General features: G+C 51.6%; 5 protein-coding genes and 2 long non-coding RNA genes across 10 annotated transcripts in view; 2 read left to right on the plus strand and 5 right to left on the minus strand.

Annotated features, from left to right (window-relative positions):
- Window positions 1–7,128: 7,128 nt before the first annotated feature.
- On the minus strand, window positions 7,129–7,946 carry LOC128821315 (uncharacterized). 2 transcript variants are annotated; one of them, XR_008441077.1, is made up of 3 exons: window positions 7,820–7,946; window positions 7,564–7,644; window positions 7,129–7,161 (listed from the first exon to the last, which is right to left on the minus strand). It is a non-coding gene; the product is annotated as an uncharacterized LOC128821315 (long non-coding RNA). The 2 variants fall into 2 exon arrangements; XR_008441076.1 differs by lacking the exon at window positions 7,820–7,946 and adding an exon at window positions 7,734–7,800.
- A 21,414-nt stretch (window positions 7,947–29,360) lies between these two features.
- Window positions 29,361–74,549, minus strand: LOC128821312 (serine/threonine-protein kinase pim-1-like). 3 transcript variants are annotated; one of them, XM_054002274.1, is made up of 7 exons: window positions 73,727–74,549; window positions 73,548–73,598; window positions 72,977–73,343; window positions 72,245–72,421; window positions 71,851–72,002; window positions 70,750–71,611; window positions 29,361–29,540 (listed from the first exon to the last, which is right to left on the minus strand). In XM_054002274.1, the coding sequence occupies exons 1-5, from the start codon at window positions 74,276–74,278 to the stop codon at window positions 71,896–71,898; spliced, it is 1,254 nt and encodes a 417-aa protein (XP_053858249.1). In that variant the 5' UTR covers window positions 74,279–74,549; the 3' UTR covers window positions 29,361–29,540; window positions 70,750–71,611; window positions 71,851–71,895. The 3 variants fall into 3 exon arrangements, with proteins under 3 accessions (XP_053858249.1, XP_053858250.1, XP_053858248.1); XM_054002275.1 differs by lacking the exon at window positions 29,361–29,540 and adding an exon at window positions 66,256–66,265 and having other exon boundaries at window positions 70,971–71,611; XM_054002273.1 differs by lacking the exon at window positions 29,361–29,540 and adding an exon at window positions 69,692–70,466.
- On the plus strand, window positions 30,630–34,191 carry LOC128821313 (serine/threonine-protein kinase pim-1-like). The gene is given in 7 exon segments (XM_054002276.1): window positions 30,630–30,910; window positions 30,912–31,419; window positions 31,581–31,631; window positions 31,836–32,202; window positions 32,846–33,025; window positions 33,281–33,430; window positions 33,621–34,191. Coding segments are annotated over 6 exon segments (1,290 nt in total). The 5' UTR covers window positions 30,630–30,833; the 3' UTR covers window positions 33,388–33,430; window positions 33,621–34,191.
- Window positions 36,518–40,807, minus strand: LOC128821292 (maestro heat-like repeat family member 5). The gene is made up of 12 exons (XM_054002243.1): window positions 40,673–40,807; window positions 40,240–40,427; window positions 40,014–40,151; window positions 39,625–39,739; window positions 39,418–39,451; window positions 38,731–38,843; window positions 38,360–38,536; window positions 38,071–38,226; window positions 37,810–37,911; window positions 37,461–37,563; window positions 37,131–37,187; window positions 36,518–36,842 (listed from the first exon to the last, which is right to left on the minus strand). Exons 1-12 carry the CDS (start codon window positions 40,805–40,807, stop codon window positions 36,643–36,645), a joined length of 1,518 nt encoding a protein of 505 aa, XP_053858218.1. The 3' UTR covers window positions 36,518–36,642.
- An 11,881-nt stretch (window positions 74,550–86,430) lies between the features above and the next one.
- On the minus strand, window positions 86,431–103,216 carry LOC128821293 (zinc finger protein 660-like). Its single transcript, XM_054002244.1, has 5 exons — window positions 103,149–103,216; window positions 92,281–92,359; window positions 90,795–92,089; window positions 88,382–88,509; window positions 86,431–86,811 (listed from the first exon to the last, which is right to left on the minus strand). The coding sequence occupies exons 3-5, from the start codon at window positions 92,077–92,079 to the stop codon at window positions 86,431–86,433; spliced, it is 1,794 nt and encodes a 597-aa protein (XP_053858219.1). The 5' UTR covers window positions 92,080–92,089; window positions 92,281–92,359; window positions 103,149–103,216.
- A 1,751-nt stretch (window positions 103,217–104,967) lies between these two features.
- Window positions 104,968–108,190, plus strand: LOC128821308 (zinc finger and SCAN domain-containing protein 2-like). The gene is made up of 2 exons (XM_054002267.1): window positions 104,968–105,141; window positions 105,800–108,190. Exon 2 carries the CDS (start codon window positions 105,827–105,829, stop codon window positions 107,126–107,128), a length of 1,302 nt encoding a protein of 433 aa, XP_053858242.1. The 5' UTR covers window positions 104,968–105,141; window positions 105,800–105,826; the 3' UTR covers window positions 107,129–108,190.
- Window positions 108,191–137,376: 29,186 nt separating this feature from the next.
- LOC128821304 (uncharacterized) overlaps window positions 137,377–140,070 on the minus strand; it is a 10,666-nt gene continuing 7,972 nt past the window's right edge. The window contains exon 4 of the long non-coding RNA XR_008441074.1: window positions 137,377–137,899. This is a non-coding gene — a long non-coding RNA (uncharacterized LOC128821304). The remainder of the gene's footprint in view (window positions 137,900–140,070) is intronic.

The raw sequence follows: 140,070 nt of genomic DNA on the forward strand, positions 1-140,070 counted from the left end.
AGAAGGGCAACTGTGAGTTGGTCAAGAAGCAAGAACATAGGCAGCTGACAGTGCTTGGCCATGTCACGATCCGCTTATTGCGAGATGTCGTGATGGTTCTTTTCACCGATGCCAAAATGCAAAAAAGGGAAACAACAAGGGACTGTCAGTTAATCTTAAGAAATGCACCTTTATTAGGGGTCAAAGGAGTAAATCCGATAGTGGGGGATTAGAAATGAGATAGAAGGATAGAGAGAGAGAAGAGGGGTATGGGAATAGCGACGAACACAGGCAAGATCCTCAGTGGTCCGGACGATGGGGATCCGTCTGTCGTGTCGGGGGAGTCTCCGATGTTCTGGTTGACTCGGGGCTCCAGTTATAGTCCCCAGAGGAAAGAGGGGGGAACAAGTGTAACAATGAAAGTCCATTGTAATCGCCACGCGGGAACGGGTGAGTCCACAGAAACCACCAAAGCAAGACGAATCCAATGAAGAATAAGTCCATTAAAATTACTGAAGGGAAACAGGTCATGTCATTAGTGGTCAGACCACCAATTTCCCCTCCTCCCTGTAGTAGGGGTCTCAGTCTCAGTCCTTGGGAGGAGGGTTCTCATTCTTTCTTTGTCACAGTGGTAACGAGGCAGATGAAGGGCCTTCAATGAAGGACCACGGGAATCACCCCAAAATTTCATTTGGCTTAAGAACGGAGATTAAAAGCAGGCCGCGCATCAGGCGGTCCCGTGCTGGCTCCATGTCAGGTCTTTGCCAAGTCCTTGCCAACTCCTTGCCAAGTTCTTACCAGGCCTTGTTGGGAACAGCCAGCATGACGGTTCAGTGGTTCCACCTGTGCTGTGTCCTGTTCTATGCCGGAACTGCAGTGGGGGAAGGGATTCTTTCTTGTGGCAATCGGAAGGCAGAATGGAAAATGAGGGGCTTCTGACGGGCTCTTACACCACCCCGTGACTGACGATTGCCCTCGAAAGATCTTCATCAGCAGGATTCCATGGTGTCGTCGTGGAGTCTTCAGGACTCATCAAGTGTTGGCAGCACCTCCCAGGGAAAAGAGAAGAGGAAAAGGGAAAGAACAAACAGGAAAACTAAAACAATCACAACATATTAGTAAACAAATTAGAATTAATCAATAAGCAAAATACAATCAGTATTAATTAAATCCATATTAGTTAAACAATAAATTATTGAATCAATATGAATCTATTAAATAATAGATTGATCAAATAATAAACCAGTATAATCAATATTAAACAATAATCGGTATTACTCAGTAAAATTTTATAAGCAAGAAACAAAAAATAATTTAAAACAGTGATTCGAACAAATCATAAGAGAAAATTATGTAAAACATATCTTCTAACCTTATCATCTTCTTGTGTCTACAGTCCTGGGAACATCTATAGTGTAAAGAATGTCGGCCAAGTGGTGTGCATTTATTATAGATGTCAATTTTGTTAATCGTTTCATCATTCTCCAATTCACAATGAGCAAGATTACTGATAAAACAAAACCAGTCATAACTAAAATCCAAAGAACAACAGTGGGATGACACAATTTGTTCAGGACACCAGTGGCGGTAAGCGACCACCCGAAAAGGGTATCCCACCACTTGTGCTCGGCATCACTTTTCACCCTTTCTACAACACGATGTATTTCTTGCACATGATGATGAACAGTTACCAGAGTTTTCTGTCCATTCCCCTTGATTTTTCCTAGGATCTCTATTAGATCTTGATGAAGTAATAATTGCTTTACCAGAGAAAGGTTCATCCCAATGGGAGTAGGCAATAGCTTCTGAATCATGGTAAGATTGGATTCTAAAAGTTCATGTGAAGTAACTGGAGCTACAAAAGAAAAATCACATCCTGCAATTTTAGTAAAGTTGCAAGCACAAAAATTTGAATGATTTTTAGTAGCTACTACTGTACTTTGCATAAACACAGTACCAAAAGCGGTTCTGAAGCAGGCACGCCCATTGCCTGTAGATACAAGGACTGTTTCAGAAGTCTCGTTAGGATGAATATCAAAACGACAGCTATTTTGTTCTGTGTCCAGACAAATATCTTGAGCTACAATTGCATTACCTTCACAGATAAACCCTAGTTGTTCTCAGATGGTACAGGACTCTAAATTGACAGTTTGCCATTTGTCATCAATTTGACGGGCCCATTCTCTATGTTCAGAAGGATAGAAAGTGGGTCCATCATGATTTAATCCTAATGCGATGATAGGGAATATCAAATGCACCGAGGCATTACTTTATGGTCAGCACAAATGCTGGGGTCATAGGTAAAATTCACTAAATTCCACCAGGATTGGAAATCTCTTTCAAAGTCAGTGGCACTGTCCCAGACTATTTTCCTAATTTCAGTAGGAAAAGTGCCTTCTTCACCTTCTCTTCTAATTGCGGCAGCAACTGACTGCATCCATAATTGAGCCTGGATACGGCTAAGAGCTAAGGAAACGTTGCTTTGTGCGGCATTAAGTGCATCAATGATCAATTTGCTATTATTTACATTTATCTTTTCCCAATTTGCTAGAATGTTTGATAGCAACCACTGATGTGTTCCCAAGGCTGATAAGGACGATTGCAGTGGTTGTTGTATTTTGGTTAAATCTTTAGTTGTGGAAGCCAATTTATTCATTCATACTTCTGAATCAATACTATTTAGGATTCCCAATCCTGTTCCCACAAGACCAGTTATGGCTCTTGGCAGCCGGTTTTTAGGAGGCTTCCACTGTCGCAGCCAGGTTGTCCAAGCCTGAAAAGAGGTCTGCAAAAAGGGTGAACAAGCTGGTTGTATTTCTCAGATATTGTTTTGCATCAGCAATTTGACTTGTTTAAGAGACCATAACAGATTAAACAATATCTGTTGTTGGCCAGTTTTCCTGATTCTATATGGTCCAATTTCAAAAATTTTCGGGCTAAGTGTAACCAGTGGTTGGGTGGTAGGTGTCACAACATTAACATCAAGTCCTACTCCAGTATTTGAATCAATACTTTCAACTTAAAAAACAAAAAAACAAAAAAACAAAAAACAAAACAAAAAAAAAACAAAAAACAAAAAACAAAAACAAAAAAAAAAAAAAAAAAAAAGAGAAAAATAAGAAAAAAAAAAGAAGTGCTTCAGTATTTTTGGACCAAAACCAAACTACTTCTACAGTTTGTGTTCATGTGAAATTGCGCCAACAATCCTGTATGCTTGGCTGCGTACAAACCTTTTTGTGCTTCAAGAGATCCTTTCACTTTTTCTGCATGCTACCACAATTAGTTCAGACCACGGTCACTCAGCTGCTTTCTGGCCATGGGGTTGCGGTAGGATGCAGAAAAGTATTACCAGTTTTATCATGGATTAGGTGGTCTTCATGTCCCTCGGAGTTCTTCTGAAAAAGTAAACACAACAGAATTCTGCCGCCGAGAGGCAGAAAAGTTAGAATGATGGAATTATCCAGCATGTATTTGTCCAATGCTCTTTCCCTAGAGCACCAGAGGATTCCCATGCATATTTCTTCAGAGGGGGTTTTAGCACAAGTGCTACTAGTCCTATAGTAAGAGAGGTCCACCAGAACAGGTTGGCCAGGGTCATGAGCTGGATTATTAGGATCATTTGGTACAGAGCATAGGAGTCAGTGTAGATGCAGACCAAAGAGGAATTCTGTGCTTCTCGTTGAAAAACACTCCAGACAGCTATCAGCTCCCCAACGTGTACACTACCTTCTCCCTCTGTAATCATTTGCTCACCAGAGGAAAAGTGGAGGGCTTCTGCCCTATATCTCCATACTTTTCCTTCCCCTTTAGCAGAAGCATCAGTGTCGCCTTCTGATGAGAAGGCTGGCGACCTGGTTCAAGACACAGCACGGCAACCCGGCCTCCCCCAGGTCACTCGGGCCACAGACATACACAGACACCAATGTGGTGGATGGTCAAATGGCGTTTATTATCTTATCTTATCTCATGGGGTTAAATAGTCAAGGCGGCTTCACTACGTCAGAAGGGGATGGTGGGTCTGGTTGGGGTTAGTAAGGAGTGGAAAACTACTGGGTTTAGGAGGGGCTGCATGCTTTAGGGGTAATTGATTAACTATAGCAGGAAGAAGGGGGGAAGGGTCTAGCTTTCCGTCACATCCCGAGATCTTCCGTTCGCCAGTCCCTATCTACCACACATCAGTAAACCAAGAGTTTGCTGATTGTTCGGGGCAGAAAGGAGGGGTTACTTTGATTACAGAGGCAAGTTTGTCCAAGCTCTCAGTTTCTTGGATTGCTAAAGTTCCTTCTGTCCTTGAGAAAAAGTTGCAGTAATGTTCAACCTGAGCATACCATTTTCTAACTGAGGCCCTCTGGGCCACCCCGTCAGGAGGGGGGGTCCCACTAGTGACTGTCTTGATAACCTTGAAGGGGCCTCTCAATACAATTGGTTGTTTTTGTGCAATTTTTTCTACTTCTAGGAAAGCTAAGATAACCATCAACAATCCTTTTTCCCAGGTAGTGTATCTTTTCTCAGCATCTTTGGAACCACAGGAATCAAAACCAACAGGTCTTGTCGGAGCCTCAGGACCCCGCTGCCATATGCTGACAGCCCTGAGGAGGCAAATGCCCATTCCACCTGGAAAGGATCTGTAGGATGGATAGGGCCCAGTGCTTGATGAGCTGTTGCTTCAAAAATCAGCAATTGCAATGCTGACTCCTGAGAAAGACTCCAATCCCATTTCACCCCTTTCCTCAACAAGTCATAAAGGGGAACAAATGGGTCGTTCCAGTGACTAGGAAATCTGTCTGGTCTTTCTACAGGAGATACAGCTGCTATCGTTTTTGGAAGGAGAATTGCTGTAGGTTTGAGTGATTCTGGAAGCCCACAAATTCAAGGGGTCATTATTTCGGGCTTCACAGGTAATTGCATCAGGGATTCAAAGCCAGGAATTCATTTCTTTTGTGAGTCATTTGCAGGTAAGCAGCTTTGTGCACATTTTCCAAGAGTTGGGATCTCCCTTTTCCAAGGGGCTTGTTCCCCCGGCCCAAAAAGCTGCACGCTGTGTCAGGGACCATATGTCACGTTTCTCTCCTGTTGTTAAGAAGACACCATGTCCCCAGTACCCACTGGCTTTCTGTTCAGTTAATTGAATTTGATCACCACCAGTGAGGGACACCCGGAAAACATATTCTGTTTCTGATTCATGTGGAGGGTGTCCATATTCCCTTTTAAGCTTAGCTAGCTTGGTGGCCGTGTTTACTTGTGGTGGTATGTGTTTGGTTGTGATGTGAGGTTGGAGATCATCATCACTGAGATAGTTATACACTGAGATAGTTTTAATCAAGGGTCTCAAGTGATGGCAGCAATGTTCCCCAGAATTACTTGCTGCTTCAAGTTCTTGATGAGGATAGATTTGTTTAATGTGAGGAGTTTCCTTCTCCTCAAGCTCTGTAGAGGAATCAGCATGATGTGATTTGTTAACATGTTCCTCTGTTAAGGCAGCTCGCAATGCATAGATCACAGTTTTTGCTTCATAGAACTGTTTTTGCAAAATTTCAACTAGATTTTGAAGGGAGTCTATTATAGCATGTTCCTCACTTCTTCGCTCAAAGCGATTTTCTATAGCTGCCATAAGACAAGCTCCCAAAACTGAGCATAAGATAATTTTCTTTTTGCCCAATTTGAATTTTGTTTCATGTTGTAATGAACACACTCTATCAATAACATTTTCTAAGTTAAACCAATTACTCTGTGCCAAATTTTCTCCTTCCGTAGAAGGTTTGGCATTGTGTTTGGCTAGTAGTGCATAAAATTCAGCTTTAATTTCAAGGCTAAGATTGTCACTCATTTTGGGAAGGGACCAAAACCACGACAGGGAGCTACAAACTTAAGTTCCACAAAACTACACAGCCCTCGCTGTGTCGCCCTTCGCTTCCCTGGCTGGGTGAAAGGACAATCATCTGCCTGGGAGGCTCTGCTTAGTTGCTTCAAGTTGTCCCTTCCTTCCCAGACCACATACACACAACAACAACAAAACAACAGTGTCCCGCCTTTTGCACTAAGGGATCCTTTATGAATTGCCAAAGACAGTGTGGGTACCTTTTCAGCTGCAACCCTTCTGTCTAGACAGAAATCCTGTCCGTGACGCCAATTTTAACATCACGATCCGCTTATTGCGGGGTGTCGTGATGGTTCTTTTCACCGATCCCAAAAGTGCAAAAAAGGCAAAAAACAAGGGACTGTCAGTTAATCACAACAAATGAACCTTTATTAGGGGCCAAAAGAGTAAATGCGATAGTGGGGGATTAGAAAGGAGATAGAAGGATAGAGAGAGAGAAGAGGGATATGGGAATAGCTACCAACACAGGCGAGATCCTCAGTGCTCCGGACGATGGGGATCCGTCTGTCGTGTCGGGGGAGTCTCTGAAGTTCTGGTCGACTCGGGGGTCCAGTTATAGTCCACAGAGGAGAGAGGGGGGGAACAAGTGTAATAATGAAAGTCCATTGTAATCGCCACGCGGGAACAGGTGAGTCCACAGAAACCACCAAAGCAAGACGAACCCAATGAAGAATAAGTCCATTTGAATCACTGAAGGGAAACAGGTCATGTCATTAGTGGTCAGACCACCAATTTCCCCTCCTCCCTGTAGTAGGGGTCTCAGTCTCAGTCCTTGGGAGGAGGGTTCTCATTCTTTCTTTGTCACTGTGGTAACGAGGCAGATGAAGGGCCTTCAATGAAGGACCACGGGAGTCACCCCAAAAGTTCATTGGGCTTAAGAACGGAGATTAGAAGAGAAGCAGGCCGCGCATCAGGCTGTCCCGTGCTGGCTCCATGTCAGGTCTTTGCCAAGTCCTTGCCAACTCCTTGCCAAGTTCTTACCAGGCCTTGTTGGGAACAGCCAGCATGACGGTTCAGTGGTTCCACCTGTGTTGTGTCCTGTTCTAAGCCGGAACTACAGTGGGGGAAGGGATTCTTTCTTGTGGCAATCGGAAAGCAGAATGGAAAATGAGGGGCTTCAGACGGGCTCTTACAGCAAGGAGCAGCTGCTGGATTCTTGCAATTGCCTTCAGTGCGCACAGAAGCCCGCTGCTCTGCTGCTTCGTTTTTCCCCTTCAGTCAATTGCACGCTACTGAAGCTGAGGCAGGCTGTTCAGCTTTGCTGCTTTTCAGCATCTCATCTGCCCTTCTGCTCTGTGACAGCTCTTGAGGTGAAACAGAGATTTTTAGAGTTAGGTTAACAAAATGAATTAAGCATTTATAATTTAGCTTGTAGAATTATCTGTTGAATTTTCAACCTTTTACTTAAGAAACCTCTGCCTAATACAAAGGGCAAAGGAAAATGCAAATTTCTGAAGCTTCTTGCATTAGGAACAATACCGGAAGAAGCAAAGAACCCAGATAAAGAAGCTCATCTGTCTCCAAGCCTATCAAGACTGACAGACGTACTCAGATAAGCACCAAAGGACCAAAAGCGCACGCGCAGAGAGGAAAAGTTCAAAAGTTCAATCATGAGGAAGACCACAATCTTCAGCCTCAGGACCACCAAGAGACCCCCGTACGACCACCACAGCAAACCACGCATGCCCAGAAGGGCGTGGACATACTTGGCATGAGAAGCGAGGACAGGCGGGGCCAGGGGTGGAATATGCATGAAAAAGTCGTGCAGTGTATTGCATATGGAACGTCTTTAAGAATAAAAGTGTGGGTCAGACTGAGGCTCGGGGCACAAGTTTTGGAGAGCTATCTCACTTGTGCCGGGCGCTGACATACATACCCACTTCATAACTACCCCAGGTTATGGAGTCTATTTCTTCCGCGTATCGTTTCAGTTGGCGACCACGAAGGGACTGCTCTGCTCACCCGCAGGTCCGGTTGGGAGCAGACACCCTCAGGCGCCACGGGGCTTTTCCCCGGAGGGACTCTGCGCCTCGGCTGTACACTGCGGGGAGCAGACCACGGCCCGTCGACTAGCGGATGAAAGCGGTATGTATTATTTTCTTAAGGTTGGCATTGATAAGTCGCAAAAAGATGTTTTTGTGCGCAGATTTTCCTAGGGGCTTGCAAGCAGACCGCCATCGGGGGAGAGGCCGGCGGCGGGAGGACCTCCCCAGCTGATAGCGCGGCTCGGGGAGGGCGAAATCGCGATTTCAGTGTGTGGTGTGTGTCCCGATTGCAGTGTAGTGTGTCTGTTACGTCCGGACGTGCGTGCTTGTGCGTGTGTGTGTACGTGTGAGTGGAACGGTGAAGCGCGGTGCGGCCTTGCTAAGATACAGAGACGCGGCGCGGCGGTGCTAGAGAGCGCATGCGCAGGGCAGCTCTCTGCCCATACTACCTGATAGTGCGGGTAGTGCGCATGCGCGGGGCAGCTCTCAGCCACACTACCTGATAGTGCGGGTAGTGCGCATGCGCGGGGCGGCTAGCAGCCACTCTACCTGATAGAGCGGGTGGGAGCGCATGCGCGGGGCAGCTCTCAGCCACACTACCTGATAGTGCGGGTAGTGCGCACTCTACCTGATAGAGCGGGTGGTGCGCATGCGTGGCACGGGCTGTCTCTGGTGAGCTGGGGGAGCGCGGCGCGGGGCTTAAGTCGGGGCTTGCAAAGGTGCTTTAGGCGCGGCCCAGCTGATAGCGCAGCAGGCGCGCGGGCACAAGCCGCGGTTTGAGGAGCTGCTTTGAACGCCGCTAGCTGATAGCGCAGCTAGTGGGAGCGTGGTACAAGCTAGGAGTTACAAGCACCGCTTACAAGCATCGCTAGTTGGTAAAAAGCTTGCAAAAGTAGCCAGCGAGCCCGGCTGGGCTAAGAGTTAAGTGTTTGTTATACAATAGCGGAAGTTTGGAAACCTGTGGAACCAAGGATTCATTGTTACCCTGCAAAACCAAGGAGACCCTTGTGACATCATGGAACCTCGTGGAACCAAGGCTCCCTTGTTAACACTCGAGAACCGAGGAGACCGTTGCGACATCATGGAACCTTGTGGAAGCAAGGCTCCATTGTTACCCTCCAGAACCAAGGAGATCCTTGTGACATCATGGAACCTCGTGTCACCAAGGCTCTATTGTTACAGTCCGGAACCAAGGAGACCATTGTGACATCATGGAACCTCGTGGAACCAAGGATTCACTGTTACTCTCCAAAACCACGGAGACCCTTGTGACATCATGGAACCTTGTGGAACCAAGGATTCATTGTTACCCTCCAGCACCGTGGAGACCATTGTGACATCATGGAACCTCGTGGAACCAAGGATTCATTGTTACCCTCCAAAACCAAGGAGACCCTTTTGACATCATGGAACCTCGTGGCACCAAGGCTCTCTTGTTACAGTCCAGAACCAAGGAGACCATTGTGACATCATGGAACCTCGTGGAACCAAGGATTCACTGTTACTCTCCAAAACCACGGAGACCCTTGTGACATCATGGAACCTTGTGGAAGCAAGGCTCCATTGTTAACAGTCGAGAACCAAGGAGACCATTGCGACATCCAGGAACCTCGTGGCACCAAGGCTGTATTGTTACCATCCAGAACCGATGAGACCATTGTGACATCATGGAACCTCGTGGAACCAAGGCTCCATTGTTACCCTCCAGCACCGTGGAGACCATTGTGATATCAGGGAACCTCGTGGAACCAAGGATTCATTGTTACCCTCCAAAACCAAGGAGACCCTTGTGACATCATGGAACCTCGTGGAACCAAGGCTCCATTGTTAACACTCGAGAACCGAGGAGACCGTTGCGACATCATTGAACCTCGTGGAACCAAGGCTCCATTGTTACCCTCCAGAACCAAGGAGACCATTGTGACATCATGGAACCTCGTGGAACCAAGGCTCCATTGTTACCCTCCAAAACCAAAGAGACCCTTGTGACATCATGGAACGTCGTGGAACCAAGGATTCATTGTTACCCTCCAAAACCAAGGAGACCCTTGTGACATCATGGAACCTCGTGGAAGCATGGCTCCATTGTTACCTTTCATAACCGCGGAGACCCTTTTGACATCATGGAACCTCGTGGCACCAAGGCTCCGTTGTTACAGTCCAGAACCAAGGAGATCCTTGTGACATCATGTAACCTCGTGGAACCAAAGCTCCATTGTTACCCTCCACAACCAAGGAGACCATTGTGACATCACGGAGCCTCGTGGAAACCAGGTTCCATTGTTACCGTCCAAAACCAAGGAGATCCTTGTGACATCATGGAACCTCGTGGCACCAAGGCTGTATTGTTACAGTCCAGAACCAAGGAGACCATTGTGACATCATGGAACCTCGTAGAACCAAGGATTCATTGTTACCCTGCAAAACCAAGGAGACCCTTGTGACATCATGGAACCTCGTGGAACCAAGGCTCCATTGTTACCCTCCAGATCAATGAGACCATTGTGACATCATGGAACCTCATGGAACCAAGGATTCATTGTTACCCTCCAGCACCGCGGAGACCCTTGTGACATCATGGAACCTCGTGGAACCAAGGATTCATCGTCACCCTTCAAAACCAAGGAGACCCTTGTGACATCATGGAACCTCGTGGAACCAAGGATCCATTGTTAACACTCGAGAACCGAGGAGACCATTGTGACATCATAGAACCTCGTGGAGCCAAGGCTCCATTGTTACCCTCCAAAACCACTGAGACCATTGCGACATCATGGAACCTCATGGAACCAAGGCTCCATTGATACCGTCCATAACCAAGGAGACCATTGTGACATCATGGAACCTCGTGGAACCAAGGTTCCATTGTTACCCTCCACAACCAAAGAGACAATTGTGACATCATAGAACTCAGTGGAACCAAGGCTCCATTATTAGCAGTCGAGAACCAAGGAGACCATTGTGACATCATGGAACCTCGTGGATCCAAGGCTCCATTGTTACCCTCCAGAACCGCGGAGACCATTGTGACATCATGGAACCTTGTGGAAGCAAGGCTCCATTTTAACCCTCCAGATCCAAGGAGACAATTTTGACATCATGGAACCTCGTGGCAGCAAGGCTCCATTGTTATCATCCAGAACCAAGGAGACCATTGTGACATCATGGAACCTCATGGAACCAAGGCTCCATTGTTACCGTTCAGGTCTGGGGAAACCATTGTGACATCATGGAACCTTGTGGAACCAGGGCTCCATCGATACCCTCCAGAACCGAGGAGACCATTGTGACATCATGGAACCTCGTGGAACCAAGGCTCCATTGTTATCGTCTAGAACCGAGAAGACCATTGTGACATCATGGAACCTCCTTGAACCAGGGCTCCACTGTTACCGTCCAGAACCGAGGACACCATTGTGACATCATGGAACCTCGTGGAAGCATGGCTCCATTGTTACCGTCCAAAACCAAGGAGACCCTTGTGACATCAGGGAACCTCATGCAACCAAGGCTCCATTGTTAACACTCGAGAACCGCGGAGACCATTGTGACATCATGGAAACTCGTGGAACCAAGGCTCCACTGTTACCGTCCAAAACCAAGGAGACCATTGTGACATCAGGGAACCTTGTGGAACCAAGGCTCCACTGTTACCGTCCAAAACCAAGGAGACCATTGTGACATCATGGAACCTCGTGGAACCAAGGCTCCATTATTACTCTCCAGAACCAAGGAGACCATTGTGACATCATGGAACCTCGTGGAACCAAGGCTCCATTATTACTCTCCAGAACCAAGGAGACCATTGTGACATCATGGAACCTCGTGGAACCAAGATTCCATTTCTATGCAGTGAAGCTTCATGGAACCAAGGAACCAATGTGACACAGCAGGGCTGCATGGAACCAACGGTCCACAGAGATAGTGCGGATCCATGGAGACCATGGTGATGCTGTGGAACCCCATGGAACCAAGGGGCCATTGTGACACAGCAGAATCTCTTGGAATCAAGGGAACCGGCTTAGGCTATGGAACCTCATGGAGCCAAAGGGCCACTGTGACATTGTGGGGCCTCATTGGAACAAAGGACATGGTTGATAGGACAGAAGGTCCTGGAAACCATGCGACATTGTGACACTGCAGAGCCTCATGGAACCAAGGAGACCCCTGTGACACTGAGAACCTTATGGAACCAAGCAGCCATTTTTACCCTACAGAACCAAGGAGACCATTGCTGACAGAACAAAACCTCATGGAACTGAGGGGCCGTTGTTATACAGCGAGGCCTCGTGGAACCAAGGCGCCGTTGTGACACTGTGGGGCCCCATGGAACCAAATATTCATGGTGACACAGCAGGGCTGCTTGTAACCAATTGTCCATTGTGATACTGCAGATCCAAGAGAGCGGGTGACACGATGGCAGTTCATGGAACCAAGGGGCTGCTGTGACACACCAAGGCCTCGTGGAACCAAGGAGAGCATTGTGGCAGTGCAGAACCAAGGAGGCCATTTTAAGAGTACAGAACCAAGGGTCCATTGTTATACAGCAGGGCCTGATGGAACCAAGGGGCCATTGTGAAACTGTGGGGCATAATGGAGTCAAGGACAGCACTGATACTGAAATGTGCTGGATAGAAACCTTCTCACACAGTTCTGAGTATTTGAAAGTAGATATTATTCATTACATACAGCATGGCAGTCATTTGGCTGATCCTACATCCATTTGAGTGCAGTGAACATCGAGTGAAGAATTTTTTGCAGACACACTGATTACATATTCATGAGCTATCCCCACTTCCTTTGACATTATTTGACATAGTTGCACCCCTTATCAGAAGTCTTTATGTGGTTCTTTGGGGTCTGTCTCCAACATCCAGTGTCCTTTTTAGATGGCTGTTCCTCAACTCCTGCTTTTGAGTAAGGGCAATATCATTGTTTTGCATAACTTCTGCTTTGTCAGCCTTGCAGAGCAGAGCTGGCATCCTGCTTGTGCTTTGCATGAGTTACATCCTTTATCTGTTTCTCCAAGGTTGTGCTGTTCTGTTCTACTGCCCTCATCAAGTCCCCCCTTTTCTTGAGACTCAGTTCCTTATGGGCACCGGTCTCTCAATATCTTTATTTTGTTTTATAGTGTAGGGCACTATAACACTGAATCGTGATGCAAGCTAAATCCATACAGCAATTATTGTGGTGACCATTATAAACAGATGTTTTAACCAAACCCAGCTGGGTAACCATGAAGGAAATTTGGTCCAGATTTCTTTAAATCCCCAGGAGGTTTCATCTTGAGCTGTGCGTTGAAAGAATTTTTAAACTATAACACTCTGTCCCAAAGTCAGTTCTTTAGCTTTCTGGATGAAGAGAAGAATAGCTGCTACTGCCCTCAGACAGCCCAGCAGCTCTGGCTGACACTGTCTGGTTGCTGTGAAAAGTAGGCACAGCCCTGCTCCAGTCCCCAGGAACTGTGACAGCACTCCCCGTGCTGGGTTTTGTCTCTCACATGGAAAAAACAGATCCAATGGGTCCATGGGGTTTGAGAGCCCCAAAACAGGGCCCGCATGAGGGCTCGCTGGAACTGTGAAAAGGCAGCCCATGCCACACCAGTCCAGACTATAAAGCCCTGCTGAGCTGCCTGAGCTCACACAGAGGCTTTAGCAGCAGCCCATAATTGCTGATGCACAGCTGACATCATCCCACACCCCGAGAAATGCCTGTGACTCTCTCATTGTTCATGGCTGTGGGACTTGCCAAATTGCTTCTTTTCCTTCCTGTCCCAACCTCCTTTGTCCCTGGAGGATTTTGAATCCCAGGTAGGGTTCTGTGCTCTGGACTGTTTGTACTCTGTATCCACTTAGTCCCAGAAAATTCCACAATGCCACAGTCTGATCCCTGAACTGCTGCTGAGTTTCAGTTTCAGAGATGAATGCCATCTCCAGACTGGAACAAGACTCCAAAGAGGGTTCTGATGTTTCCATTCCTCCAGTTCTTTTGCCACTTGGTTTCCATATATCATGGGGGTATTTTTAAACTCCTGTGGTAGAACTGGCCAAGTCAGCTGGGCTCTTCTCACTGTGTTTGCACTGTCCCATTCAGAAGTAAATAGTTGTCCTGGTTTAGGAGAAATTAGGGGAAAACATCTCCAAAGGAGCCCCTTATAGGAAACAAAACCCTCCGCAACTTCCCCCACCACCGGGTTCAGGAGGAATTTCTTCAGAGGGGAAGTGGAAAAAACTTGTTTATTAAGGAACAACAAAAAACACTCCCCAGCACAAGAGAAATAGCCCGAGATGACAACAGATGTTTTCACCAGTCCAAGGGGGTTGAGCTGTATCTCTCTTTGCCGCAGAGGGTACGAAGCTTCTCTCGCAGACCCCGGGGGAGCTCCTGCCCGGAGTAGGTCCGATATCTTCGGGGGTGGGGGGGGGGGAAGGGAACAACGGAAACCGGGGAAAAGGAAAAAAAAATGGCGAAAAAGCAAGCAAGCGAAAAGCAAAGAAAAAAAGAAAGGAAAACAGAGCTAGCAAAGCAGGCAGCCAGCGGCGAGCAAAAGCAGCAAGGCAAAGCCAAGCAGCAAGCCAGCAGCAAGCCGGGGCGGGGGGGGGGGGTGGGGGAGGGGGAAGACAAAACAAACTGAGAGCAGGGAACAGAAACCACGATTGGGATAATAAGCATGAAAATGTCCTGTCCCCACGACATTCCACTCCTTATCCCATATCGTGAACATGTTACTGAAACTTCCTTCCTGCCTGCTCAAACCTTCCACACTTACACATTCTCTTTCATTCTTACTTGCTCTGACTTTCGACCCTTTCACATTTCCTTCTGTTTCATGTCTGTATGATCTAACGTACAGACAATGGTGGTCATGCTTAACAAACAATGATATCATCCCACAATCAGATCTCCCTGAGGTACACAACGGTTGTCCCATCTTTCTGCATTATCCACCAGGTATAACCTGGTCCTTGAGCAAAGACAATCCCACGAATGGGTTTGCCTGTACTCGAGGCAGGATTAATCCATACTGTCTTCCCCAACAAATCTCTGACATGTGCCACTGGGACTTTATCTCCATCTACTATATTGAGGGACTCAGACTGGGCAGGACCTGCTCGGTTGGTGGAACCTCAAGTGTTAACTAACCAGGTGGCCCTGGCTAAATGCTGCTCCCAGTTTTTGAAAGATCCCCCACCCAATGCTTTCAAGGTGGTTTTTAACAGTCCATTGTACCTCTCCACCTTGCCTGCAGCTGGTGCATGGTAGGGGATATGGTACACCCACTCAATGCCATGTTCCCTAGCCCAGGAGTTGATAAGGCTGTTCTTAAAATGAGTCCCATTGTCTGACTCAATCCTCTCAGGGGTACCTTGCCTCCAAAGGACCTGCTTTTCAAGGCCCAAGATGGTGTTACGGGCGGTAGCATGAGACACAGGGTAGGTTTCCAACCATCCTGTGGTGGCTTCTACCATTGTGAGCACGTAGCGCTTGCCTTGGCAGGTTTGAGGCAGTGTGATGTAGTCAATCTGCCAGGCCTCCCCATACTTGTACTTGGACCACTGCCCACCATACCACAGGGGCTTCACTCGCTTGGCCTGTTTGATGGCAGCACACGTCTCACAGTCATGGATAACCTGAGAAATACTGTCCATGGTTAAATCCACCCCTCGGTCTCGTGCCCACTTATAGGTGGCATCTCTACCCTAATGGCCTGAGGCATCATGGGCCCATCGTGCTAGGAACAACTGCCCCTTGTGTTGCCAATCCAAGTCTATCTTTGACACCCCTATCTTTGCAGCCTGATCTACCTGCTGATTGTTTTGCTGCTCTTCATTAGCTCTACTCTTGGGGACATGAGCATCTACATGGCGAACCTTCACAGGTAGTTTCTCTACCCAGGTAGTAATGTCTTTCCATTCTTCAGCAGCCCAAATTGGTTTTCCTCTACGCTGCCAGTTAGCCCCTTTCCATCTCTCCAGCCATCCCCACAGAGCATTGGCTACCATCCATGAATCAGTGTAGAGGTAGAGCTTTGGCCACTTCTCCCTTTCTGCAATGTCTAGGGCCAGTTGAACGGCTTTGAGTTCAGCAAGTTGACTTGATCCACCTTCTCCTTCAGTGGCCTCTGCGACCCGTCCTGTGGGGCTCCATACAGCTGCTTTCCACTTCCGATTCATCCCTACGACGCGACAGGAACCGTCAGTGAAAAGAGCATAGCGTGTTTCCTCTGCTGGCAATTGGTTGTAGGGTGGAGGCTCTTCAGCCCGTGTCACTGGTTCTTGTTCTTCATCTGTGACACCAAAGTTTTCACCTTCAGGCCAATTTGTAATCACTTCCAAAATCCCAGGGCGATTCAGTTTACCAATACGGGCGCGCTGTGTGATGAGGGCAATCCACTTGCTCCATGTAGCACTGGTGGCATGGTGGGTGGAGGGAACCTTTCCTCTGAACATCCACCCCAGCACCGGTAGTTGGGGTGCCAGGAGGAGTTGCGCTTCTGTACCAATCACCTCTGAGGCAGCTTGGACTCCTTCGTAGGCAGCCAAGATTTCCTTCTCTGTTGGGGTGTAGTTGGCTTCAGACCCTCTGTAGCTCCGACTCCAAAATCCTAGCGGTCGGCCTCGAGTCTCATCAGGCACTTTCTGCCAAAGGCTCCAGGACAGACCATGGTTCCCGGCTTCAGAGTAGAGCACATTCTTGACCTCTGGTCCCGTCCTGACTGGGCCAAGGGCTACTGCATGAGCAATTTCCTGCTTAATCTGGGCAAAAGCTTGTTGCTGCTCAGGGCCCCAGTGGAAATCGTTCTTCTTGTGGGTGACCAGGTAAAGAGGGCTCACGATCTGACTGTACTCAGGAATGTGCATTCTCCAAAAGCCTATGGCGCCTAAGAAAGCTTGCGTCTCCCTCTTGTTGGTTGGTGCGGACATAGCTGTGATCTTGTTGATGACATCTGTAGGAATCTGATGCCGCCCATCTTGCCACTTCACTCCCAGGAACTGGATCTCTCGAGCAGGTCCCTTGACTTTGCTCCTCTTGATGGCAAAACCGGCTTTCAGGAGAATCTGGATTATTTTCTCTCCTTTCTCAAACACTTCTGCTGCCGTTTTCCCCCACACAATAGTATCATCGATATACTGTAAATGTTCTGGAGCCTCACCCTTTTCTAGTGCAGCCTGGATCAGTCCATGGCAGATGGTAGGACTGTGCTTCCACCCCTGGGGCAGTCGATTCCAGGTGTATTGCACTCCCTTCCACGTAAAGGCAAACTGAGGCCTGCATTCTGCTGCCAGAGGAATGGAGAAAAACGCATTAGCAATGTCAATAGTGGCATACCACTGTGCTGCCTTGGACTCCAGCTCGTACTGGAGCTCCAGCATGTCCGGCACAGCAGCGCTCAGTGGTGGAGTCACTTCATTCAATGCTCGGTAGTCCACAGTCAATCTCCATTCTCCTTCAGATTTACGCACAGGCCAAATAGGGCTGTTGAAGGGTGAGTGGGTTTTGCTAACCACCCCTTGGCTCTCCAGCTCACGAATCAGTTTGTGGATGGGGATCACGGCATCTCGATTTGTTCTATACTGCCGGCGATGCACTGTCGAGGTCGCAATTGGCACTCGTTGCTCTTCCACCCTTAGGAGCCCTACTGCAGATGGGTTTTCTGTCAGTCCAGGCAGGGTGTTTAATTGCTTAATGTTCTCTGCCTCTACAGCGGCTATTCCGAAAGCCCACCTGAGTCCCTTCGGGTCTTTGTAATAGCTGCTCTGGAGGAAGTCTATGCCCAGAATACACGGAGCCCCTGGGCCGGTCACAATGGGATGTTTCTTCCACTCCTTCCCAGTCAGGCTCACCTCAGCTTCCACCAGGGTCAGTTGTTGTGATCCCCCTGTCACACCAGCAATGGAAACAGGCTCTGCCCCCACATATCCTGATGGTATTAGCGTACACTGTGCACCAGTATCCACTAAAGCGTCATATTTTTGTGGCTCTGATGCGCCAGGCCATCGGATCCACACCGTCCAGAAGATACGGTTTTCCCATGCCTCTACCTGGCTAGAGGCAGGGCCCCTCTATGCCTGGTTATCCTTCTTTCCTTGGGCATATGTCTTGGAGGTTCCCTCAAGGGGATCAGACATGTCATCATCATCATCATACCTGGCTGTTCGGCTACGGGCAACTGGGGCTGCTTTCCTTTTCTTACCTTCCTTCAATTCACGCACCCGTTGTGCCAGAGCAGCAGTAGGCTTCCTATCCCATTTCCTCATGTTTTCTCCAGACTCACGTAAGAAGAACCACAACTCAGCTCGTGGGGTGTACCTTCTCTCCCCAACAAGGGAACGTCTGCGTTGGGTGCCAGGGCCTCTAATTTGTACAGCTGAGATTTGGAGGAGGTCCTCCTTAATCTCTTCCCTGAGTTTCTTGCGGCTTTCCTCTATTTTGCCTTCTAATTCCTGCAGTCGTGTTTCCACAGCTGCAATTCTGGCATGGGTCGGGCCATGTACAGCATCCGCATATGCCCGAAGCTTCTTTGCCATATCGAGTACAGTCTCATATACCTCCTCCCGCTTCATTATTGCTAGAGCAGAAGCGTATTCAGGTGGCCCAAGTCGCACCAGTTTCCTCCACATTACAGGTGTGCATGGTACAAGGTCCGGATTCCTAATTGTTACGTCTTCTGAAAAAATGATCTCCACCACTGCCATCTCCCTCAGGCGTTGGATCCCCTGTTCTATGGTCTTCCATCGTGTCTGCTGAACATAGAGGTCATCGGCACACAGATATCTTTGTGCTACGCTGTCCAGGACCCGTTCCCAGAGGCTGTGAGGGCTAGCCCCCCTCATCATGCCTTGGTCGATGACAGGATCATGTGACAGGGACCCCAAATGCCTTGCTTCAGTGCCATCCAGAATGGTAGCCTCCCCTGCTGCATCCCAAAGGCGGACCAGCCAACTAATTATAGATTCGTCGGGCTGTCGCCGATAATCCTTCCTTAGGCCTCGAAGGTCCTTCAGGGAGAAGGAATCAATATTAGCCTCTGATCTTGTGCCAGTTGCTTTGACTCCTGATTTTATGTCAGGAGGTGTTGAGGGTCCTTCTCCTGCATCATACTCATCATTGTCATCCACTGGTCGATCGGTCTTCTCTGTGCACTTTCCACTTCGCGTGCTAGTAGCCACAGCCATTGGTTGAGGCTTACAGTCTGGTTTAACTACTGGCTTCGAACCTGGGCTGTTGGCTGCAGCCTGAGTGACTGGGATTGCTGCTGGTTTATCTCCCTGCCCCCCTTCCTCTGTCTGCTGCCCTACAGTATCAAGCAGAGTACGATAAGCATATGCCAGGGCCCAGCTCACTGCAATGATCTTTTTCTCCTTAGGGTTATCCTGGCATTTCCCTTTCAGGTACTTCGCCACCTCAGCTGGGTTCTGGATGTGTTCAGATGGAAAGTCCCAAACTACAGGATCAGAAAACTCCTTTAAAATTTGGCCCATATCCTCCCATTTCCCCCACCACTCAGGATTTTTCACCCTTGGTTGTACTCCTAAATCAGAGGTCTCACCAGCCCCTCTAGAAATCTCAGCCTTCATCTTATATAAACTGCAGACAGTATAGAGAAAGGTTATTAAATTAAATAACAGAAAGATGGTGTCCTTGGCAGTCAGGGAGGACAGGGCATTTCCTAATAGAGATGTAAACAATTCGGAGGAGGAAAAAGAAAGCAAAGGCTGAAAAACCTCCTCCCCCATAACAAATTTAGCACACAGCCACAACCACGAATTATACATTCCTGGAGCCGATAACAACATTTTTATAAGCCCCTTGCAAAGTATCACAGCCAAGCCCAGCCCGATAAATATTCTAGTTAGTGCCCCTCTGCTACAAAAGCTACGTATTAGGGACAATACCGGAGCTACTTCTGGATAAGAAAATAACTCCAGGGACCATAAAGCTATCAAAACTTCAAAGAACCCTAATGACCACAAATAGAGGCAGGCTTTCACTCCAAATGACATTATAACTTTAAAAAGAGACATACCAATATTCCCACAAAACAGTTAAAGCCAAAATATTGTTAGAATAAAGTTTTTTCCACTTTGTCTAGCCTTCCCTGTACGGGCCACCAAATTATTTGTCCTGGTTTAGGAGAAATTAGGGGAAAACATCTCCAAAGGAGCCCCTTATAGGAAACAAAACCCTCCGCAACTTCCCCCACCACCGGGTTCAGGAGGAATTTCTTCAGAGGGGAAGTGGAAAAAACTTGTTTATTAAGGAACAACAAAAAACACTCCCCAGCACAAGAGAAATAGCCCGAGATGACAACAGATGTTTTCACCAGTCCAAGGGGGTTGAGCTGTATCTCTCTTTGCCGCAGAGGGTACGAAGCTTCTCTCGCAGACCCCGGGGGAGCTCCTGCCCGGAGTAGGTCCGATATCTTCGGGGGTGGGGGGGGGGAAGGGAACAACGGAAACCGGGGAAAAGGAAAAAAAAATGGCGAAAAAGCAAGCAAGCGAAAAGCAAAGAAAAAAAGAAAGGAAAACAGAGCTAGCAAAGCAGGCAGCCAGCGGCGAGCAAAAGCAGCAAGGCAAAGCCAAGCAGCAAGCCAGCAGCAAGCCGGGGCGGGGGGGGGGGGGGTGGGGGAGGGGGAAGACAAAACAAACTGAGAGCAGGGAACAGAAACCACGATTGGGATAATAAGCATGAAAATGTCCTGTCCCCACGACAGGACATCTTGACTTTCACTACTCCAAGAGATACAGAAAAAGCCACTTTCAAATTCTACACTGTCAACCATTTTAATTTTTCACTCTAGGTTGTTAGCAAGGTACAAGGATTTGCTACGGACGGGTGTATATCTTCTACTGTCTCATTTATGGCTTTAGGATCCTGTACCAGCCACTAATCCTCTCCATGTGCCTTCTTAACTGCAAAATAAAGCTATTAAATTTGGATTCATATTCCTTCAACAGGCCTTATTTTATAAATTTTTCTTTTATAAATCTAATCTTTCTTTTCTTTTATAAATCTATCCAAGGGATAATAACCCCTTACAACTTTCTTTTCTCAAAGGGTATTGCTTCTGCCTTACTGGTCCTGCTCAGGGTTTCAATTTGTTTCACACAGGCTCTGCTTTTCTGGGTCACTGGGGCACCTCTCCAGTCCAGACTACCAGATTTACTGCATCCTCAAGTGATACAGATGGCAGATGGATCACATCTGAAGATTGGAGTGCAAAAACAGAGGCTTCCACATAATTAGATTTTGGAGTAATAACCTGCATTTTGCCATTTTAATCTTGATTTTAGCATTCAGGTTTTCCAATAAATTGTCCAAGGAGAGGTTTAAGTAAATTGAGTAGATACAAAAACTGGGGAGTCACCCATTGTTTTCCTAATTTAAAATCAATGGGCTGGAAAAATGGCTGAGTTTCATGATTCCCTGTTGCACCAATGATTGTTATAGAATCATTACTCAAGTTTCCTTTTACTGTATTTAGCACAGAGCAACCAGCCACTAAAAATCCTAACTCCTCATTGTCCCAGCTTAGCTGTGAGCGGATGTTCTGCTGGGAAAGAATCCTCTAGTCCCCCGCAGTGACCATCGGTGATGGCCACGAGTGGGGAGTTTCGTGTTGAACCTGTGGACAGTCCCTTTTCAAATGCCTCTCTTTCTTACAGTGTGCACATTGATTAACAGCAAGTCTCTTTTCTTCCTTCCTCTGCTCTTCTTTGATGAGCCCTCAGGGGAAAGATTGACTGAATTGTGGAATAACTCACTTTGGAAGAGTGTCCTTTGCAACAGAGCCTTCAACTGCATCAAATGCGGTTTCACTTACAGCTGTTCCGATTGCTTCTGATAATCCGCCTGCCCTGTGGTCTCTGGAGTGTGGAAGCATCCTATGGAATTGGAATTTGCTCAGTTTTACTCAGCTGTGCAGCAGAAGCTGCTACAGGGGGGTCTCTGAAGCAGTCAGAGCCTCCACCCAGGGTGGGGATCACTGCATTTATGCACAAGAATCGGCCTGGGCACAGCAGGATGTGCTCATCTCTAGGGCTGCCCCGAGTCCCCACCTGGAGAGCTCCCAAACATTTCAGTCCCACAGTTAATTTTGAAGGTGACTCATTTTTGCTCATTTTAGAGTTGGTTCATTTTGAGGGCTCTTGACTGAACTCAGTCACTTGGTTTCAAGTTGATGGCCTGTCTCAGACCAGGCTCTCCTCTGCTCTGTGTGGACAATGAGATGGAAGAGCCCTTGGGCCACCCAGGGGACCGATGACTTCAGTGCTCTGGTTGCACATGAACAGAGCTTTGTTTCACTGCTTCAGACCCTCCCTCTCCTCTTCTCCCCTGGCATTTTAAATAATCCTATTTTCACAGTCATCTGCTCTGCTCTTCATGTTGAAAAGCAAATCAAAAAACCTGAAAAGGAGAACACCAGTCTTTATTGCATATATTTTTTCTCATACATCTTTTCTTAGCTGTGTATTTTGGTTTCAAAACAGAGTAACTTAATTACTTAATTAATCAGGGATTTGAGACTTGAAAAGTGAGTTTCATCTACTCCCCTGCAGGCACCCAGGAGAATTTGTTTTCTCGAGGCTCCCTCTGTAGCCAGTGGAGACAATAGAACATTTGGAGGCTGGGTACTACCAACTGGCACATAAAACAAGAAGGGAAGTGCAGAGAGCCCTGGAAGTGCTTCTGTGCAGACAGGCTGTGGGGAAGGGCACTGCAGAGCTGCCCTGGGCCAGCTGTGAGGGTGGATCATCATGCCAACCTGCCCTGGGCCAGTGCAAGGGGCTGTGGCCATGGTCACTGCACTGACCCCACGGTGCCAGCACATTGCTCAGGGCTGCTCTCACTGCCCAGAGCCAGAGGGGATCCCGTGCTGGGGCCTTGTGCCACAGCCACCTGCCCTGTGCCGCGCTGGCCGCTCAGGCGCCGCGGAACCAGCAGCAAAGGGCAGTGCCAGGGCCAAAGGCCAGGTCAGCCAGACAGAAAGGGGCCGTGCTGGGCACTGTTTCCATGGCAACCCTCACTGGCTGTGACACCTGGGTCACCTGTCCTGGCAGTTGCCATGGAAACCCCTGGCAGGGACTGATGGCACAGACACTGGCACTCAAGACACTGCTGGGCCGGGTGCTGAGCACAGGGCTGAGCACACAGAGATGGTTTTGTTCTTGCTGAGCTCCCACTGAGCCAAGGCCTGTCCTGCCCCTCGTCCGGCCATGCTGGGGAGGGGCTGGGGCTGTGGGGAGCTTCGCAGGGGACACAGCCAGCACAGGTGACCCCAACTGAGCCCGGGGATACCCCAGACCATCGGACATCCTGCTCTGTGTATAAAGTGGGGGAACAAGGAGGAAGGGGGGACATTTGGAGTGAGGGTTTTTGTCATCCCAGGTAACACTTGGCAGGATGGGGCCATGTTTCACCAGAGGGCAGGGTCAGCACCAAAGACACAGACACCAACCTAAGAAATTGTGTCATTTATATCATGCAAACCAGCAAAGAATCACAAAAGGATAAGCTCAGCAAAGCACACTGTCATTAGCAAAGTATTACAAAAGGAGCAGCTCAGCAATGCACCCACCCATCACTACCCAAGATTGCCTGCAGTGATTAAGAAAGATCCAACCCCAGTCACCCTCAGGCTTTGCCATCCCCCAGATCCAACCTCCCTGTGGGAGGGCCCAGCTTTTACACTGTTAAACAAACAAGCTGACATCACTGCTAGTGTGGGAACTTGTGGTTTCATTCTCCCGTTTGCTTTCTCCCAAAGCCTGGCCAGGACTCAAGGAGGAACCAAGGGAGGTTGAAGGTGACTTTGATCCTACAGCCCTAAACAAAGCCAGATGGGGCCTTGTCCTGCTTCTAAATACAGGAAGAAAAATACGTCTTTCAGAAAGGAACAGATATATAGATCCTATTGCTAATAAGACTTTGTTAATGAGCGGACACAAATATAGCATTTGGTTTGAAGGTTCATGTAGAGCTCAGCTTTGGCCCAGGGCCTGTTCTTCAGGCCTCAGTCAGGGCCTGGTGCTCAGGCCTTGGAACTTCAATCAGTGCTTTGATCTATAGAGGAGGTACAAGGTTCATAACAACTCTTTGGATAACAGAGCTTAGATTTAGGTGTTATGCATAAAGGCAGTGCCTCTTCTTCTTCAATTAAGTGCTGTTCAAGTTCATTACTCAGAGCTATCATTTGATTCCTTTTAAAACATGCCTAATCAGATGCTATTCTCTCTTCTTTATCAAATGCCCCTTTTTTTCTTGAGACTGTGTCTCTTTTTAGACAAGTCTCCATTTCCAGCATGAAGTGTCACAACAACTCGAATACAGAATCATAACACACCAAGTGCTCACACTGCAAGGATCACAGTGACTGCATGAATTCATTTCACAGCAGCCTCCAACTTAGAAGCCAATCCTACCATGAAGAATTTTCTTCTTGCTGCCACTCTTCTACTGATTGTTCTATTGAGGCGATTCCTGATTGTTGGACCTCAAACCCAGCACTTATAGACATTCCTGCAACATTCCTGTCCCATGGTAGCACAGGTTCCTCCTTGGCCAGCAAGCAGATAGTCCAAGGCCATGCAGTTCTGTAGAGCCCTATTCGTGTTTGTTGGAGCTCACGGGATGTGCTCTTGGATATTTTCACAGGAGCATCTGCTATTTCTTCTAATAGTTGATTTAGCTCATTCATGCAAACTCCACAGGACGAGGCAGTGCACGTGGGGCACAGGGTGAACCAGATCCTTTTGCTTTCTGAAACCCACGGCACTCCCTGGGGGGAAAGTGTTCTCTTGACGCCAGCTCTTCCTGGTGGTTGTTGCTGAAGGACCCTAAATGGTGGCCCTGCAGCTGGGAGTGGTGTGACACTGACACTGACCAGCTCCAGCACTCCGAGTTCTACTGGCATTGGGAGTGATGGTAAAGCAGAGAAATCCTCTCACACCGTGGCCTCTAGAACTAGAACAGGGTTTGGTTTCTCCGGAAGGGAAATCCTAGTGAATCCTGTCAAACTGATCCTTGTATCCCTGTGTTCCACAGCAGTTTTCTGTAACTGTCCCTGCTCTGACTCCATTACGAGGCAGAGCCCATGGACAGAGTTCTGGCCACCCCACAGGGTGGGCCCTCTAAGGGAACCCCATTCCTCCCAACTGCAGCTGAGAACACACCCAGCCATCAGTGACATTGAGTACTTTGGCTACTTTGAGCTTTAAATTTTCAAAACAGTTTCCATGACTAATCCTTGGTGAACCTCTAGAGGTGTTTGTGGCAAAGATTCTGGCTGACTCTCAACATACAACTTACAGATATAAGCAGTACTTCAGTGACAAGGTTAATAATTCTTTTTCCTCAATCTCATGCAGGATTCAACCAGTGCTGTCTTTCCCAGGAGCTGTCCCTTCAGCTGCCTCGGGAGGGCCTTTTGGCCTCTGGACCCACACTCTGGTTCCATTCTTAGCACTGCTGGATCCAAACCCTTTATCTCCACCAACAGCAGTGATTTGAGGTGGATCTCCTTTTTCCCAATTGTTTTTAAAACTGACAATATCAATAATTGTGCTACCCTGTCATGGGTTTGAATAATCCAATCTTGTTCACTATTGTTTAACCAATTTCCTTCAATTTCTCCTTGAAAATCTGCATCAGTTCCTCCTCCCATGACATGAGCACTTTGCAAGGCCAAGCTCCAGTGATCAGTTATGGAACCAAAGTGTCCTGGAGGAATCTGGATTCCTGTTCCTGTCTTGTTAACTCTCATTTGCTTCTGATTTATCCTAACTAATTGCAATGCATGAAGGTCCAGCCCTGCAGCCTCTGGGCTAGCCCTGCCACGGCCATCACAGCCAGAACAATTTCCCAGGCACTCCAAGTCTCACTGTCCATGGCTGTATTTGCAAATTGGGAGCAGCTGTGCACAGCCAGGGGGTTTCCATTTCCCCAGGGGACCATTGCTAAGGGCATGGAGCACATCTGGGAGATGGCTTCTCCATGGGGACAGGTTCCCATCTCCTGGTTTTGTCAACTGCCCTTTTAGCAATCCCTTCACCCGTTCAACCAATCCTGCAGCTTGGGGATTGTCTGGGACATGAAAAACCCAGCAGTCTTAATCACTTTATTTCTCACAGTAATAGAAAAAGCATTCTGCATCACAGTATCAGCAAATCCTATAAAAACAGCCAATTTCATCCCTTCCTCCTTTCTTCATTGTACACAATTCACAAAGTTTACCACTGACAGCTGGGTCTTGGCCAGTCCTTTTCTGTGGGGTATTCAGTGTCACAGTGAGCAGTCAAAGCTGTCAAATTAGTATTGTCAGCATTATTTCACATTATCAATTTTAAATTATACAGATATGAATACAGATAATTGGGTTATATTATATATAGCTATTATTATTATTATTATTATTATTATTATTATTATATCATTTGAACAAATTAACCTGAGTTCATGATTTAAACCTTCTTCTGTCACTCCATGTAGGAGTATTCTAACAACAGTTTTTCCTTCTGTTGGTGCTGTTTCCAATGTGCTGTTAACAAAATCCATCTCCGTCTTCTCAAACCCACAAGATCTTTTCCTTTTCCCATATGCAATTTTTGGATGCATTTTAAGACATCCAGGAGTTTAACCTCTTTTAACCGACTGCCCCACTGCTCACATGGTGCTCTGACCTCAGCCCACTCCAGAGCCGGGGAACTCCAGGGAAGGGCTTCCCATCTGGGAATTCCTGATGGGACTGATTCCTCACATCTACATTTAAAAAGTGACATTTTGTTGTGATCTGGCCAGACTGTGTCAGTTTTACCAGTGGGCAGGGTCAGCACCAAAGACACAGACACCAACTGAAGGAATCAGTATCAGTTACTGTAGCTCAAAGCAGCAAAGAATCACAAAAGGAGCAGATGAGCAATGCACCCAGCCATCACCACCAAAGGTTGCAGCAGTGATTAAGAAAGATCCAGCCCCAGTTACCCTCAGGCTTTACCATCCCCCAGATCCACACAGCAGCTGGGGAAGCTGTCACAGCCAAGGGCTGCAGAGCCACTCCCGGACTCTGGCAATTCCTGCAGGTGCCTCCAGCACAGGTGAGGCTCCAGCCTCGCTGTGAGAGGGCCCAGCTCTGATAGTGCCGAATGAACAAACTGACAGCACTTCTGGTGCAGGGACATCTGGTTTCATTCTCCTCTTGGGTTCCTCCCAAAGCCTGGCCAGGGCCCAAGAGGAACCAAGGGAGATGACTTTGACCATACAGCCCCAGACAAGGCCAGATGTCAGATTTCATGGCCTTGTCCTGCTTCTAAACACAGAAAGGTCAATACATGTTTCACTAATGAGTGGATCCATCTATCACAGCACTAATGACCATGCATATTTCATTAATGAGCAGATACAAAGACAACCTTTGGCTGGAAGGTTCATCCAGAGGCCACCTTTTGCTCAGGGCCTGTTGTTCAGGCCTCACTCAGGGCTGTTGTCCAGACCTTGGCACTTCAGGGACGTGGTTTAGTGCTGGGCTTGACAGTGCTGCATGACCGGCTGGACTGGATGAGCTCAGAGGACTTTCCCAACAGAAAGGATTCTATAATTCCATGATTCCATCTGCTGCATTCAGCCAGCTCCATGTTAGCAGCATTAAATTGGTCAGAAAGTTTCTTCTTGCTCATCCCTTGAGGCCTGAGGCTTCAGCTCCTTCAGCTCCTGGTGCTCAGCTGCTCATGCTGAACCAGATGAGTCGGAGAGAAGAACACAGTCCATCCAATTCCTTCTGGGACATGGAGAGGGGAGGCTGTGGAAACAGGAGCATTGTTTGCTGTGGCCTCCTCCCTGCCCTTCACGCCTTTCAGCGCTTTGAACCAGCCGAGAGCTTTCTCCAAGAGTGCAATGGAGCAGCTCTTCCTGCTCCCAGGTCTGGCTCTCTCCAGTCTCTGACCTTGCCTGCTTTTGTCCCCCTTGCTGTGCCCTCTGTTCCCCCAGGGCTCGGTGGCTGCTGCCCAGGACTGTGGGACTGGCACAGATCCAGTGGGCGAGACCCTCCTTTCTCTGCCCTTGGAGCTGCCTGGGCACAGCAGCCTTTTCCATCTGGAAGCTCCCCATGGACAGCTGTCCCCAGCTCCGTTCCTTGAACAACCTCCAGGAGCCCAGGGCTGCCACCTCAAGTCCCTGCTGGCCCTGGGGGCTCCCAGGTGCCTCAGGCTGCTATGACACCGCTGCACAGGGGAGGGAAGAGTGGCAGGGGCTGTGCTGAAAGTCAGCTCCATGTGCTGCTGCTGCTGGGGGGTCATTTGTCCAGCCCTGCCCCAGAGTCAGGGGTCAGATCCAGGCCCTGCTGCTGCTCCCTGGGGATCAGCCCCAGTTTGGGTGTTGCTGTCAGGGCCAGCAGGAGCGGTGGCTGCAGCAGCGGGTGCTGACAGTGCCCAAGCCCCGGGGCCAGAGGGGTCCCTGGGCTGGGGCTGGGAGGGAGCTGCCCCTTGTTCTCCCCCTGCCTCACCCAGAGCTGAGCCGGGCACAAGTGGGGCAGCAGAGCCAGCGGGGAGCCTGCGAGTCTCTTCCAGCCCTGTCTGCTCCGAGTTTGGGCCTTGGAGCCTTAGGTGGCCAAAGGCAGCTGCTGCTTGTCCCTCTGTGTGCCCGTGTTCAGCAGTGCTGCTCCATCAGTCTGTGCCCAGCAATGGGGAAAAGCCTCAGCCCTGCAGGGCCAGGAGCTGCCGGGCTCTGCCAGAGCAGCTCAGCCAGGTTGAAGGGAGCTGCTCCCCATGGGAACCAGGAGCAAAGGACACTCCTTTTATAGGACATGTTTTCTATTTAAAGAAAAAAAAAAAAAAAAAAAAAAAAAAAAAAAGAAAAAGCAATAAAAAACTATATAAATGTGAAAGATAAAAACAAAACCTAAGTGTGTTGTGAAAAAACTTCTCTAGCTTAGGATTAAGTGGTAACTGATCTTATGAAAAAGAGAACTCAGTTATTTACTTTATGAATGAGCTGATGGCATGGATCCATCTAACTGACCTCAGCAGACTTTTTAAAAGTTTTAGGGGTTTGTTTCCAACATTGTTATCTTAAATTGTGGTTGAAGCAAGAGGAAATTGCTTTGTGCCCTTCCAGCCCCAAGCAGGACTGGGAATCTAAACTCTGTCAAATCCCAAACCCTTCAGAAGATGCCCTTCCTTCTCACCCTGTGAATGAGCTGCACATTCCCTTTGAAACTGTCAGGGGTTTCTTAAAGACACAAAGTCCCACTTAGAGCTTTTTGCTCTGGTTTGGAAGTGGGAAGGGCAATTCTCCATCCACCAGCTCCAGACTGCACTGCCTCAGGAACACGGCCCACTCGCCAGGTTTGGCCCACTCATGGCACTTCTAGAGGAGGAAGAAAGTGCAACTGCACCATTCCAGCAAAAAAGGAATGAAGAGTGGGACAGACAAAACATCCTGGGGAGATCCAGGCATTCAGCTGGGACTGTGGAGAGTTTAGTCCTTGCCAATGGGATGTGTGTCCCCAAGTGCAATCTCCTGGCCTGCAGGAGAGTCTCGCTCACCTGCCAAAGCAGAAAGCTCAGGGCTGTGCTCAGAAGGGGCTCGTCTGATGCAAAGCTGTCAGAGCAATGTGAGGGCAGAGCCAGCCCAGCTGTGCCCAGGGCTGAGCCCAGCAGAGCCCTGGCAGAGCCCAGAGCAGCCTCAGCACCCGCAGAGCCCGGCTGCGAGGAGAGAAACCAGAAAGCGCCCGTCAGCTGAAGGCTCCTGTCCCCTTGTCCCAGCCGGCTGCGGTGCTCAGGCCATGCTGGCCGTGCCCAGAGCAGTGCCCAGAGCTGCCCATCACTGCTGCCTTTGGGAGCAGAGCAGGAGGGCAGGACATGTGCCCAGCCTGCAGCCAGCCACGGCACATCCAGCCCTCAGCAGCTGCCCAGAGCAGGATGCTCCTGTGCTCGCTGCCATCTCCCCAAAGCTCTGATCCCACCATGCCAAGCAGACGGGACCCACCTCATGCCATCCCCCTGTAAGAGACGGTCCAAACTTTCCTTCATTTGCCTCACGGCCGTCACAAGGACCCTGCAGACCCCTGACAGGAGTTCTGGCCTGGCTGGGGTGGACACGTGTTGAGGAATTGGCACAGCTGCCCAGCCCACAAGGAAGAGAAAGAACAAGCTGTCAAGTTTCGCAAACATTTGTCCTCCTTTGCTGCAAGAGTTGTGCTGCACACACAGTGTGGAAAGCCAAGAGAAGCTGCAGCTGGTGGCACATTTTGTGACAGAAGCTGCATCTCATTCCCCAGGAAAAGTTCTTGGAAAGAGCAAACAGGACTCCCAGGAGTAGAGTCCGGGAAAACTGAAACAGCTTTTAGGAAATTAAATGAAAATGGAAAGAAACAATCCAAGATGTTTTTCTCTATTTATTTTTATGCTCCCCTTTTCCATCTTGCACTACTTCTCCATGCCATGAATTCCAAATGCATCTCACCTCTACGATCCATGACGTGGCAAGGTCTAGACACTGGAAAATACCATGAGCTAGACACAGTTTGCCTTCCCCTGGTTTTCTTGGAAAGCAATGCTGTAAACTAAATGCAGTGCTTGGGTCAGGTACAAATTCTGCATTCAGGGAATGTGCCCCGACAGGGTTTGATCCTCAGCAGGGACAATGCACAGCAGCAACCGAGGGGATCCCTGTGCCCCTGTGCAGGAGTCCAGACTCTGGGTCTGGGCTGAACAGGGCAAAGTTCCCGTGTTTGGACAGGCTCAGGTGCTGCCCCCGGGGAGCGCGGGGCTGGGCGTGGGGGTGAGCGGGCAACGGACAAACGGACACGAGGACAAACGGCCCCGGAGCTTCAGTTGCAGCGGCAGCAGCAGCAGCAGCAGCAGCAGCAGACAGAGCAGCGAAAGCAGCGACTTTGTGGAGTCCCTCTTGCTCTTCCTCTCCCTCTCCCGCTGTCCCGCAGCCTCTCCCGCTCTCCCGTTCCCGCTGTCCCCTCCTCTCCCGGTCTCTCTCTCCCTATGCCCGGCCGGGCCATGCCCCCGGCCCGCCCCCGGCCCCGGGCGGGGCTGTCCCGTCCCCGGCCCCGGCCGTCCCGCTGCCGTCTCGCCCGCCCGGCTCTGGCCGTGCTGGCGCTGCTGGGCGGGCATCAGTGCCTGGGGCTGGGGCGGCATTGCCTCCCTTTGGCTCCGCCTGGCCCGAGCCCGTCCCCGTCCCCGGCCCCAGCCCCGGCCCCGGCCCCGGCCCCGGCCCCGGCCCCGGCGCCGGCTCCTCCCGGGCCCCGCGGAGGACACAGGCGGCGCGGCTGCTGCCGCCGCCTCCGCTGCGGCTTCCCCGGCCCGAGCTCCGCCGCTCGGCAGCACGGCCACCGGCCCCGAGCCGCCGCTGTCCCGTTGCCAGGAGCGAACGCCTGGGGATGGCCGGCCCGGGGCGCTTGAGGGGCGCTCGGGGGCCGCTCCTGGCCCCGGGCCGAGCGCTGACAGCCGCGTCCCGCCAGCAGGGAAGGCGCAGCAGGGCCTGCAGGAGCAGTACTGGCTGGGTTCGCTGCTGGGCCGCGGCGGCTTCGGCAGCGTCTTCGCGGCCACGTGGCTCTCGGATGGCACGCCGGTGAGCGGCGGGGCCGGCGGCGGGCGCAGGAGGAGGGGCCGGAGGAGGAACAGGAGGAGGAGGAGGAGGAGGATGAGGAGGAGGAGGAGGAGGAGGAGGAGGAGGATGGGGCTGGGCAGGGCGGGCGGCGAGCTGAGCCCGCTGCTTCTCTTGGCTTGCAGGTGGCCATCAAAAGGGTGCCATGGAACCACGTCCTGCACTGGGGCGAGCTGGTGAGTGAGCGGGGCCAGCGGCAGAAGCCGGGGCATGCCGGGCGGGGATGAGCCGGGGCCCGGCAGGGTGGAAGCCGCCGGGACGCCTCGAGGGAGAGCGGGCGTGGGGCCAGCGCAGGGCGCAGAGCATCCCGGGCTGGGCGAGGGGTTCCCGATCCCTGGCACAGCCTCAGCCCCACTGACGGCATCGTGCTCCTCCCGCAGCCTAACGGCACCAGCGCACCTGTGGAGGTCGTGCTGCTGGCCAAGGTGTCCACTGGCTTCCCCGGTGTCGTCCAGCTGCTGGAGTGGCTTGAGCTCCCCAACGACATTGTGATGGTGCTGGAGCACCCAAAGCGGTCTCAGGACCTGCACCATTTCATTCGGGCACGGGGGTTCCTGTCCGAGGAGGTGGCGCGGGACCTGTTCCGCCAGGTGCTGGAGGCCGTGCGGCACTGCACCAGCTGCGGGGTCCTCCACAGGGACATCAAACCAGGGAACATCCTGGTTGACCTGGCCACCGGGCAGGCCAAATTAATTGACTTTGGCTGTGGCACCTACCTGCAAGACACAGCCTACACTCACTTTGCAGGTGAGTCCACACAGGGGTGTGCTCCCGGTCCCAGCATCTCACGGCCCAACATCTCCCAGCCCAAGCTGGCTGTGGCATCGGGGATTGTCCCTTTTGCTGCCCTTGATGGCACTGAGATTTCAGCCGAGTTGCGTTTCAGCAGGGCTGGGTGGGGAGACAGCTTCCAGCCCTGCTGGCAGCCTTTGCCCACCACTCTGCCCAGGGCTGGGGCTGCGGCTGGGGCAGCCAGCCCAGCAAAAACACCCGTGGGTGGGGGTAGCAGAGAGGGGGGGCCAGAACCTGTGCCCCAGCCGGTTTGGTGTGCAGGTGAGAAAGGGCTTGGACTGCTCCACTCACCTGGTTTGCTTTGGATTCATAATGTTTTTTGGGGCAATGCAGGCAGGGAGGATGAAGGCATGGTTTTCCCCACCAGTGAGTGGGTTTTTCCTTGTCATGGTTGGGCCTTGCCAGGGCTTCAGCTGCCCTCTTTCAAGACCAGTGGCTTCTTTTCCAACCCCAAGTCTGTACACAAGTCCCAGGTGCTGGTGAGAGGGCAGCGGTCACCCCGTGTGCCACTGGGGCAGCCCCCGCATTCCCAGGGATGCTGGGGCCAGGCTCTGGGAGCAGCAGCATCCCCCTGCTGAAGCCCATCTCTATTCCATAGGAACACGATCATACAGCCCCCCAGAATGGATGCATTTTGGCTGGTACTACGGCAAGCCAGCTACTGTCTGGTCCCTGGGCATCGTGCTGCACTAGATGGTCTGCGGGGAGCACCCTTTCTGGGGGTGCCAGAACATCAGCTGGGACCATCAGCTCTCGCTGCCACAACGGCTCTCTCCAGGTGGATCCTCATCTCTGGCCACGGGGGCAATACCAGTGCTGGGAGACAGCAGCAGCTCGTGAGCATCCCGCTCTGGCAGCTGCTGAGGAGGGGGCACATGTCCTGCTCTCCTGCTCTCCTCCACAACTGGGAATTGATGGGAAAGTTTAGGCCCAGCTCTGAGCACATCCAGCATGGCCTGGGCAGGGGAATAGTGGGGCAAAGCCAACAGGAGCCTTCTCCAGCTGACCAGCGGGTTCTGGTTTCTCTGCCCAGAGTGCCAAGATCTGATCAGGAGGTGTTTATCCATGCTGAATATGGAAAGGCCTTCGTTAGAAGAGCTGTTGTGTGATCCCTGGATGCAGGACATTCATCTGCCCTAGAAGAAGGGAAAGAGCCACAGGCACACTCTGATGCAGGGCCCTGGTAAGTTACAGCTCCACACATGCCTTGGCAATCAGAAGCAAAGGAACCCAGACTTTTTTGTGCTGCCTGTGTCACTGCCCAGGGGTCATCAGATGGGAAGACGCAGCCCTTGTGCTGGAGCGGAGCTGCTCTGCCCAGCACTGGTGGCCGCCATCCGAGCTGCTTCTGCTTGTCCTTGGTTCCCTGACAGCTGGGGCCCTGGGCAGAACCCTGACAGCCTGGTCTCAGCCCCAGGGAAGGAGAAGGAGCCCCTGGAGAAGCTGTAGCAGGTGGGACTGCTGCTGCTGGAGACAGCGAGGAAGACATCAAGGATGACAACCTCTTGCTCCACCTGGTCACTGGCAGGATGAAGATGACGTCACTTTGATTCTGGCACCTTCTCCAAAGCCAGGCTCCACAGGGAATTTGCAGATGAGTCCACACGCAGGGGATGCTCCCAGATTTGGGCATTGCACAGCCTGGCCGGGAACCAAAGGTTCCCCCTTTGCTGGGGCGGATGCAGCTGATCCTTCAGTCGGCTGCCCAGCTGCTTTTGGCAGGGCTGGGGGCATGGGCTGGGGTGGGCACGAAATGGGAGTGGGCTCCTGGCCCTGCCAACAGCCCCCACCACCCACCGTGCCCCGGGCTGGGGCTGGGGCTGGGGCAGCCAGCCCGACACAAACCAACCCCCATGGTGGGAGCAGAGGTGGGACTCCAGAGCCTGTGCAGGGGCTGCTTTGCTTTGCAGGCAAGGAAGGGCTTGGGCTGCTCCCCTGCCCTTGTTTGCTTTGGAATCACTCTTATTTTGGGAGGCAGTGCAGGGGGAAGGGAGAAAGCCTGGGCTTCCTTCACCCATGGGTAGTTTTTTCCCTGGCATGCAGGGGTTGCGCCTTCCTCACGCCCCAGACAGAGATATGATTTTTGACCTTTTTTCTTGTTTCCCCTTTTTGTCTGTAATCTACTTTCAATAATTTGTGGTGTGTTTTTCTAGAGGAAGCGTTCTAGGTGGGGTCCAGTCTGGATGGGGAAGTGCTTGGGAGCAGCTGTGGCGTGGATGTGCTGTGCCCTTGGAGAAGGCTGAGGACATCGTTTGGGACCAGCTTTTCTTCCAGCGGTGGATGGCGTCAGGTGGGTCCCATCTGCTTGGCATGGTGGGATCAGAGCTTTGGGGAGATGGCAGCGAGCACAGGAGCATCCTGCTCTGGGCAGCTGCTGAGGAGGTGGATGTGCCGTGGCTGGCTGCAGGCTGGGCACATGTCCTGCCCTCCTGCTCTGCTCCCAAAGGCAGCAGTGATGGGCAGCTCTGGGCACTGCTCTGGGCACGGCCAGCATGGCCTGGGCACCGTGGGCGGCTGGGACAAGGGGACAGGAGCCTTCAGCTGACGGGCGCTTTCTGGTTTCTCTCCTCGCAGCCAGGCTCTGCGGGTGCTGAGGCTGCTCTGGGCTCTGCCAGGGCTCTGCTGGAGCTCAGCAATGGGCCCCAATCAGCCAAAGAAGAAATGGTGTGACCTGCAGCACAGACTTGCTTGAGCATTTCAGCAACACAGCTCAAGTTTGCAGAGTGCACACCTCCAAGGGAAAACATGCCACCACCCAAAAATTAAACTTGTTCAATAGCTTCTGAAATGAAATCAGTCTGGGATGACCCCAAATGACATTTTTCAGCTTGCTCAAGCTGTAGCTCAGGCCTTCTCTGGACAATTCTCTCCCCACCTGCCTTTTACTTCCCAACTGCTCCCTCTTTTCCCCCAGTGAGTTCCCAGCACGTGGCAGTCTCCATCACACTGTTGCCTTCCTTGATGCGCCTCACCATGAGGAAGGCCAAGCCCCTGGCTTAGGGACTCATCCTGTCACTGGCTGAGGAGCTGCAATGTCTCAGAGGTCTGGTTGGATTTTAGTGGCATTCAGAGCTGCTCTCCAGCACTCAGCTCTCCTCACTGCTGAGCTCCCACTCCCTTTTCCTTGTCCTTTCAGCAGGATGAGCTCTGTGAATCCCCTTGGGCCTCCCCACTCTTCCCAGCCCATGCACCCACCTCAGTTAGGCTGAAGCTGCAGCTTCTCTGTCTCCTCTGGCACACCAGTCCAGTCCCCTGTGCGGGGAGCCCCAGCCCCAGAGCGCAGCACCCAACAGTGCCGTCCGGGCTGGAGCAGCTTCCCTGCAGCCCTGGCTTGGCTCTTGGTGGCAAGGGAATGCTCCCTGTTTGCAGCTGTCCTTGCAGGATGGCCCCAGGGCAGAGCCCAGCCGGGCTCCCACTGCAGCCCTGAAGCTTGGGGCAGACAGTGGTCCCAGAGCTGAGGTTCATGGGGAGCACCCGCAGCTGTGCCTGGCACTCTGTTGCCGTGTGTCACAGTGCAGGCTGGCTTGTACTGGGTGAATGGACCAGCCCCTGCTTTGACTGACAGGGGCCTCGCCCATCACATCTCTCCCAAGGCTGCAGGCATTTCACAGGCCAGAATCTGAAGGGGCGCAGAGATCAGACCAGTGAAATTATCCAGACTGGCTTTTTCAAAGGCCCCTTAGAATGAAGGGCTTGAGCACAAACGCTCTCTGTTTGCCCCATGAACATCAGGCTGAGTGGTCTCTTTGGCTCCAACCCACTTTCCTCCTCAAGCCAACGTTACCCACTGCCTCCCACATCCCCCCCGTGCCTTGCCACTGCCTTGTCTTGTCAGGGCTTTCACAGCCCCTCATCCCTTGCTGGCCCCATCCCCTCAGGGTCTCCCTCAGCCCGGCCAACCTGCCCGGCAGCAGCACCGCAGCCCCACAGGAGCTCCCGAGGAGCCCCATCCAGAGGCACCTCGGAGCCCTCAGCAATGCAGCCAGCAACACACGGGCAGGAGGACACAGATGGTGGTTCCTGCCTAGGACAGGGCTTGTGGCCATCTCCAGGCACCGGTCTCACAGGGATCCCTGGAACTCCGGCCCCTGCCCACCGGCTCTGTTGGCAGCACAAGGGCTTCAGCAGAACCACCAAAGGCCAAGGGGCTTCTGGCCATTTTCCCTGCAAGCCTGCACGTGCCTGGGCAACTTGCTGAGCCCAGGCACCTTTTGCTCCCTCTTCCGCTATGCCCTGCAGAGCCTGGGCAGCAAAAGAAAGATCCTGGGAGTCTGTCTATTACAACACATCCTATATTTATATCCTACAGAAAAGCAGAAAGAACGAAAGAACAACCTCGAAGAAAGGAAACATTCCTGCTGGCTCAGGTGGCCCCAGCAGACAGAGCCTCTGGGATCAACACTCTGCACAGCTCCGGCAGCGCAGCCAGCCGAGCCCCAAGAGACGAGGCCGTGTCCTCCATGCCCTGTGGAGCTGATCATGCAGGCTGTCCAAGATGGAATATCGAGCTCTCTCTACTGCCTGGAGGACGTACAATGTTTGAATTGCCAGGCTTCCAACGGCGACGCTGATGTCATTTGCCATGCCTTCAAGGGCTGAAAGAGAGAGCAACAGAGCCATGGTCAGATCCCGGATCTGAGGGAACCCGAGGAGACCTCCCTGCCAGGGCCATCCCAGCCGGCTCCGGCCACGGCCAGCAGGGAGCAGGGACCAACGGGATCAGCCCAAAGCTGCTGGCCACAAATCCCCCAGGTGGCCCTGAAATCTCCATGTGCTCTGCCCACGCTGCCCATCGTCCGCACAGGAAGCAGAGCCCTCCGCAGCTGGGGCACGGCTTGCAGCTCCCCCGCCAGCCCCGCTGATAGCCCGCTGCCCTCACTCACCCTCACAGATGAGCTGGAGCTCTTCCTTCTGACCCCTCAGCTGCCGCCCGGCCATCCCTGCCAACACAGAGCCTGTCACGGCCCAGCGGCACAGCTCCCTGCCAGCGGCGCTGCCAGCCCTGTGGCCACACGGCCTCCTGGCCCGGCAGGGCTCAGCCGGGCCCTTGCCGCACGCTGCCGCCCAAGGGCACGGCTGCGAGAGGGCGGCAGCAGCGCCCAGGCCAGCCGGGGGCTCCACCCCGCCGGGCCCGGATGGCGCTGCCGGGGCAGCAGGCGGGGCTGGGGCCGAGCTGCGGCGGGGCGGGGAGGGAGCCCGGGCTCGCGGCTCACCCAGGAACCTGATGGCCGCCTCTCGCAGGGGCTCCTGTGGGCTCTCCAGGTAGGGCATGGCCTGGCACAGGTGCTCGGCCGCTCTGCTGCTGTCGTCTGCCAGCTGGAGAGAGCGGCAGGAGGGAAGGGTTGGCGCGGGCTCAGCCCCTGGGCCGGGCGCTCCCTGCGCCCAGCCCCAGCCTCCCCTGCCCTCACCGCCGTGAGCTCGGGCCCACAGGAGCCTGGAGAAGAGCCCGCGCCGCCTCTGGCTGCAGCAGCGGGCAGGGGCACAGCTGCCAGCCCCGCACACTGAGCACCGCGCTCAGGGGGATTCTCCAGCCTGAGGCTGGCACTTCCAGGCCGTCCTTACCAGGCACTCGGTGAACTTCCACAGCTTCTTGTTCTTCACCACTTTTTCCAGATCCCTCCTCTTCAGGAACTGGGCCACACAAAGCAGCGTTTCCTGAGAAGCCTGGAGAGCAGCAGAGACGCGGAGATGGCCCCACAGCCCAGGGCGCAGGACCTGTGTCCCTGTGCCAAGGCCTGGAGGAGGCTGCAGCCCAGCAGGCGCCAGGGCAGGAGGCAGCTGAGCCGCCTCCCAGGGGGACAGCAGCAGCCCACGAGTCCTCACCTGTGCCACACGCCCATCCTCATCATGGCAGTGGAAGAAGAGTGGCAGCAGGCTCTGGTGCACGTGTGTCTTCAGGGCCTTTTTGTCCTTTTCCAGTGGAAGAGACACCAATGTTTGGAATAGCAGGATGGAGAGCAGCTGCACCTGGCTATTGTCCTGTATGAAAGGAAGAAAAAAAGACCTCAGCATCGGCTGCACGAGGCTCAGCTTGGCTCAGGCCTGGAAATCCACAGGGCACAAAGTGTCCGGGCAGCAGCCAGTGGCTGTGGCTGGAGGCAGCGAGCCTTACGTGGTCAAAGAGTGGCAGGAGCACCTCAACCAGCTGCAGTGCAATGGAGCTGGCTATCAGCATGTCCTTGTCCCGGGAGATAAAGCTGAGGAGCATGACTGTCATGCTAACTATCTCTCCATCTGTGTCGCACAGGAGTTCCACAAGACTTTCAGTCAGGCTCCACATTTTTTCCCTCTGTGCGGAACACAAGTTTGTGAAACGCCATCCTGCTGCTGCAGGGCCTAGAGGCCAAAGGGCTGTTGCGGAGCACTTGGGCAGCTGAAGCAGGAGGCAGGAGAGCTGGGAGCAGCTGCCCCAGCGCCTAAAGCCCAGCAAAGCCCAAGCGACTGCATTCCTGAGCGCAGCCTCAGCCGCTGCCCCCTTCTCACCATCGAGGGATTGTCAATGAGCTTGAGAAGGGCCCTGAGCGCCAGGCGATGCCTGTCCCTGCACTTGCTCCGCAGGTGCCTTGACAAGATTTGCAGGACTCTGTTAGCACCGCCTCTGTCCTGGTTTAGGACAAATTAGGGGAAAACACCTCCAAAGGAGCCCCTTATAGGAAACCAAACCCTCCGCAACTTCCCCCCACCACCGTGTTCGGGAGGAATTCCTTCAGAGGGGAAGTGGAAAAGACTTGTTTATTAAGGAACAACAAAAAACACTCCCCAGCACAAGAGAAATAGCCCAAGATGACCACAGATGTTTTCACCAGTCCAAGGGGGTTGAGCTGTATCCCTCTTCGCCGCAGAGGGTACAGATCTTCTTTCGCAGACCCCGGGGGAGCTCCTGCCTGGAGTAGGTCCGATGTCTTCGGGGGGGGGGGGGGGGGAAGGGAACAACGGAAACTGGGGAAAAGGGGAAAAAAAATGGCAAAAAAGCAAGCCAGCGAAAAGCAGAGAAAAAAGAGAGGAAAACAGAGCCAGCAAAGCAGGCAGCCAGCAGCAAGCAAAAGCAGCAAGCAAGCCAAGCAGCAAGCCAGCAGCCAGCCTGGGGGGGGGAAGGAAGACAAAACAAACTGAGGACAGGGAACAGAAACCACGATTGGGATAATGAGCATGAAAATGTCCTGTCCCCACGACAGCCTCCACTCAAGTTCAGGCACTCGAGGACCTGAAAGGCACAGGGCAGTGACAGGGGACCCGGCTGGCAGGAGCCCTGAACCGCACAGGGCTGGGCCCAGGCAGCAGCACAGGGCGCGGGCACCCGTCCCAGGCAGCTGCGGCTACGAGAGGGCAGAGAGCTGGGAGGCAGCTGAGCGAGGCAGCGCTGGCCATCAGGCTCACCTCCACAAGGAACGCCAGGGCGGGCAGCTCCCAGCGTGGCTCCTGTGTGCTGAGCAGCCGGAGCAGGTAGCGAGCGATCTGGGAACACAAGGGGATGGAGACACGGGATATCTCCCTGGCAGGAGAAAAAGTAACCAAGACTTTGGGCCGGGGGACAAACCTCTCCCAGGATGGACTCACAGAGGTCTGGTCTTTCCCCAGCATCCTGCAAGGGGCCCTGGGCTATTTGGGAGGCGGCTCCTTGTGGGTACCCTCCTCTGCCAGCCTTTTCCAGTCTGCTTGGCTTGCCTCGGTGACAAGGCCCTCTGGCCCACGACCACTGGGACTGTGTGGGGCACCCTGGGCACAGAGCACAAATGTCAGAGGCAGTGGGGAGAAGGGGGTCTCACCTGGCCAGCAGACCCACGGCATAGTGGTGGGTGTCAGCACACAGCAGCGTGTCCCAGCCACGCTTGCGTTCCATTGCCAGCACCACATCCTCGTGCTGCATTTGGCAGAGCAGGGACTTCAGGGTCTGCACTGCAAACCTGCGTGCAGAGCAAAGCCCAGGTCACTGCTGGGAGCACTGGCTCCTGCCCAGGGATGTGGCAGGGACAGAGGAGTGGGATGGAGTACCTGTTGGGGCTGGTGGCAAGGCCGTATTGCTGCTGGCATCCCTTCCAGAAGGTATCGACCTCCTCTGGCATATCCAGAGTGCTGAAGAACACTTGGAAAAGCAGATGCACAAGTAGGTGGGGGAAATACACCGTCACCATATGTGGGACACAGGGCACCTGGAGGATCTTCCACATCACCACAGTTGCCTGCAAAGGACAAAGCCCCCCGAGACAGCACTCAGTGCCGAGGTGTCCATGTGGCAGGGCCCGAGCACGGGAGGGAGAGGCCCGGAGAGACGCAGGGGGAGCAGCGGGCCTGGTGCCCCTGAAGCTGCCCCAAGGCCAGGTTTCAGCCCAGCGCCTGAGGCAGGGAGATGCAGTGGGGCAAGGAGGATGGAGAGCTGCTGGGCAGGTGGCCTTGGGGCCAGCAAAGGCCAGTTGCAGAAACTCACAGCCAGGACAAAGACACCCGTTTTGCCCCCGTCAGAGGTGAACGTGCTGTGCTCTGGCCAACTCCCCAGCACATCGAGGAGTATCAGCTGCACTGGCTCCGCAGTCCTGGGTGAGCACATGATGCCCTTCCACATGGTGAAAGCAGCTCTGTGGGGTTAGAGCTCTGTCTCAGGGGGGTCTGGGACACAGCACCGTGGCCTGGGCAGCAGTGGAGACCTGAGCTGGCTGCCGGCTCTGCCTCTGCCCACTGCCCCTCGCCAGCAGCACCCAGGCAGCCCAGGCCTGTGGGGACAGGCCCCTGAGGGGCAGCGAGGGAGCATGGCAGCAGGCTCAGGGGCTGAGGTGCCAGGGCTGGCAAAGGGAGCAGCCAGAGGGCCCTGGGGACTCTCTGTTGGTCAGACACCTGGCACAGGCTGTACAGGCTGATGGGCTGGGGAGCCCTGAGCCCTCTGGGCAGGTGGCCCCATACCTGTCACAGGATGGGGCCACACACACAGGAGCGTCATTACTACATCAGCAGGCTGTTCTTCAGTGAGATCCAGCAGGGCCCTGTTCAGCCTCTGCTCAGCAAACTGATTGTCCATGAGCCACTGGTGGATGTACCTCACTATGGCGGGCACCTGGAGAAGGCACGGGGAGACTTGGAAAGCTGCCAGAGGGAGGAATGTCTCCAGCTTCCCCGGAGAAGTGCTTCCCTTCCCACCACACTGCCATGGCCTCAAAGGCTTCCAGTGACCAGCGGGCGTGGCTTGGGAGGCCAAGCAATTCCTGGGAGGATCAAACCCTGGCCACAGGCTGCTTATTTGCTTTGGATTGCAAAACCCCCCCTCTACGAGCATATCCAGCAGGGCAGCACAGGTCTTGGTTTTGAAGGTGTGTGAATATGCTCTGAGCCCTGTGTCCATGGTGCTGGTCTCTTCCTCCTGAATCCTCTTGATGAATTTGCAAACCAGGTGTAGGAGAAGGGCAGGAAGCCAGGGGTGTTCCACGGAATGATCCAAGCACGGTGCTCGGCTGAGCGGTGACAGCAGGCCCAGCCCAGGTGGGGATGGCTGCAGGTACCTGCGCTGTTCTGCGGAAGAGGCCACGGGCGGGGTCCTGCTCTTGTGTGCGGTCCATGGCTGCATCTGGCAAAGAGCGAGCGCAGCCAGAGCTGAGGGGCTGCGGGAGAGGCCGGAGAACACAGCCCAGCCCTGAGCTCCCCAGGCAGGGACAGCCCTGGGATACCCCAGGGGATGGAGTACGGCCCCTGCAGGGTGTCTGCCCGGCCCCTCTTCCGTCCTGTCCATGGGCATGTCCCCAGGAGATGGGATGGGATGGGATGGGATGGGATGGGATGGGATGGGATGGGATGGGATGGGATGGGATGCAGTGGGATGCAGTGGGATGGGATGCAATGGTGCCAAGCTGCCTGCAGGCACCAGCCCTAAACCCAGCTCTGCCACTCACCCTCCTGTAGAGTCTTGAACCGCACCACCTCTTTGATCTCCTCTATTGGGGCAGCTCCAGGGCCTTCTTCCTCCTCCTGCACCCAGACCAGCTTGGGCCCTCTCAGGGATCTCTGCTCCATGGCAGTGACTGGATTTGTGGCTACTTGCAGGAGAGATGCCTCGGAAAAGCTCCGAGTCAGCAAGTCCTGCAGTCGTGCCTGGAAGGCACCTTCAAGAGAGAAGCCTCAGGAAGGCTACAGGACAGCAAGTCCTGCACTCTGGTCTCGAAGGCTCCTGCCACAAGGACAGGAGACTCCTGTCAAGGATTGTGGTCAGGCCTCGAGGGCACCGGTGGCAGGGATGGGAGATGCCTCCGGGGCACCAAGTCCTACAGTCTGCCCTCAAGGGCACCTGCAGAAGAGAAGCCTTGGGAAGGCCACAGGTCACCAAGTCCTGTGGTCTGGCCTGGAGGTCAGCTGCAGGAATAATGCCTGGGAAAAGCTCCGGGTCAGACACGAACGAGTGCGCTGTGCGGGGGCTCCTCACGGCACCGCTCTGTCCCGTCCTGTCCCGTCACGTGCTCCAAGCACTGTGGCGTGGTCTTGTCACCGCCAGCTCCTATGTCACCCCGTGTCACAAAGGGCCCTTGGACACACTGTCCCGTTCCATGACACGGTGGCCATGCAGCACCGTGTCACAAAGGGCCCCTGCACACACTGCCCCTTCCCTGGGGCCGCCCCCGACCCACCCAAAGTGGCCCAGGTTGGAAGGAATTCCTCACCCCAAGTGTCTAAGACAGCCCGACAGGGTCTTTAGGAACGGCTGAAACCATCAGCAAATAGAAAAGGAGGAATCCCCAAATTTCCCCCCAAAATTCCTGATTTCCCCCCAGATCCCCTCAGGAGCCTTCATCCCTCCTCCCTCCTCCTCCTCATCTTCCTCCCCGTTCCCACTTTTCCTTCCTCACCTTCCTCCTCCTCCTCCTCCTCCCGAGCCTTCCTCCCCTCCCGGCTCCATCCTCATCTTCCCGAGCCTTCATCTTCCTCCTCCCCATGGCTCCTTCCTCTTCCTCACCTCGCTTTTCCCTCCTCCTCCTCCTCCTCCCAAGCCTTCATCCCCTCCCAGCTCCATCCTCTTCCTCCCGGCTCCGCATCCCCGCGCCTTCCTCTTCATCTTCCTCCTCCTCTTCCCGAGCCTTCCTCCCTTCCCGCATCCTCCTCCTCCTCGCACTGCTCCTCCTCTTCCTCCCCCCTGGGGTCTCCTTCATCTTCCTCCTCCTCCTCTTCTTCATCCCCTCGCTTTCTTCATCTTCCTCTTCCTCCTCTCCATCCTCCTCCTTCTCCTCCTGCTCCCGGGCCTTCCTCCCGCTCCTCCTCCTCTCCCCGGTCCCTCCTTCCGGGCCTTCTTCCTCCTCCTGCTCCTCCTCCTCCTCCTCCCGCTTTTCCTCCCTTCCCGCTGCCGCATCTTCCTCCTCCTCTTCCTCCTCCTCCTCCTCCCCCCAGATCTTCATCCCTTCCATCCTCCTCCTCCCGCTCCTTCATCCCCTCCTCCTCCTCCTCATCCTCCCCCTCCTCCAGGGCCTTCATCCCCCCCCCCCCCCCATTTTCCCTCCTCCTCTTTCCCTCCTCCTCCTCCTCCTCCTCCCCCTCTTTTCTTCCTCCTCGTCCTCCTCCTCCTCTGGGGCCTTCATCCCTTCATCCTCTCCATCCTCCTCTTCCTCCCCCCCCCCCCTTTTCTTCCGCCTCCTCCTCCTCCTCCTCCTCCTCCTCCTCCTCCTCCTCCTCCTCCTCCTCCTCCTCCTCCCCCCAGGCCTCAGAGCCCCCAGGGCTGCCGACGCAGCTGTGCTGGGAAGGGCACGGGGCCTTCCACAGAAGCTGGCACGGCCTCCTTGGAACATGTCCCGGCTGGTGGCCATCCTAAACCCGCGCGTGTGACACAGACAAGGAACGTGTGGGCCAGAGCACCAATGCTGCTCGGACCCCTGGGGCCCGGGGAGCGCTGACATCATCAGGTGTGGCAGAGTCCCTGCCCAAGCAGACCTGCCACCCCCCGAGCCCTGGCAGCTCTGGTGCCCTTCTCCTGCCCCAGAGACCTGTGCCCGTGGGGGCTTCTGTGCCAGAGGGAGCCAAAGCCCACGTGCATTGGGGGCTGCGCTCCTGCCTGCAGGGGCTCTTGGCAGGAGCACCTGGAGCAACTGCTGGCAACACTTGGTCTCTGTCAGAAGCTCTTACTCCGTGCTGAAATTATTTTCTCATTGAAGTTCTTGCCTTCTGCACAAAACCACCTTAGTGGCCAAGGCACGGAAGAATCTGGCAAGTAAGAATCCTCAGTTCAGGAAAGCTTGACTTCCCATTGTTCAACTCAAGTAGTTCCAAAAATTTGCAAACTTCCCAAATTAATTGGGATGGCCTGAGGAGGTGAAGATTTGGAAGTAATTAGCACAGACATACCTAAGTACTTAGCACCAGTTAGCATAAGAAAAACCTGGCAGGCCTAACTTGACCTGAGAGTGACATGACAAAAAGCTTTAGCCATAGTCTACCAGAAGAACTAAGGGCAAGTGTGGAGTCAGCCCTGTGCAGGGAAGCCATGAGGAAGACTTTGTGCTGCTTTGGGGCATCGAGACGGCTCCTGGCCAGGGCCGGACATCAGCTTCAAGTACAGCAATCTGACACAATGTATTTCTAACCCCCTGCCTATCGAATCACCTCAGCAGTGTAAAGATGGATGGTATGTTTGATACAATTCCTACATCAACCCCCTGAAATTTATAGGTGGTGGAGAAACATTGCAGTGGGTGCAGACCCCTGCCCTCCTGCCAGGTCAGTAAAAGGGCTTTTGGCAGACAGTGCATTTGTCTGCCGATTTCTTTGAATAAGGGAGACCCCTCAGGACAGCTATATCCTGAGGGAACACCGTTGACCTTGACCTGTAGGTACCTGCACAAAATCAGCTGCCTCAGCTTCCAGGACCTCTCTTGGCCAGCATCCTGACGTGGATGCAGGACTGCTGCGAGGCACTGCTGGGACCCAGCAGGACGGGACCGGCTGTCTCGTGTCCACGTAGCACCCCCTGACACAGCCAGGGTCATCCCGAAACCAGAGAAACGCTCACGTGTCAGCACAGGGGAGCAAGGAGCACTGGGCTCCTCTCAGGGTATCTCAGCTGGGCTCGCTCCACAACACAGCCCCATTTTAAGGCCTGCTGATGCCCAGCTGCCAGAAATGTCTACCTTGTTCTCTCCAAGATGCACGGGGAGAGCCAATGAGCAGGACACCTTGGGAGGCAAACCTTCCCTGCCTTTTCTGAGGCCAGGGACACACCAAGATCAAACAAGACTCTCCACGCTGCGTGGTCCACACAGCCCAGCTCTGTGCTGGCCCTGGGCCACAGCAGCATCCCCCAGGCAAGAGGCAAATGCATATTGCCAAGAGTTGAAACCCAGCAGACAGGGAAGATGTGAAAAGTGTGTGCATAAAGGCCTTTTAATTCACAGCTCTCAAAGAGAGCTTTGGGGCTCACGGCTGGACAGAGATGCTCCTGCTCACACCTCTGTCCAAAGGGGGGAACACACCCTGCTGCAGGTGCTTGGGTTGGTCTCCATAGGTCCAGGCGGATGCCAAACCTGCTCTTCACAGCCTTCTCCCCTGCCCTGCCCTTCTGCCAAGTGCAATGAGCCTCAAAGACTGAAAGGACCACAGAGAGACAAAGGGGGACACTTGCACCTGCCTCCCTGGGAAGCACTTCCCTTGAGAAGCAAGCCCCTTTCCTCCAAAGGCATTTCCCCAAACGTGTAGCTTTCCTGGGGAACACCAACACACTCTTAAGAAAAGCTGGCAAGGCTGAGTGACTTCAGGTCCTTTCAGGACAGGCACTCCAGCTGTAGCTCCTATTCCCCCAAGTGTGTTTCCAGGTGGAGGCTCAGAGGTGCAGCCCCAGGCCCTCTATAAACACAAGCTGCCCGCTGCCTCTTCACCTGCCTCAACTCCTGCCTGGGGTCACAGCAGTAAAACCACGCTGTTCCAGGCAGAGCCCAGAGCCCTGTTCCCACAAGACGCTCTTGCCAGCATCTTCCTGCAAATGAATATCATCTAGGATATCATGCCCTGGTTCCACGAGAAATTCCCCTACACATTCCCCTTTTTCTTTCTGGACAACCCAGGCTCTATTTACAATAGACTCTAAAGTTTTCTTCATACACAAAAAAATACTGCCAAAGATAATAAGCACAGCAAAAGTGACAAGAATGATTCTAATTCCTTCCATCAAGAAGGTTTTCAGCCATCCAGTAATTCCACATTTCTTGAGCCATTTGTCCAAAGGATTTTCAACAATAGTAAGCTTTTTCATATTCTCTTGAAGTAGGGAAAGTCTCTTGTGAATGGAAACAGAGTGATCAGAAAGATTCATGCAACGCATTCCTTCAAAATCCTCACAGCTATGTCCTTGAGCCAGTAACAAGAAATCAGTTGCGGCACGATTCTGTAATCCAGCGTGTCGTCTACTGCCAACATCAGTGGTGAGCTCACTTAATATTTTGGAGATGATATTACTTTGTTTCCCTGTCCAACAAGCCAGTTGTCTTATTAGTTCAAAAGCTCAGGCGGAAGCAACTCCTGGTGCAAAAATTGATGCTAAAATGACAGATGGTCGTCCCCACAATTGAACATCATCTCTACAGTCAGGTCCTAATTCTAATTGGTGTACACTACGCTTAGCACATTGAGACTTGTGACTTATGTTGAGTACCTGTTGGATGCTGGGGGCAAATGATGTTAATTTGCCAAAGTAACACGGTCCTCCTGCTGCTTTAGCAGGTATGGCAGGCCAGGCACGATCCCCACAAATGAGGAATACTCCTGGAGGTTACATCTGTGCCGTGGCCCTAAACCATGGAACAGGCCAAATCCAATTGTCACAAACAGCAGTAATGTTGTTGTACCAAGGGGATCCAGGGGCAATGCAAGTACTATTACTTCTTGGTTTGAATGCCTGAAGGTTTTCGGAGCTAATGTCCTTTCTCTGAAATCCAAAACCTAGACAGTAATTTCCTGGAGCAGACCCTGACATGTCAAGCTCCTGAGGTTCTTTTTATACCTGTAACATTCAGTCCTTTTTGCAATTAAGAATGCTCGGGACCCTAGGGGAGTTTGTCAAAATGTTGAGTTGTTTGCAGCAATTAATTGGAATGCCTTTTGTTTCATTTCATTCTTGTGGATATTCTCAGTTCAGTCAGAGAGAAAAAGAGAGATTTCTACCAGGCTGGGCCTGGGAGAGAGTTGGAAAAGAATGTAAATAATTCACTATGTCTCTTGTTGTTCATATTGTTTATAGATATATTCTGCCACTGTGCATCATTCAGAGCACAACAATGGTGTGAGATGTTTTTACGTTAAGACCAATGAAATTTGTCTGCACAACGTTCTCTCTAAAGAGAGTGGTGCATTTGAAATAAATCAGTTTTCCTTCTCGCCTTCTGAACTGGAGTTCTTTGTTCCTGTCCTGCCACAACAACAACAACGGGCGGTAGTACAAAACTCTTCTGCTGCTTGTTCAGGCTTGGGATATACTTTACTTTTTGTCCAAGGCCTGAATTCTGTGAGATTGTTCAAAGGAACTCTGATTAAGCAAGTACAAAAGGGATCAGAGGGGGTAGCTAGTGATAAACAGAATGATTTTTGCCCTGTCTGATTGGCCCAGGTAACCCACATATTTGTTCATGATTGGATGTTAATCCATGCTGTCTTCTCCAAGGACAGTTTTGTCAGTCCTAACAGCACTGTAATCAAATGAAACAAGAATTTTGTAATTCTTGTTCCTAACTGGCAAAATGAACACCACAGGCTAAGAGCTTGCATTCTTTTTGTGGATAAGACAACGGTGTAAGCCTTGGTTACAACATGCCAAAAGAAAGCTTCGTATAGGCCTTCAATCTTTTCTGGTGTCCATGTTTCTGGCAAAGGCTGATCTGGCTCAAGGTTCAGAAATGCTCTACCATGTTCTTCAAAGGTAATACTAACAATGACATCTCAGCAGTCTAAGCACAAAGCATGATCATTTTGCAAGTGGTTCCACTGTATAACAAAATTCTTTCTACAACTACTGCAATGTAACACTATGTCAGCTTGCTTTCCACAATTCTCACAAGCAGAATTTTTATAGCACTTCCTTAACACAGCATTACAAGCTAGCAGTCCAAATGATTGTCCTGCTATGACTTTTGACACAACGTCTTCTATGGAAGGTGGGATTGGTCCGAGTTCTTTGTGGAATCTCTTGAAGATTGGGAAGAAGTAGAGTTGATATCGATATTCCCTTCATTCTGCTGGGGTTGACATGCAGGGCAGACAAATCTGCTAGGGACCCACAAAGGTTCTTTACCTATGGAAATACAGAAATATCCTTGACCAATAAAGAACACTGGACTGGGTCCCTCCCAGTTGCCCGTAGTCATGTTTTTATAATGAACTTGCATCCCAGGAATGGTTTGATTTTGACTGCTTTAAATATATATATGTATAACAACAGGAGGCCCCTCTCTTCCTTCTGTTAGAGACAAGTAATTCCATGTAAAAAATACTTTATTTAACCATTTACTTGCATCAATCTCAGTTGTCTTTTCTTTCCTCAAGTATTCTTTTATTGTGCGATTTGCTCTCTCGACTATGGCCTGTCCTGTAGGGGAGTGTGGAATTCCCCTGACATGTTTCACCCCCCATGTTTTCATAAATCTAGCAACCCATAAACTACTGTAAGCAGGACAATTATCTGTTTTGATTTCCGCAGGCACTCCCATAACTGCAAAACAGGCTGTTAAATGTCTTTCAACATGAACTGCCTTTTCTCCAGCCTGGGCAGTGGCCCAAATGAAGTGAGAGTATGTATCAATTGTTACATGGACACATCTAGACTTTCTAAATTCAGGAACATGTGTTACATCCATTCCCCAAATTTGGAATGCTTTTAAACCTTTTGGGTTTAAACCCTATACCAGGCCCATGATGACTACACTGAGGACAGGAACGAACAATTCCTTTTGCATCTGCCAAAGGGATTCTGTTCTGTCATTGCAATGATTTTGCATTTTGATGAAACATTTTGTGAAAAATGCCAATCACTTGTTTTTAGAATTTTTAGAAGTTTAATAATAATAATAATAAAATGGTTATAAAAATAGCAATGCAATTAGAGCCATAAAAATTTAGGGTTGGGACAATTACAAGACAATTAAAAGCAAAGAGTTACAGACATCCGGATGTTCTTGGGCACTAAGCTGCCAAAAACATGCCTTGCGAACAAAGGAATAACCCTTAAAAGCAACAGCTTGTTGCATATTCATCTATCTCATATGTGATGCATAAATTCCTTGCTAATTAAGAACTTTTCTGGTTTTTGTCAACTTCTTCCCCTTAATCCTGGTGCTTCCATAAAGATGGAGAGAAGGTAGAAGAATGTTTGTCTTTTCCGATAAGGAGGCCGTAACTCTTTGTGTCCTGTCACTGTTATCTCTCTGCGAAGAGTTTCTTGAATATCTTATCCCTTTCTTGAGCTAGTAAAAAATCTTACATTGCAGAGTTTCTATGTTAACATTATGTTATAACCTAAAACTATATTTAACACACCACTCAAGAGAATTAATACAGCATAACTTTCTAATATTACACATATCATATTCATTTTAATATTTGTGAAAAGCCAGTCATAAAAGATGCATTTTTCACAATTTCATGGCTGTTTCGGGCTTCTTCGAATTTGTTTCTTGGAGGTGTTATTGCAAAACAACTGACTACTTCATCTGCTCATGCATTGCCTTCGCCTAATCTAATGTTCCACTGATGGCTTCTTATATGCATAATGCAGAATTCTTGCTCTCTTTGCTGAAGTGTGGTATGTAACTGTACAAACAGTTCACCAAGCTGCTGCTTTTTTCTTTCTCGTAGCAAAGCATCTTCAATGCACTGCACTACGCCGACTACACACAATGAATCTGATGCTATGTTTACAGGCGTATCTTTCCAGTTTCCAAAGCCCAGCACACGGCTTTCGGTTCTAAGGTTTGGAGGCTGTCTCTCTGTTGCCCAAGGATTATGTGCTTCTGCCAGTGATTTTCTGATTGCCACACACATGCAGCCTTCTTCATTTTTTGCCCTGCATCTGTAAACACCGTTGGCCCTTTAACTGGCCTTTCAGAACAGAGTGGCCTTTTGACCCGTATCGTTCAAGCATCTTCCAAAGAGGCCCTTTTGGTCGATTATTATGTACAGTTCCTGTAGAGCCTATCAAGGCTTCTTGCACTTCAATCGAATGCCACAGGAGCCATTCCAAATCATCTCCACGGACCGGGATGCTGATGTCTGCAGCCTCAGCTCCATCTAGTTCAATGATTCTGTCCCTCCTTTTCCTTACCAAAGCTGCTAATGCTTCTGACCGACATGATATACGATGCCATAGTTGCATTGGACAAAACACCCACTCAAGAATGATGGCCGTGTCCTCCCCCTTTTTCTTTTGCCATTGTAGGATAATGGCAAGGGGAGAAGTGGTGGCGTTGCAGATCAGAAGAGATAATGGCTGATCTGGCAATCGGCGATTACTCCATCCTGTTTGAATCTTACGAGCTACTGCATCCAGGGCAGCCTGTTGTTCTGGTGAACAGGTGCGGGGACTATGTGCCTGGGTGCCATGCAGCCAAGACTGGAAGGGGAGGAGGTCATCATTGGTGATGCCAACAAGATTACGAACCCATTGTACGTCTCCCAAAAGCCTTTGAGCATCATGGAGGGTACCGATCTGTGCAGTGATGGTTACCTTTTGTGGCCTGATCTGAGCGTCCTAGATGAGCCAACCCAGGTATTTCCATGGTACAAGACGCTGGACCTTTTCAGGGGCGACAGTCAGTCCACAGGAGTGCAAATGGTTGAAGATCCACTCAAATTCACTATCTGTTAAAGCAGATTTGGCAGCAAACAAAATATCATCCATGGAGTGATAAATGAGCATGTGAGACCATCGCTTTCACACAGGCTGAAGTGCCCAATCCACAAAGATTTGACACATACTTGGACTCTTTCTGGACCCCTGGGGTAAAACTACCCATTCATAGAGTTTGGCAGGGGCTGTACAGTTAGCAGATGGCAGAGTAAATGCAAACCTTTGTGGATCATCAGGGTGTATAGGAATTGTGAAAAAGCAGTCCTTTAACTCTATTATTATTATTATTATTTGCCAATTTTGTGGGATCATTGTAGGAGCAGGAAGGCCAGGTTGCAGTGCACCCATACCTAACATTTGATCATTAACTTTTCGTAAATCATGCAAAAGTCGCCACTTGCCAGATTTTTTCAGGATGACAAATATAGGAGTGTTCCACGGGCTTGTGGAAGGTTGAATGTGACCTGCTTTTAGCTGTTCCTGCACTAACTCTTCTGCAATGCGCAGCCTTTCTGAGGTTATCAGCCACTGGTCTACCCACACTGGCTTTTAAGTTAACCATGTAATTTTTAGAATGGGCGGCTGCCGCCCAGTGGCCGTGGCACAAAATGCTGATCTGTTGTCAGCAGCAGTCCCGGTTGTGACAAAACATCCCTTCCAATCAATCCTGGTAAAGTGTGTGGAAGTTGCATTACATAAGGTTTAATTACAATTGTTTGGCCATCTTCAAACTGCAAAGTAATTAAGCCTTTATTTTGTTTTGGTGCTTTTGCTCCTCCCAGCCCCACTGCTTGGGCAACTGGAGATTGTAATTCCCATGTCCGAGGCCACATATGCTGATTAATGATGGTGACATCTGCTCCAGAGTCTAGTAATGGTTCTAAACTAATTTGTTGACTGCCCTTTTTCAGTTGAATTTTCGCATATGGTCTTTGATTAAGGTCCAATGTGAAAAACACACCATATCCAGAGGATCCAAAACCTTTATTTCCTCTTACTTTAGCTACTTGGCCTTGTTTTCTGAGTTTTTCATAATCTTCTCGATGTGTAAGAAAGTTGTCATAAGGAAGTATTTGTGCAATCTTGCTGCCTTTAGGAATTGTTACAGGTGGTTGTAAAGCACAGGCCATGATTTGTACTTGCCCTATGAAATCTGCATCTATTACTTGGGGTAATGCAATTACTCCTTGTTTGCTTGTTGACGACCTGCCAAGTAAAAGCCCTCCGGCTGGAGACTCAGCCCTGAGCACAGGGCCTTTTACTTCAGCTGGAATCAATGTTACCTCTTTGTTGCTCAGAGTTACCTCTACTGTGGTTGCCACGTCCACTCCGAGACTCCCTCGGGTGGCTGGGACGCGCTGGTATAGGAAACCGTATTTTCCATCTGTGTCGAAGGGCTGTGTTGGATTGAAGGGGTCTGTACTTGTGTCTTTGTGTGGAGACAGGTCGCGCTGCTCTGCATGTTTCCTGACCGTTTGTGAGTACAGGCAGCGGTGGCATGAGTGTCAGAGTTACACACATGACACCAAACAGTTTTGGAACAGTTTTGCCGCATATGCCCAAATTCACCGCATGGGAAGCAGGTAGCAGTTTTAATCTTTCTGTTATTTTGACCTTTTATTTTAGCTTGCTTGCCTCTGTTTCCAGACAGAGCAGCTGCAATTACATGACCTTGTTCCTTTAATGTTTCTTTCATCACTGCCGTGAAGGCGGCTGTCTGATTATTCTGTTCTGCCCGAGTGGCTCTCATAAGCATTTTGTCAACTGGGCTCCCCTGGGGTAATGTTGCCAGGATTGCTCTCATTCTGGGATTTGCTCCTTCAAAAGCGAGAGTGCGGAACATATGTTCCTGGAGTTCAGGAGGCAAATCTGCATTATGTTTTATTGCTGCTGACAGACAGTCTAGGAATAGTCCACAGGGCTCTGTTCTTCCTTGGCGGACAGTGGTCTAAGGTGCAGGATTTTCTTATCAGGTAGAGACAAAAGAGCTCAGTGGGCTAAAGTCTGGGCAATTTGGTGCATTTGAATAGGGTATTGTAGCTGAACCTGTGTGTTAGAATAGGGTCCTTGCCCAGTTAGCATGTCTGCCTGTATACCATACAGAGGGTCTCCTACTATTAAATGTTTATTTGCTTCTTCAACTGCTAATCTTTTCCATTCTCTTTCAAACAACAAATACTGAGACAGAGTGAGGAGAAGGGAAGCAACTCTTGCACAGTCAGCAGGGGCAAAGACATCTGCTGTAGAAATAAACGGAATAATTTGTTGGGTAGCCTCTGATCGAATACCATGGCTAGGAACTGCTTGTTTTGCTGGTTGCAATATTTTCCAATCATGAGGTTCCCAATTTGCTTAATTGTTACTGACTACTACAGGGCAAGCAAGAGAACTGGCAGCCTGCCATTCACCTTCTATGATAGCATCTCGAATCACACCCGACCATGGCTGTTGAATTGGATCTTTTTCCGGCCTTGGTGCCTGCGGGGGTATTGCAAGGCACCCGGGCATCGGTGGAGCAGTAGGCTCCACAGGGGGTGTCACAGGGACTGGGACGGAAAGGGGTGTCGGAATAGTCTTTAGCACTGACACAGTCTCTGTTCGTTTTTCCAGTTGTTCCTGCCGTATGGATAATTCTGCTAATTTCTTTAACACTTCTTGAATTGAGTCATTAGAATCCGATTTTTTAGCTTTGTACTTAGATTCAGAGCGCTTTGACCTTCCAACTCTATCTTTTTGCTCTCCCTCGGACTCAGCCGACAGCATAGATTCGTCTGATGCTATGTCAGGCAAAGGAGGGCACAGGGAAGGGCAGCATTCTATTCCTTTCCTCTCTGCCCGCAAGCTGAAGCTGCCTTTTTCGGCCTTGCATCACCCACCGCCTCAGGAATTTCTTCTATTTCTGCTGCTTCAGGTGCTGCATCCATATCTCTGGCCTCTCTTGAAGGGGGATCAGTTACTTTTTCTAATTTTTGACCAGCTGCAGCAGACTCTGATTGGGCAACCTCCTCTTTTTGTGGTGGATTATTTAGCAACTCTTGCAAAAATGTTAGCGAGACATGATGGCTTGGAAGGAACTTGCTGCTTTGTTCCACTCACATTGCCTCCCAAATCCTCAATGGCTGCGGCAGCTACCTTTTTCTCAGCTTTCATAGTCTCTGAAGTATTGGTGATAGATTTCCAAGTAACTCCTAACTCCCTTGCTTCTTTCCATTTTTTCCACCTTCTATCCTGATGTCCCGGAGGTAGTTTCCTACCTCTTGCCACTCAGGTTCACTAAAGAGCAGGGCAGGTTCGGAAAGCTTTCCTTTTTTTTACATGCCCATTTTATTAGGGCTATTACTTCTTCTTTGGTGTCCTCACCTCTCTTTGAGAGGATAGTTGTCAGTAATTTAACTGCCGCATCTAATTCCATCCTGGTCTTACCTTGGCAGGGGCTTGATCGGCCGCTCAAGCTCCAGACTCTGCTCTTGCGTTTGCCTACCAGGCCTCTCCTGCCTCCAGCTCTCCGGCTCCCAAATCAGGTGCTTACCTGATGCTTGGGAGCCTTCCGCATTTAAGCGATCTGCATTTAAGCAAAGGAGTCCCTGTTCAGGGTGCCAGTATGAAGGGGGTCCCACGGAGAGCCGGCCGGAGTAATGACACTCAAACCACTATGGCTAGATGTAATCCTCCTTTATGGTCTAATTTATCCATATTTTATACCTTACTGCCTTACATCATACAATAGCTAATTAACATTCATTGGTTAAGGTCATATGATTACATCTACAAGTCACTTATTGATTGGCTGTTATACTACAAGCGTCTGATCAGGTTATAGTACATGACAGTTTTCAGCATCCAGCATAGACTATTGTATTCATACAAAGCTTATTGTCTTTCCAAGGATGTCCTAAATACTTCTAAAGTAACTAAAGTATCTCCGTAATCTGCAGGCCAGGGTTGTCCAGTTCCTGCAAAGAAATGCCATCAAGGATATCATGCCCTTGTTCCATGAGAAATTCCTCTACATTTCTCTAATGTCACACAGCTGGTCTCTAATGTCACAGCCTGTTCTGTGATGTCATAGCCTGCTCTGTGATGTCAGACCTCTGCCCTGTGATGTCACAGCTGACTCTGTGATGTCACAGAGACAGCCTATGATACCATAGTTGCGCGATGACCTCACATAACCCACTCTGTGATGTCATATCCCACTCTGTGACCTCATGTTCCCAGATGATAAATTGTCTCCACCTGCTGAGCACACACAATGCTCGTTCTCCAAACCCCAGGCCTATGGAAACCACACAATGCCCATTGTGTGAGAAGGGGAACTGAAATTCAACAGCCTCAGTGTCCTGCCAGCTCAGCCAGGCTGACGGGAACATTGGGGTCCACGACCACCAGGGACCACCAGAGAGACCCCCCAGGACAGAAGAATGCATGCAAAAAAGGGGAGGGGAAATGTGTTAATGATTTTGGGGAAATGATTATCATCTGTGTGTTTAGTCCAGGACAATCAATGAATATGTGTGCAAAATACAGAATATGAACAGAAACTTTCCTGCACTCAGCATGCTTGGCTTTGGGAGGAGCTATCCCCCGTGCATCTGGCTGAATAAAGAATGCTGCTTCTTAATGCTGCATTGGTGTGAAGGAGTTTTCTGTTTTACCGAATTTTTGGTAACTCCCACTCCCAAGGAAAGCTCTGTCTCCTGCTGTTCACAAACAAACAGAGAAAGGCTGGTGGCAAATGTGGTGCTCAGAGGCTGCCTGGGGCACAGTGACCATGAAATAATCAAGTTTTCAATGTTCTGTGAAAGAAGGAGGGGCATCAACCAAACTTCTACACAGGAATTACGGAGGGCAGACCTGGGCTTATTCAGGATGCAGATTTGGAGAGTAGCGAATCAAGTACTGATTTTTTCAGGGAAACGGCCCTTAAAGACAAAAAAGTCCAGGAAGGATGGACACATCTCAAGAAAGAAATCCTAAGGGGGAAGGAGCAGCCTGTCCCTCTGTGCCAAAGTTGAGCCAGCGAGGAAAAAGGACTGTTCTGTCTGTGCATGGAGCTTTTGTGGGAACTCAGGAAAAAAGAGGGTGCCTCAACTTTGGACAGAAGATCAGGCACGTCAGGAAATCTTTAAGGTTGTTGTTAGGTCGTGCAGAAAGTAGAGTGGTGAAAGGTCAATTAGAGCTTAACCTGGCCACGTCTGTGAAAAAGAATAAAAAGTATTTTAAAAATAAACTAATAGCAAAAGGAGGGATAAGTAGAACTTCTACTCTTTATTGGATGCAGTGGGGAATAAAGTAACTAAAGATAAGGAAAAGCTGAGCTGCTTAACGCCTTCTTTGCCCCAGTATTCAACATTAGGACAGGTCATGCTCAGGACAAGTGTTCTCCTGAGCTGGTGGATGGGGTCAGGGAGCAGAACAGCTCCCTGGAATCCAGGAGGGAGCAGCTGGGGACCTGCTGAGCCACTCAGATGCTCACAGGTGTCTCTGGCACCAGATGGGATCCATCCTAGGGGGATGAGGGAGCTGGTGGATGAGCTCCCCAAGCTGCTCTCCATCATTTACCATCAGTCCTGGCTCACCAGGGAGGCCCCAGAGGACTCGAGGTGCCAATGTGAGCCCATCCCCAAGAAGGGCTGGAAGGAGGATCTGGGGAACTTCAGGCCTGTCAGCCTGACCTCGGTGCCCGGCAAGGTTCTGGAAAAGATCACCCTGAGTGCCATCACAGGGCACCCACAGGATGGCCGAGGGATCAGAGCCAGCCAGCATGGATTTCAATGTCTGCATTGATGATCTGCATGAGGGGACTGAATCCACCATCAGGAAATTTGCAGGTGACACCAAGCTGGGTGTGAGTGTGGATGTGCTGGAGGGTAGGAGGGCTCTGCAGAGGGACCTGGACAGGCTGGATCCAGGTCCAACAAGGTGAGGTTTAAAAAGTCCAAGTGCCGGGTCCTGCACTTTGGCCACAAAAACCCCTGCTGCGCTACAGGCTGGGGACAGAGGGGCTGGAGAGCAGCCAGGCAGAAAGGGACCTGCAGGGACTGATGGACAGCAGGCTGGACATGAACCAGCAGTGTGCCCAGGTGGCCAAGAAGGCCAATGGCTCCTGGCCTGGATCAGGAATGGTGTGGCCAGCAGGAGCAGGGCAGTGATTCTTCCCCTGTACTGGGCACTGGTTGGGCAGCACCTTGAGTGCTGTGTCCAGTTCTGGGCCCCCAATTTAGCAAGGCCATGGAGGGCCTGGAGCGTGTCCAGAGAAGGGCAGCAAGGCTGGTGAGGGCTCTGCCACACAAGTCCTGTGAGGAGCAGCTGAGGGAGCTGGGCTTGTTTATCCTGGAGAATAGAAGGCTCAGGTGAGACAAGGCAGTGTCAGGGCACAGGTTGGACTTGATGATCTCCAAGGTCTTTTGTAGCCTGGCTGGTTCTGTGATTCTCTGAAACCACCCTTGGAGCAGTTGCAGGAGGAGCCCTGGGCCTCCTCTTCAGAAGCTGCAGCAGCCCAGGTCCCTCAGCTTCTCCTCACAGCCCCAAAGCCCATCCTGTCAGTCCTGCAGAGCCTCTGCAGCCCCTCCTCATTGCCCAGAACAGGGAGCCCCACAGGCAGACACAGCAGCCCAGATGTGCCCCCCTGGCCTGGGGTGCCACTGGCAAGGGAGCAGCATGAGGCACTGCAGGAGCCTGCAGACAATTCCTGCAGCACTTGTGGGATGATCCTGCTCCCCAAGGGACGTTCCCATGGTGCCAAGTCAGGAACTGAAATGGGGAGTGGGGCCAGAGAGGAGAGGGCAAACAGGGATGGGCTATGTGCAGGGGAGGGAACAGGGCTGGGCAAGAGGGAGAAATTTGTATCAGGAAGAGTAAAGAAAGTAAAGGTAAAGCCAAGGAAATGCTCAGGGCAGTTTGGGGGTGGCTGCCAGGCAGCCCTGGCTCTAAGCAACAGTGTCTGCAGTGGGACAGGGAACTCCCAGCTGATGGGAACAAACTTTCTGGCTGAGTGTAGAGGCCAGGACAAAGCTGAGTGGTTTCCCTGGCATCCCCCAGCCCTTCCTGGCCCCAGGTTCATGTCCCCACAGCAAGAGCATGGGGGTGCTCCCGCCTGCTGTGTGCAATGCAAACAGGGGCTCCTGAGCCAGCGCTGCCGTGTCTGTGCCTGCAAGGATGCGGCACCTGTGTGAGCTGGGGGAGAGGCCAGGGCTGCAGAGGGGGGATGTTGTTGGCAGCTCCATGAGGACGCTCTGGGACACTGCCCTGGCCTGTCCAGCACACTGGGGATGGATCAGCCCCTGCTCTGCTGCTCCTTCCCATCTCCCCCAGGGCCCTGGCAGAGCACCAGCTGTGCTGTTTGCCCCCAGCCTGCCCACGGCCAGCCTGGGGCTGCTGACAGGGGTTTTCTGTGCTGAGCATTGGCCTGGCCGTGTTCTTGAGAGAGCCTGGGCAAGGAGCCTGGAGCCCCCAGGCCCTGGCCTGAGGCGTCAGCGCTGCCCCAGCAGTGCCCATGGCCTGTCCCTGCTGCAGCCCCGGCACTGCCACCCCCAGGACTGTGCCGGGCCCCGAGAGCACTCAGGCCCTGCAGCAACACCAGGGCCACCAGGGCAGCGGGGCAGGGCCACAGGAACAGCACTGGCAACACGAAGTGCTGCTGCTGCTGGGCACAGCTGCTGTGCCAGCACTGATCTGCCCCCAGCTCTGCACACAGACATTGCTGCTGCAGCTCCAGAGAAGGCAACAAAAGGGCATCTCTGCAGAAAACTTTGCTGGCAGATCCTTGAGTTCCTTTAAAGCCACCAAGAGCGCAGCCCCTGATTGACACAGTCTGTGGCCACAGGGAAGGTGGAGAGAAACAAAATGAGAAATGGCACAAACAAAGACATTGCTTTGTGGACGATATTGAAAAAGAAAAACAAAGAAAACGAACCTCCAAAACAAAACCAACAGGAAGAATGAAAGATTACTTTTATTTGAAGTGATTTGGTGAAATTGGCTAGCAGTTTAATGTTCCTGAATGCATCCAGTCATCAGTCTCCACAGTGCAGCCTTGAGCTCCTGGTTCCTCAGGCTGTAGATGAGGGGGTTCAGGGCTGGAGGCACCACTGAGTACAGAACTGACAGGGCCAGATCCAGGGATGGGGAGGACATGGAGGGAGGCTTCAGATAGGTAAATGTGCCAGTACTGAGGAACAGGGAGACCACGGCCAGGTGAGGGAGGGAGGTGGAAAAGGCTTTGTGCCGTCCCTGCTCAGAGGGGATCCTCAGCACAGCCCTGAAGATCTGCACATAGGAGAAAACAATGAACACCAAACATCCGAATCCTAAACAGACAAGAAGCCCCAGTTCCCTGAGGTAGGATTTGGAGCAGGAGAGCTTGAGAATCTGGGGGATTTCACAGAAGAACTGGCCCAGGGCATTGCCATGGCACAGGGGCAGGGAAAATGTATTGGCCGTGTGCATGAGAGCATTGAGAAAGCCACTGGCCCAGGCAGCTGCTGCCATGTGGGCACAAGCTCTGCTGCCCAGGAGGGTCCCGTAGTGCAGGGGTTTGCAGATGGACATGTAGCGGTTGTAGCACATGATGGTCAGGAGGGCAAGCTCTGCTGAGAGGAAGAACATAATGTAAAAGAGCTGAGCGGCACATCCTGTGTAGGAGATGGTGCTGGTGTCCCAGAGGGAATTGTGCATGGCTTTGGGGACAGTGTTGCAGATGGAGCCCAGGTGGCTGAGGGCCAGGTTGAGCAGGAAGAAGAACATGGGCATGTGCAGGTGGTGGCCGCAGGCTCCGGCGCTGATGATGAGGCCATTGCCCAGGAGGGCAGCCAGGGAGATGCTCAGCAAGAGGCAGAAGTGCAGGAGCTGCAGCTGCCGCGTGTCTGCCAGTGCCAGCAGGAGGAAGTGGCTGATGGAGCTGCTGCTGGACATTTGCTGTGGCTGCACATGGGGACCTGTTCATGGAGAAAGGACAGTGACCAAAATCAAAGCCATTTCCCATACACCCTCCCCAGGAATACAGACACACTTCTGTGTTCAAGAGTTCTGAGGTTTTCTTCATAAGCTCCCCTATATTTGTCCTGGGGTTCTTGGATATCAGAAACCCTCAGCATTTCTGCTGTCGTCAGGGAGAACAGAGCAAGTTCTGAAGGCAAAGTGGAGAGTGGAGAGTGAGGGGAGATGGTCTGTCATTCTCACCTGTTCTGAGTTTCTCTGGGCTTTAACCTTTCTCTGGGGGAGGTTGATCAGCTTCCCACATTTTCCCTAAAAAACCCCCAGGTACAGTGGAGAGCAGATGGAGCCACCACATCCCAGCTCCACATTTGTAGCCAAGGACTCACATTGATCATTTCACCTACCCATCAGCATTTTCAGTGTCAGAACACCTCTGTCTTTCCCCATCAATCTTATAACTCAGAGATGCTCTAGGACAGGTTTGCATCCTGGATTGAAGCTCCCAGCTTGGACTGAAATCTCAGGGAGACTTCCAAGAATCCTTCTGATGGCATTGGATGAAGGGAGATGCAGCTCCTTCCCTGGCTGCACTGCCAGCATTGCCCAGAGCCGGGCCCTGGGGACAGCTGTGTCACCCTGAGCCAGCTGTGCCCCCTGCCAGAGCCCCCAGTGCCGGGCAGCTGCTCCCAGCCCTGTGCTCTGCAGAGGGAACTGGGCCCGGGGCTGCAGAGCTGCCCCACGGCTCTGCTGCAGCTCTGCCTGCACAGGAGGGGCTGCACGCCTTGGAGCCCCGGCCCTGAGGGCAGAGGCTTGGCTGGGGGCACAGGAGGGAGGGGGCTTGTGCAGAGGGAGGGGCTGCACTGGAGGGGATCCTCTGCACATCTCTAAACTCTCCCTGCCACAGCATTTCTGGGTTTTGTTTTCTCTCCTTGCCTGATCTTCTCTCTGCTTCCTGGAGATTTTCCTCCTGCAGGTGTTTCCCTGTACCTGATCTCTCCGTGCCAGCACTCACAGACCCCAAATCTCTGTGCACTCCCCTTGGCCTGACAAAACCCTGCCTGTTTGCAGGGCACTGGCTGGGGGCAGCTTCTGTTTGCAGCTTGGAGAAAGGAGAGCTCAGACTGAGCCTGATGGCTCCAGTAGAGGTGATGCTGCTGCTGTCCATGGGCAGAGTGGCTGAAAGCACATTAGGGATCTCCTGTGAACCTATTGATCACTAAAAGTAGCAGTTCAGATGTCTCAGGTGCTTTTCAAAATTCATAATCCACCTTTAATATTTATCCCCCCTCCCTGTCATTCTCCAATAGCAGGAAACAGAATACAAAGTCTTAGGAGCCTATTTCCTCATTTTTGTCAAAATCCTTGCCTTGGAAATATTCCATGACTGATCAGAACCCCCCAGAATGTCAGAGCTTCATGAGCATTTCACCTGCCCTGCACCAGAAATACTCAGAGTTGTACTCACAGGGTCTGTGGGCATTGGGATGTTCCAGCTTGAGGAGATCACTGCAGGAGCTGCAGCTGCCTTGTCCTGCAGCCAGAGGTTCCTGTGCCAAGGGCTGGCAGTGATTCTGCCCCAGGCACTTCTCAGCACCTTCCCAGCCCTGACTGATTGAAGCTGTCTGTGCCTCTGGGCTGTGCCCGGGCTGGCTGCAGGCAGTGCCCCAGCCCTGCTGGGCTGGGAGAAGAGCTGTTCATCCAGAGAAATGTGCTTTTGAAGCTCTGCTTGGTTGCCAGGATCACCCTCTGTGCCAGGAGCCCGGCCCAGCTCAGCAGCACAGACACAGCACAAGGACTTGAATGACCCTCTGGGGCTTTGTGCTCAGGCCGTGAATATCAGGCCCTGAGAAGGAGCTGAAGAAACCACTCCAGAACTCCAAGTCCGGATCCAACTCCAAAGTTTCTTTGACTTTTAATGACTCCCACTGAGGGACACGACTGAGAAAGTGTCCCCAGGCCCCAGGCAGAGCAGAGAACTGGAGGCACTGATGACAGGTGGGGACAAAGAGAAGCCAAGTCCTGGTGCCCTGGGGCACAGCAGGGTCTGTGCCACCAAGGGCTGTGAGGAGACACCTTGTTCTGAGGCACTGGGGCCTCCTGGCACAGCCCCAGCCAGGCTGGCCACTGTCAGCCCCTTGTCCTGCCCTCAGCATCCCCCCCTAGCCCACATCCCAGTGGCCTCAAGGATCTGCTGGAAGGAGTCCCTGGGGAGCCTTGCTCAGGAATGGCCCTGGGGGCTCCACAATGCTCCCAGGGACTGCAGGTTTTTCAAAGGATTTTGGCTTTTGCTTTTGCCTTGGAGTCTCTGAGAGCTTTGTGCCATCATGGCCTCCAATTATCTGCTGTAATTAGTCCCTGAAGAGGCTTTGTCAGGAACAGCACTCAGTGGGGCTCATGAATGCTTCAAGGTACTCAGTTATTTTAAGGTACTTGGTGTTTCCCTTTAGATGCAGACTCTGTGAGAGGTTTGTGCAATCATGGCCCCAGTTATCTTCTTTAACGAGTCCCTTGAGAGCTTTGTATTGACTTTCAGTGGGACTCAATAATGCTTTGAGATACTCAAGATTTTTAAGGTACTTTGGATTTTCCTTGTGGTAAATAGGGACAGGTGTGATGGAAAGCAAGACCCTTCCCCCCTCATCCTGCGATAAGTAATCAATCACCCCTGAGACAGGTAGCCCCTCCTAATGTCGCTTTCCGTTCTTTTCTTCTCTCTCCGACTTCCTTGTTTTCGCCCGGACACTCTCTCCCGGGGCACTGGCCAGGCGCTTCCGGGAGCCGCCGGAGAGAGAGAGGCAACACCTTTGTGGGTTCGTTTGATACGGACACAGCTGTTTAGAGAGCGATCAAGACCGGGATAAAGAGACTCAAGAGATTGGACACTTGTTGTGCAGTCCAAAGTAGGTTGTATTTGCCCGATTGCCGCATGTACAAGTGACCCCGATCAGGGGTCCAGGCAAAGGTTTTATAGGGAAAAATAAGAGATAAGGTGAAACCAATAGAACAATGCCCAGTATGAATACATTATAGGTAAAATCCAATGGGAATAACTTCAGGGGGAAGGATGAATACACGTAAAAATACAGAATAGAAACTCCAGCTTTAGGTTTAGGAAAGAGAAACTCCCATCTCAAATTCACAAAGCCCTTTTGCTCCGTTTGCGTAGCTGCACACTGCAACATCCTAACTCCAGTAGTTTTCCACTCCTTACTAACTCTAGCCGGACCCACCGTCCCCCTTTGACGTAGTAAGACCCCTTGACTATTTAACCTCACGAGATAAGATAATAAATGCCATTTGACCATCCACCACATTGGTGTCTGTGCATGTCAGTGGCCTGAGTGACCCGGGCGAGGCTGGGTTGCTGTGCTGTGTCTTGAAACCGGGTCGCCTGCCTTCTCAGCAGAAGGCAACATTCCTTTCCATACTGAGAGGTTTTTTGTGCCATTTTGAGTCTCTGAGAGGTTTTTGTGCCATCCTGGCCTCCAGTTCTCTCCTCCAAGGGGTCCATGAGGAGCTTGTGTTAGGGATAGACCTCAGTGGATCCCATTAATGCTTTGAGACACTTTGGGCTTTTCTTCTGCTTTGGACTTTTGGAAAGGTTTGTGCAATCTCCTCTGAGGCCTGAGGTTCCAGGGCTCAGCTCCAAATGCACCACGGGGCTCATTAGGATCAAGCAAGTCCGGATAAGCCATGGCTCTGCCTTGATTTCCCTCTGGCCTGGTGCAGTTCATCAGTAAGTTTTCCTACTACAGTTATGGAGAATTATTTCAAAGAGCTTCTAAGAGATATTTATTCCTATTTTAAAGGGTATATTTTATTACTGTTCTCTTTTTACCAGAGGTGATTGCAGTATTCAGTGATTCATAGTGATCCAGGGATTCTCTTAAGAAGGTCTGGCCTGCTCAGAGAAGCTGTGCCTTGTGATGTGACCCAGTGGGGACAACCTTGCTCCACATTCCCCAACCCGTCTTGCCTCTCTTTACTCATCCGGGGCCTGCTTTGCTTGGAGAACTCATTACACACAGCCAAAGAAGGGCTTTCTTCTTCTTTTTTAAGCAATCTAAATCTCCCAAGTTGCCCACTAAAAACAGACACCCTCCTCAAGGGCGTACCAAGACCAAGCTGCCTCCAAGGAGGTACAATTGCAGTGACACTCGTTGGTGCCGCCAGGTGCCACGGCCACGGCCACAGGGACCCGTTCCTTAGTTTGGTGCCACGGCAACCAAGGCCTGGAGCCATTGTGATGGTTTGTTGCCATGGAAACCTGCCCTGGGCCCCTTGCTCAGGGCTGCTGTCACTGCCCAGAGCCAGAGGGGATCCCTTGGTGGGGGCTTATGCCACGGCCACCTGCCCTGTGCCGCGCTGGCCGCTCAGGCGCCGTGGAACCAGCAGCAAATGCCAGGGCCAGGGCCAAAGGCCAGGTCAGCCAGACAGAAAGGGGCCGTGCTGGGCACTGTTTTCATGGCAGCCCTCACTGGCTGTGACACCTGGGTCACCTGTCCTGGCAGTTGCCATGGAAACCCGGCTCATTGGAAATACAAGGGTGGACAAAGGTTTTAGTAGGGCCTGTCACAACAGGACAAAGGGGAGTGGTTTTAAACTAAAGGAAGGGAAGTTCAGATAAGAACGGATAAGGAGGAAATTTTTGATGATGAGGTTGGTGATAAAGCAGTACAGGTTCCCAGGGAGGTGGTCAATGCTCCATCCCTGGAAACATTCAAGTCCAGCTGGGACAGGGCTCTGAACAACCTGATCTGCTGAAAGATGTCCCTGCTCATCGTGAGGTTTTGGTGAGATGAGCACTGCAGAGCTCTTCCCATCTAAACCGTTCCAGGATTGCATGGGCAGAAGGGGATTCTCAGTGGACTTTGCTGGCTGGTCCTGGTACCTGATCTCCACAGTCTCTCCTGTCCTACTCAATCTTCTTCATCAATGTTTGTTTCCTGCCGTTTCTGAACTTCTCTTTGCGTGTCTGTGTGTGACTGCTGAGCAGGGACAAGGAGGCAATGAGGCTCCAGGCCTGCAAGCATCACTTGTCCCCTCCTGGACCCAGGGCCAGCAGCCACGGCCAAAGTGCTGCACAGGTTGGCTCTGTCAGGGCCTTGCAGCTGCTGCACATGCCTGTGCCCTCTGCAGCCCAGGCTGTCCTACGGTGTCCCTGCCCTGCGCCTCTGTCCCTGCAGGCTGTCCTCATCCCCCGGCCGCCCCACCTGGCTGGCCCCTTCCTTTGCTGACAGCTCTGCCTCCTGCCTGCCCCTGCCTGGCCACACAAAGCCTTGGGCTGCTCCAAGCTCCTTCTGGGGGATGTGTTGCACCACAGCCCTGCCCTGGGAGGGAAATTCCTTTGTCTTTACGTCCAGTCTGGACCTCCCCAGGTGATCTGTGTGGCATCATTTTTTTCTCAGGTTGTTTCATATCATGAAGAAGAGCTCTACCATCTCTGAAACCACCCTCCAAGTCCTCTCAGGCTTCTCTTGTTCTGTTCTCAGTCTTCACACCACTGAGCCCAGCGCCATCAGTCTCTCTGGGTCATGTGCTTGAGGCCTCTAATCCCATCTTGGGAGATTTTTGTGTCCTTTCTAGGTCTTTTCAGACCTAGAAATATTGTGGTCATAGTCCAAGAAAATTTGAAATATTTTTATTGGCCTGTAGTGGCAGAGGATGGGACATAGCCTTTAAAATGCTCAAGGATATATTTAGATTTGATATAAGAAAGAAATCTTTTGTGATGAGGTTGACAATTCGTAAACAGGTGATCCATAGAAGTGAATGTCCCATCCCAAAAAGTGTTCAAGGTCAGGAGCTTTGACCATCTGTTCCAGAGTTAGTTGTGCCTTCCCACAGCAAGGGGGCTGCAGTAGATGATATTTTAGGGCCATTCCAATTTTAAAAACAGAAGATAAAAAATAATTCAAGGAAAGTTCTGACACCTCCTCATGAAAGACTCACCCAAGGGGTCAATGGCAGAGCTTTCCAGCATGACCTCGCCAGTTGAGCATGGGGGGTTCTGCATTGAGTCTGAGATTCATGATGGAAATTCACAAAGGGCATCTGGGGAATGTGCAAGATTTCCCTTGGGGTGCCTAAGAGAGGACCACAGGAAGGGAAATGGTTGCACTATGGTGGTTTGTGAAAGAGCAAACATGAATCAACAGAGAAAAGGGGATGAAAGAGCTGGTCATGTGTAAAGATGCATCCCTGGCCATGCCCTACAGCTGATCCCCACAGTCTGTGGCATTTTCCTAAACACTCCATTGCCAGCAACTACCTGGGACAAGGGACCTCTCTCTGCTCTGGGTCCTGAGGGAGTCCAAGTGCCAGATGCTGGAGTGGGGACCACAAATCATCAGGGCTTGTGTCCTTTGGGGGCCCAGGCATGGTGAGACTGGTGTGTTTGCACACAGCACTGGTGTGTGTGGGGCTGGGGGTAAGCACCAGGGAACATCAAACCAGAGCAACCAGCGAGCAGCAGAGGCCTGGGAGCTGCTGTGTGGGATCAGCTCCTGCAGGGATCCACATGGTCTGGATGTCTCTGCAGCTCTGCCTCACATCCTGCCATGGCAGAGCACACAAATAGCCCACGTCTGTGTCCCTTCTCCACTGATTGTACTTTGGCCTGACCTGGAAACCACCAGAGGTCTCTCCCAGGAGGAGTCCCTGTGTATTTCCCTCCCCCATGGCTCTGCCCTTCCTGATCCAGCAGCTGTGGGGCAGCAGAGCTGGGGCAGTGCAGGGACAGGGCTGGCCCTGACAGAGCTGCTGTGGTTTAGGAATGGTGCTCTCCAATTTACTACTCCCACTAAGAAGACCACGTGTCTCCCCAGGCAGATATAGCCACCATCATCCCCCACACCACAGGGGTTTACCCACCTGGGCCTGCTTGATCTCAGCCCATGTTTCACAGTCAGGGATAACCTGGAGATGGTGTCCATGGTTAAATCCACCCCTCGCTCATGAGCCCATCTGGAGTTCCCATCTCTGCCCTGATGACCCGAGGTGTCCAGAAATAACTCAGCCTTGTGTGGCCAGTCCAGACCCTCCTGAGACACCTGAATCCTGGCAGCCCCATCCCCCTGTCCATTGTTGCAATGCTCTTCAGTGCCTGACCCTTGGGCATGTGAGCATCCACAGGAGGGACTTTCACAGCCAGCTTCTCCCCTGGGCAGCGATGTCTTTTCCCGGTCCAGCAGCCCAGATGGGTTTCCCTCTGTGCTGCCAATTGTCCTTTCTCCATCGTTCCAGCCACCCCACAGAGCATTTCCCACCATCCCCGAGTCAGTGCAGAGGTGCAGCGCTGGCCATTTCTCTCGCTCAGAGCTCTGGCTGTGGTCCCAGTGCTGCAGTGACTGCAGGGAAGGGGACCCCACAATGGGACATTTCTTGGTCAAATACAGACAGAAATAGTGACAAACTGTCTGTGACTCAGTTTTGGCCTCACAGCCGCCGCCGTGGTTTGCAGGGAGCTGCAGTGTGGCACGGCCCTGGCTGTGCCCGGCAGCGCTGGCCTGGGAGAAGGTGTCAGTGCCAGCTGGCCCAGGGAGCTGCAGTGTGTGGGGAACAAATCCCTCCTGGCCTCCTGCCCCAGGGTGACCCTGCAGGGCCTCATGGAGCCAAGGGGCCATTGTAGCACTTCAGGGCCGTGGAATCAAGGTGACCTTTGTGACACTGTGGGGCCTCATGGGACCAAGAGGCCATTGAGACACTTCCCAAGCAAGGGGCCACTGTGAAACTCTGGGGCCTGAAAAACTGATCCTGAATCAGCCAGATAGAAAACTTCTATCACAATCTGGCTATTAGAAAGTGTTCTGCCAATCAAGAGGGGAGATTTAAAGAACACAGACACCAATGGAAAGAATGGTCTTATTTTACTATGAACATAAAGACAACACAAAAGTAAAATGACATATTCAATAACTATATCAGTTGGCTTTAGCAACAAGCCAATGTCAGCAAGGCAATGCACCTAATCATTACTGTGGGAGAGAAAGGAGCATGATTGCAAAAGATACATCCCCAGTTGCCTAAATACTTTACTACCATCCAGAGTCTGCAGTCGCTGGAGAGCCCCGTTTCACAGTGAGGATCTGGAGAACCCTTCCCAGCAACGGGCAAAATCCTGCACTGTGCATCCACCCATAGGTGAGCTCTCCAAATTCACCCCAAAAGTGAGTCTAGCTTTTATAGGCCCAAATCAGTAACTCAAAGTGACTTGATTATATTTTTAGCACAGGAACTCCTGGATCTGATAGCACACTTCCTGACCAGCAGGGACCAGGGTTTGGCCAGAGCCCAGACCTCGAATGGGAGCGTTTTCCCCTAAAATACCCTACAAACAAGACTCTATTCATGTCAACTGGGAAAGTTTCTTCAGATTATACATTTCTTGCAGCTAACTACACCAGGTTATACGGTGCTGGCATAAGCATCATTGTCATGTATTTTAGGTAAATAATACCAATGGTGTTGCTCACACAGTGCCCAGGATTCGCGCTGTCAGTCAGCTCTGGCCGAGGCCTGCTGCTCAGGGGCTGAGCCTGGCCGTGCTGGACTTGCTGCCCATCACCGAGGAGGAGAGGCAGAGCCCTGGACAGGTCTGCAGCCGTGACAGGTGAGCCAAGGGTGGGGGGACAGTGTGGCACCCACGGGACAGCCCAGCATCGCCGGGGACAGCCCGGCAGCCATTGGAAAGCCTGGCATCCATAGGGGCACCCTGTCATCCACTGGGAGAGCCTGACACCCATGGGGACACTCTGGCATGCCTGGGGACAGCACGCCACCCCCTCTGCCTCACCTCTGCTGCCGCGGGCACCTGCGGGGCAGGAGGGGTCTGGGGGCTCCGGGGGTCCCCGCCCCACTGAGCCCGGCGGTCGCTCCACAGCCGCGCTCCGGCCGGGATTCCAAGCGGTGCCAGCTCCACCGGGACGAGGACGGACACTTGTGGTTGTCGGGGGTGGCGCGGAGGTTCTGCAGCCTGCGGGAGATGCTGGGCACCTCTGGGCGCTGGGGGCTGCAGGCACAGGGGCCCAAATACGCCTGGAGCCCTCCTATTCCCTCTGTCCCAAAGGTGACACCGGGAGATGTCCCAGAGAGGGAGCAGTGACCTCAGGAAATGGCCGTGATGTCACAGATGAGCTGTGTGATGTCCCAGAGGGGGCTGTGTCATAGAGGCACTGACGTGGCTGTGTGTGAGAGAGGCACAGAGCAGCTGCAATGTCAGCAAGGGGCTGTGTGACATCACAGAACAGGTTGAGTGAGGTCACAGAGAGGGCTGTGACATCACAGAGTGGGTTATGTGAGGTCACTGATCAGCTAAGGCATAACAGAGGGGACTGTCTGACATCACAGAGTGGCTGTGTGATACCAGAGAGCAGTCTTTGACATCACAGGGCAGCTGTGTGACATCAGAGGGTGGTCTCTGACACCACAGGGTAAGTTGTGACATTACAGAGCAGGTTGTGACATCACAGAGCAGACTCTGACATCATAGAGTGTGGTAAAGTGGCATCACAGAGTGGGCTGTGACATCAGGGAGTGGGCTGTGACATCACAGAGCAGACTGTGACATCACAGTGGGGCTGTGTGAGGTCACTGGGTTGGTCACTCTGCCCCAGCCCCCCTCACATTTCCCCCCCAGCGAAGTCTCCCCTGCTTGTGCCCAGCAGGGTCCCCTGTCCCCCTGGGTCCCCCCTGCAGCTGGAGCAGGGTTAGGGAAGGGCCTCCAAGGTGGGGCTTGAGGAAGTTAAGGGTTAGTAATTAACTAATAATTGATTGCTTCTCAACACAATGTTTAGTTAGCTGGGTTTATAATGAAGAATATAGAAACTGACAAATAACTTTTAGGAACATAAGACAATTGTGGGCCTCCTCTGTTCTGAAACCAATTGAAGACAAGGAATGGGAGTTCTACCAAGGTTCATTTGTCATATTCGCATTGAAAAGGTAGAAAGGTCAGAATGAGGAAGACTTCATTTACTTCCTCATTTTGGGACCCCTCCCCATGAAAGGGACCACCGACCCATTTCAAGGAACAAACTACGCATGCTTAATAGCTTTTGGAATGATTAGCATCCGAAGCAAGGAATGGGATGTACCAAAATGATGAATATGTATTTGTATTTTGGGTATTCAATTCTTGAGTGGATAAAAGGACTCTGTAATCATTTGAAAGGTGTGGTGTGTATTTGGGAGCTATCCCGCACGCTGCCTGGCGTCGCAATAAACATACACTTTCTAACTTTAAAATGTTAGAGAGTTTTTGTCCATCACATTTGGATATTGGTGCTAGATCAATATCCATATTTCTTGAAGAAATCAGTGGCATGTTTTCCCTTGGAGGTGTACACTCTGCAAACTTGAGCTGTGTTGCTGAAATGCTCAAGCAAGTCTGTGCTGCAGGTCACACCATTTATTCTTTGGCTGATTGGGGCCCGGTGCTGAGCTCCAGCAGAGCCCTGGCAGAGCCCAGAGCAGCCTCAGCATCCACAGAGCCTGGCTGCAAGGAGAGAAACCAGAAAGCGCCCGTCAGCTGAAGGCTCCTGTCCCCTTGTCCCAGCCGCCCGCGGTGCCCAGGCCATGCTGGCCGTGCCCAGAGCAGTGCCCAGAGCTGCCCATCACTGCTGCCTTTGGGAGCAGAGCAGGAGGGCAGGACATGTGCCCAGCCTGCAGCCAGCCACGGCACATCCAGCCCTCAGCAGCTGCCCAGAGCAGGATGCTCCTGTGCTCGCTGCCATCTCCCCAAAGCTCTGATCCCACCGTGCCAAGCAGATGGGACCCACCTGACGCCATCCACTGCTGGAAGAAAAGCTGGTCCCAAATGATGTCCTCAGCCTTCTCCAAGGGCACGGCCCATCCACGCCACAGCTGCTCCCAAGCACTTCCCCATCCAGACTGGACCCCACCTAGAACGCTTCCTCTAGAAAAACACACAATAAATGATTGGCAATAGATTACATACAAAAAGGGGAAACAAGAAAACAAGAAAGATCATATCTCTGACAGGGACTTGAGGAAGGCCCAACCCCTGCATGCCAGGGAAAAGCCCACCCACAGGTGAGGGAAGCCCAGGCTTTCTCCCTTCCCCCTGCACTGCCCCCCAAAATAACGGTGATCCCAAAGCAAACAAGGGCAAGGGAGCAGCCCAAGCCCTTCCTTGCCTGCAAAGTAAAGCAGCCCCTGCACAGGCTCTGGAGTCCCACCTCTGCTCCCACCATGGGGGTTGGTTTGTGTCGGGCTGGCTGCCCCAGCCCCAGCCCCAGCCCGGGGCACGGTGGGTGCTGGGGGCTGTTGGCAGGGCCAGGAGCCCACTCCCATTTCGTACCCACCCCAGCCCATGCCCCGAGCCCTGCCAAAAGCAGCTGGGCAGCCGACTGAAGGATCAGCTGCATCCGCCCCAGCAAAGGGGGAACCTTTGGTTCCCTGCCATGCTGTGCAATGCCCAAATCTGGGAGCATCCCCTTGCGTGTGGACTCATCTGCAAATTCCCTGTGGAGCCTGGCTTTGGAGAAGGTGGCAGAATCCAAGTCCATCATCTTCAGTTGGCCAGGCCGAGGAAGAAGTTGTCATCCTCGATGGAGTCCTTGCTGTCTCCAGCAGCAGCAGCCCCACCTAGTACAGCTTCTCCAGGGGCTCCTTCTCTTTCTGTGGGGGTGAGACCAGGCTGTCAGGGTTCTGCCCAGGGCCCCAGCTGTCAGGGAACCAGGACAAGCAAAACCAGCTCGATGGTAGCCACCAGTGCTTGCCACACCAGTTGTCCAGCTCAGCTCCAGCCCAAGAGCTGCGTGTTCCCTTCTGCTGACCCCTGCTCAGAGCTACAGGCAGGACAAAACCTGTCTGGTTGGCTTTGCCACTGATTGCCAAGAGATGTGTGGAGCCGTTACCTGCCAGGCCCCTGGATCCAACTGCACGTGGAACTCTCCCATCCTCTAGGGCAGAGGAACACCCCGCACCCAACGATCGCAGAAAAGCTCTTCTAAGGATGGCCTGTCCAAGGGCTGCATGGACAAACACCTCTTAATGACATCCTGGCACTCTGGGGAGAGAAACCAGGAATCACCAGTCAGTTGGAGAAGTTGCCCCCCCTGTTCCCATGCTCAGGCCATGCTGGGTGTACCCAGAGCTGGGCCTAAACTTCCCCATGGATTCTCTGCTTGGAGGAGAGCAGGAGAGCAGGACATGTGCCACCTCCTCAGCAGCTGCCAGAGCGGGATGCCCACGAGCTGCTGCTGTCTCCCAGCACTGGTATTGCCCCCGTGGCCAGAGATGAGGATCCACCTTGAGAGAGCCGTCGTGGGAACAAGATCCGCCCCCAGATGATCTCCTGACCCCTCCTGAATGAGTGCTTCCCCATGACCAGGTGGTACAGCAGGAGGCCCAGGGACCAGATCGTCGCTGCCTCGCCGTGGTAGCGTTGGTGGTGGATCCACTCTGGTGGGCTGTAGGACAGGGTTCCTGTGGAACACAGACAGAGTTCAGCAGGGAGATGCTGCTGCTGCTCCCAGAACCTGGCCCCAGCACCCCTGGGCATGTGGGGGCTGCCCCAGTGGCATATGGGGTGACTGCTGCCCTCTCACCAGCACCTGGGACTTGTCTACAGACTCAGGGCTGGAAAAGAAGCCACTGGTGCTGGAAGAGGGCAGCAGAAACCCTGGGAAGGCCCAACCATGACACACAAAAGAAAAATTCATCCAGTGGTGGAGAAACCCACTCAACTACCTGCCTGCACAGCCTCCCAAAAATGTCAACAAGCCAAGGCAAACAAGGGGAGTAGAGCAGTCCAAGCCCTTCCTCGCCTGAACACCAAACTGTCCAGAGCATGGCTTCAGACCCGCCTCTCTGCTACCCCCATGGGGGTTTTTGTCAGGCTGGCTGCCCCAGCTCCAGCCCCAGCCCAGGGCACAATGGGTGCTGAAGGCTGTTGGCAGGGCTGGGAGCTGGACTCCCTCACACCCCCACCAAAATCAACTTGGTTCCAGCATTAATCCAGCATCCCCTGGTAGGGCTCACCTGCAAACTGAGTGTAGGCTGTGTCTTGGAAGAAGATGCCACAGCCAAAGTCAATCAGTTTCAGCTGCCCGGTGGCCAGGTCGAGCAGGATGTTCTGGGGCTTGATGTCCCTGTGCAGGACCCCGCAGCTGGCGCAGTGCCACACGGCCTCCAGCACCTGGCGGAACAGCCCCCGCACCTCCTCCTCCGGCAGGAACCTCCGCTCCGCCAGGAAACCCGACAGGTCCTGGCACTGCTCCGGGCGCTCCAGCACCAGCAAGACGCTGTCGGGGAGGTCAAGCCACTCCAGGAGCTGAATGACAGCAGCGCAGCCAGAGGACACTTTGTCCAGCAGCACGATCTCCATGGGTGCGCTGGTGCCGTCGGGCTGCGGGAGGAGCGCGATGCCGTCAGTGGGGCTGAGGCCGTGCCGGGGCTGGGGAACCCCTCAGCCAGCCCAGGATGCTCTGCATGCCCCGCTCAGCCCACGCCCGCTCTCCCTGCAGGGCTCCCGGGGGCTCCCACCCTGCCGGGCCTCGGCTCATCCCCGCCCGGCACGGCCCGGCTTCTGCCGCTGGGACCGCTCAGTCACCAGCTCGCCCCAGTGCCGGATGCGATCCCGCGGCACCCTTTTGATGGCCACCTGCGAGCAAGGGAGAGAAGCGGGTTCAGCTCGCCCCCCGCCTAGCCCAACCCCATCCTCCTCCTCCTCCTCCTCCTCCTCCTCCTCCTCCTCCTCCTCCTGCGCCCACTGCCGGCCCCGCCGCTCACCGGGGCGCCGTCCGAGAGCCGCGTGGCCGCGAAGACGCAGCCGAAGCCGCCACGGCCCGGCAGCGAACCCAGCCGCTCCCGCTCCTGCAGGGCCTCCTGCGCCTTCCCTGCGGGCGGGACGCGGCTGTCAGCGCTCGGCCCGGGGCCAGGAGCGGCCCCCGAGCGCCCCTCAAGCGCCGCGGGCCGGCCATCCCCTGGTGTTCGCTCCTGGCAACGGGACAGTGGCGGCTCGGGGCCGGCGGCCGCGCTGCCGAGCGGCGGAGCTCGGGCCGGGGAAGCCGCAGCGGAGGCGGCGGCAGCGGCCGCGCCGCCTGTGTCCTCCGCGGGGCCCGGGAGGAGCCGGGGCCGGGGCCGGGGCCGGGGCCTGGCTCGGGCCAGGCGGAGCCAAAGGGAGGCAATGCCGCCCCAGCCCCAGGCACTGATGCCCGCCCAGCAGCGCCAGCACGGCCAGAGCCGGGCGGAGGCGAGACCGCGGCGGGACGGCCGGGGCCGGGGACGGGACAGCCCCGCCCGGGGCCGGGGGCGGGAAGGGGGCATGGCCCGGCCGGGCATAGGGAGAGAGAGACCGGGAGAGGAGGGGACAGCGGGAAAGGGAGAGCGGGAGAGGCTGCGGGACAGCAAGAGAAGGAGAGGAGATGCAAGAGGGACTCGACAAAGCTGCTTCTTTCGCTGCTTTCACTGCTGCCGCTGCTGCTGCTGCAACTGAAGCAACTGAAGCTCCGGGGCCGTTTGTCCCCGTGTCCGTTTGTCCGTTGCCCGATCGCCCCCGCGCCCAGCCCCGCGCTCCCCGGGGGCAGCCCCTGAGCCTGTCCAAACACGGGAACTTTGCCGTGTTCAGCCCAGACCCAGAGTCTGGACTCCTGCACAGTGGCACAGGAATCCCCTTGGGCGCTGCTGTTCATTGTCCCTGCTGAAGGTCAAAAACTCTTGGAGCGCATTCCCTGAATGCAGAATTTGTACCTCACCCAGGCACTGCACTTCCCTATCCAGCACTGCTTTCCAAGAAAACCAGGGGAAGGCACACTGTATGTAGCTCATGGTATCAGTGTCTAAAACTTGCCATGTCATGAATCTTAGAGTTGAGATCTTTTTGGAATTAATGCAATGGAGAAATAGTGCAAGATGGAAAAGGAGAGCATAAAAATAAACAGAGAAAAGCATCTTGGACTACTTCTTTCCATTTTCATTTCATTTCTTAAAGCTGTTTCAGTTTTCCGAGAATCTTCTCCGCAGTCCTGTTTGCTCTTTCCAAGAACCTTTCCTGGAGAACGAGGTGCAGCTTCTGTCTCAAGATGTGCCACCAGCTGCAGCTTCTCTTGGCATTCCACACTGTGTGTGCAGCAGGACTCTTGCAGCAAAGCAGGACAAATGTTTGAAGAACTTGACAACTTGTTCTTTCTTTTCCTTGTGGGCCGGGCAGTTGTGCCATTGGTAAGGTTTTCATTGTTATTGTTCTACCCTAAGAAAACATGATGGGCTACCAGGAATCATTAGGGAGCACAAGCCTGACTGAATGCAGAGAAAGAATCTGCAGAGCCTGCAGCCAGAAATGGAGAGCTGTGTGATAATCATTGCAACATCTCCATGGATATCTTGAAAATTATCTAGGAGATGAAAATGGCCTGACAGAGGGAGTTTGTTTCTGTGTTCAGTTTAGATGTTTCTACATCTCATGCACTGATATAAATCAGGAGTTCAATCAGCTCATGGAAAGCACCAGAACAAGCCGGACCTTTCAGGAGATGACCGAAAGAATCTGAAAAGAAGAAATGCAGGCAATGACTTGGTGGACTTTGTCTGAAAGAAGTGTAATTTTTCCCTTATAATTTGTAATCCATCTCCTCTGCAATGATCTTTTGGAAAAAGGCCATTTTCACCCCAGATTCCCCATGAAATGAGAAGCCTGAGCTTGTGGAAGTGCCTGAAAGATGCCCTGTTCCTCTGCAGGGACACTCAGGCTGAAACAGGAGCCTGAGCCCTCTCTGGGGAAGCCTCCTCCGAGCTGGAATTTGTGCTGTGCTGGGAGAGGAGGAGGAGGGGGAGAGCGCTGGGCGCTGTGTGGCAGGAGCAGGAGGTTTGGGCCGCAGGACATTCCGTCTGCGCCGCTGCCCCGCAATGGGCGGGAACGCTGTGGGGAAGACAGGGGGACACTGGGGCGGACTATGGATGGCACTGGGGGGAACTGGAAGGGCCTGGGAATGAACACAGGTGTACTGGGAGGGACTGGGCTGTACTGGGAGGGATTGGAGGGGCACTGGGGTTGTACTGGGGATGAACTGGGGATGCACTGGGCTGTACTGGGAGGGACTAGAGGGGTTGAATGGGCTGTTCCCGCCTCCACCGCCTCCCATTTGCTGAGGCTCCCGCCCATCATCACCCGCAGCCAATCATCGCCAGGGATTGTGGCTTTGGGGGCGGTGCCTGGAGTCAGTGCTGTCTTTTCTTTTGCCTACAACTCCCATCATGCCTTGCAGCCCTATAGAGCCCCATTGGAGCCAGGACTACAACGCCCGTCATGCCCCGCGCTCCACAGAACCCCTGGTATCCGTCCCCATCTGTCCCATAAGTGTCCCCCAGACCCTCCAGGATCCCCGAGTGACCCTCAGCGCCCATTTGGGACCCCCCAAAATTTTACTGGCAAAGTACAAAAAAGCAAGAAACTTTGGAGAAGGATTTAATACAACATCCAATCCAACATAAAACACTCTAGAAGTAACTTAATTCACTCAGCCCATTTAACCTGGAAACCTTTAAGCACTTTAGTTGTTGAGGTACCCAAAAAATGTTCCATAAAAAGAGCATTAGAAGGAGAGAAAAGAGACAGAGATGCAAAGACAGAAGCTCCATAGAAAGACACGCACGTGGCTCCCAGCTCCTGGCGTTCCAGTGTGGGTGAGACACAAACCCCAGGGGAAGGCAGAGTCCATAGCAGGGGCTGACCTTGTGCTCTGTGTTTTAAGGCCCTGGGCCTTTGTGGGCCTCTCCCAGGTGGGATTTCTGATTGCTCGGGCAATCAGGGCTGGGTTAGCGCTGTCCCCTCTGTGTGACTGATTGACAGCTCAACCCAAGGTGTCTTGGGACATCGATCTCATCCAGCCTCTGACAGCGACCACGGTGACACTGGAGAACCTCATGGAGCCATGGGTCAGTTGTGACAATGCAGGTCCAAGGACACCATTGTAGTAAATAAAACGGCCAGGAGACCTCGTGCTCCTTTCTTGATAAGGCCTTTATTAAAAGATAGCCTAAGGGGGCCGGGGTACGGGGTTCGCGACGCCGCCGCTACTCCCAGGTGAGTCGACGTCCCAGAGGAGGGGTAGATGATCCTGTCGATTGTGGCAGGGTCAGAGTCTCCACCCTCGGAGGATATGTCCAGAGACTCGATTATGGCTCGTTGGTCTAGGGTGCTGACTCCGTTCGGACCTCTCTCAAGTTACGACGACCAGCTCTAGGGATGTTGAAAGCTTTCTCTACTTCTTTGAGACTTCCCTGTCCTGTGGATGTGGATTGTTGAGCAGGTCCTACTTTGGTTTGTGGTTTAAGTCCATTTTTAGTCCTCTGCTGGGGTCCGGCAATCAATATGCAGCACGCGCAAAGCCTCCTGGGAATCCGGAAGTCGCCTCAGGGAGCAGCGGCTAAGTTACCCGACGCCATGAAGGGGACAAAGAGGGTTCAACTTACTAGGAAAAGGGGTTCCAAAACTAGGGGAATACAACTGGAGCGTGGACCGGGGATAAGGACAAATGCATCAGGTAGGGAGAATACAAACAGGGGTGGAATCAGTGAATACATTCAAGCGAACTTTCAAACTGTGGAATAAACAGACAAAAGGTTAAACATACAAACCAATGGTTAAACCTTAGATTTATTCATAACAATCCCCCCTCTCTTACTTTGACCGGGCATGAGCCCGTGTCAATTAGCCGTTTCTGGCTCCTGATGGTAAAACTTCCTCAGTCTTTGGTATTTGTCGTACACTTCCCTGGCTGTCATTCTTTCTGTGCCCTCTAACCTCATTATTTTAGTTTTCTTTTTCCCTCTTTCTGAGGAGATTTCTAGAGAAGTGGGAATTACACTGCCTGATTGAATTGCGGATATAATTATCTTAATTAAGCATGGTATAAGGCAGGGAAGGAATAGCAGTCCAGCTAACCCCGCTACTGCAATAAATGCTACCTTTTTCCACCAACTACTCTTCCATGACCAAAAATTATCCCACCAGTCTGTGTCAACAAGCGGAGTCCACTCTTGGGTTCCAACATAGGCAATTTTCCTAATTTCTTTAGATATATTACGAATTACTTCACTTCTATCGTCTATTTCAAGGCAACACTCGGTGGTGTTAAACTTTCCACATATTCCTCCCTCATCCGCTAGCAGATAGTCCACAGCCAGTCTTATCTGATATACGACAGTGCGGGTTTGGGAAAGTTGTTCACTAACGTGGTCTAGGGCTAAGGCAGTTTTATTTGAAATGGTTTCTATTACCGCTTGGAGTCTGATTATACGGTTTAACATGTATATAGGGGTCCGGTACCCCCACGAGCCATCCTGCACCCAGGTGGCAGGTCCATAAGTCTTAATGATCTCCTCAGGAGTCCATGTTTTTCCTTTCCATTTCTGAGTTCCTCCCAATTCTACTAGGCTCCTTTTTTCCTTTTTTGAAGATGTTTTCAGATTATCATACAAAGGAACTCCTAACCCGGGACCTGCTTCTTTGGGAAGTAGGAAAAAGGATGGCTTTATGATCCCTATTGTGCAACTGCCTGCCCAATCCCCTGGTAGATGTGTGTAAGCGGCTTTCCCACAAATCCAAAAAGATCTCCCGGAGCATTCCAGAACCCTTCCCCAGTTTCATGTGGGAATTCCCAAAACTTCGATATGGACCTCATTCCCCAAAAGGGGTTAATTCCTTTATCTGCACATTCAAACAAGTTGTAACCCTCATTATATACACACCCCCTTTCCTTTTTACTTATACTCCAATACCGGTTGGGTTCCTGGGGAACCCAACACATGATGAATGGCGTTCCTTTTGTTATTAAATATTGCTTACAAGCCATCCTTCCCACTGGGGTGTGGAACTTGTTTCCTGTTCGTAAAATGCACTCTTCTCCAATCACACTGTTCTTTAATTCCCACCTCTCCTTTCTCCTGTACTCTGGTGTCACTTGTCCCTCCTCTATTTGTTTGATTTCCAAAATTTCTCTTGGTTTGAGGCTTATGCCTTCCCAAGGCCACACATCTGACATTTGTGTGCTCCCACAAACCCAGCATCGGGTTATGTTTAACTCTTTGCTGATCTTCTCTACCAAATCAATGAATAGGTTCTTTCCACCTAGATCTTCCCATTCTTTGTTACTAGTTTCCATATTCACTTTCTTTTCTTTAATCATATCTACTTCCCCTTCATTTATATCTTTTTTCTCAAAGCATAACCAGTTATCTTTCATGGGACAGTCCCCTAGGTGTCTTTGCCTAAAAGAGGCCGTATTCTTCGTGATCCAGTAGACCTTCCCTCCCTCTTTACAAGTTTCCAATTGGGACTGATTATAACAGGAAGGACTTAAATTGGTATGTACTCTTACTAAAGACTCTACGTTTTCCCCGTCATACAAGGGATGGTAATACTTGATACAGGAGTCTATTCCTCCTGTACTAGAGAGGCCCATAACCATGATTATCATCACTTTTATAAAGGGTTGTCCCATTTTCCTCAGGAGTCCGGTAGGAGTCATTCCCCTTTGACCTCCCCCGGTCTTGCCTCCTGGGATTACCTTTTGTGTCTTCACTGCACAGGGGAACTGAGTCTTAAGGCCTTTAACCTTGTCCTTCCTGTCTCCCTCCCTTCTTCCCTGTTTTGGAATTTGCTATTCCTGAGGGGCAGTTGTCCAAGGAAAGATAGGTCTTTTACGGAAGTGGAGCTATCCTTTAAGGGGGTCTAAGGTAACCGTTTCAACACATTCAGAAGACTTAAAACTTATTCACTTGTAATGGTTACACCATACCGAAACCATGTAAACAACAAAACTGTTACTGGTGCAGTTTAGCAACTGTATCAGCTCTTGGGAGTTTTCTTTAATTTCACCTTTAGGACTCCAGTGGGTATGGCAGTCCAAGCTGGGGTACTGTCTGTTGGCTCAGCCTCTTCCCTTGGGGGTTCCACAGGTCCTTTTACTCTTGAAATGTGCGTCCACCCTTTTTCCTTGGTCCTGACAGCTGTGTGTGTAGTAAGTAGGACTTGAAATGGTCCTTCAAATCGTAGGGTAAGAGGAGTAGTAGTCCAAGATCTAATTAGAACCCAATTTCCGGGACTGATGTTATGAGTGCTTATTTCTAACGGAGGAGTCTGGGGGAGATATCCCTTTTTCCTGAGTTCCTCTAGTGTTTTTATGATGGTTTCTAAATATCTTCGGGATGCTTCTTCTCCCTCTACATGTTACGCAGTACTGTAAGGGGAGATTAGAAATGGAAGACCAAACAACATCTCATAAGGAGACACCCCCAGGTCTGCTCTGGGTTGAGTTCTGATCCGAAGTAATGCAAGAGGGAGACACTTTACCCAGTCTAAACCTGTTTCTAAAACCAATTTGGTGAGTGCTGTCTTGATGGTCTTGTTCATCCTTTCTACCCTGCCAGAGCTTTGGGGATGCCATGGAGTATGTAACCTCCATTTTATTCCCAGAGCTTCAGTAGTGTCATGCAGAATACGAGCTGTGAAATGGGGGCCCTGATCAGAATCAATATTGTTGATTAGCCCATACCGGGGGATAATATTTTCTAATAAAATTTTTACTACTGTCCCCGAGGTCTCATTTCGGGTGGGGAAAGCTTCTGGCCAATGAGTTAGGTGATCTACAATCACCAGGAGATGTTTATATCCTTTTGCCGGGGGCATTTCTGTGAAGTCAATCTGCACATTTTGGAATGGTCGCTCAGCCAATTTTCTTCCTCCCGGTATTGGTTTCCTCATCACCTTTTGGTTTACCTTCTGACATGTTATACAACCCTGTGTTATTGCCCGGGCTATGTCGTATATTCCTACACAGACATACTCCCTCAAAAACTGATCACACAGTCCTTTTGTCCCCCAGTGAGTAAGTTGGTGTATCTCAGCTAGAACTCTCTGTGCTAGAGCTTTACATATAAACTTCCTCCCATCTGGAAGAACCCACTCCCCTTGGGGCCCTTGTTGCAGTTTTAGTTCTTGTATCACTTTTTGTTCTCGCTCTGAGAATACCATGGGTTCCCTTAAGGCATCCCCTCTCCCATTTATACTAGTAGCATCTGTTAATTTTAGAACTCTGACAGGTCCTTTTGGGTCTTGGGCTGCTTCTTTCGCAACTATATCGGCCGCTCGGTTCCCCCTCACTTCTAGGGTGTTACCTCTCTGGTGCCCCCTCACATGTACTACTGCAATCTCTTCAGGTTTCAATAATGCCTCTAAGATGGACTTGATCATTTCCCGATGGGCTAAGTCTTTGCCTTTAGAGTTCAGGTAGCCCCTTTCCTCCCAGATTTTACCAAAGGTGTGGACAATACCAAAAGCATACCGAGAATCAGTGTAAATTGTTCCACACTTCCTGTCTAGAAGCTCTAATCCCCTCCTTAGAGCATACACTTCACATAATTGGGCAGACCAATGTGCTGGTAATTTTCCTTTCTCTTGGACTTCTAGATCTCTCTCATCAGATACTTTTATCACTGCATATCCTGACATTCGCTTCCCATTCAGTACTCTTATGACCCATCACAAAAATATATTTCTCCCTGTCTGAGGGGTGTATCACCTAAATCCGCTCTGACTTTTGTCTGCAAACTAATAGCTTCTACACAACAATGTTCTAAACCAGGGGCTGGTCCTCCAGACAGAAATTGGGCTGGATTTACTAATTTGGTGGTGACTAATTCTAGATGTTCTGAACTCATCAACATAATTTCATACTTTAGTACTCGGGCATCGGAGAGCCACTTGTGTGCCCCCTGGCTAAGGACGCTCTTAATATCATGCGGAGTATATACTCTTATTTTTCCTTGAAATGTCAATTTCTGAGCCTCCTCAACTATAAGAGCTGTTGCTGCTATGGCCTGGAGGCATGTTGGCCATCCTCTGGCCACGGGATCTAGGAGTTTTGATAAATAAGCAATAGGCTTCTTGTGATTGGCCCATTCTTGAGTTAAAACTCTGTGTGCTATTCCTTCTTCTGCATTAACGAATAAATGGAATTCCTTCTTTAAATCGGGCAACCCCAGGACTGGTGCCGTGATAAGTGCTCCCTTGAGTCTTTCTAAACTTTCATCATCTTCTCTTGTCCATTCTATTGGGTCCGAGAGAACCAGCTTTTCATATAGAAATTTGACGTTCTGGGTGTAATTTTCCAACCATAATTTACAATAGCCGAATAAACCTAATAATTTCCTGATGTCTCTTTTTGTTTTTGGGGCCGGAATTGATACAATCCCTGAGATCCTTTCAGGGTTCAATTTTTTGTACCCGTGTCCAATCATGTGTCCCAGGTATATTACCTGAGGTTCCACAAACTGTAATTTGTCTTTTGATACTTTCAGTCCAATTATCCCTAAATAGTTTAGTAATCTGATGCTGGTTCTCCGAACTAGCTCCTGGTCCTTCCCCGAAATTAAGAGATCATCTACATATTGGAGTATCTGTACTCCTTTCTCGGGGGTGAAGGTCTCTAGAACTTTTTCCAGAGCTTGCCCAAACAGGTAGGAGACTCACAAAAGCCCTGTGGCAACCGAGTCCACCTTACTTGCATCCTTCTATTCCCCTCAAGGTTTTCCCACTGAAAGGCAAACCAGTCCCGACATTCCGGAGCTAATGGACAGGCCCAGAACGCATCCTTCAAATCTATGGTTGTGAACCATGCGTGATGATGAGGGATTTTATTTAGAAGGGTATAGGGATCTGGTACAGTAGGGTGTCTTGCTATTGTTCTTTTGTTGACCTCCCAGAGATCTTGTACTAAACGATATTTCCCTTCAGCCTTCCGGATTGCCAAAATCGGGGTATTATGCGGTGACATACACTGCTCTAGAATACCTTCGTCTAGCAGAGATTTGACAATGGGCTCTAAACCCCTTCTGTTCTCTAACGACAATGGATATTGTTTGACCTGTATAGGAGGTCCTTCTGTCATCTGTACCTTTAAAGGGGGAATATCTAACTGCCCATATTTTCCCTTTTCAGCCCAAACCTCTTGACTTATTTTCCCTAAATCTATTTCAGTCAACCTCAGCATTTTAACCACCATCCTTCCCCCTTGAGAATTATTCCTATTCCTAACTGGACCTGGAGGTCTCTACCCAGCAGATTAGTATCTAAGTCAGGGAGGTAGACCAAGTCCACCTGACCCGCCCGGGAATTTCCTTTTATTAGTATTTTTTTCAAAACTGGCGCTGAAAAGGGTCTACCCTCTGCCCCCACGACTTCACAAGTCTCACCTCCCATTGTTACTCCCAATGGAACTTGGTTAATACTAGAACGATCTGCGCCAGTATCAACTAAAAACTCAAACTCTTGAAAATAGGGACCTACTTCTAAAGTTATCAAGGGCTCAATAGAATGGTACATGAGGTCCTCTAACACATAGAGCCCCTGACACCACTAGTCCTGCCCTCTTAATATTCTTTCAAGGGCCTCCTGCTCTCTCATGATGGTTTCATCTCGAGAGGCTTTTTGACAATCCCTCTTAAAATGTCCTACCTCTCCACAATAATAACATTTTGAATCCTCAGGCCACCTGGGCCTCATTCGCCAAGCTGCTACATGAGCTTTATTAAGGGGCGTTTTCCCACTAGGTGGATTGGAGTTCTCCTTCCCTTCAGCTATTTCTTTCCCTACCCCTACACTTTCTCTTGCCACTGCAATCATCATCCGTGCTTTGCTCTTGGCTTTCTCTTCTCTACGCAAGTACACTCTTAAAGCCTCTCTTAACAAATAATTGATTCCTTTTTCCTGCCAGTCCTCCAGCCTCTCTAACTTTCTCCTAATGTCTGGCCATGCCTTGGATACAAACTGAACCTTTAGCAAAACTTGGCCCTCTTGGCTCTCAGGATCTATGTTTGAGTATTGCTGAAAGTTCTTTTTCAACCGGCCCAACCAAGCAGCGGGGGTCTCATCCCTCTCCTGACAACAATCAAACGCCAGCTTAGAGTTGGTTCCTTTGGGGACTGCCTCTCTTATTCCTCTGATTATCAGAGTCCGGTACTCCTCCATATTCCTCCTATCTTGCGCCTGGTTGGGGTTCCAGCCTGGATCTTCTACAGCTAATTTACGGTCTGCAGGAACCCCAGTTTGATTCTCCCTGTCCCAAATTCTTATGGCAGCGGCTCGAACCAACTTCACTTCCTCGGGACTAAATAATATTTTTAAAATGGAGGTGAGCTCCCCCCAAGTATAAGTATTAGGGCCAAGAAACTGATCAAGTTGTTGCGCTACCCCTACTGGGTCCTCTACTAGATTACCCATTTCTTTCTTAAAGCCTCTTACCTCTGAGGAAGTAAGAGGTGCATTTACGTATCCTACCCCACCAAAAACTCCCCCCATAGGTACCTCTCTTAAGGGGAATAACCGATCTGTCCACATAGTTCGGGATCTTGTGTTACAGTATGGACCCTCATCTAATCTCTCCCATGGGGTCTTATTGTGAGGTTGGGGGGGTTGCAAATCTTCAGCTTCAATGGAATTATCTACTGAGGAGTGAGATTCTCCCCACTGATGAGGAGGCTTAGGGACCACCTTTGGTGACGGAGACATGAACATAGGGGTAGCAATTTTTGCTAACGGGTGTTCAGAATAAACTAAAGAACTCAGGGTACATGGGGAAGAAGTAGGGGTAAAGAGGGAGTCAGGGAGTTGGGATGGGGCAGGGATGGGAATCTGGGGCTGGGAGGCTTGCGGGTTACTGGGGGCATTAAGGACAGGGGTCTGTAGGGATGACCGAAGAGGGGTTAAAGGAATTACGGACTATGATGGGGTAGCAAGTGGGGGAGGCAAGGGAGAAAACACCTGAGAAGGAGGGGGACGTACTGAGACAAGAGGTTGTGGAAGGGGAGTCTGAGGAGCGGGAGAAGTAGTTAAGGGCGATGAGGCAGATGAGGAACTGGTAGTTTGGGACAGAGGCTTGCGACACGGAGATAGGGTCAGGAGAAGAAGAAAGTAAGGGAAGAAGGGTTGGAGGGGGAAGAGGTATAGGAGCAAAGTTCGGTGGAGGGGGTAATGGAATAGGATTAAGTGGTGGTGGTAAGGGTTCTGGGGGACCTATAGGGTGAAGAGGAGGAGGCAGGTGATCTAGGGGATACCATGGTTTACTCTTTTCTTTCTGTTCCCTGTCTGGCTCCTCCTTGCATTCTTTTAACTTGCAGATCTTAACAGACTTCCTTCCAGTCTTTTCCTGTCCCCAACAGGCAGCATATACCAGTTGTTCTTCATCCGGCTCGGGTTGACTACGTAAATTCTGCATTAACTGAGCACACATCCAGTCGTCCTCTGACCTGAACCACGGCCATTCAATATCTAACTTTGGCCAGACTTCCATACAAAGATGGATCATCTTAATTTTATCTAAATCCCGGGTTGCCTTATTCATTGCCCAGTCATCTAACATTCTCCCGAGGGGGCTGTTCGGGGGAATCTTCTTTTGCTAGTACATTGACCCATCCTGAGGGTATTACAAGAAAAACTCTTAACGTGCCTTACCCAAACACAAACCAACTGACGGGCCACACAAATTAGACTAGAACTTATCTCTCTCTTAACAACTGGTTCACTCAAACAAACTACTACCTAATTCACCAAAACAAAACAAAAACTGCAGTCCCCCTCAATCCTTACTGCGCTCAACTCACACTTCCCCAGGGTCCCGAGCGCCCAGGTTAGCCTGAGGCCTGCAGGTCAACACACTGACATGCTGTCCTCCACCTGCCCGAAGGAACATACTTCACGCACACACTTCCCCAGGAGAAACACTAACCTAAAGTCTGCAGGTCAACACACCACAACTTTAAAACCCTTCTACCTGCCCAGAGGGTTGGACTGCGCCCGACTCACACTCCCCAGGATCCCGAGCACCCGGGTTAGCCTGGGGTCTGCAGGTCAACTCACCGCCACTTAAAACCCTTCTACCTGCCCAGAGGATTGGACAAACCAAACGCACACCCAAGAGGATAGGGGAACCACACCAACTAAAATAAAACCTAGGGGTCCCTCCCCACACCTTCTCCTTCAGGTTGGGTTCCAACGGCCAACCCCTAGGGTGGGGAAGTTTTTGGAGTGAGGTCCTAGCAGGCTAATCCCCCCCCAGTCCTTAACTCCCCCTTTCCCAGAAACCCAGGGCCCGGTCCCAACAGGGTAGCGCTATCCCCTTCCAGCACTCCTGGGTCCTGACCTAGAGGCTGGGTCCTAGCGGAGATCTTGGGGGCCCTCCCTGGCCCCTACTCCCTCCCCGTACCTCCTTGAGGCTAGGTCTTAGCGGGGCCCGGGTCGTCCCTCCCTCCACCTCACAACTTAATCAGGGGAAGCTAATCTGCTAACCCCTGAGGGAGGCGTCTCACTCGCTTCACTGGGCCTGAATCGGGCCTCTCTCGCTTCCCCCCGTTCCCGGCCGGCCCCCTTGCGGGAGTCCGGAACCGCGGTACTAGGGGGTCCTCACTTGCCTCGGGGGTCTGAGCTGCCGGCCCCCGTCTCATTCGCGCACACACTCACTCGCCTCCTGTATCCCGCCGCCGGAGGTCTTACCAATCTGGCGCTCTTCAGCCGTTGACTCTCTCCGTAGGCTGTCTTCACCGTCTGGATGTGGCCAGCTGACCACCGAGGGTCCGAGGCGGATAGCCAGTCCTCCTGGGTCCTCGTGGGCGTGGCCGATCCCGGACGAGCCCCCAATTGATGTAAATAATAAAAGGGTCAGGAGACCTTGTGCTCCTTTCTTGATAAGGCCTTTATTAAAAGATAGCCTAAGGGGGCCGGGGTACGGGGTTCGCGACGCCGCCGCTACTCCCAGGTGAGTCGATGTCCCAGAGGAGGGGTAGATGATCCTGTCGATTGTGGCAGGGTCAGAGTCTCCACCCTCGGAGGATACGTCCAGAGACTCAATTATGGCTCGTTGGTCTAAGGTGGTGACTCCGTTCGGACCTCTCTCAAGTTACGACGACCAGCTCTAGGGATGTTGAAAGCTTTCTCTACTTCTTTGAGACTTCCCTGTCCTGTGGATGTGGATTGTTGAGCAGGTCCTACTTTGGTTTGTGGTTTGAGTCCATTTTTAGTCCTCTGCTGGGGTCTGGCAATCAATATGCAGCACACACTAGGCCTCCTGGGAATCAGGAAGTCGCCTCAGGGAGCAGCGGCTAAGTTACCCGACGCCATGAAGGGGACAAAGAGGGTTTAACTTACTAGGAAAAGGGGTTCCAAAACTAGGGGAATACAACTGGAGCGTGGACCGGGGATAAGGACAAATGCATCAGGTAGGGAGAATACAAACAGGGGTGGAATCAGTGAATACATTCAAGCGAACTTTCAAACTGTGGAATAAACAGACAAAAGGTTAAACATACAAACCAATGGTTAAACCTTAGATTTATTCATAACATAGGGGTTAAAGACAAAGACAAAGGAGGGTTTAGGGTATAAATACAGGAAAAGAGGGGGTGGAAGAGAGAATCAGGAATCTAAGGGTTTAGGGGTGGTACACAGGGAAAGGGACTAATAGGGAATCTTCGGGTGGATAGGCAGGGACATAAACCAATGGGAAGACAGGGAAGGGAGAACTTGCTAGAACATGAACATATAAGGGTAAAAGAGGTAGGAAAGGCCAGTGGGCCAATGGCGAAGACAGAACTGGGACAAATTAACATAGTGGTGCAGAGCACCATGGGAGAAGCTTCTTTCCTCACCCTGAGCTGTGAGGAATGCCTGGAGCCTAAGGTGCATTTCTGCAGGGCATTGCTGTTGCTCTCTCCCCAGTAGGCTCACAGGCTTACATCTCTAAAACTCTCTATGTAAGTACTTTATAAAACAAGGGAACATAACTCACATACCAATAACTAAAACTCATAAGACTACTAAAGTAATAACTCAAAAAGGTAATCATACATAAAATTAAGATACAACTGAAATAATTGAATGGGTAGGAACTAATTAAACAACATTTTGTTTTTGGAATGCAAGTCTGGTAGGAAGTTGTATTGTTCAGGCAGTGTAGAGCTCTCTTCTTTTTTGGGTTATTGGTTTGTATCTGTGTGCCATATCTTTTGTTGTTCTTTTCCATGCCGCTTGCGCTTGTTGTCGCGGCTTTTGGCGAAGCTCATTATTCTTGTAGGATGTGGACCCCCTCTTACAGTCCCTGCATGACTTACAATGCTTCTTATCAGGCATGGAGTCCTACTTTGGGTTCCTCCCTCTTTTGGATTGGATAAGGGCTGCCAGGGTCTGCAATCTCTCTGCCATCTCCCAGTCACCTACCCTAGCAGCTTGCTTCTATACCCCTGCCCAGTGATCCTCAGGCTTGGTGTTCGAGTCTGGGGAATCACTGTCTGCTGCTGAGGAGGAGGGCCTGCTGGCAGAGGAACGGTGCTTCTGGGCAACCAGTGTGGCCCAGTGTCGTGGGCGGCTGGCAGCCAAGATGGCTGCCTTCCGGTCACCATCATGGCCACTTCCAGCTCCACTGATGTGGAAGCCAGAAGTGTCATGGCAGCCAGGGGTGGAGCCTGGGGTGGAGAAGGTGGAGACCACGAGGGGAGAGGCAGGGCCCACAGCAGGAAGGGTGGTACTGATGGAAAGGGGGGATCCTGACACAGGAGCGACCATCAATGCGATGGTTGGAGGGGAACACATCACAGGGGAGGAGCCCAATGAAGGAGGAGCAGGAAAGGGCGGAGGAGAGGTGGGAAAGTGGCCATTTTGGGGTGTGAGGGCGGGAAAACTTGGATCAGCAGGGGATAAAATGGCAGGGCTGGCCACATTGCCGGCACCGTTTGGCGGGGTAATGGCAACTGGGGCAGATGAAAGAGGGTTTGCAGGCAGAGGAAGAAGGTTGAGGGGAAGGTTTAGAGCAGCATGGCCAGTGCCGTCCTGGTAAGGGGAGAGAGGGGACTGGGAGGCGTCAGGGAGACAGCAGCAACCCTGTGCTGAACAGCGACATCTGCCTGCCGAGTGCTCCTCAGGTGGGGAAGAGGGTTTAGGGGCTCGGGGCTCGGATGGAGGGGAAGGGGTTTTGAACTGGGGACCCGAAAATATTTCCAAATATTCCCGATTTTTTAACTGAATCATAAATAGAGCAAAAAAAAAAAAAAGATAAAACTTTTTGCCATAAATGGAACAAAAAAGAGGCTACAACTTCCTCACTTTAAAATTTCCTTCCATTTATAAAACAAACTTGATCCCAACCATATCCCAAGGATTAAGTGATAAAACTGATTCCCTTGTAACATAAAATATTTGGAAAGAAAATGAACAAAAGATTTCAAATTCCCCTTTGAAAAATTAATTCCCCGAGCAAAAAGGGCTAATGTAATTTGGATATAAATCTCCTGCTGCAGAACGGTGAGTTTTGTGACCATTCTGCAGTCTTCCCAGCCACAAGATTTAAAATGAGAAAACAAAAGAAAAGAGTCTGACCGCAACATACTCACCCAACGGTGGGTCAACAAAGGATCTTGTGGGGGGTCTGTCGAGGAGAGTGATCCTCCAGTCCGTGACTCTGAGAGGGTTGCAGGTCTCTCCCCTCAGCGTTCCCTGATAAAACTCAGAGGTTGCCTTACGGTAGTGGCTGACCTGAAGGCGACTTAGATTCCAGTGATGCTGGAGATGCTCTTCAGGGGTACCAGACGAAGGTCCCTGTTCAGGCGCCACTTGTTGTGGTCTGTGGTGGTGGTGGATGCAACCTACCCTGAGAGTGTCTTGCACCAACAGGTAGGAGCCACGAGAGCCCCAGCACACACACACACACACACATGGAGCAGCTCAGTAGTGAACACACGGGAGGGTCCAGGCATGGAGTTCTAATGTGTTTTATTACAGCGACGCTGAAGAGGTCCAGGGGCCAAAGACAGGGAACAGAGGAGGGTCCAGGGTACAAATACAGAAAAAGAGGGGGCGGAGAAGAGCGTAAGGGATCCAAAGGTCTGAGGGCTCAGGGGTGGTACACAGGGAAGGGACCAATAGGAAATGCTAGAGTGGATAGGCAGGGACACAAACTAAAGGGAAGACAGGGAAGGGAGAACTCTCTACAACATGAACATAAAAGGGTAAAAGGGGTAGGGAAGGCTAACGAGCCAATGAGGACAGAACTGGGACAAATTAATATAGTACTGCAGAGCACCATGGGGGAAGCTTCTGTCCTCACCCTGAGCTGTGAGGACTGCCTGGAGCCTAAGGTGCATCTCTCCAGGGGATTGCTATTGCTGTCTCCCCAGTAAACTCACAGGACTGCACAGACATGCAATAGAGATGTCTGGGGCCATTCATCATTTCGCTGCTCTCCAGCACTGAGGCAACAGACTCACTACAGCTCTGAGCTCATGCCCGTGGCAACCACCCCTGGAAATGGGGCTCCATGGAGCTGCTCTCAGGAAACCCCCCAAGAGTTGGGGAGTGCCCCAAAACCACCTCAGGAACGTGAGATACCCCAAAATTTCTTCAGGAACATGGAATATCCAAAATCTCACTCAGTAATGGGCTCCCCCTCCCTTCATCATCCCCAAACTTTGGCTGTCTCAGTCCAGACCACCTCCCCAATCCCTATCCCAACCCATCCTACCCCTCCTGGACATCAAAACCCCTTCCCAAGCTGTACTTCCCCCATTCACACCTCCCAATCCCCATCCCACCCATCCCACCCCACCCAATGCTCATCTCACCCCTCCTGATTTGCATCCCACTTTGCCCAATCCCCTTCCAACCCCATTTCACCCTGAGGGGCTGTGGAATTGAGTAATTTTGGGGTGGGATTGAGTAGTTTTCAGTGGCACTGAGTGGTTTTGAGCTGACAGATCAGTCCCTCTCGTCTTTTAGAGTGCCAAGAAATAAAGACAATTAAATCAAATACCCCCCAACCCCCCCCCATATCCTCCCAGGTATCTCCCAGAATCCAAGATTCCCCAAAACACAAGTAAAAGGTGAGATGCCTTTGATGAATTTGTTTATTTTTACCCCAATTTTCTGTTTTGAAGGGAGGAAGAAAAAAGATAACTAGAGGAAAAATAAAAAGAACACCAGTCACTTCCCTCTGTGTATCACAGGGAATGTGGGTCACCAGGGCTCTGACCAGTGTGGGTCCTATGATGGGGATGGAGTTGGAGCAGTGCACAAAGCTCTTCCCGCAGGCAGGGCCCTCGCAGGGCTTCCCTTTCTGGTGCCTCTGGTGGTGTCGGGTAAAGAATGAGCGGTCTGAGAAGCTCTTCCCACACTGGGGACACTCGTAGGACCTCTCCCCAGTGTGGATGCACCAGTGAGTGATGAGGGCAGAGTTGTGCTTGAAGCCCTTCCCGCAGTCAGGGCAGCGGAAGGGCCTCTCCTCTGTGTGAATCCACTGGTGCAGGAGGAGACCTGAGCTGCTCCGAAACCTCTTCTGACAGTGGGGACACTCATAGGGCCTCTCCCCAGTGTGGATCATTTGGTGGATGATCAGTTGTGACCTTCGGGTGAAGGTCATCCCACACTCCCCACATTTGTATGGCCTTTCCCCAGTGTGGATTCTCTGGTGGTGGATCAAGTAGGAGCTCTGGCTGAAGCTCTTCCCACATTCCCCACACTCGTAGGGCTTCTCCATGGTGAGGATGTGCCGGTAGGTGATGAGGTGGGAGTTGCTCTTGAAGTTCTCCCTGCAATCGGAGCAGCGGAAGGGCATCTTATCTTTGTGAATCCGCTGGTGCTGGAGGAGACTGGAGCTGGTCTGAAACCTCTTCGGACACTCGAGACACTCATAGGGCCTCTCCCCAGAGTGGATGCATTGGTGGGTGATGAGGGCGGAGCTGCAGCTGAAGTCCTTCCCACACTCCCCACACTCGTAGGGCCATTCCCCGGTGTGGATCATCTGGTGGCGGATCAGGCGGGAGCTCCACCCAAAGCTCTTCCCACACTCCAAGCACTTGTAGGGCTTCTCCCCATCGTGAAGCTGCTCATGGACCACCAGCTCTGAGCTTTGGCTGAAGCTCTGTCCACCTTCCTGGCACAGGGTGGGTCTTTCCTCCTCAGAGCACCCTGGGCTGGGTTTGCAGACCGTCCTCCTGTGGGATCTCTGAGGATTTTCCTCCCTGTTGGATTCATGTGCCATAGAGCTGCTCAAAACGGCCTCTTCCATGAGGTTCTGCTGTGGGGATTTGTCACCCCTGGTCTCCATCCTCAGCTCCCTGTCTGGGGGAGGAAGGACAAGGAGAGGATGGGATTTGCCTCCGTGCCAGAGGGAAGGGCAAGGAGATCCCCCCAGTGCGTCCCCGGCAGGACGGCCGTCGGCAGTGGGGTTGTCCTGCAGCCAGGAGTTGTGCTGGGCTGGGAGATGGAGCAGGAGAGAGGGGGAAAGGGGCACTGACTTCCTCCTCACTTGCCTGGTTGTACTGGGAAATCATCCTCTTCCTCACAACCTCCTCCTCCATCCAGCTAACGTTTCGGAATGGGAAATCCTGGTTTGGGGGAAAACAAGGGATGAGCGCATTGAGTTTGAAGGTCCCTCTGCCCAAGTCCATCTTTACAAGTCACCAGCCATTTGGGCTCCATAAAAACCTCCCAAACAACAAGATTCAGTCCTGAAAATGCCTCTCAGCAGCTCCCTCTCTCTAGTGTCCCTCCTCTGGTGTTCAGGGTTCCCCCCTGTCCCAGCTGTTGGGGTCACACTTGGATTGGGGCTCCCCTGTCTACTTGGTCCCCACCCTCCCCAGGCTGCTGGGATTCCCAGGAATCCAAAAAGTTCCCCCCATTTCCATCTCCCCACTTAGGGATGCTGGGGGTTTTGGGGTCCCAGAGTCCCTTCTCCCCTTATTCTCTGCTTTGGGCTGCAGGGGCTCCAAGGAGTGCCCCCTGCCCCTCTCCAGGCTCTTGAGGGTCCCGCCAATGGCGGCGCTCCCCCCTCTCTGGGCTCCCCACTTTGGGCTCCTGGGGGACACAGGGCTCTGCTCCTCCAGGCTGCCTCTGCTGGCAGCCTCTGCCGGCAGCCGCCACCGGGACCCCCCAGTGTTCCCCTAAGGGGCCTTTTCCGCTCAGCTTTGCAGTTCTGCATTCTCCAAACATCCCCCCAAAACAACTCAACCCAGGGGCAGGAGCGGGGATGGAGCCAGGCCAGGTCGGGATGGGCAGCGTGGGGCTCTCGGCTGCTCCCACCTGCTGTTCCAGGGGGGAACCCAGCCCGGGCAAAAGGAGAGGCAAACTGGGAAAACTGGGGGCTGCACATCCCAACTGGGCCTTGCTGGGGACCCTGCCTGGGCACCCTGCCTGGGCACTGCCAGCCCTTGGGGCTCCTCTCGGGACATCCGGGAGGGGGGAATGCAGAGAGGGCTGGGGGATGCCAGGAGTGGCAGCACTGGGATGGACTGAGATTGTACTGGGATCATACTGGGATCATACTGGGAGTGACTGTGACGGTACAGCATTTGTACTGAGATCATACTGGGATCATATTGGAAGTAGCTGGGCCCATGCCAGAGGAGACTGTAATCACACTGAGAGCGACTGGGATCATACTGGGATCACACTGGGAGTGAGTAGGAGCCTGCAGCAGGCAATTGAGACCATGCTGGGGGCAAATGGGCTATACTGGGAGTGACTGAGATCATTCTGAGGGTGACCGGGAGAAGCTGTAACTGGGATCATTCTGGGAGCAACTGGGAGGAACTGGGAGTCACTGGGTGCATGCTGGGTTGACTGGAAGCAACTGGGCTTATACTGGGATCAACTGCGATCGTGCTGGAGGTGACTGGGATCATACTGGCAGTGAGTGTGACTACACTGAGGCTGACCGGGAGTGGTTGGGAGCAAATGGGATCATGCTGGAAGGAACTGGGAGAGACTGGGAATATGCTGGAAGGAATTGGAAAACACAGGGAGAGACTGGGAGTGACTGGAACCGAAGTGAGGGTGAAAGGGAGCAACTGGAACCATGTGGGGCACAAATGGTTCATACTGGCAGTGACTGGGAGCACACTGGGGCCATATTTGGATCATACTGGGAGGGACTGGACTAATACTGGGAGTATCTGAGAGTGACTGGGAACACACCAGGCACATCATCCCCCATACTGGGGGTGACTGGGAGCATCTGGGAGCATGCTGGGAGCAAATGTCATCATACTGGAATTGACTGGGTTGATCAAGCTGGAGGCAGCTTGGACCATACTGGGAGTGACTGGAAGTTACTGGGATTATACTGGGACCGTACTGGGAGTGCTGGCATGCGACAAGGATCATACTGAGGTTACTGGGCTCACACTGGTGTTGAAAGGGAGCAACTGGGATCCCACTTTGGGCTACTGGGAGCAACTGAGAAAAACTGGGATCATGCTACAAGCAAACTGGAGGAACTGGGAAGGACTGGATGCAGGCTGGAGACAACTGGGATATACTGGGTGTGACTGAGATGATACTGGGATAACAAGCACCTTACTGGGATCACTGTGAGTGTCTGGGAATGACCACAGACATGCTGAGCACAACTGGGACATACTGGGGGTGTCTGTAACCATACTGGGGATGACTGGGAACACACTGGGAACAATAAGGAACATGCTGGGGGTAACTGGGAGCGAGTGGAAGTGACTGGGTCTACACTGGGGACAACTGGGCATGACTGGAGTCACACTGGGGGCAACTGGGCATGATTGGGACCATGCTGGGAACAACTGGGTTCATATGGGGAGTGATGGGGATGATACAAGGGACAACTGGGGACAACTGGGATCACACTAGGAAGAACAGGAAGCAACTGGAAGCATACTGGGGGCAACTGGGATCCTACTGGATCTTACTTGGAGCAACTGGGACTACACTGAGGGTGACTGGGAGTGGCTCTGAGCAACTGGGATCAGGCTGGAAGCAACTGAGGACACCTGGGAGTGACTGGGACCATGCTGGAGGCAACTGGGATACACTGGGAGAGACTGAAACCACAGCAGGGGTAAATGGGAGCAACTGGAACCACAGTGGATGATAACGGGAGCAGCTGTGCCCATGCTGGGGTTATACTGGGATCCTACTGGAACTGACTGGCATCATACTGGGAGTGACTGGAATAGTACTGGGAATATCTGAGTGTGACTGGGTTCATAGTGGAATCAGACTGGGAGTGACTGGAAAGGTGCTGGCTGTGACTGGAACCATGCTGGAGGTGACTGGGAGCAACTGGGCCCACACTGGGAGTGACAGGGAGTCACTCTGGGCAGGACTGGAATTGTACTGGGAGGATCTGGGAGTGACTGGGATCATCCTGGGAGCCACTGGGATTCCAGCAGGTGTGAATGGATCCTGGCTGGGGGTTACTTTGAGCTACGGGGCCCATGCTGGGAGGAAAATGTGGACACATTGGGAGCAACTGGGACCAACTGGAAGGTACTGGAACCATGCTGAGGGGACTGAGACCACAACTGGGGCAACTGGGTTCATACTGAGATCAACTGGGACCACAGTTTGGGCAACTGCCAGAAACTGGGATCATGCTGGAGGCAACTGGGAGTAACTGGGAAAGACTGGGATCATTCTGAAGTAATTAGAACCTTACTGGACCAACTGAGATATACTGGGAATGTCTGTGACCATACTGGGGGGACTGGAACCACACTGGGAACAGCTGGGACCATGCTGGGGGCACTGGCAGTGAGTGGGACCATGCTGAGAGGGACTGGGACTATTCTAGGGACACCTGGGATCATCCTGGGAGGAACTGGGAACAACTGGAACTATTCTGGCAGCAACTGGGATCATACTGGGATCACAGTGGGAGCAGCCAGTGTAAGAGGCCGTCCAAAGCCCCCCCCATTTTCTTTTTGCCTCCTGAGTGCCACGAGGAGTAACCCCTCCCCCACAGCAGTTCCAGCTTGGAGAAGACGCCGGTGCAGTTGCTGAACCGTCACGCTAGCTGTTCCAAACAAGGCCTGGCAAGGACTTGGCAAGGAATTGGCAAGGACCTGGCACAGACCCAGCAAGGAATGGCCTGCTGTGATACCTGCTCACTACAACGGTTTCCCCACCTTTGAGCCAAATGAACTTTTGGGGTGACTCTAGTGGTCTCTCACTGAAGACCCCTCACCTGCCTCATTACCACCGTGACAGATGGAGATCGAAAACCCCCTCCAAAGGACTGAGACTGAGACCCCTACCACAGGGAGTGGGGAAGAGGATGGTGTGACCACTAATGACATGGCCTGTTCTCCTTCAGTAGCTCAAATGGACTTATTCTTCATTGTGTTCGTCCTGCCTTGGTGGTTTCAGTGGACTCACCTGTTCCCCCGCAGCAATCACAACAGACTCTCATTGTCCTGCATGTTCCCCCCTTTTTCTTGGTGGACTGTAACTGGACCCGAGTTGACCAGAACTTTGGAGACTCTCCCCGACACAACAAGATGGATCCCCGCTGTCTGGACCAGTGAGGATCTCACCTGTGTTGGTGGCTATTCCCAACCCCCTTTTTTCTCTCTCTCTCTATCCTTTTATCTCCTTTCTGATCCCCACTATCGCATTTACTGTTTTGGCCCCTAATAAAGGTGCATTTGTTGTGATTAACTGATAGTCCCCTGCTGTTTGTCTTTTGCACTTTTGGGATCAGTGAAAAGAACCATCACGATTCCTTTGCCCCTACGGGCGGATTGTGACATTAATTGGCGTCATGCACAGGATTTCTGTCTAGACAGAAGGGTTGCAGCTGAAAAGGCACCCACACTGTCTTTGGAAATTCACAAAGGATCCCCTAGTGCAAAAGGCGGGACACTGTTGTTTTGTTGTTGTTGTGTGTATCTGGTCTGGGAAGGAAGGGACAACTTGAAGAATCTAAGCAGAGCCTCCCAGACAGATTTTGTCTCTTCACCCACCCAGGGAAGTGAAGGGAGACACAGTGAAGGCTGTGTGGTTTGTGTAACTTAAGTCTGCACCTCCCTGTCGTGGTTTTGGTCACTTCGCAAAATGAGTGATAACCTTAACGATAAAGCTAAAGTTGGATTTTATGCCTTACTAACTAAACACAATGACAAACATTCTCTGGGAGGAGAGGAATGGGGACAAAGTAACTGGTTTAATTTGGAAAATGTGGTTGATAGAGTATGTTCTTTACAACATGAAACAAAATTTAAACTGGGCAGAAATAAAACTATCTTATGCTCAGTTTTGGGAGCTTGTCTTATGGCAGCTGTAGAAACTCGCTTTAAGCAAAGAAGTGAGAAAAATGCTATAATAGACTCCCTTCAAAACCTAGTTGAAATTTTGCAAAAACAATTAGATGAAGAAAAGAATAAAAATCATTTATTACAAGCTGCCTTGAGAGAGGAACATGTTAAAAATTCACAGAATGCTAGTTCCTCAAAAGAGACAGAGGAGAAGGAAACTCCTCACATTAATCAAAATTACCCTGAAAAAGAATTAGCTTTAGTAAAAAATTGTGGGGAACACTGTTGTCCTAACATGAGACTTTTAATTAAAACAGAATATGACTATATCAATAATGAAGATTTTGACCCACACATAACCACTAAAGAAATCCCGTACACTGCTTCTGAATTAGCTAAATTAAAGAAGTACGGGCATCTCCCTCACGAAACTGAGACAGAATACGTATTCTGAGTGTCTCTCACTGGGGGAGATCAAATTCATTTGTCAGAACAAGAAGCCACTGGGTACATGGGGTGTTTTTAACAATGGGAGACCCTCTAGCCATACTCAGTACCCTCGACCAAGGCCTGGAAAACATTCACAGAGCTGCCTGCCTGCAAATGATACATGGAAGAAAATTAACTACAGGCTATCAATCACCAATGCAATTACCTGTAAAGCCTGAAATTATGGCTTCTTTAATTCGAGGGCTTCCAGAATCACTCAAACCTACAGCGATTTTCATTCAAAAAACCACAGCAGCTGTATCTCCTGTAGAAAGACCAGATAGATTTCCGAGTAACCAGAACGACCCATTTGTTCCCCTTTATGACTTGCTGAGGAAAGGGGTGAAATGGGATTGGACTCCTTCTCAGGAGAAAGCATTGCAATTGCTGATTTTTGAAGCAACAGCTCATCAAGCACTGACCCCTATCCATCCTACAGATCCTTTCCAGGTGGAATGGGGATTTGCCTCCTCAGGGCTGTCAGTACACATATGGCAGCGGGGTCCTGAGGGTCCGACAGACCTGTTGGTTTTTATTCCCGTGGTTTCAAAGATGCTGAGAAAAGATACACTACCTGGGAAAAAGGATTGTTTGTGGTTATCTTAGCTCTCATAGAAGTGGAAAAAGTTGCACAACAACAACCAATTGTATTGAGAGGCCCTTTCAATGTTATTAAGAAAATCACTACTGAGACCCCCCCTCCTGACAGGGTGGCCCAGAGGGCCTCAGTGAGGAAATGGTATGCTCAGATTGAACATTACTGTAACATCTTCTCAATAACAGAAGGAGCTGTGAGAAATTTGGCAATACAAGAAACTGAGAGCTTGGATAGCAGCCAAGACAAACCTGCCTCTGTAATCAAAGTAGTCCCTCCTTTCTCCCCCGAACAATCAGCAAATTCTTGGTTCACTGATGGCTCTGCCAAATGAGAGGGGAAGATGTGGACGTACAGGGCAGCAGCCCTCCACATTTCCTCTGGTGAACTAATTATTACTAAGGGAGAAAGCAGTGCTCAGGCTGGGGAGCTGATAGTTGTTTGGAGTGTTTTCCAGCGTGAGGTACAGAATACCTCTCTTGTCTGTATCTACACTGACTCCTATGCTCTGTACCAAATGATCCTAATAATCCAGCACATTACCCTGGCCAACCTGTTCTGGTGGACCTCCCTCACTATAGGGCTAGTACCACTTGTGCTAAAAACCTCTCTGAATAAATATGCATGGGAAGCCTCTGGTGCTCTAGGGAAAGAGCATCGGATAAATACATGCTGGATAATTCCATCATTTTAACTTTTCTGCCTCTTGGTGTGTCCAAGACTGAGCACCAAGATGTTTCCTATTACCATCCGAGTAGCAGTTGCATCTGGACAGTTTTCCTTATCTCCTGTTAATAGGACCATCAATGTCTTGCCTCATGACTCAGAGATAACACTCTCCAAGAGCCAGTTCTGTTTAACAGGTGATTAAGAACACACCTTGTGACTCAAAATAACATCAGCCCATTGTGAGATGCTCCGCTCAGGGGGAGAAGCTAGGCATTCCCACCTGGATAAATCCAGGAATTTCTAGACAGAAAGGCAGCCTTTCCACAGGTTTCCAAGAAGACACAGCAACCACATCTGCCACTCCAAGAGGACTGCAGCCACTCCAATTTGGACTGCTACCAGCACGCTGGCCAAAGCGGGTCTCAAGTTGTATTCTGACTTTGCCAGTGGTCTTCCTTTTGTATCATTGTGTGTATTTTTGTCTTTTGTTTTCCCTTTTCCCAATAAATTGTATTTCTGACTTGGAGTCTCTCACTGGTTTTGCTTTCAAACCAGAACACGGTGGCAGGATTCTGTTGTGTTTACTTTTTCAGAAGAACTCCGAGGGACATGAAGACTACCTAAACCATGATAAAATTGGTGATACTTTTCTGCGTCCTACCACAAGCCCATTAGCCAGAAAGCAGCTGAGTGGTCGTGGTCTGAAATAATTGTGGTAGCATGCAGAAAAAAAAAGGGAAAAAAAAAATCTTTTTAAGCACGAAAAGGTTTGTACGCAACCAAGCGTACAGGATTGTTGGTACAATTTCACATTAACACAAACTGTAGAAGTAGTTTGTCTTTGGTCCAAAAATTCTGAAGTGCCTTTTTTTTTTTTTTTTTAAGTTTAAAGTATTGATTTAAATACTGGGAAGAACTTGATGTTAATGTTGTGACACCTACCACCCAACCACTGGTTATGCTTAGCTCGAAAATTTTTGAAATTGGACCATACATAATCAGGAAAACAGGTCAACAACAAATATTGTTTAATCCGGCGTGGTCTCTCAATCAAGTCAAATTGCTGATGCAAAACAATGTTGCAGAAATTCAGTCAGCTTGTTCACTTTTTTTGCAAACTTCTTTTCAGGGTTGGGCAACCTGCTTGCGACAGCCAAACCCTTCTAAAAGACGGATGCTAAAAGACATAACCAGTGCTGTGGGAACAGGATTGGGAATTCTAAATAGCATTGATTCAGAAGTACTAATGAATAAATTGGCTGCCACAACTAAAGATTTGACCAAATTACAACAACCACTGCAATCGTCCTTACTGGCCTTAGGAACACATCAGTGGTTGCTATCAAATATATTAGCAAGTTGGGAGGAAGTAAACGTAAATGATCACAAATTGGTAATTGATGCACTCACTGCCACACAAAACAACGTTTCTTTAGCTCTCAGCTGTATCCTACTGAGATCCGGAAAATAGTTTGGGACGGTGCCACTGATTTTGAAAAGGAATTCCAGTCCTGGTGGAACTTAGTGAACTTTACCTACGACCCCATCACAAACATAGCCACAGCTTTTGTGTTAACCATACACGATGCCTCAGTGCATTTGATATTCCCCATCACTGCACTAGGACTGGGACACACTGGGAACCACTGGGAATGTGCTGCGGGGAACTGGGACCACGCTGGGGGCAACTGGGGACTAGGGTGAGTGACTGGGGCCCTGCTGGGAGACACTGGGATCATACTGGGAGTGACTGGGACTATACTAGGGGCAATTAGGAGAACTGGGAACACACTGGATGGCACTGGGAGGAGCTGGGAACAATTGGGACTGTGCCAGGGGAAAAATGCATCATAATAGGGAATGACTGGGAGCAACTGGGCTCCTCCTGGGAGCAGCCCCTGGCGGCCCCAGGAGCCCCTTTCCCGGCCATGCCGCCCCTCCAGCCCCAGCACCCCCCACTGCCGAGGTGCCGGCACTGCCAGGGCTACCCCCCTCTCGGGGTCCCTGCTGGGGCTTCTGGGACTCTCCTCTCTCTGGGCTCCTGCTCAGGGAAGCCGCGGCTCTCCCAGGGCTCCCCAAAACCGCTGTCCCCCCGCCGGGGCTCTGCCGCCACCGCCGCCCACCGGGACCCCCTAAAAACTCCTCCTGGGGACCCCCCGATGTGCCCCCGAGGGCTAGCTGCGGCTCGGCTTTGGAGCCCTGCCGGCTCCAAACATCCCCCCCAAAAAACCCCAAACCCAGGGAGCCCCGAGATATTTGGGCTGAGCTCCCCCTCCCCGGGCACCTCCGGGATGGAGGGCGATGCTCCCGGGTGCTGCGAGTTCAGGCAGCGCCGGAGCCCCGCGGTTCATCCTCCTCTCTCCTCTGGCTGCTTCCTGCTGCCGCTCCGCCTCTTCCTCCCTCCCTCCTCCTCCTCCTCCTCCTCCCCCCCCGCTCCCGAAGCCCCCCCAGCCGCGGGAGGGGCGGGGATGGAGCCGGGACAGGTCGGAACGCAGAGAGGGCTGGGGGGGATGCCAGGAGTGGCAGTGACTGGGCTGTACTGGGATCATACTGGGAGCAGCTCCTGGGTGCCTGAGCTCTACTGGGATCATACTGGGATCATACTGGGAGTGAGGAGGAGCAGCGCGATGGCTCCAGCGCTGGGGCTGGGGGCGCTCCTGGGGCCCAGGGGGGCGGTGAGAGGTGAGGGGGACCCCCGGCACCGGAACTCTTTGGTCGCCCATTCCGGAGCACCGAGGGGCCCCTGAACCCCCATTCCCGGGCGCCGCCATCCCCCCGCACCCCCATTCCCGGCGTGGGTTCCACCCTGCACCCCCTTATCCAGCACCAGCAACCCCCGCACCCCTTTCCCGGCCATCCCGCCTCTCCCAGCCCCCAGAGCCCCATTTTCCTTCACCCAGAGACCCCCTGGACGCCTATTCCTGCCTTTCCCAGCGCCCGGTCCCTCCTTTCCTCAACACTGAGGACAGCCGGGACCCCTATTCCCAGCCAGCCCGGGTTTTCCCAGCTTTAGCTGGGAATGGGGACACCGGGGACCCTTGGAGTCAATCCCCTTTCCTGACGATAGTGAGACAATTAAGCCCACCCAAACTCCTCCTGGATCTCCCCTAACCCCCCAGTGGGGATTCCTGGGAGTTCCCCGGTGTTCCCCCTTTCCCAGGACTTTGGGGGTCCCCCCCGACCTGTCTGTGCACCCCCAGATTTCTTCCACAGTCCCCCTGGGATGATGGGGGGTGGGGGCCGAGTGCTGGTGCCCCCCTGCCTGCAACAGATCCAGCGGTGAGGGGAGTTCGAGGGGTCCCTGAGCATTTGGGGTCCCCTGGGGTTTGGGGTGACCCCTGGGCCCCCCAGGATCTCCCTGAACACGCTGACGCTGCCCGTGCGCAGTGAGAAGGTTCATACCCGGCACGGGGTCCCAGCTCTGTCACCGGCATCGCCCAGGTACTCCCAAACCCCCCCGGGACACCCCAACGTCCCCAGGACCCCAAGACCATCCCTGCGCCCTCCAAAAACTCCCCAAGACCACAAAACAGCATACAGACCCCCCCCAAACCCTCCCAGGACATCAAAATTCCCACAGGAACTCCCAGCACCCCCCAGACCCCCCTTAGAAGGTTCATACCCAGCACAGGGTCCCCATCTGTGTCACCAGCAGGTACCCCAAAACAACCTTGGGTTCCCCCTGGATTGCCCAATCCCCCCCTTCGGGAATCCTGAAAACTCCCCTGGGAACCCCCAAAAATCCACCAGGACCCCAAAAACCCTGGAGATACACAAAACCCCCCTAGGAATTCATAATGAAAGTTTATACCCAGCACGGGGTCCCCATCGCCATCATCGGCATCACCCAAGTACCCCCAGACCCTCTCGGGACTCCCAAAGTCTCCTGGGACCCCTAAACCCTCCTGGGACCCCCAATCCCTACCAGGTACTTAAAGCCGTCATGATCCCCCCTAAAAAGGGGCTTGTGGGGCTGCGGCCCCACAAACTCCCTAAAATGGGGAGGAAAAAACACCCTTGGGGTGGTGGGAGCCCCCCAAAAAACCCTAAAAAGAGGAAAACTCCTCTTCAGAGGGGTCTGAAGACCCTTCAAGGCCCTCGAGGAGGGTCAAGATCCCCTCCTCCGCTGGGGCCTCTCCAAGCCAGGAGCTCGCCCGTTCGCTGCCCTCGGGGGAGCCCCGAACGACGGCGGCTCCTGGTCTAAGCCCCCTCAGCCGGGGCTGCGGAGTGAACTGGGGGGGCTGGGACGGCGCCTGGGGGTCCTGGGGTGACCTGGGTGACCCTCAGCGGCTCCCACCTCCCCCTGTGCCCCCTCTCCCACCCCCTTCCCATTGTTCCCCGCAAACCTTTGCTCACCGCAGCTGGGTTTGGGGGTGACCCAGCCCTTTCCCATCGCGTCCCGGCCCGGGAGGGGGAGGAGGAGGAGGAAGAGGAGGGACTGAGGAGGAGGAAGAGGAGGAGCGGAAGAAGGAGAAGCCGAAGCAGGCAGAAGAAGCCCCGGGCGCTTTCAGCGCTCTCTGCACCCGCAGCTGGGAGCATCGCCCCCCATCCCGCAGGTGCCCGGGGAGGGGGAGCTCAGCCCAAATTTCCCGGGGCTCCCTGGGTTTGGGGTTTTTTGGGGGGATGTTTGGAGCTGGCAGGGCTCCAAAGCCGAGCCGCAGCTAGCCCTCGGGGGCACATCGGGGGGTCCCCAGGAGGAGTTTTTAGGGGGTCCCGGTGGGCGGCGGTGGCGGCAGAGCCCCGGCGGGGGGACAGCGGTTTTGGGGAGCCCTGGGAGAGCCGCGGCTTCCCTGAGCAGGAGCCCAGAGAGAGGAGAGTCCCAGAAGCCCCAGCAGGGACCCCGAGAGGGGGGTAGCCCTGGCAGTGCCGGCACCTCGGCAGTGGGGGGTGCTGGGGCTGGAGGGGCGGCATGGCCGGGAAAGGGGCTCCTGGGGCCGCCAGGGGCTGCTCCCAGGAGGAGCCCAGTTGCTCCCAGTCATTCCCTATTATGATACAATTTGCCCCCAGCACAGTCCCATTTGTTCCCAGTTGCTCCCACTTTCCTCCGGTTTGTTCACAGTTCTCCCAATTGCCGCTAGTCCCAGTAACTCTCAGTATGATCCCAGTATGATGCCAGTCTTCCCCAGCAGGGCCCCAGTCACTCCCACTTCCTCTCAGTTGCTTTCAGCATGATTCCAGTTGCTCACAGCCACTCCCAGTCAATCCCAGTATGATTCCAGTCACTCTCAGTGTGATACCTATCTCACCCAGCGGCTCCCACTGTGATCCCAGTATGATCCCAGTTGCTGCCAGAATAGTTCCAGTTGTTCCCAGTTCCTCCCAGGATGATCCCAGGTGTCCCTAGAATAGTCCCAGTCCCTCTCAGCATGGTCCCACTCACTGCCAGTGCCCCCAGCATGGTCCCAGCTGTTCCCAGTGTGGTTCCAGTCCCCCCAGTATGTTCACAGACACTCCCAGTATATCCCAGTTGGCCCAGTAAGGTTCTAGTTACTTCAGAATGATCCCAGTCTTTCCCAGTTACTCCCAGTTGCCTCCAGCATGATCCCAGTTTCTGGCAGTTGCCCAAACTGTGGTCCCAGTTGATCTCAGTATGAACCCAGTTGCCCCAGTTGTGGTCTCAGTCCCCTCAGCATGGTTCCAGTACCTTCCAGTTGGTCCCAGTTGCTCCCAATGTGTCCACATTTTCCTCCCAGCATGGGCCCCGTAGCTCAAAGTAACCCCCAGCCAGGATCCATTCACACCTGCTGGAATCCCAGTACTGTTGCAGTCACTGCCAGTATGATCCCACTATGATCCCAGTACAATCTCAGTCTATCCCAGTGCTGCCACTCCTGGGATCCCCCAGCCCTCTCTGCGTTCCCCCATCCCGGATGTCCTGAGAGGAGCCCCAAGGGCTGGCAGTACCCAGGCAGGGTCCCCAGCAAGGCCCAGTTGGGATGTGCAGCCCCCAGTTTTCCCAGTTTGCCTCTCCTTTTGCCCGGGCTGGGTTCCCCCCTGGAACAGCGGGTGGGAGCAGCTGAGAGCCCCACGCTGCCCATCCCGACCTGGCCTGGCTCCATCCCCGCTCCTGCCGCAGACTGCCAGGGCTGCGGGAACGGGGCTCCGAGGGTGTCGCTGCTCCTGGGCCAGGAGGAGGAGGGAGGGAAGGGGAGGGATGGAGAAGGAGAACCAGAAGGGGTGGAAGTAGGAGAAGGAGGTGGGCTTATGGAGGAGGAAGAGGAGGGATGGAAGAGGAGGCGTGGGAGGAAGAGGAAGGACAAAGGAGGATCAAGGAAAGGAGAAGGAACCATGCGGTCGAGCGCTCCCTGAATTCGCAGCCCCTCTGGGACCATCACCCCCCATCCCACAGGTGACCAGGGGAGGGGGACCTCAGCCCAAGTATCCTGGGGGGTTCCTGGGTTGGGTTTTTTGGGGGGATGTTCGGAGAATGAAGAACTGCAAAGCTGAGACCCCTTGGGGGGACATTGGGGGGTCCAGGTGGTGGCTGCCAGCAGAGGCTGCCAGCAGAGGCAGCCTGGAGGAGCAGAGCCCTGTGTCCCCCAGGAGCCCAAAGTGGGGAGCCCGGAGAGGGGGGAGCACCGCCATTGGCGGGACCCTCAAGAGCCTGGAGAGGGGCAGGGGGGGCTCCTTGGAGCCCCTGCAGCCCAAAGCAGAGAATAAAGGGAGAAGGGACTCCGGGACCCCTAAAACCTCAAGTGTCTTTAAGTGAGGAGACCAAAGAGGGGGGAGCTTTTTGGGTTCCTTGGACTCCCAGCAGCCTGGGGAGGGTGGGGACCAAGTAGACAGGGGAGCCCCAATACAAGTGTGATCCCAACAGCTGGGACAGGGGGGAACCCTGAACACCAAAGGGGAGAGACCAGAGATGGGGAACTGCTGGGAGGCATTTTCAGGACTGAATCTTGGTGTTTGGGAGGTTTTTATGGACCCCAGATGGCTGGTGACTTCTAGAGATGGGCAGAGGGACCTTCAAACACAATGTTCTCATCCCTTGTTTTTCCCCAAACCAGGATTTCCCATTCTCAGACCTTAGCTGGATGGAGGAGGAGGCTGCAAGGAGGAGGAAGATACCCTGGGACACCCGGGCAACCTCTCTCCTGCTCCATCTCCCAGCCCAGCACGGCCCCCGGCTGCAGGACAACCCCACTGCCGACGGCCGTCCTGCCGGGGACACATTGGGGGGATCTCCTTGCCCTTCCCTCTGGCACGGAGGCAAATCCCATCCTCTCCTTGTCCTTCCTCCCCCAGACAGGGAGCTGAGGATGGAGACCAGGGAGGACAAATCCCCACGGCACAACCTCGTGGAAGAGGCCGTTTTGAACAGCTCCATGGCACATGAATCCAACAGGGAGGAAAAGCCTCAGAGATCCCACAGGAGGACGGTCTGCAAACCCAGCCCAGGGTGCTCTGAGGAGGAAAGACCCACCCTGTGCCAGGAAGGTGGGCAGAGCTTCAGGCAGAGCTCGGAGCTGGTGGTCCATGAGCAGCTTCATGATGGGGAGAAGCCCTACAAGTGTTTGGAGTGTGGGAAGAGCTTCAGGAAGAGCAGCACCCTGATCCGCCACCAGATGATCCACACCGGGGAATGGGCCTACGAGTGTGGGGAATGTGGGAAGGGCTTCAGCTGCAGCTCCCAACTCATCAGGCACAAGCGTATCCACACTGGGGAGAGGCCCTATGAGTGTCTCGAGTGTCAGAAGAGGTTTCAGACCAGCTCCAGTCTCCTCAGGCACCAGCGGATTCACACTGAGGAGAGGCCCTTCCGCTGCCTCGACTGTGGAAAGGGCTTCAAGTACAACTCCACCCTCATCACCCACCGGCGCATCCACAGTGGGGAGAGGCCCTACAAATGTGGGGAATGTGGGATGAGCTTCAGCCAGAGCTCGAACCTGATCTGCCACCAGAAGATCCACACCAGGGAACGGCCCTACAAGTGTGGGGAATGTGGGAAGAGCTTCAGCTGCAGATCCCACTTGATCTGCCATCAGAGGATCCACACTGGGGAAAGGCCATACAAATGTGGGGAGTGTGGGATGACCTTCAGCCAGAGGTCCCACCTGATCATCCACCAAATGATCCACACTGGGGAGAGGCCCTATGAGTGTCCAGAGTGTCGGAAGAGGTTTCACACCAGCTCCTATCTCCTCCTGCACCAGCGGATTCACATGGATGAGAGACCCTTCCGCTGCCCTGAGTGCAGGAAGGGTTTCAAGTGCAACTCCACCCTCATCAGGCACCAGCGCATCCACACTGGGGAGAGGCCCTACGAGTGTCCCCAGTGTGGGAAGAACTTCTCCAGGAGCTCTAACTTGTCCGGACACCAACGAAGGCACCAGTAAGGGAAGCCCTGCGAGTGCCCCGAGTGCGGGAAGACCTTTGTGCCGTGCTCCAACTCCATCTCCCATCGGAGATGGAGTTGGTCAGAGCCCTGGTGACCCACATTTCATGTGATCCATGCTGGGAAGACACCTGGCTGGTTACCCTTTTGGTTTGGCTGTAATTTTCTTCTGATTTATCTTCATCCCTTAAAAACAACCAAAATAGAACTAAAAGAAATTGATCAGAGATGCTTAAAGCCCCACCATTTCACAGGAATTTGAGGAGGAATTTATGGTTTGGGGACGTATTCTGGAAGATTTCTGGGTTCTTGGGTGATTTCAGGCAGTGTTCTTAATCTCTTTCCACTCCAAAAGCCAAGATGGATTGATCTGTCACCTCAGAATGACTCATTCCCACTCAAAACAACTCAATCAAGCCCCAAAAGGGTTCAATCCCACCTCAAAATGGCTTGTTCCCCCTTAAAATCGCAGTCCCATGACAAAAGTACTCAATTCCACACCTTCCAGGGTGAGATGGGCTTGGAAGGCGACTGGGAGAAGTGGGATCCAAATTTGAGGGTGTGGGATCAGGATTGTGTGCAGCTAGGTGTATGGGATGTATTTTGATAGTAAATAAACATTTCAGAATTATTGATTATTCCTGTTGGGGAATGACTGCAGGAACAGGGCCATGGATCGATGGAACAATTGTTCCAGCAATCCTCTGTGTAAAACCCCAAAAACAGCTCTGTGCCTGGGAACAGCACTGTGTTCAGGCCTGGGAATTAGTACACTATGCTTGGCCTAGGAACAGTACACATTGCTTGTACAGATAGCAGAGGCAGAGTATCCTTGAGATATGAGTTGTACAAGAATAGGATGTAAAACAAGCTGTACCTAGTAAAGTAAAATGTATCAAGCTATAGGATGAAGAACTTAGAAGCAGTTGAAACTGCACATAGGAAAACATGGAACAATGAACCTTTATGAATTAACCAATGAGAAGCTTGTTGCTGATATTGCTTGTAAAAGACTATATAAACTGACAGGATTTCTGAATAAATCGGAGCTTGCTTATCAACACATTGATTGTGTGCTTGTCTTCCCTCACTGCTCGCGGCACTGTCCCGTTCAATTTCCCTCCGTTCTGTTTTGTTTTTCAGTGCCACCTTCTCAGCTGATTGTGTTTGTGTCCTCCTTTCTCTCCTGCCTTTCTCTGCCTGCTCTGTTTCTCTCTCAGTGTCTCACTTGACCCAGGGCAGCTCCCACCAAAGACTCCGCCCTGATTCCATTCCCAATCCACGAGCTACAATCACCATGGGTGAAGTTATGGAGGCAGTCAGTGAAATGTCACTGTAGGATCTTGCTGCACTTGGCTTCTGGCTCCTTGTTAAGAGCTTTACCTTCAAGGGCAGGAACATCTTTTCCTGGCTGGGAACTGGAATTCCAGCTCCTGGGAGCGTGTGCCATGGATCCCAGAGGGGCATTCCCGAGGCTCCCAGGGTGCTGCTCCTGCCGTGCCTCCCAAGGAGCTGTGCAGGGCCAGGGGACAAGGTGCAGCAGCTGAGTTGGTTATGCAGTGCCACAAGGGCCCCTGGTTCCATGAGTTTCCGCACTGCCAACAGCGGTTCCTGGGTTCCCATGATGCCCTGCTGTGTCACCATGGATATTTGGTGTCATGAAGTTCCTCAGTGTCACAATGGCCTACCTGGCTCCATGAGCTTCTGCAGTGTCCAAATGGCCTCCTTGGATGGCAGTGTCACCATGGGCCATTGGCTCCATGCAGCCCCGCTGGGTCACCATGGACTCCTTGGTTCCATGAGGTTCTGGGGGTGTCCCCATGGTCTCCTTGGATCCACAGTGTCACAATGGACCACTGGATCCACGTGGCCCTGCTGTGTCATCATGGCCCCTTGCTTCCATGGGACCCCAGGGTCACAATTGACTCCTTGCCTCCACGTCACCCCCTCAGTGCCAAAATGGCCCCTTCGTTCCATGGGGAACACAAAAGATTTATAGAAACATTGAGCAAGTCCTGCTTAACACAGCTGGGAACATCTGTTTGCATTCAAAAGAGAGCTTAAAGGTGAGGATGGCACCAGCAGCTTCCATCTGCAACAGAGATCCAGGGAAAGGACAGGGACAGAGAATTCAGCTGGGAGACTCTGAGAATTCTGCTTCCAGAGAACATTTCTGGTCACACTGTCCCTTGTAGAAAGGTGACACCATTCCAGGCAGCCTGTACTGAGCAGGTGCTTCCTGAGTGGGGTTTGTTGTTTAGGAAACCTGCTCAGGCTTTTCCATTCTTTCCTTACCAAGAGGAAAACTTCTTCTGGGCCTGTGTGCAGGCAGAGCCCTGAGGAGAGCAGGTGGGACACGGTGCAATGGGCTGGGACATGGAGCTGCAGAGCTCAGGGACAAAGTTCTGCTGCAGGGCACAGGGATGTCAGTGCCAGGTGGGCGATGTCAGACATGGTGAGGCTGGGGTGAGGAGCAGCTTGTCCAAACAGGGTCAGCCCTCAAGGGGCTCATTCTTCTACATGCCCAGACCTCCTAAGGAGACCTTCAGCATCAAGATCACCTGGGGAATGCTTCTATCAGCTCTTCTCTGAACTGGAAAATAAAAAAAAAATACTCATTTGATTAAAGAAAAAAAAGTCATGAGGTGTTCTTTGAAATTTTCCTTCTTAACAGAACTCCAAACTGACTCCAATCAGCTGCACAAGCCCTGGAGACTTGAAGACCATTGAAGGAAGACAAAACACGCCTGAAGGCTTTCTGTATTTTACTGATCCCCACGGTGGATTTGGGGCTGAGTCCAGGACCCTCAGGCACTGAGAGAAGACTGAAGAAGCTGCTCAAGGAGTCAGAAGCAAAACTCCAAGTCCCTTGGAGCATCACTGGGTCCCACTGAGGGCAGGCACTGCCAAAGGCTCCCCAGGGACTGGTGAGAGCAGATCCTTGAGGCCAGGACTGCAGGGAGCCAAATATAGAGCGGTACATTTGAAATAAAGGAGAGAGTTCATTTTCTTTGCCTTCTGCGGAGTTCTTTGTTCCCGTCCTGCTCAACAGCGTCATCTGGTGACCCCTCGTGGAATTGCAGCCTCGGCTGAAGCCCCGAGCCCCAGCGTCTTGCGGGGGGCACTCTGCGGCGCAGCTCCACGCCAGTAGCCTGGAGGCTCTGGCCGGACACCTTTGGCCTCCTGTGAGAAGTAACGCTGAAACCATGTGCCTTCTGGAGAAGGCTTGGTCCTTTCTGCACCGCAGGTCAGCTCTTAGAAGCTGAGAACTGAGCCTGATGGTTTTCCCTGAACTAATGGACTGTCTGTCTCTTGAAGTGGACATCTTCTAAGGGGCAGGGTTTCCTAACAATGGGGAACCAGCCATCTACGGCTGAACGGGTGGTCTTGAGCGCTTGGCAAAGCGTTCTCCCTCACCTGGGGGTTCTGATCTCTGAGGCCGAGCTCGTTCTCCTCCTGAGTTGGGCTCGGGACCATGGATTTTCTGCGGACCCTGGACGCGCCAATTGTTATAAATTGAGGCGAATAATTTGTTCAGCCTTTCAAGAGTCAATCAGAAATTTATTGGTTACAGCAAGCGATGGCAAGCAAACAGCGCTGGGTGGAGCCGGGGAGTCCCCGCTCCACAAACAGCTCACATTGTTTCCCCCTTCCCACAGTCTTTTTATACTCTCTTTCTTCCATGTCCACGGTATCTCTGGGTGTACTCTGCGCTTGCGCCCTCTGTTGCTAGGGGGTCATCTTCTACTCTCTGGTGGTCGCTTGGGGGAGGCTCCTCTCTTCTTCCTTGGTGAAAGTCCACGGCCCTGTAATGGTCTTTTCCATATGCACCTAAGTTCTAATTACACAACCAGCTTAAGTAATCAACATACTAGCTAGTTTCTGTCTGGCAGTTTTCTGTTATCTACACAAGGCTTCTCCTTTGGCTCTCTGTTATCTTACACAAGGCTTCTCCTTTGATTTTCTGTTATCTACACAAGGCTCCTCCTTTCTGTCTTGATGAACAAAGAGTCTTCTCTAACTTATCACACCTTTGATTGTAGAGTTTGGCGCCATTTGGGATGCTGCCTCATGAAGCAGTTGGACAAGGGGGAAGCAATAGCGCCCGAACTGTTCACAGCCTGGGCGGGCATTGACGTAGCCCTGCCAAGCAAGAGCCAGAGAGGCAGCCGTTCTGACCGGAACATTTCAGGATTCTGGACACAGACCGCACCGCAGACCGCGCCGCCACAGCCTGCGGCTCCGCAGCCCCCCCCTTTCCAGACTGCATTCGCAGGGGGGCCAGCGCCGCCCGCGGTGCATGGCGCGGTGGGGGCTGGAGCCCCCCCAACTCCTCCGCTGATGGAGCCTGTGCAGATGTACCAGTCCCACCCTCTGGTACTGCCAGGACCGGCAATGGAGCCTCTGATCCATCCCCTGGCACGCCCCCCCGCCGCACGCGGGGGCTTCGGCTTTGCCAATGGGACAGGAGCAATTGCCTCCCTGCACACCGAGCAGACCGACGGATTTGATATCCTTTGAGATACCAGCGCCTGCCATGGCACCACACCTGCCAGCAGCGGGGTTTGCCGCCCCGCCTGCCGCTCCACCCACCGCTCCACCCAGAGCGAGCCCGCCGCTGCTGCGGCCCCCCACCCCAGGACCAGCAGAGGCACTGCTGCCACCGCTGCGACCGCCAGCGCCGAAAGACGCTGCCGAAGCCGCGCCGCCCACTCCGCGTGGGCTGGTGGCGTGCCACGCCACGGGAGAAACTGCACCCCCCGCGCCGCTCGCTGCAGGCAGGGAGCGCCCGCAGGGCACAGCGGCTCCCATCGCCACGCCGCCTGAAGCCGACTCAGCAGCGACTTTGTTAAAAACAGGCGAATCGGAGCCAGAGTATGTTAAAAAGTCTGGGCCTGTTTATTAAAATCACAGACAACTGAGGACGAGGTCCCGAGATAAGCCCGGGACCTCAGCGGCAAGTCAGAAAGTAACAAAATGCAACAAGTAAGTGTGCACAGGCACAGGGTGTTTCCTTGGATACAAAGTCCGCGGAAAGACCCCGGGTGGCCAGCACCCGGGGTTGTTAAAGTCTCTGGAGGCTGTTGATTGGTGCGTTCTTGATCCTTTCGTTGATTGGCTCTCTCTCTGGTCTTTGGTTGGTCTATAAAATGGTGCATTCCTGGCCAATCATTCCTGAACCACGAGGCACCATTGGTTGGTCTATTTCTCCAATTGCAGGCTGAACTAATGATACCACTCTTTGATGCACCTGGCCTCCTCCCCCTGATTGGCAACTATGCGCACTTACTTAACTAACAGTACATATTTAACTTTGTAACTCTCATAACTATTCACTACATTAACAATTTAACAATTCACTATATTAACAATTTGTTACATTAATCAGTAATTACTTACAACCCATTTGACACAATTTACCCATTACTACTCCCTCCTACTAAAACAAGTTTATTTATAACAACTTCGCTCTGTGATCCACCGCCGCCGGCAGAAGCAGGCAGCCCTGTGCTGGACAGCACATCCAGCCTGTTTGTTTCAGAGCCTGCATCCAGCCCACCACTCCCTCCGCTTCCCCCAGACTGCCCCGAGCTCTGTCCCACTGAGGCAGAGGCAGCGGGAGCGAACACCGGCTTGGTCCGCAGCAACGGCACTGCTGCTGCTACCGTGGCTGGGGATGGGGGTGGGGCCGCGATTCAGTCCATTGGATCCTGCGGCAGGACAATCACACTGGGAGCGAAACGCAGCCCCTTGTACTGGGTAGGCATGAGTAGTGCCAAGATCCCCAAAATGAGGGTGGAATTTTATATTCCCGGGAAAACCTCCCTTGCCCGTGCCCTGCGCGTCCTGCTCCTGTTTGCAGAGTGGGATGCCGAGAAACTGTGGCATGGTCCATGGCCAGGTGGGGTGGGGGGAGGGCGAAAAGCCGGAGGAATTGCTGGGATTCTCGCAGCCTGGTGGGGGCGTGCACCGAAATATAAGGTTGGAATGGGTCGCCCGTCTGTGGGTGGCCATGGAGTGTCCCAGGGACCCCAGATTCAGGGGCCCCAAGTGATACCTATGAGAAGCTGGGGGGATGGACCGAGCCGCGTGGATCTTGGCTCAGCAGAGAGCCTGGGCTCTCCGCCCCCCCGGCCAGGTTTGGGACGCTTGGCCCGGCCCCCTGGACCGGGTCCTCCACCTCACCGAGCACCACAGGGTCCTAGAGCCCGCAGGTGCTGCTGTTTTTTTTCAAAAAAACAAAAAGAAAAAAAAAAAAAAAGAAAAAGGGGGGAAGAGCTGTGTTTTACTGACAGCTCAAAGTACTGGAAAGCCACAACAGCCTCAGCCCAAGTGATTGAATTAAGGGCTGTGGCCATGGCATTTCAGAGATTCCATGGCATTTCATATGTCACTCAAGTGGTTCATTGAGGACATGACTGCATGGGCCAAAAGCTTTGCATGATTCTTCTATCAAGTGCACACACGTCGCAAAAGCAATTTGATGAATGCCAGCCAAGGCTTGACCTGCTGCACCTTACTGGCTGGGATAAATCCCAGAGGCCTGAAGGCTTTGCAGCTGTGGCTGATTTGGGTATGTGCACATGTTTGTTAATACCTTCTTTTCTGTCATGTGGGCATCTGCTCACACTGGGAAATGGGTTTTGACAAGTTGGACTGCCAGTCCTTTGGCAAACTGACAATGAGTTGTTACTATCCTGGAGTTGGTAACTGATTTCTTGAAATTTATACTAAGAGTTTGGAATCTCTTCAACCATTCTGAGTCAATATCCAAATTGAGGTTTTGATTGATTGGAGTTGATAAGGCTCTTGAGCTGTGTTTGTTCTCTTTCCTGCAAGGGCTCTGCAGGAGGGCACAAACACTGCTTTTTCTTTTTCTTTTTTGTTTTTGTAAACAAAATGGAGGAAATGTGGGTATTCTCAGCTCAGTCAGAGAGAAACAGAAAGGTTCTCTAACCAGGCGACAGCCTAGGAAGCAGTTGGGAAAGAATGTAAATAATTCTCTAATCTACCTTGTTATTCACATTGTTTATAGATATGTTCTGCCATTGTGTGTCATTCACTGTCCACCAATGGTGTGGGATGTTTTTACTCTAAGACCAATGAAACTAGTCTTCTCAATGTTCTCTATGTATAGAGGGGTACATTTGAAATAAAGGAGAGAGTTCATTTTCTTTGCCTTCTGATCTGGAGTTCTCTGTTCCCGTCCTGCTCAACAGCATCAGCCAAAGGCTCTGAGCAGGGAACCGCAATGCTGAGCAAGCCCTGGGCTGGTTGGGGGAAGCAGAAAGGCCAAGCCCTGAGCCCAACCTGGGACAGCAGGGCCTGTCCCTCATGGGTGGCTCAGGGCTGTTTGTGGGGCAGTGGGATGTGAGGGGCAGCAAGGACAAATGCCATAAACCTGCAACCCCCGCCAGCCTCCTCAGGGAGGGGCGAGGGAGAACCAAAGTGCAGCCCCTCCATGGAAAGTTCCTTCTGTGGGGCCTCCAGAGGCGCTGCCCGAGCCCAGGGGACAAAGGCCTGGGTGCCCCTGGCCCTGCCAGCCCTGCCCAGCCCTTGGCCATCTGTCCTGCAGGCTGTGCCCCCTGTGCTTGCTGCTCCTCTGCCCTGGCGGGCTGCACTCGCCCATCTCGCTGTGCCCCCAGCATTTCTCACCCAGCGTTTCTGTGCCCTCCCTGGGCTCCCTGCACCAGCACTGCCGGCTCCTGGCACACAGAGCCAGGCCAGGAGCCCACCCTGCCAAGGGCCTTTGGAGCAGGGTGGTGGCTGTGATGGCTTCTGAGCTCAGCAGCTGCTCCTGGGATGGTTCCATGGAAAGCCAGCACAGCAACACTGCTGTGCATTGTCCCTGCTGAGGGTCACACACTGGCAGGGCACATTCCCTGGCTGCAGGATTCGTGCCCAACCCAAGCACAGCACTTTTGGCTCCAGCACTGCTTTCCAACAAACACAGGAGAAGGCAAACTGTGTGCAGCTCAGGGTATTTTAGAGTGTCTAAAGCTTGCTAAGGGATCAATCTTAGACGTGAGAGGCATTTGGAATTAATGGCATGGAGAAGTAGCGCAACATGGAAAAGGGGAGCATAGAAATAAATAGAGGAAAACATCTTGGATTGTTTCTTTCCATTTTCATTTCATTTATTAAAAGCTGTTTCAGTTTTCCCAGAATCTTCTCCACAGTCCTGTCGGCTCTTTTCAAGAACCTTTCCTGGAGAACAAGGTCAAGCTTCTGTCACAAGATGTGCCACCAGCTGCAACTTCTCTTGGCCTTCCACACCCTGCGTGCAGCAGGGCTCTTGGAGTAAAACAGGACAAAGGTTTGGAGAACTTGTCCTTTCTTTTCCTGGTGGACTGGGGAGTTGTGCCATTGGTGAGGTTTTCATTGTTGCTGTTCTACGCTTAGAAAACGGGAGGTGCTAGCAGGAATTGTTATGGAATAGAAGCCTGACTGAATTCAGAGAAAGAATCTCCAGAGCCTGCAGCCAGAAGTGGAGAGTTGTGTGATAATCATTCCAACCTGTCCGTGGACATCTTGAAAATTATCTGGAATGTAAAAATGCTCTGATAGAGGGAGTTCATTTCTGAGTTCAGTGTAGATGATTCCACATCTGGTGCCTTGGTGGATAAATCAAGAGCACAATTAGTTAATGGAAAGCACCAGAACAAGCTGGGCCTCTCAGAGTAGCTGACTGAAAGAATCTGAAAAGGACAAATGAAGGGAATGACTTGGTGAACCTTGCCTGGAAGAAGGGTGATTTTTTTCTAATAATTCCTAATCCATTCCCTTGGCTTTTGGCTTTCTTAGCAAGGCCATTTCCATCCCAGTTTCACCATGAAATGAGAAGCCTGAGCTTGTGGAAGTGCCTGAAAGATGCCCTGTTCCTCTACAGGGACACTCAGGCTGGAGCAGGAGCCGGAGCCCTCTCTGGAGAAGCCTCCTCCGAGCTGGAATTTGTGCCGTGCTGGGAGAGGAGGAGGAGGGGGAGAGCGCTGGGTGCTGTGTGGCAGGAGCAGGAGGTTTGGGCCGCAGGACATTCCGTCTGCGCCGCTGCCCTGCAATGGGTGGCCGTGCCCAGGGCTCTGGGCCTGGCCCCGCGTGCGCTGAGCTCCCTGGGCTGGGCTCAGGTTCTGCTGGGACTGGGCACAGGCTGGGCTCTCACTGTGCTCACCAGCAGAGAAAACACCTCTGGGCAGCTACGTTTCCTGCTGCTGGGAAGAAGCAATGAAGTGAGTCGAGAAGTTCTGGTTTCTGTTTCTCCTTGTGTATTTTTTAAATTGAATTCCACACTGCAATTTCTGTGATGGCCTCTGTCAATTTATTCTATTTCATCAGCACCAGCAACAGAACTGTGTTTGAGCATGGCAAATGTGGCCTGTGTGGCTTTAATTCCCCTTACTTAGTACTTAGGGACTGGTGGGCATTGCAGTGTCTGCCAATCTTTATGCCTGTGACAAAAATACTGACTTCACTGTCATGAAAGCAGTGTGGGGAGCACCAACTGAAAGAGACACTTGCAGTTAGTGGCAAGCAGAAGAGGGCCAAGAGCAGCCGTGATCTCCAATTCCCAAGGCAAAGGCAGCAGCAGCCTCCTGCTGTCAGCTCAGGGGGAGTAAAACAGTGCTGAAAACAGCACTGGAACCCGATCCTTTCTTCCTCTGAGGGCTGGCTCAGGGCAGCACAGGTGGGCCCCGAGGAATCAGGGCTGTGTGTGGGTGCTTTTTGCTCTTCTCCAGAATTCAGCTGGAAAAAGCCCTCAGAAGCCAAGGCAGGAGCAGGTGGGAAGGGGCCGGCACTGCTGCTGCTCCTGCCCGGGAGCCCCGGCTGGGCCGGGCCAGCGCCCACTGCGCTGCGGCTGCTGCTGCTGCCAGAGCCGGGCGGGACTCGGGGACAGGGAACGGACACGGGGGGACAGCAAAGGAACTGGGGCTGCAGGGATGTTGGAGCTCGGGCCAGCGCCAGCACAGAGCTTCAGCCCACAGTTAACCCAGAGGGAAATGCTGGGGAAAGGCTCCATTTCAGCCTTTCTTTACTCGTTGCTGTGAAGGCACTGAAATTAAAGGAGAACAGGCAGGGCCTGACCCCTTCTCCTTTGGGAGGAGCCCGGTGTCTGGAGCTGTGAGGGGCCATGAGGGGCTGTGAGGGGCTGTTAGGGGTCATGAGCAGCTGTGAGGAGTCATGAGAGGCCATGAGGGGCTTTGGGGAGTCATAAGGGACTTTGAATGGCCATGAGCAGCTGTGAGGGGCCATGAGGGGCCATGGGTAACTGTGAGGGGAAGTGAGAGGCCATAAGGGTCTGTGAGGGGCTGTGGGAGGGCAGGCATCTCATGGAACCAAGGGTCCATTGTGACACTGCAGAACCAAGGAGATCATTGTAGACATTATGGAACCTCATGGAACCAAGGGGCCATTGTGGCACAGCAAGGCCTTGTGGAATCAAAGGGACCATGGTGACACTATGGAACCTCATGGTACCACAGGTCCAGTGTTACACAGCAGCCACAGCTGGGCCACAGAACCAAGGCGATCACTGTGAAACTACACAGCCTCATGTAATCAGGGTGCCCATGTTACTCTACTGAACCTCAGGGAACTAAGGGTCCCTTGTGACACTGTGGAACCAAGGAGACTGCAGTTGGCAGTACAAAAGCTCATGGAACCCAAAGTCCATTGTGACATTGTGGGGCCTCATGGAACCATGGAGACCTTTATGACACTTTAGGACCCAGTGGAACCAAAGGGCCGTTGTGACACTGCAGGGCCTTGTATAACCAAGGGGTCATTGTAGCATGGCAGGGCCGCATGGGATCAAGGGGATCACAGGGACACTGTGGGGCTCCATAAGGGGCTGTGGGGCTCCACGAGACCATGGGACCATTCTAACTGTGGAACCAAGGACACCACTGTTACACTACGGGGCATCATGGAACAAAGGAGGCCATTGTGAACCAGCGGGGGAACCCAGTGAGACTATTGTGACACTTCAAGGGCCATTGTGGAACTGCAGGGCCTCATGGAACCAATGAGACCATTGTGACATGGCACGGCCTCATGGGAGTAAGGGTCATTGTGACACTGTGGGGCCTTGTAGAACTGAGGGGCCCTTGTGACCCTCTGTGGCACCATGGAACCAAGGAGAGCACTGTGACACTGCAGGGCTCTGTGGAACTAAGGACTCGTGTAACAGTGAGGAGCCCAATGGAACCAAGGGGCCATTCCGTACTTCAGGGTTTCACAGAACCAAGGTGCCATTGTGACACTGCGGAACCAAAAGAGACCATTGTGACACTGCAGGGCTCCATGGAACCAGTGAGACCATCCTGACACTCCGAGTCCCCATGGAACCAAGGGGCCATTGTGACACCACAGGGCCTCATAGAACCAAGGCAACCACTGTGACACTGCAAGGCCTCATGGGAGCAAGGGGCCATTGTGCCACTGTGGAGCCAAGGAGGCTCCACAGTGGCACAATGTTATATCACTGGGCCTCATGGAAACAAAGATCTGTTGTGATCCTGCAGGGCCTCATGGAACCAAGGGGCTATTGTGATGCTGCAGGGCCCCAAGCATACAAGAACATGGAACAGGTCTGGCTGGCTGGGCTTCCTGGAGGCCACCTGACTGGTCCAGGTGACCTTGGCATGTTGAGGGTCACTTCTCATCAGCCCCTGAAATCCTGGAGTTCCATGCTTTCCTTCCTGTGGGAACTGTCCTTCTCCAGGGATTCGTGGCTGAAATTAGGATTACTCCTCCAAATTTGATCATATCCAAGGATTATTCCCATATGAAACCTGCCAGGACAGACAGCTCTGGCTGGTCTTGGCCTCTTGGGGGTCACCTCTCACCTGCCTTCAAAACACTGGGGGCCTGGGCTTTTCTTCCCATGGAAGAAACTATCTTTCAAGTCCAGGTATCCATGGCCAAAACTGAGAATCCACCTCCAAAATTCCTTATATGCAAGGACCGTTCCCAGACAAAACCTGCCAGGATGTCAAGGTTCCCTTGGCATCCTGAGAGCTTCCACAGCTCTTATCTGCCTTTGAAACACTGGGGCTCTGTACTTTCCTTCCTATGAAATAGAACTGTTCTTCTCGTCCAGACGCCCATAGACAAAAATGGGGTTTGGCTTCCCAAATTCCGTCTGTCCAAGGATTATACCCTCACAACAGGTCTGGCTGCCTTGGCCTCCTTGGGGCCACCTCTAATCAGCCTTTGAAACACTGGGACTCCACCCTTTCCTTCCTATGGAGAACTGTCATTCCAGTCCAGGAACCCACGGCGGAAATGGAATTCCAACCCCAAAACTCCCCATATATCCAAAGGTTGCTTTCAGACAAAGCTGCAAGGACAGACAGGTCTGACTTGCCTTGGCCTCTGGTGACTGCTTCTCATGTGCCTTCAAAACCCTGGTGCTCTGTGGTTTCCTTCCTGTAGAAAAGAACTGTCTCTCTTGTCCAGATGCTCTTGGCCTCAAGCACTTGACCACTGCACAGAGATGAAGGAGCTCTGTGCTCAGTGGGGTGGAGACTGAGGACAGCCCTGGGAGGAGAGGAGAGCCCCAGAGGGAGAGCCCTGGGAGGGATTGAAGGGTGGTCTCAGAGATGGTGGATCTTTCTGACATTGTAGAGAACAGCCAGAGAAAGAAAAGATTAATGCAAAGGACAGCTAGGGAGGCCCAGACTGGACACCAGGAGAAAGGAATTTCCCTCCCAGGGCAGGGCTGTGGTGCAACACATCCCCCAGAAGGAGCCTGGAGCAGCCCAAGGCTTTGTGTGGCCAGGCAGAGGCAGGCAGGAGGCAGAGCTGTCAGCAAAGGAAGGGGCCAGCCAGGTGGGGCAGCCGGGGGATGAGGACAGCCTGCAGGGACAGAGGCGCAGGGCAGGGACACCGTAGGACAGCCTGGGCTGCAGAGGGCACAGGCATGTGCAGCAGCTGCAAGGCCCTGACAGAGCCAACCTGTGCAGCACTTTGGCCGTGGCTGCTGGCCCTGGGCCTGAGGCCACGAGGGGACAAGTGACCCTTGCAGCCCCGGGGCCTCATTGCCTCCTTGTCCCTGCTCAGCAGCCTGGCAGGGGCCGCCCCATGGTCCTGTCCTTGGCATTGCACATCCCCACATGCCAGTGCCCATCCCGGGAAGAGCCCTGAGCAAGGAGGGAGGGACAGGATCTGCCTTGCCAGGGGCTGGGGCTCAGCCTTGGCCCTTTGCATTCCTGAAACACATCCAGGTTTGCTCAGCATCAGAGAAACCTTTCCTCTGCTTGTCCCCAGCTGTCATCAGTGTCTCCAGTGTTCGGCTCTAACTGGAACCTGGGGACACTTTCTCAGTTGTGTCCCTGACAGGGATCTCTTCAAAGTACAAGAAACTTCAGTGTTTCAATGTAACTGAGTTCTTGAGGGTTTTGTGACATCACTGAGGAGGTTGTGACATCACAGAGCTGGCTGTGATGTCACAGAGTAGGGTGTGAGGCCATAGAGCAGACTCTGCCATCATAGAGGGCGGCTCTGTGGCATCAGAGAGAGGGTTGTGACATCACCAGGTGGCTGTGTAACATCATAGAGCAGTCTGTGACATCACAGAACAGACTGTGACTTCACAGGATGACTTTGTGACATCACAGACTTCTGTGACATCACAGCACTGCTGTATGGCATAATGGGGTGACATCATATTTCTGGCTCTGTGACATCACAGTGATGGCTGTGTGACATCACAGGTGTCAGTGTGACATCACGGGGGCTGTGTGACATCACAGAGATGGTTGTGTGACATCACAGGGCTGTGTGATATCACAGGTGGCTGTGTGACATCACAGGGGCTGTGTGAGCTGCCAGCAGGAGGAAGTGGCTGATGGAGCTGCTGTTGGACATTGGCTGTGGCTGCACATGGGAAACTGTAAAGAAAGTAATCATGGAATATTTGGGTTTGGAGAGGACTTTAAATATCCCAGCACAGTCTGAGGGCACTTTCCCCCCACTGTCTGCCCAGGGCTCTGCTGCCTGGAGCTGTCCCTGCCAGCAGCTGCTTCCCTGTGCCCAGGGCTGGGCCCTGCCAGTGCTGCCAGAGCCCAGCCCAGCCCTGGGGGCTCAGCTCTGCCCTGCAGACCCCTCCCAGCTCAGGCACTGCTCAGGGGCATCTCTGGCTCTGCAGGCTCTGATGGCAACACCAGAGCATCCCTGAGGAGGCTGGAAAAGTGACACTGATGCTGCCTCTAAGGGGCCCTGTGCTGATTTCTGTCACTGCCTGGGTTATTGAGATCTGAGACTTTTTTTTTTCTCAACCTGAACTGAGAGATGAATATCTATGTGCAATTTCCCATTCAGGCAACCCAGAGCAGTAGACTAATACCGCAGGATTTTCCCTTTTTTGTGGCCCCGGACTTGCCGTGCTCCCTGTATAATCTGATTGGAAATGTTCTGGAGTTAAATGCCATGCTGGGAGCTCTCCTGAAAAATGCAGCATCCTCACCACACAAGGATGAACACTTCCAAGCCTTTCCAGCTGTCTCCTTCCACCCACATCTTGTCCCCCAGCGCTGGGAGCAGCTCCCCGGGCCGGCTGAGAGCTGCCCCTGGCAGGCAGCAGAGTCCCTGGCCCAGCACAGCGCCCTGGGCTGCAGGACCCTGCTCTGCAGGACAGCCCTGGGCACCCCTGGCTGCTCTGCACAAGAGACCATCTGAGAATGTACTCACAGGGTCTGTGGGCATTGGGATGTTCCAGCTTGAGGAGATCACTGCAGGAGCTGCAGCTGCCTTGTCCTGCAGCCAGAGGTTCCTGTGCCAAGGGCTGGCAGTGATTCTGCCCCAGGCACTTCTCAGCACCTTCCCAGCCCTGACTGATTGAAGCTGTCTGTGCCTCTGGGCTGTGCCCGGGCTGGCTGCAGGCAGTGCCCCAGCCCTGCTGGGCTGGGAGAAGAGCTGTTCATCCAGAGAAATGTGCTTTTGAAGCTCTGCTTGGTTGCCAGGATCACCCTCTGTGCCAGGAGCCCGGCCCAGCTCAGCAGCACAGACACAGCACAAGGACTTGAATGACCCTCTGGGGCTTTGTGCTCAGGCCGTGAATATCAGGCCCTGAGAAGGAGCTGAAGAAACCACTCCAGAACTCCAAGTCCGGATCCAACTCCAAAGTTTCTTTGACTTTTAATGACTCCCACTGAGGGACACGACTGAGAAAGTGTCCCCAGGCTCCAGGCAGAGCAGAGAACTGGAGGCACTGATGACAGGTGGGGACAAAGAGAAGCCAAGTCCTGGTGCCCTGGGGCACAGCAGGGTCTGTGCCACCAAGGGCTGTGAGGAGACACCTTGTCCTGAGGCCCTGGGGCCTCCTGGCACAGCCCCAGCCAGGCTGGCCACTGTCAGCCCCTTGTCCTGCCCTCAGCATCCCCCCCTAGCCCACATCCCAGTGGCCTCAAGGATCTGCTGGAAGGAGTCCCTGGGGAGCCTTGCTCAGGAATGGCCCTGGGGGCTCCACAATGCTCCCAGGGACTGCAGGTTCTTCAAAGGACTTTGGCTTTTGCCTTGAAGTCTCTGAGAGCTTTGTGCCATCATGGCCTCCAATTATCTGCTGTAATTAGTCCCTGGAGAGGCTTTGTCAGTAACAACACTCAGTGGGGCTCATTAATGCTTCAAGGTACTTCAGTTCCTTTAAGGTACTTGGTGTTTCCCTTTGGATACAGACTCTGTGAGAGGTTTGTGCAATCATGGCTCCAATTATCTGCTTTAACGAGTCCCTGGAGAGCTTTGGGCTGACACTCAGTGGGGCTTATTAATGCTTTGAGATACTCAAGATTTTTAAGGTACTTCTGTTTTTCCTTTCCACCCTGAGAAGTTTTTGTGCCATTTTGAGTCTCTGAGAGGTTTTTGTGCCATCCTGGCCTCCAGTTCTCTCCTCCAAGGAGTCCATGAGGAGCCTGTGTTGGAGATGGACCTCAGTGGGACCCATTAATGCTTTGAGACTCTTTGGATATTTCTTCTGCCTTTGACTCCTGGAAAGGTTTCTGCAATCTCCTCTCAGGCCCCGAGGTTCCAGGGCTCAGCTCCAAATGCACCATGGGACTCATTAGGCTCAAGCAAGTCCTGACAAACCATGGCTCTGCCTTGATTTCCCTCTGCTCTAGTGCAGTTCATCAGGAAGGTTTCCTGCTGCAGTTATGGAGAAATATTTCAAAGAGCTTCTAGGAAATATGTAATCCTATTTTAAAGATTGTCTTTTTTTACTGTTCTCTTTAGAGAAGAGCTGATTGCAGCTTTCTGTGATTGATATTGATGTAGCACTGCTCCTAAGGAGGTCTGGCCAGATCAGAGAGGTTTTACCTTGAGGTCTGACCCAGTGTGGACAACTTTGCCTCACATTCCCCAACCCCATGTCAGAAATGATTTTCACTTTCAAAAATTTAAATGGTTTATTAAGACCTTATCAAAATACAACAGAAGACTGAATAAAGAATAAATACAGCACCGGGAGCAAAGGATTCAGTCACCATGTGCTCATCTACAAAATGGATGTTCTTTCTTTTGTACCTCTAGCCCTTCTCAAAGTCTTGTCAGTCCACTCCTTCTTTGCTGTCCAGTGGTGGAGATCACTTTCTTACAGCTTGATTGGAGGTCAGGCGCTGCCATAGTAACAAGCCAACCTTCCCAAATGCCCTGACCACAACAGCCGTCTTGTGATAACAATGCAAGGGGGAAGGGAAAGAACTATACACCTACAAAACTTCTCTTAACATACACTTAATATTCACCCCTTAATTGTGAGAGTCAACCATAGGATTACTCATCTATAACAAACCCCCCTTTCCTTTTTCTATAAGTCATTTTGCTTGAACAATTAAGTAAAAAAAATTTCTCTCTCTCTTGAATGAGTCATACTAGCATCTGTTGATGTGGGCAAGGACAGTGTGAACAGGAGAAAAAAATCTCAGGTTTTCCTTAGATACACTTATTTGGAATGGACAAAAGAGCCTAACAGAGGTCCAGTATGGCTTTAACTCCCATCTACCGTGCCTATGTGGTTGCTGCCCATAGTCAGTGTATCTTAGGGGTCCAGAGGCCAACTCGGTCTTGCCCTCCAGTCCCTTTTGTATTCAAAGACAGTTGGGGAATGACAGAGGTCCGATATGGCCTTTTGTCCCTACCTTACCATGCCTACCCGCAGCAGGGCTATGGAGTCTTCATGGTAGCGAACAAAGGGGCCAACCTGGTCTTGCCCTCCTCCCTTTGTCTTATTTTCTTAAAGAAGCTGTCCCATTACCTTTTACGGTCCTTTGTGTACTTCACCTCAAGAGGTGCTGGTAATTTCTCTCCCATTAAAACAGGAAGACAGTTCTCAAACTGGTTGGTGGAAGCTTGACTTTGGGCATCTTGGTGTTTTACTGGTTGTCTTTTAGTCTCTGCTTGAGAGTCAATCTCGTTTCACCTGGTCTGGATGTTACAGTCCATTCTTTGAATTTTTCCTACTGGGCCTTTAACTCTGTGGGCATGAGTCCATCTGTTGGCATGAGTCCATCCCCACTCTGCAGTTCACATGGCTGATTTGGTGGTGAGCAGTACCTGAAAGGGACTTTCCCACTGAGGAGTTAGAGGCTGATCTCTCCATGACTTGATCATTACTTGATCCAATCTCCAGAATTAATGTTATGGATTCTGAAATCCAGGGTGGAAGTTTGAGGAATTGCCCCTTTATGTCTGAGCCCTACTAAGGTTTCTGCTATAGACATATTTCTTGGCATAGTCTTCCCCTTCCTCATAGGTGGCAACCCTCTGGGGTGAGGTCAAAAAGGGTAACCCAAATATCCAAATATTTGGGTTACCCAAAAGCCAAGACATCATTTCATAGGGTGACACCCCCAGATCTGACGGGGGGGTTGGGTTCTAATTCTTAACAAGGCTAAAGGGAGACATTTTATCTATGACATCTGGGTTTCAGTCATCTGCTTAAATAGAGCTTTTATAAGAGTTTGATTCATCCTCTCAATGTGACCAGAACTCTGTGGATGCCATGGAGTGTGTAATTCCCATTTACTCCCAGGGTTTGAACAAATTTTTGCAATATTTTAGAGGTGAAATTAGTTCCCCAGTCTGAATCAATCCTGTTCACCAACCCGTATCGGGGAATGATTGATTCTAGAAGTGTTTTACTCACAACATTTGCATTGGCTTTAACCGTGGGTACCGCCTCTACCCAATGAGTCAAGTGACCTACTATCACTAGCAAAAGCTTCCACTGTTGTAAGTGGGGAAGCTTGGTAAAGCCTACTTGGAAGTTTTGAGAGGGTCTTAAGGCTAGTTCTTGCCCTCCTCTGGGTGTTTTCCTCATGATTTTCTTACTCACTTGTTGACATATCACACACTTTTCAGCTACCTGCTTAGCTATCCCGAAAATTCCTATGCAGCCCCAGTCCCTTAGAAATTGATCACTTAGCGCTTGTGTACCCCAGTGTGTTGTCCCATGTATGCCTTCCAGCATTTTCTTGGCAAGAGGTTTATTCAACATTTGCCTCCCATCTGCTAATCTCCACTTCCCTTTGGTATCTTTTTTGGCTCCTGTTTTAAGGAGTTCTTCTGTCCCACTGAATACAGGGACTTCTTGCATTTCTCTCGTGGGAGTTAATGCTATCATTAGTTTTCCTGTCCCTGATTTGGTTGCATTCTTAGCATCTAAATCTGCTAAATGGTTCCCTCGTGCTTCTTGAGTCACTCCTTTTTTATGTCCTTTAACATATACTACTGCCACTTCTTCTGGTAATGTAAGGTTTCTAACACTTCTAAAGTAAGTTTTTAGTGAATCAGTTCTTTTACTCTTGAATTTAATAGCTCACTCTCTTCCCAAATTTTTCCAAAGGTATGCACTACTCCAAAAGCATATTTTGAGTCTGTATATATTGTTCCTCTTTTCTGTGTTAATATTTCCAGAGCTTGCTTTAGGGCATACAACTCACATGCTTGGGCTGACCAGTTGGAAGGTAACTTTCCTTTTTCTAGGGCCACTAACTCTTCATCTATTATAGCCACCCCAATACCCTGTGCCCCTGGATTACCCATGAAAATCCATTGATGTACAATCGTTTTCCACCTTGGAGTGGTTGATTTGTTAGGTCCTCTCTTACTTTAGTGTGATAGTTTATAACCTCTAGGCAATTATATATTAATTCCTCACCTGGTTTTCCATATAAAAACCTGGCAGGGTTGAGTTGGTTACTCACAATTAGCTCTAAACCATTATCTATTAAGATGGCTTCATACTTTAGCACTCAGGAATCAGTGAGCCATTCCTCAGCTTTTTGGCTTAGTATACTCCTTACTGAGTATATTTTCAATTTTCTCCCAGAGGTTAATTTTTTGCTTTCTTCTACGAGTAGGGCGGTCGCTGCCACCACCTGAATGCAGGTTGGCCAGCCCCAGCTGACAGGGTCTTGCAGTTTTGATAAATGGGCCACTGGTTTCCTGGATCTTCCCCAGTCCTGGGCTAACTCTCCATGTGCTGCCCCTTTTCTATGTCCACAAACAGACAGAAGGGTTTGTCTAAGGCAGGAAGACTCAGTGCAGCTGCACTGACTAATTTTTGCTTTAAAGCTTCACAATTTCATTGTTGTCTTCTTCCCACCTAATCTCTTCTACTAACTTTTCATACAAGAACCTGATGGCCTGCGTGTATCCTTCAATCCATAGCCTACAATATCCCAACAAGCCTAAAAACCTTCTGGCTTCTCTCTTAGTTTTTGGCCGTGGGAGTGAGGCTATCCCTGCAATTCTCTCAGGGTTCAGCCGCCAGCTCCCTTGACAAATCACACGTCCTAGGCATTTTACTTCCCTCTCTACAAATTGGAGTTTCCCTTTTGATACTCAAAGTCCCTGGTTCCCCCTAAAATTTAGCAATGCTATGGTGGATTCCCAAACTTCGTTTTCTCCCCGTCCTGAGAGAAGCAAATCATCTCCATATTGGATGAGCTTTATCTCAGGTTTGATGGAGAAGAGTTGTAGTACTTCTCCCAAAGCTTGACCAAATAGGTTTGGGGATTCGGAAAACCCTTGTGGTAACTGTCCTAGGGTGATGGTATGGTGTTTGTATCCCAAATCGTGTGTTCTGTTTATGCCTGATATTATGTTCTGTGCCTTCAGGACTGACTCTGAAAGTGAAGGATTGTTTTGTCTGTTATCAGCCGGCTCACCTCCCCCCATGGTCTGTGTCTAGGAGAGGCTTGGCTGGCTTGGGTTTGCTATCTTGCTAGCTTGCTTGCTTGCTGGCTTGCTTGCTTTTGCTTTTGCTTATTAGTTAGTTTAGCTAGGCAGTCCAATTTTTACCCTGGACTGTTTCTTTTTTCCCTTCCCTTTCCTTTTCCTGAATACCATCTGAACCTGCTCTGGATCTGGACCTGGGAAACATCAAGAAACACCGAGAGTCTGCATTTTGTGACCTGCAGCAGCCATCCCCAGCGCCGGAGACTGATAGCTAGGCGGCCACTCCCAGGAGAGACTTTCTGAATTTGTCATCTCTTCAGAACGGTGAAAGGGTTTTGTCATCTGGTGTTGATTCTTTTTTTTTTTGTATTGGGGAGTGTTTTTGCTTGTTAAATAAACAGGTTTTTTTCCATTTTTCTCTGAGGAAATCTTTCCCGAACCAGGTGGGGGAGGGGCCGTGGGAGGTTTGCTTTCCGGGGGCTCCTTCCGGAGGTCTTCTCCCAAATTTTGCCCTAAACTAGGACAAATAATTTGGCGCCCAACGTGGGGCTCGAGAGAGTGGAAAAAAACCTGTTCTGATCATATTTTGGTTGCAATTACTCTGGGTTGGTATAGAGCAGTTACTGGCTATGTTGTTTGAATTCATAATGTCTCTTGGGGTGCAGGCCTGCATGTGTTTCTGGTCCCTAGGGTTTTTTGAGATCTTAGTACCTCTATGGTCCTTAGGTTTATTTTCTTATCCAGAAGTAGCTTCAGTATTGTCCCTAATACGTAGTTTTTGCAGTAGAGGGGCACTGACCAGAATATTCATCGGGCTGGGTTTGGTTGTAATGGCTTGCAGGAGATTTATAAAGGTGCTGGAGTCTGTTCCAGGAATGTATGGTTCGTGGTTATGGTTGTGCACCCAGTTTGTTAGAGGAGAAGCAGGAGATGAGGCTTTTCAGCCTTTGCTTTCCTTCTTCTCCTCTGAATCTGTTACATCCCTATTGAAGAATGTTCAGTTTCCCCTGAATGTTAAAGAGACCATCTTTCTGGTATTTAATTTGGTAAGCTTTCTCTATACAGTCCGCAGCTTCTCTAGGATGAGGGCTGAGATTTCTAGAAGGGCTGATGAGACCCCTGACCCAGGAGTAGACCCAGGTGTGAGAAATCCTGAGTGGTGTGGGAAATGGGAGGATATGGGCCAAATCTTAAAGGAGTTTTCTGACCCTATAGTCTGGGACTTTTCATATGAACAAATTCAGAACCTAGCTGAGGTGGCCAAATACCTGAAAGAGAAGTGCCATGATACCCCTAAGGAGAAAAAGATCATTGCAGTGAGCTGGGCCCTGGCATATGCTTATCGCACTCTGCTAGATACTGTAGGGCAGCAGACGGAGGAAGGGGGGCAGGGAGATAAACCAGCAGCTATCCCAGTCACTCAGGCTGCAGCCAACAGCCCAGGCTCGAAGCCAGGAGCTAAACCAGACTGTAAGCCTCAACCAATGGCTGTTGCTACTAGCACTAGAAGTGGAAAGTGCACAGAGAAGACTGATCGACCAGTGGATGACAATGATGAGTATGATGCAGGAGAAGGACCCTCAACGCCTCCTGACATAAAATCAGGAACAGAGCAAAAATGTCATGGTTTGACACTGGCGCAATGCCAGCGCCCCCATGAAAATGCATCTTCCCCAAATAAATGCTGTGAGATGTTATCAGGAACAGAGCAGAGCAGGCCCAAGCTTAATAACAAAGGGAAAAAAAAACTTTATTAAACTACTACTACTACTGAAAACACATAAACTAAATCCAGGATGAAGACCTTTTAAAACACCCGTCCTCCTCCCAATTCCTAAAACACCCACCATGAAACATCACCCGGGATTCCTGATCAAATTACCACCCTTCAGATAATCAATACTCAAGCTATCAAGGGAGAGAGAAGTCTCTCTTGCACCACAGACCCCCCAGGAAACACAGTTGCCACCTCCTGTGTTTCCCTGTCACACATGGCAACCGCCCGGAGAAAATCTGCCAGTGTGACACTCTCCTTTCCATGTCACAGTGCTCTCACCACCGTGCATGGACAGACTGCTCATAGGGCTCCTTAAGGATGCTTTGCCACGGACCCAAAGATACAACAGTTCAGCTTCTCATCTTGGGACTACAGTCCCCCCCATCTTCCCCTGGGGCCAAGGGTCCAAGAACAGAGATCATCTTCTTTCCCGAAGACAGAGGGCATCACCATTCCCTCCTCAGCTTTCTTCTCTTCTTGCCATTCCTGTGCTGTTAGAAGCTGAAGCAGGTCTCCTTGGGTCACCACTGCATCCCCCTAAAATGCAGTCTCTATTGCAGGAGATTTTAGTTCAGTCCATGGCTAACAAGAAAAGTCCAGCCAAAAGCTACTTCATCATCTCCTCCCACCTAAATATTTCTTCTTCTAACATCTCAGGTCCCGGACTGTCTCTCTTCCACTACAAATCAAGGAGGAGTAATATTTTACAAAGCCCTCATTTCCTGGAAAGGGTTAAAAGTTCAGACTCCCGGGACGGCTGATATCTCGGTCCAGCGTTCCGTCTCCCACGCTGGGCACCATACCCCCCCTTTCTCCTTCTCCTCTGCCAGCAAATCTCCAGGTGCCGCCAGGCTCTCTGTCACTTTCCCTCTGTGAGGGGGGAACAAAGGCATCTCCGCTTCTCTCCACCCTTCCGTCCACAGGAGCTGGCTCGGTCCCAGACCTTCAGCCCCTCGGCCTACCTGGACAAGGCTGCGTGGCTTCCCCTCCCCCACCCAGCCCATGGCCGGGCAGGGGAGAGTCTGCACTCTCTGATGACCGGAACCAAAGAAACCGTTCCCCTGGGAGTTCTTGCTTTTAACCCCCTGTGTTCTCAGAGGCGTGTCCATACTTTCAGTGGTCACTCCAGGTGCCAATATCCAAACCTGACCACTGATTGGTTTGACCCAACTTCCTGGAAAAAAAAAATTCACTTCCATGTCAAACCACGACAGTAACCTAGTCCACCAAAGCTGTTGCTTTCTTCCTGAATCGGGGTCTTCCCATTCAAAGGCAAATATATCCTACTTTCTCCTGCCAGTGGACATGCCCAAAAAGCATCTTTTAGGTCTATCACACTAAACCACTGGTGTGCTGGGGGGTGCCGCATCTCGTCCCAACTTGGCAAAAGCAGATCCCTTGCTAGCCCCGGCTAGCTCTTTTTGGGGCGATAAGGCAGCGAGAGGCACTCTGTGCTGAACCCAGCTGGGCTTTAGAGAGTGCCTTTGTGGGTCCGAGGACACTGCTGATCCCACTGGCAAGGAAGGAGGCAACACTCTTCTGGGGGTAGTTCCAAGATCTATTGTGACTCCGAGGAGAGCCCCAGAGCCCAACATCACTCGAAGAGGTCCCAGAAGAGAGTGAGCTCTGGGCCTCGAGCAGGCCCTGATATAGGGTGGGCGGGAAAACCCAATCAGCCAAAGGGAGAAGACATGGGAGTGGCTCTCCGAGGGAAGGACAGCCGAGGTATCCACTTAGGAGGCAGGAGGGGAGGGACCCCAGCCCATCGTCCAGTCACCCAGCGACCCCGGCAGAAGCTTCCAGACAGAGGGGAAGGATGGACACACAGGTGCTGATGGGAAAACCTGGGATGAACCAAAAAGGCACAAGGGGGGGAGAGAGGGATAAACCATTTTCAACATACATGCAGTGGAACCTAAAAACACAAGTCCACAGATAGTATCTTTAAATTTTGATAACATATTTTTAGTTGTATATATTTTATTTTGATGACTAAAAAAAAAAGTAAATAAATAAATCAAATTTAAATAAACCAAGAGGAGAATATGAGACCAGGACCTGCTAGCCTAGAGATTATGGCAGTGCAGCTCACTTGATGTGCCAGTGTTTCACCACATCCTTTCCTCATTGGGCCTCTCCTCTTGCTCTTTTGCCATGTTTTCTTTGTGTCATTTGTGCTGCTCTTTGTTACTTGGCATTACAAGGGGGCCACCTGTTGACCTGTTTGGGGGACAATGGATCCAAAAGATCCTGTATAATCAAAAATTTTCTACCTCGACGTGTTCTGTGCTCACAAAAGGCCTGAGCAAAGAAACAAAGAGAAGTGTGCCCAAATCCCAAAGCTTTGCTCCTTTGCAATCTCACATGGATCTGGCTCACAGGGGTCTTCAGTCACAATTTCATAGGCAAGAAGAGGTCATGTATTTCACTGGGAAAAGATGCACTGCTTTGGAAAAGTCATCTGTATGTACATTTCCCTGGGACAGCAGTCCAGCTGTGTCATTTGCACCTGATTTGCAGAAGGATGAGTGCACTGTCAGGCCAATAACAAGTGACAAGGGTTCCTCAAATCTATACCGCAGCCTGGGTGCCATTCAGCCCAGAGCTAGGGGATCATTTGTTCCCATGGACCAGTGCTTGCCAGTGTCATGAATTCCTGCACAGCTGGAAGAAGCAATTCTGGATTCAGCTCCAGCTGTTGGTGGGCTGCATGATCGTGGACAATGCTGCCTTTCTAGAAATTATTCCGCAGTTCCTTTCATAGTCACTTGCAGCATTTAAACTTCACATTTCAATTTGCTTTGCCTTAGGGAAAACCACTTCTGGGCCCAGTGCAAACTGTAACCTTTTGCCAGCAAAGTCCTCGTGGTTGTCAGCTTCTGATGTCACAGAAGAAACGGCATGTGAATGTGTTAATTAAGTTTTCTGAAAGAAAAACTTTATGTCACCTGCTGCATGTGTTTGCTTAGCTCTGGGTTTAGTCCTGGCCTAGTAAAGCCCAGGCAGGGTGGCGTGCTGCAGGGAAAGCCAGTCCATGAGCTTATGGGGATGCCATTGCCAGAGGAGTGAATGTGTCCTCTCAGGATTTCTCTGGAGACAAAATTAGGGACCTACTCCATGCCACAATATTTTCTTAGATCTTTCTAAAATATCCTAGAAAAAGTTGTGGGACTTCATGTCTCCTAGCACACCCACTGTTTGAATAGGGGCATTTTTGTCCCTCCTGAAAGTCATTGCTCTTGCACACCAGAAACATGAACATCCACATACAGGAATGATGCACGGTCCTCCTGCTGCTGCTTCAGAGTCCTGGGAAGTGCAGACCTGGGTATTACCAATATAAACACTTAATTAGCATTTCATACTCCTTCAGGATACCCTGATCTCAGGGCTTTTTGTTTCAAAGCTGCCACTGTACCGGCTCTAGGGAAGAACAATAAGTGGGAAACAGCGACTGCCAGCCTTGCACGGGTGTAGGGGGAAACCTGAAATATCTGCATCAAAAGATGAATGGGAAGAGTGTAATTGCCTAAGGCAAGCCTTCATTAGGATAGCATGATCAGTTCTTTACTGTGGGCTTGCATGAAGATCATTTGGGCCCTCCTTTTTGTATCTCATGCAGAAAAGGATCTCTTAATAATACCATGCTACATAAAAGCACATTGGGATGCAGCCCTGTAGTGATTCACAATGAAGCAGACTGCCGGCTTTGTCACTGCCAGCCCTGGTGACCCTTGAGGGACCGTAGGGTATCCCATGCCTGTTTTGCCTCCAAGCAAAGCTTCCTATTCCTTATTAGTGTGGAGTAAATACAAGAGTAATAAAATGGACAATTAAACTGGCCACTTTGGAGGATATGCTCATGCTTTCTCATGTCAGTCCTCTACCTCATGCTCCCAAGGTACTCATCATGAAATATTTTAATAAAAAAACTCAGCTCTCATGTTACATCTGAATAAAATTGCATAAGATCATCAAGAATTCTGCTGGCAGGAACAAGACAAGAGCCTTCTGACACTCCCTTGCAGCTATCCTGAATTTCTGCAGCCCTTTGTGTAAAGCTGCTGTAGATAGAATGTTTGGAGTTGGTTTGAGCCTTTATGAAAGACATGTGGAAGAGTATGCAGGGCTCTCCTAGCAGAAAACTCTTTGTCCAAGCCCAGTGGTGGGATGCACCACTGAGCTTTCATCAGCTGCTAGAACTACTCTGTGACAGCTCCTGTTCTTCCCGAGAGAGAACCCAGAGCCATCTTGTAACGCGTGTCATGGGGGCATTCTGTTTGCTAATAAACTGTTGAGTTTTTTCCCACTTTCATCTATTAGTATTAATTTCCTATTGCTGGAAAGGGATTGTTGGAACACTTTAGAGGAGATGACTTACTGCACAATATCCCATTTTAAGTTGTCTCAAACTGTGTGAGACAGATGGCTTCACATAGAAGCATCCCCAAGGCTGCTGAGGGGAAGGCACAGAGGAAGACAACCCTAGTATTTCTGAGGCAAATTCCTTGACACCAAATCAACCTGAGTTGTCAAACAGTGGACCTGACGTTTTGAGACATGGGCCAAAGGGGAAACCTTTCAGTGTGTTTGGTCCAGGCTGGGTTATGCTCAAGACAAAGGTGTGTCAGTGTGTTCAATAATACTCTTTTCTTGACCTAGAGATGGGGCAACTGAGAGGCGTTTTAAAAACTTTTATTCCATTTTCAGTATCATAAGAAGGGTGAGACAATACAGAGTTATAATTCACACCATTATAATCAGAAGCTAACTATTTCTTAATTACAATATACTGTAAGCATTTCTTGGTCTATCAGCTTTTTGCCACGCCATGTTGTAGATGCCTTAAAGCCAATTATTTGAAACTCCCCCTCGTGGGTCCTACTACAATGCATCTTTCATAGTTCTATTTTTCCAAAGTATCTAGTCTTATTTACAAGACCATCTTTTGAAACTTTTTTCTAGCTCCATTTCTCTCTCAACAATATCTACCCTCTTCCATGGCATTTTTAAGTTAACATTTCTTGTCTCAAGAATTATGTAGGGATGCATACTGTGTGGGCCTTCAATTAGGCCCTAAAAACTTTTTACAAATCCATTTCCCACATCAGTGCACTTGGGTCCTCCTCTCCTCCTTGTGTCCGGCATGCACAGGAGCCCACAGCTCCAGCAGAAACCATCCCAGCACTCAGTGGGAGCAAACTTGTGTCCCTTCCTCACCTAGAGCTGTGGTGCCCAGCACTCCATGGCATTGGAATGAGGAACTCTTCCAGCTCTTTTAGAAGGAGCTAAGGAGGTTTGGCCTTCAGATCAGCTCCTTCCCAACTCTTGATTTGCTGCCCTGGGTAAGCTGCTGCTTGTGGCAACACTTGTTTCACAGCTGACAGCCCTGCTCTGCTGGGGAGCAGCCACTGCAGGAGCTTTTGCTTGTGACATTGTGTTGCTTTGTTCTTTTCTCTCTCCGACTTCCTTGTTTTCACCTGGCTACTCTTTCCCGGGGCGCTGGCCAGGTGCTTCCGGGAGCAGCCGGAGAGAAGCAACAAACACCTTTGTGGGTTCGTTTGATACAGACAGAGCTGTTTAGAGAGCGCGATCAAGACCGGGATAAAGAGACTCAAGAGATTGGACACTTGTTGTGCAGTCCAAAGTAGGTTGTATTTGCTCGAACGCCGCACATACAAGTGACAATGATCAGGGGTTGAGTTACAGGTTATATAGGGGAAAATAAGAGATAAGGTGAAACCAATAGAACAATGCCCAGTATGAATACATTATAGGTAAAATCCAATGGGAATAACTTCAGGGGGAAGGATGAATACACATAAAAATACAGAATAGAAACTTCAGCTTTAGGTTTAGGAAACAGAAACTCCCATTTCAAATTCACAAAGACTTTTTGCTCCATTTGTGTAGCTGCACACTGCAACATCTCCCTCTTTTTTGTTTAATAAAATGAACGGAGCTTTGGAGGAAGGAGAAACTGCGGCTATCAAACTGCAGTGTTATTTTGTTTTCCATCTTCCCACCATTCTCCTCCTGTGGTGGCAGCAGCAACTACAACAGGTGCGGAGGCTGCAAACTTGGAGGAAGCAATGCTAAAAATGATTCGCTTAAAAATCCCAAATGATAGCAAAACTAAAAAAATTGCAACTACAAAATAACAAATGTCCTTTAGAGGGACAACACTCACCCAGAAAGATCCCAGCCCTTAAACATGCCCTTGAACCAGTCCTCATTCTCCTGCTTTTCTGGAGCCAAATGAGGAGCAGGAATGTAGGAATTGACATCCTCCTAATCTGAAAGAAAAATGAAATCATACAACAGGGTAAACTAACTATTAAAATTCTGCCAGTATAAAGGAAAAACAGGAATTAGGGTTCTCCTCCTCCTTTGTGGTGTTTCCTGTTTGATGCAACTGCGTCATCTGTGGGGTCTCCAACACCCCCCTGACCCACCCCATTTGTATCATCACGCGGGGTGGATCTGCGCTCCCCAGTTAGTTTTTTTTCTGGTTGGAGAATTCTTCCCCCCCTCCCTCCCTCCCAGTCCCCTGAGGAGGCACTGTCCCCCGAAAGGGGCACTGGCTGATGAAATGGCCTTCCTCATTGCAGTAAAAACACCTGCGTTTGGGAGGAGAAGAACTCGATGTTGGAGTTTCTGGGGTTGCTGATGTTGGAGCAACCACTTTTTCCTGAGGACTTTCCACCAAGTCCTCTGCCATCAGTGTGGTTTTTCTTGTGCACACCTCGATGAGCCGATCCAGCGTAGGTGGAGGAGATGATGGAAGAGCCATGATGACTCGCTGACAGGCATCATTTGCATTTGTGGTGACAATTTCAAACGTGATTTCGTCTCGTGTTTCTTGCCCTTCTACTTTTTTCTCAACCGTGTCTCTCACTCGATCAACAAAATCCATGAATGGCTCTGAAACAGATTGCTTGAGAGCGATATAAGGTATTATAGGTTCTTTTGAGGGCATACTAAGAAATGCCCGTTCTGCTGCGTCTTTTGTGAGGTCTAACACTGGTTTTGGAATCTCTGCTGCTTGTTTTTGGTCTTGGTTCCAATCCCCTTCACCCACAAGATGTTCGAGGGTGATCTCATTATCCTCTATATCTTTTGCATAATCAGGACTCTGCAAAATTCTTGGAAGAAGGTCTCCTGCAAACATTTTCCAAGTTCTTTCCCACATTCTGTATTCTGATGGAGGGAGCAAGCAACTGAACAAGCGCTTTAAATCAGTGGGAACTAAGGTGTTAGAGTTGAAAGTTGCTTTTAACATGCTCTTAAAAAATTCGCTTTTTTGCCCAAATTCATGTTTTGTTTTGCAGAGCTCCTTTATGCTTTCATATGAAAGTGGTTCCCATCTGGGGTTTTGCCCTCTTGCGTTGTACAACACTGGCGTGAGAAACAAGGGATTTGAATCCTTGCCTACTTTCTGTTTCCCGGCTTCGGCTTCCCTACCTTTCCCGTTGCCATGAGAACCAGAGGCCGGAGCTTGGGAAACAGGAGGCGGGGGGCAGGGTCCGGAGGCTCGCGGGTGGAGGTTTGTGTGGGAGTGGCTGTGGTTGGTGATGCCGTGTGGAGCGGGGCAGGATCGGGTGATGGAACCTCGAGGGGTGGAGCTGAAGGAACCACCTGGAGGGGCGGTGCTGTGGGTGGAGGCCTGCAACAGCACCTGGGAGGGGTTTGGTCTGCTGCAAGAGAGGAGGAGGAGGGGTCAGGACAAAGGGAAGGAGGGTCAGGGACTGGTGTGTGGGGGGGTATCTGGGAAGGAGGAGTTCCCGCCGTGCTTCTTTGTCCATCTTGTGATGAGACAAAGACCCCCGCCACGCGGCCTCCGCCATCTTGTGGCGGTTCGTCCCGTGGGGGGCGTGGGAAGGGGTTAGAAGGGGTACAGCATTTTTGGGAACAGCCACAACTGTGAAAAGAATCAGAAGAGGGGTTAGAAATGGAAGTTTCAACAGAGCGATTAGCATTTTCAGACCGTGGGGGTCAGGGAGACGGGGGCAATAAAGCAGATGGGCTCTTTTCAGTTTCCCGCGTTTCCCGACTGTCTGCACCTTCTTTAACCATGTCATAAACTAACAAAAAGATCCTCATGAAGCCTTTTTTGACTGAAGGGTCCCCTTTCTTGGTGCCTTCTGTTAAAACTGTCCCAACAGGCTTCCAAAAACCCATTTTCCTCACATCCTGAGCTGAGACGTTTGGAAATCTTAAAATCAACCACTTTATAAACTTGTTCACAAAACTTTTAGAACAACTTTCTCCTGACTCTGTCAGGGTTACTTTTACTTGGTTATAAATCTCTTTCTGCTGTGTGGACAATTTCCTACCCATTCTGACCACCAGCAAGCCTCACCCGCCTGCTGCTGAAAAAAACAAAGAAGAAAACCTAAAAAGGTCTAAAAACCAACGGCGGCACCCCGCACTCTGTGCGCTCACGTACCCTTTCCCTCCGCGGGAACGGGGGTGCCTCCACCCAGACTCACTAACCGGGGCCCTCCCATGCTAATATTGAATCTTACTGAACCGTCGACCCTTAGAAAACAAAAAACAACAGCGGTTCCCGGTCTGAAGTCGTCTTCTGGGGTGTGCAGAAGCTGCGTCTTCGCTCCTCTGAAAACCCGGAACCCGGCAGGAGCCAGAAGAGTCTCTCAGCGGCGATAGTGCTGCCGGAGCTGAGCAGAAGGAGCGGAAACCCTCTCAGGCTCGCCGTGGTCCAAGAGCTTTTTCCCACCGGGCGGACTCTGGCGCTGACGGCTCAATGGTGGCGGCGTCAGCCACCGTGTCTCCCACGGTGACGGCGGTGGAAATCAGCGTCTGGAAAAGCCCCAAACCGGAGCGCTATCTGTCGCGCTTTAAAAACAGCTGCTGTATCAGAGCCCCACATTGGGCGCCACTTGTTGCTTCTTTTCTCTCCGACTTCCTTGTTTTCGCCCGGCTCCTTTTTCCCGGGGCGCTGGCCAGGCGCTTCCGGGAGCAGCCAGAGAGAAGCAACAAACATCTTTGTGGGTTCGTTTGATACAGACAGAGCTGTTTAGAGAGCGCGATCAAGACCGGGATAAAGAGACTCAAGAGATTGGACACTTATGTGCAGTCCAAAGTAGGTTGTATTGGCTTGAACGCCGCACGTACAAGTGACTATGGTCTGGGGTCGAGTTACAGGTTTTATAGGGGAAAATAAGAGATAAGGTGAAACCAATAGAACAATGCCCAGTATGAATACATTATAGGTAAAATCCAATGGGAATAACTTCAGGGGGAAGGATGAATACACATAAAAATACAGAATAGAAACTTCATCTTTAGGTTTAGGAAACAGAAACTCCCATTTCAAATTCACAAAGCGTTTTTGCTCCATTTGCATAGCTGTACACTACAACACTAGGAACTATCTGCTGTCTATTGACTGCAGGCAGCAAACAGCCCGGGAGCAGCAGGCAGCCCCTCCTGCCTGTAATCTGCTGCACACGGCCACTGTATTTGCTGGGTGACACAGGAGGCACTGCTTGTTCCCTCTTGGCATTGCAGGCCATGGGATGGTGGCAGCGAGGAGCCATAGGGCACTTCTGGGAGCAGCAGCACAACTGCACCAAGCCGCTGACTGCCATGCAGAGACAACCCTTGCTGGGATAGCAGAAAAGCTGCCTGCAGAACTGGACAGCAGCACAGGCAGAGGGCCCAGATGGTGAGTGGACAACTGATCGTGGTGGTTCTCATAGGTGCACGGTGAGCACACCCTGGCAGACTGCCCTGCAGCTCATCCCTGCAGTCACAGCTGCCTCCTGGCACCAGTGCTGTAGTTTGGACTATCAGGATGGGCAAAAGCCAGAGCTCAGGCTTTTACCACTACTTTATTCAGCTCAACTTTCCAATGGATCTCTAAGAACCAACTGTTCAGTCCTACCAAGCTGGAGTAACTCAAATGTAGATTTGCTGTTTGTTCTCAGGACAGCCTATGGATCTGAGATCCCAGCTGTGCTGGCTGAGGCAGCAGGCAGTTTGTGCTCCTTGTGCAAGGAAAAACCCATGCAGGAAAAAGCTGCCACGGAGCAGGCTTACCTGAGGAGTTGCGTGGGAAGCTGCCATGCCCATGGATGATGGGCATATTGGGCAGTAGGGGCACATTGTCCTGCTTCCTCAAGACCTTCTTCTTCAAGCCACTACCAGGGTGTTTTCCCTGCACTCTAGAAGCTGTGCCATCAACAGGTGGTAGGCTAAAGCCTGCAGGGACCAAAGAGGAGCTTCTAGGTGGACAGTGCTGGACAGGGTGATGATGGAAAGCACCAGAAAACTTGCCAGAGCTGGGGAACATCTCTTTGTTATGCCAAAGAACTTCACATATAACAATGGTATACCACTTTATACCAAGTATAACAGTAACATGGGACAATGATCACAGAATCCTAGAAGAGTTTGGGTTGGAAGGCACCTTTAAGCACCATCTAGTGCAACCCCTGTGAGCAGGGACATCTTCATCTAGATCAGGTTCCTCAGACCCCCATGTAAACTGGCCTTGAACACCTTCAAGGATGGACCAACAACAGCTTCTCCGGGCAAACCCTTCCAGCTTTTCATCCCTTTCATTATACAAAAAAATTCTCCCTAATAATCTAATCTAAATCTACCCTCTTCTAGCTTAAAACCAAACTGCAGTGATGCTTCCCCTAAGAAACAAGGAAAACCAGTATTGCTTTGCTTTTGTTTTCCTGTTTCAGAGGCTGGCAGGGGAAGTTAGCAAAAGAAAGTGCAGATAACCTTGTGTGATGCCCTCGGGCTGAGTGCTGCCTCCTAAGGGCCCTGCTGCTGCCCTCAGGGCAGCGCTCACAGCCCTGCAGTCAGAGCCCTTCAGCCGGGATTCAGTCGGGAACTCTGCTTGCTCCTGGGGCTACAACAGAAGCACTGGCTGGGGGCTTCAGCACAGCTCTACAGCATCAGCTCCTCAGCAGGGAGTGGCCAGAAAAGGATCTCTGGTATCTTCAGTAGAAGGA

The sequence above is a fragment of the Vidua macroura genome, chromosome 38, assembly GCF_024509145.1.
Source record: "Vidua macroura isolate BioBank_ID:100142 chromosome 38, ASM2450914v1, whole genome shotgun sequence".
NCBI lineage: Eukaryota > Metazoa > Chordata > Aves > Passeriformes > Viduidae > Vidua > Vidua macroura.

Bases quoted from the DNA above. Each gene is read 5' to 3' on its own strand.
- LOC128821292 (XM_054002243.1), bottom strand. From the start codon at position 40,807: ATGTGGAAGGGCATCATGTGCTCACCCAGGACTGCGGAGCCAGTGCAG. The intron at 37,188-37,460 runs GTGAGCCGCGAG...CTGTGTTGGCAG, and splicing joins GGCGGCCATCAGGTTCCTGG to GGATGGCCGGGCGGCAGCTG. The intron at 36,843-37,130 runs GTGAGTGAGGGC...TCTCTCTTTCAG, and splicing joins GCTCCAGCTCATCTGTGAGG to CCCTTGAAGGCATGGCAAAT.
- LOC128821293 (XM_054002244.1), bottom strand. From the start codon at position 92,079: ATGGAGACCAGGGGTGACAAATCCCCACAGCAGAACCTCATGGAAGAG. The intron at 88,510-90,794 runs GTTGGGGGGTAT...CCTTTCCATCAG, and splicing joins CTGGGAGGATATGGGGGGGG to TACCACCCTTCCTGCTGTGG. The intron at 86,812-88,381 runs GTGACCGGAAGG...GTATCCTCCGAG, and splicing joins AGCTGGAAGTGGCCATGATG to GGTGGAGACTCTGACCCTGC.
- LOC128821312 (XM_054002274.1), bottom strand. From the start codon at position 74,278: ATGCCCGGCCGGGCCATGCCCCCTTCCCGCCCCCGGCCCCGGGCGGGG. The intron at 73,599-73,726 runs GTGAGCGGCGGG...CCTTGCTCGCAG, and splicing joins GGCTCTCGGACGGCGCCCCG to GTGGCCATCAAAAGGGTGCC. The intron at 72,422-72,976 runs GTGAGCCCTACC...TGTGTTCCACAG, and splicing joins AGCCTACACTCAGTTTGCAG to GAACCCTGTCCTACAGCCCA.
- LOC128821308 (XM_054002267.1), top strand. From the start codon at position 105,827: ATGGAGGAGGAGGCTGCAAGGAGGAGGAAGATACCCTGGGACACCCGG.